Here is a 140,739-nt window from a genome sequence, read left to right as displayed (position 1 = left end):
ACTCACGTCAGTGTGTAAGAGCTACCTGTGCATTATCACTTTGGTTCCTGTGACTTACTATGCTTTCTCTCCACGCAGGTCTTAAATATGCTGTTCCTTCAGCCTACCGCAACTCTTGCCCTCACCAAACTTCCTCCCCTACTTTGCTCCGTGAATATCTACTGGCTTTATTTTCCAACTTGGATTCGGTGGCTCTGCATGACCTACAGACATGGATAGGCACACCTTCTAGAGACTCCTAATGGCCCCTGTACTCCTCCCAGCAGAGAGCTCATCTTTCATTGGTAATTGCGGGCCCACTAAACTAAGGCAGTGCAGGAACCAGGCTTATTCTTCCCATCGCTGAGTTCACAACATCTAGCCTGGAGCTTGACACATAGTAGGTGCTCAGCGTGACTTGAAATTTTGCTCGTGTGCACACACCCACATACACTCCAGTTATCATAGACACACGAGATACTTTCAATGTCATGATCCTTCATCCTTCAGCTTTTGTATGATAGAACACCACTACCCAGAAACCTTAAATAATTTGCCTTAGTTCAAGTATTTTATTAGCCCTCAGTATGTGTAAGTCTCAGTCCACAGATCCAGTTGTACAAAAAAAAAAAAAAAAATCATTATTTTATTTGCTAAAAGTTAATGTATTATCAACGTCAGTCTAAATTCCCCTGAGATGGCAGGGCACGCCGCCTTATGGGTCCCCAGGGCTCTCCCCACAGGGATATCACAAAGTCTTTGGAGTCTCAATGCATTCGTTATTTTCCAGTTGTGCTTACAGCTCTCATCATCAACTTCTCCATGAGTCCTTCAAGCCAGCCAGCTCAGCAGCTTCTGTGTCACATTTGGCTGTGGTTTCTTTCCCTCAGAGGATTGGCCCACAGCATCAGATAACAACCGATCTTTCCTCCACCCACTTTCCATTTCAACCTGACCAAAAAATCTCTTTTTCATATTGGGAAAATCCTTCATTCTCTCTTCATATTTCTCACAGAGGAATTATTTCTCCTCACTGCCTTCTTTCGAGGCATTGAAATGTTGAGCCACAAAAGCCAAGAAGGAATGGAATCATAGACAGTTTTAGCTTTCTACTTTTATTGGTTGGAACTCTTCTGGTCAAGTGAACAGACACCCAACTCATACGGCCTTACGCGTAAAGAGAAATTAATTGTGTTACAATACTGAGTAAACCAAGGTAGAGTGCGGGCTTCCAGCAAGCTCGATTTCAGGATTCAAATGATGTCACCAGCATCTGGTTTTCCTCTGTCCAGGTTTTGGTCCTACTTTCTCAGCTTGAACGTCTTCCTTGACTGATTTTTCTGTTCATTATCTCTGGTTAACCACACTATTTTAGCTTGAAGTCCACTAAGGAAGAGAATGAGATCTCTTTCCCAGAAAAAATCTTTGTTGCATCCGCTTGACTTGATTGGATCACATTTTTCTCTCCCGAACTCATGACGCTCTGAACAACTCAAACCAAGGTCCCAAACTTTGTATGGAGCTAGGGATGGGACTTCACTGAGAGTATATGGACTGAGGGTAGGAGGAATAATTTCCTGAGGGAATAGGGCTATGATTACTGAGAAATGGGGGAAATTAATCTGGGAAGCATAAAAAAAAAAAAGAACCCTTCCTATAGAGAGCCTCAGAACTTAGGAGCCAACAGTTTCTCCCCTCTCTGTGTGTCTATGACATTCATTCTACCAGGAGGTAGCATCCATTCAACCCACATCCCCCCCCCCAACACACACACATATACGCACACATCTTGAGTCAGGCTGGCCTTGCCCGATAGAATGTGGCTTGTCTTGCCTAGTAAATGCAGCAGAAATACCACTCTGCCATTTTGGGGACTAGCCCTTTTTAGGTCTGGAAGTTTGTTCTCTTAGATCCTTGAGCCTCCAGGTTAAAAGTCCAGGATGCCCTGATAGAGAGAGGGGCCACGTGGAATTCAACCACACGCAGAGAGAGAATGAGGTGTCTCAGCCTAGGGCCATCACTAAGGCCCCGGACACGTGAAGGAGACCTTCTAGGACTTCCCAACTCAATATAATTATCAAGTGAATGCAATCATACCAGTGACTCCAGCCAACACCACCTGCAGAGAAGAACCACCCAGCCAACCAGCATGAGAAATAGTCAGTCATTGTGGTTTTAGGCCACAAACATTTTGATTGCTTACACATCAAAGGGAACTGGTGGACTGATACATCCTCTTAACACAATGCAGGAAAATTTCACTGAGACAAGGAAGCACAGAGCATGCACCTGCCTGAAGGAGAAGAAAGCCCGAGGGGCTGGGGCGTTCCCCCACCTCCCTAAGGGAAGCGCTCTGACCTCTTGCTTCTAATTCAGGACTCTTTTCCAGATGATTCATGCCACCCCTGGGAGGACTCCCTCCTGTTCAAACAGGCATGTTCACACAGTTGGTAAGTGTGAATTGGATTGGACAAAAGTACCTGAGCAATTTAGATTCTGACAAAAGAATCAACTGGAGAGCTAATAGGAAAGAGAAGTCATTCAAGAAAAAACTTGACCATAGTGTGGCAGACACTGTAATACTGATTTGATTGTTTGTACTGACCACAGAAGAGTGTTAAAAGCATAAGCTGGTTCGTCTTGCTTTCGGCAAAAAAAATAAATAAGATCAAAGGCAGTCATGAAGCTATGGAGTCCTCTCATCATCATTCATTTTCTGCCGTTTCATTGATCGTTAAATTATACGAAAATGACTTCAAGCTATAGGAATGAATCATTTAATCAGAATTAGACATGTTTACTTATCTGTTGGCTGTAGACGTGTTATAAATTGCATTGACTGAAGGCTAGCAGTTAATTTATTACATAATTTATGTGTCTGTGTCATATACATACAAGACATATGATACACATGTACATATATACGTATATACAAATACCTGTGGTACGTATGTATATACATACAAAGCCATGCTTCTTTCACCACCAGTAGAATACCTTAAGATTAAGATCATTTAAAGTTTATAAAACATGATTGTAAAACTAGAACATTTTAGGGGTGCTTGGGTGGCTCAGTCGTTAAGCGTCTGCCTCCAGCTCAGGTCATGATCCCAAGGTCCTGGGATCGAGCCCCACATCGGGCTCCCTGCTCCGCGGGAAGCCTGCTTCTCCCTCTCCCACTCCCCCTGCTTGTGTTCCCTCTCTCACCGTGTCTCTCTCTGTCAAATAAATAAATAAAATTTAAATAAATAAATAAATAAATAAAACTAGAACATTTTAAATATTTGTACTGATATATATTTAAGGGGTCTTGGGGGTCAATTTTGAAAGTTCTTGATGGTTAGAAGAAAGCGTCCATCTTCTGCTCCGCAGATAAAATTAATCTGTGAAAACTACATATTGTGAATATTCATCTCCGAACATAAAACTAGTTCTAGTTAAGCTATAAGCAAAGCAGGTTGAGGATGGTTAGAGATTGACAAAAGGGTTGGGAAGGAAGTAGGTGTGGAGGTAGATGTGGGAGGAGACAGGGTAATGATATAGGTTATTATAAAGTTATAAAGGGAGAGAGAGATACAGCATATGTGATTTCTACCCTCACAAAGCTATGACACCCTTGTCCTTGTTACAAGTTTTATCATTAAATTGTGGTGTCTTCAGGCTCATCTGACTAAAAATGAATGGTAACATCCTCTCAATAAACTTATTTCCTCAATTTTTGCCAAAGCAAAGTAAGAAGAAACAATAACAAAAAAATAAGTAAGTTAAATTTGAATATCAAAAACCATGGAATGACTGTATTAAGGTACTATTCATTTAAACCATGAGCTCAATGAGCAGATATTTATGGTAACAAGTTATACATCCAGAACTATAGGTCCAAAAGTACTAATCAAGCACTTACATGGGCATTATTTGATGATGGGATTGGAAATAAAATGGAAGTGATTACCTGATCGTCAACAAACCACCAATAAATGTCAGTCCACTGTTCCATGCTAGGATTTTCCCCAATTTTATTTCCCATTCTATGACAAAATAATTTTCAAATTTTCCCTGTACTATCACCAATTTAAATCATTTTTAAAAAATAAAGACCTTCTCCCTTCCTCTTAACTGGGTCACTAAAATTTTCAAATATGACATTTTAATACCCAGAGATGAAGTGCGTAAAAATTTAGAGGTAAAGTTTATGGATTGATAAGCACTAGAGCCACCCTTCAGATCTCCATACTGTAAGTATACAGAAAGAGAATCCACAGAATAGGAGCAGAGTTTAGTCTATTTGGTTTGAAGAAATTAAAAAACATCGTGGCAAAGACTACCAAATAATATACAATTTTCAAAACCTTTTTGCCCACTAGTGTTGTTACTAAGGTGGTATTTTTTTTGAGTCAAAATATACAAATTATGGAGGGGAGGAGTAAGATGGCAGAAGAATAGGAGACCTGGATTTCGTCTGCTCTCAGGAATTCAGCTGACTAGGGATCAAACCATTCTGAACACCTACAAACTCAACAGGAGATCCAAGAGGAGAGTAGCAACAACTCTCTGAACAGAGAAGCGACCACGTACTGGAAGGTAGGACGTGGGGAGAAGTGAATCCGAGGGGATATTCGGGAGGACAGACGGCGGGGGAGGGGCCTCCGTCGGCCGCTTCTGGCAAGTGCTAGAGCCGCGGAGCACAAAATCGGAACTTCTAGAAGTCGGCTCCGCTGAGGGATGTCGCTCCAGTGGCTAAGCGGGGGGTGGAACCCTCGCGGGACAGTGTGGTCTCAGGACCCTCGGGGTCACAGAAAGACCAGGGGTGACTGAGTGCGGCAGAGCTCCCAGGGATCGGAGCGGGGAAGGCGGCTGCAGAGACGGAGCCGAGGCGCGGGCTCTCAGCTCGGGGTTGCCATAAACTGTGATCCGCGGCCCAGTCGGGCCACTGTTCCTCCAGCAGGGACCCAACAAGCGGCAGATCCGGGGGGACTCCCCTTCCTCCCCCGGGAGGAGCGGCGCAGGAGCGCACCGCAGGGATCTGCTGGGTTTGGAGACTCCACACGGGGTCGGGTGCCAGAGATAGAAACGCTCGGTCACAGGCCGGGTGAGCACGGAGTGCGGCCGGAGACCGGGGACATGGGAGTGACTGACTGCTTTTCTGGGCGGGGGGTGGCGCACTGAGGAGCGGGGCCCCGAGTTCTTGTCTCCTTCGGGCGGAGATTGGGAGGCCACCATTTTCACTCTTGTCCTCCAAAGGTGCACGGAAAGCTTGCAGGGAACAAAAGCTCCTGAGAGCAAACCCGAGCAGATTACTTAGCCCGGACCGACAAGGGCGGGGCAATTCCACCTCCGACAAAGACATTTGGGAACCACGGCAACAGGCCCCTCCCCCAGAAGATCAGCAGGAACAGCCAGCAAGCCAAGACCAAGTTTACCGATCAAGGAGAACGGGAGAACTCCAGCCCTAGGGGAATACTGCACACAGAATTCATGGTTTTTTTTTTACCATGATTCATTAGTCTTTCAAAGTTAATTTTTTTAACTGTTTTTTTTCTTTTTCCCTTTTTCAACCAACATCTTATCAATCCCTTTTTTAAAAAAACATTTTTTTATTTTTCATTTTTAGAGTCATATTATATCCCTTCATAGTAGTTAACCTTATTTTTGGTATATACATATATATAAGTTGTTCTCTCTTTAAAATTTTGGGATACAGTTTCTTCTAAGACCAAAATATACCCTAAATCACTAGTGTATGGCTTTGTTCTAGTCTTCTGCCTGATCACATTCTCTCCCTTTTTTTTTATCCTTTTCTTTCTTTTTTCAACCAACTTCTTATCAATTCCTTTTATAAAATCTTTTATAATTTTCATCTTTACAGTCATATTCCTTCCCTTCATTGTATTAAGCCTTATTTTTGTACATATATAAGTTTTTCTTTCTTTAAAATTTTGGGAGGCATTTTATTCTGACAGACCAAAATACGCCCAAAATCTAGTGTGTCGCACTGATCTATGCACCTGCCTGATCATATTTGATCATATTCTGGTTTTTTTGTTTGTTTGTTTTTATCTTTTTCTTTTTCGTTCTTTCCCTTTCTTTTCCCCCGGTTTCAACTCTCTTCTGATTTGTTTAGTGTATAGTTTTCTGGGGACATTGTTACCCCGTTAGCATTTTGTTCTCTCATTTATCTATTCTCCTCTGGACAAAATGACAAGATGGAAAAAATCACCTCAACAAAAAGAATAAGAGGCGGTACCAACCGCCAGGACCTAATCAATACGGACATTAGTAAGATGTTGGAAATAGAGATCAGAATGATGATTTTAAAGATACTAGCTGGGCTTGAAAAACAGCATGGAAGATATTAGAGAAACCCTTTCTGGAGAAATAAAAGAACTAAAATCTAACCAAGTCGAAATCAAAAAGGCTATTAATGAGGTGCAATCAAAAATGGAGGCTCTAATGGCTAGATAAATGAGGCAGAGGAGAGAATTAGTGATATAGAAGACCAAATGATGGAAAATAAAGAAGCTGAGAAAAAGAGAGATAAACAACTGCTGGATTGCGAGGGGAGAATTCAAGAGATAAATGATACCATAAAACGAAACAATATTAGAATAATTGGGATCCCAGAAGAAGAAGAAAGAGAGAGAGGGGCAGAAGGTATATTGGAGCAAATTATAGCAGAGAACTTCCCTAATGTGGGAAGGAAACAGGCATCAAAATCCAGGAGGCACAGAGAAACCCTCTCAAAATCAATAAAAATAGGTCAACACCCCGACATCTAATAGTAAAACTTATGAGTCTCAGAGACAAAGAGAAAATCCTGAAAGCAGCTCGGGAGAAGAGATCTGTAACCTACAATGGTAGGAACATTAGATTGACAACAGACCTATCCACAGAGACCTGGCAGGCCAGAAAGGACTGGCATGATATCTTCAGAGCACTAAATGAGAAAAATATGCAGCCAAGAATACTATATCCAGCTAGGCTGTCATTGAAAATTGAAGGAGAGATAAAAAGCTTCCAGGACAAACAAAAACTAAAGGAATTTGTAAACATGAAACCAGCCCTACAAGAAATATTGAAAGGGGTCCTCTAAGCAAAGAGAGAGCCTAAAAGTAACAGAGACTAGAAAGGAACACAGACAATATACAGTAACAGTCACCTTACAGGCAATACAATGGCACTAAATTCATATCTTTCAATAGTTACCTGAATGTAAATGGGCTAAATGCCCCAATCAAAAGATACAGGCTATCAGATTGGATAAAAAAAAAACAAGACCCATCAATACGCTGTCTGCAAGAGACTCATTTTAGACCTGAAGACACCCCCACATTGAACGTGAGGGGGTGGAAAACCATTTACCATGCTAATGGACACCAAAAGAAAGCTGGGGTGGCAATCCTTATATCAGACAAATTCGATTTTAAACCAAAGACTATAGTAAGAGATGAGGAAGGACACTATATCCTACTTAAAGGGTCTATCCAACAAGAAGAGCTAACAAGTGTAAATATCTATGCCCCTAACATGGGAGCAGCCAATTATATAAGCCAATTAGTAACAAAAGCAAAGAAACACACTGACAACAATACAATAATAGTGGGGGACTTTAACACCCCTCTCACTGAAATGGACAGATCATCTAAGCAAAAGATCAACGAGGAAATAAAGACTTTAAATGACACACTGGACCAAATGGACTTCACAGATATATTCAGAACATTCCATCCCAAAGCAACGGAATACACATTCTTCTCTAGTGCCCATGGAACATTCTCCAGAATAGATCACATCCTAGGTCACAAATCAGGTCTCAACCGGTACCAAAAGATTGGGATCATTCCCTGCATATTTTCAGACCACAATGCTTTGAAACTAGACTTCAATCACAAGAGGAAAGTTGGAAAGAAGTCAAACACATGGAAGGTAATGAGCATCCTACTAAAGAATGAATGGGTCAGCCAGGAAATTAAAGAATAATTTAAAAAATTCATGGAAACCAGTGAAAATGAAAACACAACTGTTCAAAATCTTTGGGATACAGCAAAGGCAGTCCTAAGAGGAAAGTAAAGAGCAATACAAGCCTTTCTCAAGAAACAAGAAAGGTCTCGGGGCGCCTGCCTTCGGCTCAGGTGATGATCCCAGGGTCCTGGGATTGAGACCCACATCGGGCTCCCTGCTCAGCGGGAAGCCTGCTTCTCCCTCTCCCACTCCCCGTGCTTGTGTCCCCTCTCTCGCTGTGTCTCTCTCTGTCAAATAAATAAAATCTTAAAAAAAAAAAAAGAAACAAGAAAGGTCTCAAATATACAACCTAACCCTACACCTAAAGGAGCTGGAGAAAGAACAGCAAATAAAGCCTAAATCCAGCAGAAGAGAAATAATAAAAATCAGAGCAGAAATCAATGGAATAGAAACCAAAAGAAAGGTAGATCAGATCAACGAAACTAGGAGCTAGTTCTTTGAAAGAATTAACAAGATTGATAAACCCCTGGCCAGACTTATCAAAAAGAAAAGAGAAATGACCCAAATAAATAAAATCATGAATGAAAGAGGAGAGATCAGAACCAGCACCAAAGAAATACAAACAATTATAAGAACATATTATGAGCAACTATACACCAGCAAATTAGATAATCTGGAAGAAATGAATGCATTCCTAGAGATGTATCAACTACCAAAACTGAACCAGGAAGAAATAGAAAACCTGAACAGACCTATAACCACTAAGGAAATTGAAGCAGTCATCAAAAATCTCCCAACAAACAAAAGCCCAGGCCAGATGGCTTCCCAGGGGAATTGTACCAAACATTTCAAGAAGAATTAATACCTATTCTTCTGAAACTGTTCCAAAAAATAGAAATGGAAGGAAAACTTCCAAACTTGTTTTATGAGGCCACCATTACCTTGATCCCAAAACCAGACAAAGACCCCATCAAAAAGGAGAATGACAGACCAATATCCTTGATGAACATGGATGCAAAAGTCTCACCAAAATACTAGCCAATAGGATCCAACAGTACATTAAAAGGATTATTCACCACAACCAAGTGGGATTTATCCCTGGGCTGCAAGGTTGGTTCAACATCCGCAAATCAATCCATGTGATACAATACATTAATAAAAGAAATAACAAGAGCCATCTGATCCTCTCAATAGATGCAGAAAAAGATTTTGACAAAGTACAGCATCGCTTCTTGATCAAAACTCTTCAGAGTATAGGGATAGAGGGTACATACCTCAATATCATAAAAGCCATCTATGAAAAACCTACAGTGAATATCATTCTCAATGAGGAAACACTGAAAGCTTTCCCCCTAAGGTCGGGAACTTGGCAGGGATGTCCACTGTCACCACTGCTATTCAACATAGTAGTAGAAGTCCTAGCCACAGCAATGAGACAACAAAAAGAAATAAAAGGCATCCAAATCGGCAAAGAAGAAGTCAAACTCTCACTCTTTGCAGATGATATGATACTTTATGTGGAAAACCCAAAAGACTCCATCCCAAAACTGCTAGAACTCATATCGGTATTCAGTAAAGTAGCAGGATATAAAATCAATGCACAGAAATCAGTGGCATTCCTATACACCAACAACAAGACAGAAGAAAGCAAAATTAAGGAGTCAATCCTATTTACAATTGCACCCAAAACCATAAGATACCTAGGAATAAATCTAACCGAAGAGGCAAAGAATCTGTACTCAGAAAACTATAAAGTACTCATGAAAGAAATTGAGGAAGACACAAAGAAATGGAAAAACATTCCATGCTCATGGAATCTACACATTCAATGCAATCCCTATCAAAATACCATCAACTTTATTCAAAGAAATGGAGCAAATAATCCTAAAATTTGGATGGAACCAGAAAAGACCCCGAATAGCCAGAGGAATGTTGAAAAAGCAAAGCAAAGCTGGTGGCATCACAATTCCGGACTTCAAGCTCTATTACAAAGCTGTCATCATCAAGACAGTATGGTACTGGCACAAAAACAGACACACAGATCAATGGAACAGAATAGAGAGCCCAGAAATGGACCCTCAACTCTATGGTCAACTAATCTGTGACAAAGCAGGAAAGAATGTCCAATGGAAAAAAGATAGTCTCTTCAACAATTGGTGTTGGGAAAATTGGACAGCCACATGCAGAAGAATGAAACTGGACCATTTCCTTACACCACACACAAAAATAGACTCAGAATGGTTGAAAGACCTAAATGTGAGACAGAAGTCCATCAAAATCCTAAAGGAGAACACAGGCAGCAACGTCTTCGACCTCAGCCGCAACAACTTCTTCCTAGAAACATCGCCAAAGGCAATGGAAGCCAGGGCAAAAATGAACTATTGGGATTTCATCAAGATAAAAAGTTTTTGCACAGCAAAAGAAACAGTCGACAAAACCAAAAGACACCCGACAGAATGGGAGAAAATATTTGCAAATGACATATCAGATAAAGGGTTAGTATCCAAAATCTATAAAGAACTCCTTAAACTCAACACCCAAAGAACAAATGATCCAATCAAGAAATGGGCAGAAGACATGAACAGATATTTTTCCAAAGAAGACTTCCAAATGGCCAACAGACATATGAAAAAGTGCTCAACATCACTCGGGATCAGGGAAATCCAAATCAAAACCTCAATGAGATACCACCTCACACCAGTCAGAATGGCTAAAATTAACAAGTCAGGAAACGACAGATGCTGGCGGGGATGTGGAGAAACGGGAACCCTCCTACACTGTTGGTGGGAATGCAAGCTGGTGCAACCCCTCTGGAAAACAGTATGGAGGTTCCTCAAACGGTTGAAAATAGAGCTACCATACGATCCAGCAATTGTACTACTGGGTATTTACCCCAAAGATACAAATGTAGGGATCCGAAGGGGTAAGTGCACCCTGATGTTTATAGCAGCAATGTCCACAAGAGCCAAACTGTGGAAAGAGCCAAGATGTCCACCAACAGATGAATGGATAAAGAAGTGGTATATATACCATGGAATATTATGCAGCCATCAAAAGGAATGAAATCTTGCCATTAGCAATGACGTGGATGGAACTGGAGGGTATTATTCTGAGCGAAATAAGTCAATCAGAGAAAGACATGTATCATATGATCTCACTCATATGACGAATTCTTAATCTCAGGAAACAAACTGAAGGTTGCTGGAGTGGTGGGGGGGTGGGAGGGATGGGGTGGCTGGGTGATAGACATTGGGGAGGGTATGTGCTATGGTGAGTGCTGTGAATTGTGTAAGACTGTTGAATCACAGACCTGTACCTCTGAAACAAATATTACATTATATTTTCAAAAAAAAAAAAAAAGAAGATAGCAGGAAGGGAAGAATGAAGGGGGGGAAATCGGAGGGGGAGACGAACCATGAGGGATTATGGACTCTGAGAAACAAACTGAGGGTTCTAGAGGGGAGGGGGTTTGGGGGATGGGTTAGCCTGGTGATGGGTATTAAAGAGGGCACGTACTGCATGGAGCACTGGGTGTTATACACAAACAATGAATCATGGAACACTACATCAAAAACTAATGATGTGATGTATGGTGATTAACATAACATAATAAAAAAATGTTAAAAAAGAATATACAATTTATGGAGAATTCTTTGATGTGTCATATAAATCTTTGCCATACTGTGTCATAGAGTTAAGAAAAAGAAATAAAATGAATGGTACTTGTGTTAAAAATCTTTCCACAGGGTGCCTGGGTGGCTCAGTTGGTTAAGCGACTGCCTTCAGCTCGGGTCATGATCCTGGAGTCCCGGGATCGAGTCCCGCATCGGGCTCCCTGCTCAGCGGGGAGTCTGCTTCTCCCTCTGACCTTCTTCCCTCTCATGCTCTCTCTCTCTCTCTACCATTCTCTCTCTCTCAATAAATAAATTTAAAAAAATCTTTCTACAGCTCCTGCTATCAGCTGCAAATAACCAAAATATGGTCAAAAAATTGACATGTGCTTGGTAAATTTACGCCCTAGTGAAGGTACCTAACCCCAAGTCAGTGAATGGAGAACACCATCTTTCTTAAGTACATCCCTCTATAAGTAACATGTTGCATTCCTCAAATAGTCAGCATTACTGCTTTTAAAATTATTAAAATCATATGGCTAATACAAACAGTTTCTTATTATAAGAGGAAATGAACTATACAATGTGTAGCTTTTTACCAAATGATGTAGGCAATGTCTATAGCTCTCTTAAATAGAACTAGCAGTGTAAAAAAATAAAAATGAGAACATAAAAATCCATTAAGAATTCAACTATGAAAAGACAAAACACAATTGTAGAATATATCTTACATCTGATTAAACTAGCCCTATTGTGAGATTAGAGAAACACTACTTGGCAACCGTCATATTAATAATTGATACCAAAAGAATCATCAGCAGAGGCTAAAACTAGTAGATGCAAGTCTGATGAGTAACAGGAAATTTACATTCCTTACTCTCAAATGATCTCTAATAACATGCTTATTATTACATTGCAAAAATATAGCTTTACATGGGGAATATGGGCAGACACCACCTTAACGAAATAATCAAAGTAAGTATCAACAGGAATAGGATAAAGTGACACCGTGTACCTTCCAATACGATGCACAGGGGCCACAACATAGTTCTGTGATATTTCTGACAAAAATGCGTAAACTGAATCTAATTATGTGACAGTGTCCCATAAAAGCAAGTCTAAGGACATTCTGCAAAATAACTGGCCTATATTCTTCAAAGTTATCAAGGTTATGAAAACAAAGAAAAACTGAGGATTGTTCCAGACTAAAGCAAACCAGAAGGACATAATAACCGAGGTCAGTGTGTGACCCAGAATTTTCTTTTGCTACAAAGGATATTATTGGGACAATTGGCAAAATTTGGATAATGTCCATAGATTAGATCATAATATCAATGTTAATGTTCTCATTTTGATAATCGTTATTTTAATTAGGAGAATGTCTTTGTACGTGGGAAATATTCACTGAAATATTTGAGAATAAAGGGGCATCATGTTTGCCACTTACTTTCAAACAATGAAGAACAAGTGTATACAGAGAGAAAATTATACTTTGTGAATGTATACTATATTAGAAAGCAAAAGAAAGAGCAATAAAGCAAAGGTGACAAATGTTAACATTTGGGGAATCTGGATAAAAAGTATATGGAAATTCTTTTTAATATTCTTGCAACTTTTCTACAAGTCTGAAATTATATCAAGGCAAAAAGTTGAAAAAAATTTTAGAGCACTACTTTTTATCATTGTTTTCAAGCACTATCAGTTGTCATGATCTTCTCAGATGTATTTTCAGCTAAAAGTCCAAAATTTTATAGCAAAGTCCTGTTTAATCAAAGACTGTTAACAAGAAAAATAGCTCTTATTTTCTATGGAATATCAAAAATTTGTAGCATTGATTACTCTAAGTTTTGTTTGCATGTCCTCACGTACAAGCACCAGGTAGTTATTTACGTGCATAGTGTCAATTTAGCTAGAATATAGTAAGGACAACTTTAGTAGTCTACAAGAGGTAAAGAGATTTTGTAGGGCTATACATATATATATGTATATACATATATATATATCTCAGGCATTATTTTATATATATATCTGTATGTCTTAGGCACTATATAGTATTTTGGGCTATTAGAAAGTTTTCATATTGACTTAATGTCTGTGGATAAATGAAAGAAGATCTTTAACTGCCCTGAAATTATGATACAATTTGTTGTATCATATTGTATAAAGAAAAATACTGGGGCGCCTGGGTGGTTCAGTCATTGAGCGTCTGCCTTCGGCTCAGGTCATTGTCCCGGGGTCCTGGGATCGAGCCCCGCGTCGGGCTCCCTGCTCGGCGGGAAGCCTGCTTCTCCCTCTGCCGCTCCCCCTGCTTGTGTTCCCTCTCTCGCTGTGTCTCTCTCTGTCAAATAAATAAATAAAATCTTAAAAAAAAAAAAGAAAAATACCAACACCAACACCAAAATCCTTGTTTTATGAGCAAAGTTGTGTTTAGAGACCTGAAAACAGCACAAAAAAAAAGGGAATGCCCTGTGTTATCACTCCTAAGGAACTTTCCATTTGATTGAGGTAAAATGTACGCATGAAACATAGTAAGTACAATTCTGTATATAAATAACTAAAGAATAGTGTGAAACAGATAAATACTGCTTCATTTGCACGTCTTTATGTGGAAAATGAGATTTTTGTATTTACGTGAATAGTCAAGATAATTGACACCTGGTCCATCAAAATAAGTTTTGACTTATAAAATATCTCCAAAAGGCATTGTTTGATTTAATAATAGATTTAGGGCCAACCATGATTATTATTTCTTGTTCTCTGTAGTAATAGAGAAGGTTTTGTTGCTGGGATTTTTTTCTTACCTGGTGATGTCCAGTTTTCTAGGTCGTTGAGTCTTCCCCATTTCTGAGTGCTTCAAATGAGCTAGAGTTTTGTAATTCAAACCATTGTTAGAATTGCTAATAATGCAGGATCAGTATGCTCTGGATGTTGGTCCATAGTCTTCTGATTCAAAATGTAATTGTGCTAGCTTTAGTGCTTATAATTTTAGATAACACAGAGGCTTTTATAGAGTTATTTTCCGATTCTTGGCTTAAGTCCTAGCTATAGATCACTTTTATGTTACTATGATTAGCACAGCATAAAGAAATCATAAAATGTTGGTGGAATGAAAAGCAGTTTTCTTTGTGAGTCTGGTGCTAAGTAATCAACATAATTGGTGATGAGGACTATAGGATATTTCGATAAAGGGAACTTTCCCTTGGCAAGTTGCCTTTCTGAATGGCAATACAGATTCTTTTGAATTGTGAGGTAACAAAAAACATCTAGTTAATTTTATTATGGTCTTTTGATCTTGAATAAAGAGAAAAGGATAAAAAGAGAAAATACGTAGGTTTCCTACTACCTTTGAACAAGTTCAGTAAGAAATAGTAAAATTATAAAGTCCCTGTATTTCAAATCCTATCTGTCGTATATTCAATTAATAAATGAACAAAGAACCTATGAATCTTGCTGTACTCCAAAGTTGTGGAGCAATCCTTCTTTGCCATGCTGGTGTTTGGTTTTCTGGCCCATTGTGAGCTACTGAATAAAAGTTAGTGGGATCTACAAACATCAGAGGAGAACGGGAATGACCAAGTTAACCTTTGCAACATTTAAAGTACAGATGTCACAGAGAGAGGGCAGTGAGAAACAACCAGAGGTGCACCACATTTGGATGCCATGACTTCTCCCGCAAGGCTTGGTCCATTTTGTGTGCACCAACCAGGCAGCTCACACTTGCCAAGTACTTACCATGTGACGTTCCATAGATTATCTCCTTCCTTTATCCTGATTTCAAGATGAGAAAAATGAAGCAAGATTCGACTTGCCCACATTTCAAAGCTAGGAAGTCCCTGGACAACTGCTACCACACAGACATGCTTCTCCTACTGTGCAAACCAACATGGAGCTTGGAGCTTGGCCTTCTAAGTGAGCACTTTCTAATCTTCCTGCCTCTCACTTTCCATCCTGTTTGCCTATTATTTCGTTGATTCATCCAGTAACCCTGAAGCTTCATGTAGCTTTTCTAGCCCTGACCTCCTGGTTTTTTTTTGCCCAACGTCATTTGTATCCATCTTGAGGTGACTCCGGAGGATTTCACCCAGCCGGGCGCTCGGGGCCCCACACCCTCGCACAGCCAGCATGTGCCAGGCCTGCCCAGGCCTGCGAGGCATCCTTGCTGTCATTACCACTCTATTTCCAGTTTGTGAAATTAGGTAACTGGGGTGTTTCCTTGTGAAAGGACAACTGCAGGTCGATTTTCTTTAACTAAAACTTTTCTTTGCAAGGATTCATGCGTCGTGTTTGTCTGCGGGCTGTCTTTCAGAGAGTTGCTATTATGCTGATTAAAAATTGACCATTCATTCACGCATTCACTATATCTTGTGCACCTACCAGTACCTACTAGGCATCCTGAACTACAAGCTGTCGACGTAACAGCAAACAGTATAGGCAAAGTCCCTGCCTTTCTCTAGTGCAAAGAGTGGTGGAGAGAGAGAGAGATGAATAGATGTCGGGTGTGGCTCACTGGTCTAGAGAGGACTAGGGCAGGCTAAGGGTAACAGATGGTGTCAGGAAAAGAGTTGGTATTTATGCCGTGTAGTCAGGAAGGGCTCTGATAGCATTTAATCAGAGTTCTGAAGGAAGCAAAGGAGAGACATACGGAAATCTGGGACAATGGTATGTTAAAGCTGAGGGCACATCAGATGCAGAGACGAGTATTTAGAGAGTCAACCTTACGTTAACCCTCTAGTTATAGATTTCACGCAAAGCAGATTCTTCCTACCAATAACTAAGAGAACATGCTTACCACTGGCACCAGGGAGTCATCTTTCCCCCACTAGGTGGTTACGTGGCAGGGACACAGCTTGATAAAGTACATCTACAGCATAATCACAGAGAGATTCCTCCATGGGTTTAATACCAAAGGGGAAACTTTATGTAGAGCATATTTCATTCCTGATAGAAACGGAAATGAAAAACCTTAAAAGAAAAATCCAATTCCCTTGAAGGATCTGCTCTCAATTTGTTGTAGGTGAAAGCATCCTCCACCAGAGGTCAGTCTAACACCAGGAATGAATTGGTGATTTTTCAAAGGTAAGCGGTCTTGATTCTTGACAAAGTGTCATCTTTGTGAACTTGTTACTTAAATCTCTTCCTTTTTTTCTTGTTTCCCAAAAGCTTAATTTAAATGCCAAGGCTTTGCAAACGTTGTGTTGTGTTTGTTATAGAGCTAGATCTTGGTAATAAATTCTGCTTTTAGGGTGACTCACCCCCCAGGTTGGGCCTGTGGCAGGTGTCAGAACACCGGACACAGGACTTTCCGTGCCAGAACCAGAAAAGTCCTAAGCAAAGTGGGATTAGGTAGTCACCTACTGCAGTGACTCCTAATGTTTGTGTTTAGCAAGCCCTTTCTTTCTTTTTTATTTTTTTAATTTAGAAGTCCGGGCAACACAGAGTTCTGATTCAGAATCCCAGCAATGATTTATTGATTACCTACTATATGCGAGGTGCGTTAGTCGCTTTGATATTCCTCTCTCATTTCATTCGTAAAATAACTCTGTAAGGTAGATTACTATGTTTTACAGTTTTTAAAAAAGACTATTTATTTATTTGACAGAGAGAGCACGCAAGCAGAGGAAGTGGCAAGCAGAGGGAGAAGCAGGCTCCCCACTGAACAGGGAGCCCGATGCAGGCCTCGATCCCAGGACCCTGGGATCATGACCTGAGCTGAAGGCAGATGCTTAACTGATTGAGCCACCCAGGTGCCCCTGTGTTTTACGCTTCTAAATTAGGATACTGTAGCTCAAAGATGTTGAGTAAGTTTCTTGCACGAAACAACTAGAAACTTGCCACCTGGAGTTCAACTATAAGTCTAATGCTAAAAAACTCATTTTCTTTTTGCTAAAACAACATGCCATCTCCAAATTTTAACCTTTTAGCATTTTTCAGTGTGACTCTCCAGGCATTGATGGAGCAATTAAAGAGACCATATTTAGGGGCATCTGTGTGGCTCAGTCAGTTCAGTGTTTGACTCTTGATTTCAGCTCAGGTCATCATCTCAGGATCGTGGGATCGAGCCCTTGCTCCCAGAGGGGTCAGCTTGAGATTTTCTCCCTGTGCCCCTCCCTCACCATCCCCCTCTAAAATAAATAAATAAATCTTCTTAAAAATTAAAATAAAAAAAACAATGAGACCATATTTATTACTCACAAAGTGAATCTCTGAAATACTTTCCCCTCAGAAATAATTAATGGATATCTTAGGTATACATTCAAGGCCCCAGAAAAAAAGAAAAAAAAAAACAACAGGAGTCATATTCCTGACACATCGATTTTAGTTGGTAGTAAATATTTTATTTAAAATGTATTTTGTGTTAAAACTAATGATGTAATGTATGATGATTAACATAATAAAATTTAAAAAATAAAGAATAAAATGTATTTTGTATTGAAAATATGCATACATTATAGCATCAAATGTGAAATTCTCATAAATTCCTAATATCGTTGGAAACTTCCAAAAAATGTTATAGTCACAGAATGCTCTCATTCATGCTCCCTCTCCTCTTTAGGGAAAAACTTGGAAAGCACTGATATAATTGGTATCCACTTGGATACCATTAAAAATGGTTGAGTTAAAGCATGTACCACTTCCCCACACATACAGAAAGACTTCCAAGCAAGTAATCTGTATACGATGTAAACGGATACAGTAGGTTTTATGTCAGTTTATAAATAGAACAGAAAACCAGACAGGTGATACAAATATTGCTATTTGTGTTTTTAAACAGAACTACAGGGAAATAATTAGATAATTGAAATCATTTAGAAGTCACTAAAATATATCACTTAAATTGGAAAAAATGCATCAAGTGGATGGAAAAGTCTGTATGACAGTTTGTTCCAAGGTAGATACCAGTTTAAAAAAACTGGAGTGTCGGGGCACCTGGGTGGCTCAGTCGTTAAGCGTCTGCCTTCGGCTCAGGTCATGATCCCAGGGTCCAGGGATCGAGCCCCACATCAGGCTCCCTGCTCCGCAGGAAGCCTGCTTCTCCCTCTCCCACTCCCCCTGCTTGTGTTCCTTCTCTTGCTATGTCTCTCTGTGTCAAATAAATAAAATCTTAAAAAAAATAAAAAACTGGAGTGTCCGCTTGCGACTCTCGAAGCCCTTGCCGTTGTCATGTGCTTCTAGCGTCAAAACTTTGCCACATTCACATTTTATTCCCTGAACGCACAACCCCTCCCACATGCCTGGGTCTGTGATGTCCTTGTACCTTTGTCTATTTTGGAAATTCCTAATCACTGTGGAGTAGCCTTTTCTCTGAGGACATCCCTGATTCTACAAATCCCCTTCCTTTTCTGAAATTCCACAGATTGATCCTATGATAACACTCACCACGTTGTACGAGAGTTATTTTCATATTTCCATTAGACTATGACATTCTGAAACCCAGAAAACGAAGTCTTTCTAAGTTCATTGTCCCAGAACCCAGCACAGGTGCACGTCACACAGAGTTACAGGCAAAGGGGCTCATGAAATGAAGAAGGAATTACAGTATAAATTCAGTATAAAATCAGCCTGGATGAGAAACTGCTCATGTTGCTCAACATCTCCGAAATAAGCAAGGGGTCACTCTACGGCATTTCCTACTACATGTGATATTATCATTTTGTTATTTTACAAAAACAGTTCCTAGTTATTTCACTTTAAATTTTCTAACAGTTATTTCTGGGGAACCTGGATGTGTTCGTAAACCACCAGTTCCTTGGGATGGTGTTAAGAACAAACTACACAGGAAATTCTGTTTTATATATTTGCTTGATGCAAAAAGACAGCTGATGGTTAAGGGGATGGTTAATTCTGACAGTGGCTGGAATTTTAAAATGGCAACAAGGCCATTTAAAGCACACCACAGCGAACCAAAATATTTTCTATCAGCCACTTCCTAAAGGACCTACACAATATCCTTCAGATTTTGACCTGACTTTGCTATTCAGCGAAGAAGAGCAAAGGAAGTTTCTGTTGCGCGTTCTTCAGACGTATCTCCTTCCTACGTTCTATGACTCATACCAACCCCCAAAACCCAATAACTTCTGACTATTGCCATTCAATTCTAATTTCTTGAGCCAAAACAATCTCATAAATCACTCTGTTCTTCCAAATGTGAGATAAGACTAAACTTAGCAACACACAATTTCAGTTTTACTTGTATCTCTCTCTTCCTGGAAATCTTTTTTGCATGAAAGCAACACTCAAATTACTTAGAATCCGTAATTACAGCTATTCCTCCTTGATGGCATAGGGCATTTCTATTAGACCAAGGCTCTGTGAGCTGGACTCTTTGCTCGAATGTTTCTCAAAAAGTCCTTCCTGCAGTGGGCCAGTTTCTTTCCGAATCCAAAAATAAGGAAAACGTGCGTCACTTTGTAGGTGAGAAGACTGATCATCCAAGAGGCTGGTTAATGTATTCGAGGTTGTATGAGCTTATAGCTATACAATCTGCAGAGGAAACTTCCCCTTTTCACATCTGCTTGGACATCCACAGGATGTTCGTGTAGCTAAGAGAAGAGCCTTCTGAGATACATTCCTAAGAAGTTGGTTTATATATGTATTTTGTTTGTTTCAATGCAAAAGACATTGGTACCAGTCAGATGATACACGGAAGGAGAAGAAGTTCAAAGCTGGGGACTAAAGGGATTGCCAGTCCCAACAAAGGCTGAAATGTTTGCACAGCCACAATCCTGAGGCATCAACCAATTGTATCAATGCATCTTGTGAAAACTGAAAGGGTCCATTTTGAAGGAATGGGGGAGGGAAGATGCAGGGGAAGAACCAAGGTACAAAACGCACACTGTCAAGTACTGATTCTACTGATGTGAGAGAAGGGGACTTCTAACCAAGGGGACGGCTGGGGACAGACTCCTTAACAGTTTAGGTCAGAGTTTGCAAAACCACGTCCCTGCCATGGTCAGGCCGGGATGGTAACGAAGTTAAGGCGGCGCGGTGTGAAAGGAAAGGGAGGGGCAGCAACTGGCCAAGAGGGAAGGCTGTCTCCTCTCAGGGGCCAGTAACTCAGCTCCAGCAGATGGCTGTCATCTGGGATAAGGTCCCCCCACTGCCAGGAATCTGATTTGTGTAGAAGATGTGGTCCATATACACAGTGGAATATGACTCAGCCATCAGAAAGGATGAATACCTACCATTGCATAGACATGGATGAAACTGGAGGGGATTAGGCTCAGTGAAATAAGTCAAGCAGAGAAAGACAATCATCATAGGGTCTCACTCATATGTGGAACATAAGCAATAGCACGGAGGACCACAGGGGAAGGGAGGGAAATCTGAAGGGGGAGAAATCAGAGAGGGAGACGAACCATGAGAGACTGTGGACTCTGGGAACCAAACTGAGGGTTTCAGAGGGGAGGAGAGGTAGGGGGAGGGGGCAACAGGTGATGGGTATTAAGGAGGGCAGGCGTTGTGATGAGCACTGGATGTTACACATAACTAATGAATCACTGAACACTACATCAAAAACTAATGATGTACTATACAGTGGCTAACTGAACATAATAAAAAAAAAGAAAGAAAAGCTGGAGCGATGGAGTTTTACAGTAAAATCTCCTGATTTTTAAATGTTGCTCATTTTAAAACAAATTGTGGAAGCCTTTAAGTCAAACACAACACAAATGCTGGTCCCAACTAGCTTGCAACCGCTGTTTCCATTCTGCTGGCTCTGTTAATTGGTATTCGTCTTTAGAGGGCTGTATGCACTGCCAAACAGGTTCCTTGCCAGTCTGTGTTTAATTTCTCAATGGCCCATTTGACAATCTGAAGAAAAGAGTGCACCTACCAACTACAATATGGGACGACCTTGAGGGGAACAGAGTTGGAGTGTTCATTTGGGCTGATATCATAATGAGATACTTAGGATGCCAGAGGTCTACACCAGCACAATGATTCTGCCACTGGAGCTCCTTCCTCCCTCCTCCCCTTTCTCCTCCACCTGGGGACCCCAAAGAGCTATTATTATCCTAGAATGATTATTTCTAACTTAGAGAAATGTTCTGGTAGAAGAGGGATGGATCCTGGGATGAAAATAACCTCTATGAGTAAGAAGTGGATTCCTTGAATTGTGAGTGGAGAGCTTCACGGCAGAACTTAGAAGAAGGAGGTAATTTGATAAAGTAGCCATTACTAAGGAAAAAGCATCAAGGATAAGAACTTCAGTGTACCCATCAATCAAAACCCGAAGCCTGTAGAAGTTGTAACTTGAGCTCTTGGGTGGCTTTCATCTGGGTGGTAGGAAAAGGCATATTGAGCATGCAGTTTGAAGTTGCTTCCTCCTACACTATAGCTCCTTTGTTACACCAACCCTTCAGCAAGCTTGTTACACCAATTCCCTCAGCATGGGGCGGTGTTGCTGGGGCACAGGAAGGGATAGAAGGGGTCAAAGGAACTCCATATTCACCCTCCTGCTTCTGGCTTCCGAAAAGGAGCGCATCGGTCAGGGGAACCATGCCCAGGTGTCCCACAATAGAATGACAAGTGATGGGAGAACTAGCGGACAGGCAACTTGGCAGGGTCCGAGGTACAACATAATGCTCTATAAATATGCACAACACCAGGCAAGTTGACCCCTGGAAGAGGGGAAGACCAATGCTTGGGTGTTGTTGGTTTGGCTCCAAATAACTAGGAAGAATCACAGCTATCAGGATTCCTGTATCATTTCAGGGTTGGACAGGCAACAAGTTGTAACTGATTGTTGGTTTGAGTAGACCTTTATGAGTGAGCAAACACTCAGAGGAAGGGGCCAGGGATCAAGTCTGGCCTGATGGGACTTCCATTTCCTTCAGGACAGCCAATAAAAGAGAAAGCACCTGCTACATTTACCAAGGATGCCATAGTGCCACCTAGTGGCAACTCAGAATTATCACTTAAAAATCACTAGAAAAGACCTGAACACACACTTCTCCAAAGAAGACATACAAATGGCTAACAGACACATGAAAAAATGTTCAACATCACTAGCCACCAGGGAAATTCAAACCAAAACCACACTGAGATACCACCTTACACCAGTTAGAATGGCAAAAATTAACAAGACAGGAAACAAGTGTTGGTGAGAATGTGGGGAAAGGGCAACCCTCCTACACTGTTGGTGGGAATGCAAGCTGGAGCAGCCACTCTGGAAAACAGTGTGGAGGTTCCTCAAGAAGTTAAAAATAGAGCTACCCTACGACCCAGCAATTGCACTCCTGGGTATTTACCCCAAAGACACAGATGTAGTGAAAAGAAGGGGCACATGCACCCCAGTGTTCACAGCAGCAATGTCCGCAATAGCCAAACTGTGGAAGGAGCAGAGATGCCCTTCAACAGATGATGGATAAAGAAGATGTGGTCCGTATATACAATGGAACATGACTCAGCCATCAGAAAGGATGAATACCCAACTTTTGCGTCGACATGGATGGGACTGGAGGGGATAATGCTCAGTGAAGTAAGTCAAGCAGAGAAGGACAATTACCATGTGGTTTCCCTCACATGTGGAACATAAGGAACAGCCTGGAGGACATTAGGAGAAGGAAGGGAAAAATGAAGGGGGGGAAATCGGAGGGGGAGACGAACCACGAGAGGCTTTGGACTCTGGGAACCAAACTGAGGGTTACAGAAGGGAGGGGGTGGGTGTTGGGGTAGCAGGGTGATGGGTATTAAGGAGGGCACACGTGGTGATGAGCACGGGCTGTATACGCAACTAATGAATGTTGAACACTACATCAGAAACTAATGCTGTGGCCGCCGCTGCCCCCGGTGCCGGCGGCTGCCGAAGCCTGTGGGAGCCTGGAAAAGGGGCAGTGCGAGCGAGCGAGCGACTCAGTCCCCGGGCGGGGGCGCTGCTGCTGCTGCTGCTGCTGCTGCTGCTGCGGGGGGCAGGCGGTGGCGGTCCGCACCAGCCATGCCGAATAAAAACAAGGAGAAAGAATCACCAAAAGCAGGGAAAAGTGGGGAAAGTTCAAAAGAAGGACAAGACATAATAGAAACAGAGTGCTACTGTCTAAGAGCTGGAGCTACAGAGCTTGAAAGTACCACCGAAAAACACTGGAAGGGTGGGCCCTTCGCTACTTCTTCATAAGGATACCAGAGGCAACATGGCACATTAAGCATGACAGTTGGCAGATCACTGTGTAAATTATTTTGCAGGAGTACAAATTGAGGCACTTCAGTTCATCTGAACTTTGGGTTGAGCCTCCCTTCGTTCATTGTCGGTTCCCTCGTCGGTCTTCAACTTGCTTCTTCACCTCTGGTCCCACCCACTTACCCGCCCAGGTGCATGAAACCCTCATTGTGCACTCTTTTCCTCTCCTGTCAACGTTCCTCTGAACTTGAATGTTTTTTTTTTTTTTTTTTTTTTGAAGATTTATTTGACAGAGAGAGACACAGCGAGAGAGGGAACACAAGCAGGGGGAGTGGGAGTGGGAGAGGGAGAAGCAGGCTTCCCGCTGAGCAAGGAGCCCGATGCGGGGCTCGATCCCAGGACTCTGGGATCATGACCTGAGCCGAAGGCAGACGCTTAACGACTGAGCCACCCAGGCGCCCCTGAACTTGAATGTTTTTAACCTGAACCGTTCAAATAGGACTCCTATGCCCGTGCTGCTTTTCAGACCTGTTTAATGTCATGTCACCTTCACAGCCGGCTCTCGCTGGGGTCAGCCTGTGAACTCCCTGCGTTGGGGCAGTTACCCCCATCCGGGACTTCCCAGCCCGAGGGGCATGCAGAACAGGTGTCCGTCCAGCGCAGAGTGGCCAGGCTTGGGAAATCATCTCAACAGAGAACACCTAAAAAGAACTTGGCCTGTGGTTGGTTGACTTTACACACCACTTCGAGACCGGAAAAGGTCCTTACACTAAAATCCTGGCTGGCTATAAACCAGCCTCACGGAAAACAAAGAAACAGTGGCTTATACTGCAGAACAGTTTTTGGTTAAAACAAAGGAATATTTGATGGCACGGAGTTTTTAGTAAGGAAGATGAAGTCCTGCAGTAAAGGAGAGAGCCATAGAAAGGAAAGTATTTTAACCTGGGGAGTAGATAGTAAAAATGCTGACTCCTGAGTGCCCTAAGTGACGTCACAGGGCCCTGTTTCCTCACCTCTAAAAACACGGGGAGTTTCAGATTTGACCATTTTTAACTCTGTGTGATAGATTAGGCATGACCCCCCTCTTGAAAGAAGTTTTCCCTGTGAGATGTACAGCAGGATATATCTTCCGATGTAACCAAATACCATTAAAGGTCATAACTGCTGCTGTGCACATTTTTCTAGAAATTTCTGCTCCTTGAATGATGTGTATTGGTACATTTTTGTTTGTTTGTTTTATTCTCTTTCAAATAGGATGTTTACATTTGACTTACCCACGTGTCCTGGAAACAAAAGTTTCTGCCCAGTACTTACGGGTTTATTTCGTGGCACACTTTTAAGGAGGGAGGCCGCAGGTGGGCTCCTGGGTACTCGGGAGACTGACAGAGGGAACTCCAGTGTGAGCAGCTGTCCTCAGTGTCACCTTCACAGCTGTGCAAACATAACTAGGCCCACTTGATGAATATTTAGAATCTTCATCAATCGCCCAGAGATTGCTAAAGTCCATTTTGGAAGGTGAGACCATGCCATGGTGTTTTTTTCTAGTAGCTGTTTTAATTGGTATATTGTGTCCAAAGTTATGTTTTTAAAAGTGTTAATGCTCTCTGTAAAGTGATTTGTTTTAAGCACATTAAAGGTTGTTTTGAGCGCTCAAAACAAGAAACAAAAAACAAAAAACTAATGATGTATGCTGGCTAATTGAACATAATAAAAATAAAAATAAATAAATAAAAATTTTAAAAAATCACTAGAAAAATAAGGATTGTCCTGATAACCTATCATTCTTTCAGATAATGTTAGAAACCTTATTTTTAAACTCCATACCTTAACCAAACTAGGAATCTCCAGGATTTTTTTATTATTATTAAGAGATTAATATGTTTCCCACTATATATAACTATAATATACTCTACTTGTTCACCCACCAAAAAATGAGCCACTGTCAATTTGACAATCAAGATTTTGGAATAGTCGTGGTGAATAAATAAACTAAAATTCTCTTTTCGTGCTTTGATGGCTACTAGATGATTTTAGTTTACAATCATGCCTACGTGCTATTTTAAGTTCAGTCTTAAATACTATTTCAGTCCTCTGATGCCCTGAGATTTTCTTTGTTACCCTAGAGAAACTGCATGTGGTGTTTGTTAGGAATCAATCAAGTCAATTAAAGTCTACACATTTGTCACCTCTATGAGTATAAATGCGTGCCCAAATATCACCAACACATGCTGTTGAAAAGACAATAATCTATACATTGACTATAGCCCATCTTCCTGGCTCAAAGACAACAATTTGTTGTCTTTGAGCTGTTTTGCGCTTCTTTTTAAATTGTAGGTAACTGCTAGGTATCTAAAGTATGTCCTCTCTGGTAAGGATATAACTGACTTCCTTCTCCCTCCTCAAAACACATTTTTTGCCTCCATTGGAAATTCATTTCAATGTTTTTTTTACACACTATGTAAATTTTTGATGTTCTGAATTTTCCTTTGAACTGGTTATAACATCTACCTGGCTCCCTCCTGTTTGAATAAAATTCTTAAAACTGGGGAAGTGTCATATAATTCAATAACAAATTTCTCACCATTAACCATGTTTTCAAGAAGTGGAGGGAAAAGTCCCTTTGTATATCAAGAACAACTAGACTAAAATGCTCTGGCAATTAAAGAGTTACAAGCTACTTATAAATTGATCCCTAAGGATCTTGCCTCATGATCACTACGTTTCAACTTAAAAATGAGGCATTTTTCAGTACAAGGGTTTGAAAAGCTAAATACACCCATCTTCTCAAGTTTTAACTTAGCAAATATAAATTTTAAATTTTAAACATTAATTTAACAAAGCAATTTATGTAAGTAGCAAATATTAGACATTCACTGACTTGCTTCTTAGGCATTCAGGATAGATTTGCTTATTTACTAATTTACTTTGCCCACTCTACTTTTGAGGAAAAAAATATCAAGATTAACTTCTTTAGAAGAGGATTTGAATCAGTTGCTTTACTTCTTTTTTGATCTTTAAAAACCCTAGATTATAATACAGTGTGGAATCGGGATGGCATAGGGAGAAGGGAGTGTGGAAAAACAATATGCAAAAAAAAAAAGGACATACTTTTTATTAATTTAAGCTGTTGTGCTCTTAGAAAAATATATCTAGGTAATGAAATCAACAAACGTATCTGTTTGCATCCGGAAAAATTCAATGTAACATATATTGTTTTCATACTTAATGGAGTATACATTCAGAGCCTTTTCTGGTTTTGTGTGTGTGTGGTTTAGTTTGGTTTTGGTTTTTTGTTTTTTTGTTTCTGTTTTTGTTTTTTGGCAAGATGGCTATGATTGGGAATACAGTAACACAGAAGAAATCCTCTGAGGTATAATTTTAGAATTGCTCTCCAAAAGCATAGCTAAAGGAAACTTGGCCATGTGCTGAACAAATTTTCTGGATGCTAGATTTTTACTTATTGTTTATGATCTTAAGCATTTTTAAAACAGGTAAAAAATTATCAAGAGCCCTTCAACCTGGTGTCACCAAAGATTAAAATTTTGGGTTAAAAATGTTGACAGTCATCTCTAGAACCAGAAAGCTTTGTCTTAGGGGCCTAAGTCTTCTGAGATATTTTCAGCAAATTGCTTCATTCGGGACTCCCATTCATAGCAACATCTTCTCTTGTTTTCATAGAGAAATGGTCTAACATATTTTCCAGAACCAGAAGTCTGAGCTTTGTTTTATTTTGCTTGGGCTTAGTCTATCACACTGCATCAGGATATTATATATACTTCTTCAATGTTACTTATAAAGTTTGATAAATTTTATCAAATACATAGAGAGCAAAATACATATTACACACACACACATGAATTGAGTGCCTATATTGGGAGTTTTAGATTTAGGGAGTCATAATGTTTATCTCAGATAAAAGTTTCCTGTACCGGAGTGTCTGGCTGACTCAGAGGGTTAAACGTCTGCTTTCGGCTCAGGTCAAGATCTCAGGGTCCTGGGATTGAGCCCTGTGTAGGTCTCCCTGCTCAGTGGGGAGTCTGCTTCTCCCTCTGCCCCCCCTTCCCTCGTGCTCTCGCTCTCAAATAAATAAATAAAATCTTTAAAAAAAAGTTTCCTTTACCTTCTAACAAAAAATATGTCCATATAAGCTGAAAATATATTATTATTTAAAAGAAACATGGCAAAATGAAGGGTATAAACTCAGGTGATTGTCCAAGAATAGTTTTACTCCTGTTTCCATCAACTTCCAATATTCAATGCAAATATATGTTTAAACAGTATCTCCCATTTTTCTAAAGAAATTTATTCACATAATTTTCCTTCAATCTGATGGGCCAACTGTATACTACTGGCACATTTCAATATTAACTGCGGACAAATAGTTATTTGCCAAGGTCAATAATAATTATCAAGATAAAATTTACACACAGTAAAGTGTGGCTTTCACATAGTGGTGGTGGATTTGGAGCATAGTAGTGAGGTCATCTCCCCTTTATGTTCCCCAGAGCTGGAGATGAGCGGCACATTTTCAAGACCATGCTAGATAAAATGATAGATAGAAAGACAGATGGATACGTAGACAGATGGCTTTAGAAACACCAAGAATCATCATGCACTGTTGAGTCACATTTTTAGACATATTTAAGGACTTGCCAGTGGCGTACTAATAAACATTTAACAACTAGCTTTCTGGAAAAAAAAAAAGCAATGTGTACATAGACACATGTATATAAGTTTACTGTAAGTTTTGCTGATATAAAGGGTGTGTTGCATGCAATTTACACACAGCACAATATGCAATATTCTTTATTTTATATTTCATGTAGCTAATTGATTTTCACAGAATTCTTTAATTTTTACTAAACTCTTCTCTTCATAGCCAACTTATGGCTGCAATTGACAAATGAACACAGTGACTTATAGCTGACTCTAAAGCTGATTAATATTTTTCTTTATGTTAATGAGTAAGTCAAAAGCAAAACAATGAAGGCTTATTCATCATTCACCTTAGCAACTTCTTAGCTGCACTGGATAATAGTTTTTGAATATTGGAAGCAGAGTTCCTCAATTTTTTGTGCTATTTACAGTGTAACAACTATAAACACATCCCACTTTATTTTTTTTTAAGATTTTATTTATTTATTTGACACACAGAGAGAGAGAGAGAGAGAGCGAGCGAGCATAAGCAGGGGGAGTGGCAGGCAGAGGGAGAGGGAGAAGCAGGCTCCCTACTGGGAGCCCCATGCGGGGCTCGATCCCAGTACCTCAAGATCATGACCTGAGCTGAAGGCAGAAGCTTAACCCACTGAGCCACCCAGGCGCCCCAACACATTCCACTTTACGGTTGAATTGCATTGTTGATATTTTCCCCATCACTTTCTTAAGTTTATACCAGGGATTGGCAGATAGCCTGTATGTCAAATCCAGCTGCCTCCTGTTTTTGTAAATAAAGTTTTCTCGAGACACAGCCACATCCACTCATTTATGTATTATCTGACCGCTTCTGAGCTACAGTAGCAGGACTGAGTAGTTGAGGTAGAGATTGCACGACTTCCAAAGCCTAGAAAATTTACTATCTGGCTCTTTACAAAAGCAGTTTTCTGACTCCCAAGATAACCCGCCACTTACCAAGAGAGCTTTCTGTGATAATTAAACTGTTCTTTATCTGTGCTATTTAATATGGTGGCCACTTAACCACATGTGACTATTGAGCCCTTGAAATGGGGCCATTGTGATTGAAGAGCTAAGGTTTTCATTCTATTGAAATTAACTTAAATTTAAATAACCATATTTTGCTAGTAGATACTATGTTACACAGTGTAGGTCTAGACAGTCAACAAAACCGTGAACCACACCCCGACTGTAGCATTTGCTCATTTCTGGAGTGTGAATACATCCATTGGGGCCAATTTCAAGCCGTCAGTGTGATATCATTGAACGGCAGGATGGGAAGAAATACACATTATGTTGTATTTCTACCGCACAGTCATGACATAAATAGACATAAATAACGTCAAGAGCACAGATAAAAGTAAAATATTAAGAAATAACTAGGAAGTGATGAGTTTTGGGTATTACTTTGTTTCTAATAAAATTTTTAAATTATAAATTTGTATCATTTACTTTTAAGAGTAGTTGTGTTTAACAACAGGTGGCAAAAATCCTGAAAAACATTAGTAGTTGTCTCTCCAGAGCCAGTACAACCTGGCTTTAGCAGCCTACGGAGGGAGTATACCATGTGCTTTACTACTATACGTAAATTAAATTGAACCAAAAAGATATTAAGGACCCGAGGTGAGTGAAAGAGAATGCTGAAAAAGTGCATTCCTCTGAAACTCATTTGTGAAAGTGGATATACTGCCCAAAAAGGCATTTCCCGCTGTGGGAAGAACAATGTGTTACAGAAGAATGGAACCAACAGAATACGGCTTTATAACCTAGGGTTGTGGATCCTTGGAAGGATTTCAGAAGCTGATCCCTCTGAAATCACAGGCAAATTTTACGTGAATATACAAAAAAACATTTTCCTGGGAATAAGTCAACCTTTCTGGGGTGTTGGGGAATCATGATTTTGAGAATTTTAAATACTGAAGGGGCTAGCCTCACTGCAAAATTTGATCAACACATTTGAAAATTAAATATAATGAGTTGGGGCTGAAACCATAAACCTCCTGGATCTCAACACTGAAGCAGGTAAAAGCAGATGAGAGTTGGCTCTAGCTGAGAAACAGAGCATAGGGTGCTCATATGAGTCTAGGGCAGGAGTCAGACTCACCACTTTGAAACTACTAAAGAATTCATCAGTCGAAACATTGTACCGAGTGATTTGCATAAAATTCAGTACAGAGGGACACCAGGAAAAGATAGGAAAAGAAAAAGTGATAAAGACATATGCTAGGTACACTGGACAACTCTATTATAGGTCCCCTTGAAATTTAGAAGAGGGAAACAGGATAAATATTGAAATGAATAATAATTGGGAATTCTTCACAATTGAAGATTTGGAGAGATATTTGCAATGGATATATCGAACAAAGATTAACACCCCACCTATTTAAAAAATGACAAATCAATAAGGAAAAGTTAAACAAATAAGGAAAAGTAATCAAAGGAAATGAACAATTTATAAACAGGAAAAGATGTTCCATTTCAACAAATTTAGGAAATACATATTTAAATCATAAGAAGATGTCACTTTATTAGATTAAAAACACTGAAAATATGATCTTGGTGAGGATATGGAGCAGGAAAAACATTTATATACTGCTGGTTATAGCATAAATGGAGAAGGTACACATGTATTATGACTCAGCAAACCCACTGGGTGGTCTGAGAAACTCATAGACAAGCACACATACAAGGAGATACACTGCATTTTTGCAATGCGGAAAAGTTCACACAACTTAAACACTCAATAGGTAGATAAATACATTGTGACGATATATTTGTACACTGAGATCCATATCAATCAAAATGAACAAACTGTAACCATACATACCTATATATAAAATTTAAAAAATGACAGGAAATAAATTTAGAATATGTGTAAATCTGTTAGATTAGTTACATCTAATTAGATGCGGTGTAATCCAATGACAAGAGAAAACAAAATATGATTTTACTTTATCCACATTGTGTTATTTTTTTAAAGAAAGACTTGATACAAATATGACAGAAGCCTACAATTTATTAAATGCAAATGTTTATTGTAGTGTTCTCTGTATTTTCTTCTTTAAAAACTTTATAATTTAAAACTTTTTAAAGAATTCAATCAATATTATTCGGGAGATAAAATCTCAAATTTTATGCAATTATTGGTTAATTAATTTTAAGCCATTTTGGTACCTCATAAAGTCCAAAGAGTGATGTTAGATAGGTAATACATTTAATAATAACAGAAATGCTCACTTTAAATATACATAATATATATACACATTAAAAGCAAAATTATGGAAATATATTTTTAAAAAACTATTTCAATTTTTCAAAGTGTTTGCATACAGTAAGCTTTTAAGTATTCAGTTCTCTAGGTAACTGATATATACTTGGAGCACCTTTTTTTGGTCACACTTGTTTCTGTTCTCTTACATTTCTACATAAAAAATAGTATGAGGGGCACCTGGGTGGCTCAGTCAGTTAAGCGTCTGACTCCTGATTTAGGCTCAGGTCATGATCTCAGGGTCGTGAGATCACGCCCCACATCAGGCTCCATGCTCAAAGTAGAGTCTGTTTGAGATTCTCTCTCCCTTTCCCTCTGCCCCTCCTCAGCATGCGCTCTCCCTCAAATAAATAAATCTTTTTTGAAAAATAAAAACAAATAAAACTAGTGTGGAAGGGCTTTTTTATTAAGAAGTGACTCTGAAGACTTTTGGCTTAATTTTCCAAAAATTTAAGTGGAAAAAGTCCTTCCCGGTTGGTTTTTTATTGAGAATATCCACTAAAAAGACACTAGCCACTGTTCTCATAGAACATGCCTAGCCTTGAAGATGAAGTGAACAGACTCACTCGATTCCCCTAATCACTCTGCTTTAAATTTCATCCTGAAGAACTGTGTACTCTAAGTGTTAAGAACTAATGATTGCCCCGAAACTGCCAATCAGCCTGAGTGACTGACGAGTTTTTTGGAACTTGTGTGATGAGAGAGCATCACATTAAATATTTGTTGAATAAAGAATGAAAATCAGAGGAAAGAGATCTTTTCCTTAGGAATTAGGTTATATCGTTTCTCCGGGTTCTTGATCTAACTATATCTGCAATTGTTTAAATTTCCCTTTTTTTTTTTTAAAGACTTATTTATTTATTGAAGAGAGAGAAAGTGAGAGACAGAGCAGGAGAGGGGGATGGACAGAGGGAGAAGCAGACTCCCCACTGAGCAGGGAGCCCAACAGGGGGCTCGATCCCAGGACCCTGGGATCATGACCTGAGCCGAAGGCAGGCACTTAACTAGCTGAGCCACCCAGGTGCCCCTAAATTTCCCTTTTAAAACATATGAGCCAAATCACAGAAAAGGGAGAAGCATACTTGACTGAGAATCAGGGCTCATGACATCAATTCTGCTACTAACAGAGTTGTATGACCTTGACAAATTCTATAACTTTCCAGGCCTCAACACCTTCATCTTTAAATTGTGAATGCATAACCAGATAATTTCTCATGTTTCATTTGCTTTCATGGTTCTTAACGGGAGGGTTGGAGCAATTTTGGTTTTTTTTTAAAGAGATTTTCTTGAATCTGCTGGGTTTTGAGTGCTTTTTTTTTTTAAAGATTTTATTTATTTATTTGAGAGAGCAAGAATGAGAGAGAGAGAGAGAACATGAGAGGGGGAGGGTCAGAGGGAGAAGCAGACTCCCCACTGAGCAGGGAGCCAGATGCGGGACTCGATCCCAGGACTCCAGGATCATGACCTGAGCCGAAGGCAGTCACCCAACCAACTGAGCCACCCAGGCACCCAGGGTTGGAGCAATTTTGAATAAATGAGACATAAAAGACTTTTGTATCCAACTAATGGGCCAAGCTAGACATTTTGTCTTTGACAAATCTTTCTCTTCATGTGTATTATCGACTATTTAGCACTGTCCCCAGCAAATATCAGTCATAAATGAAAATGATAGTCTATTTTCCCAGAAGTGTTTATCATTTTCCCTCTTCATCATTCTTATTTTTATTGTCTTAATTCGGGCCATTGGCATCTTTTCCATGAACTACTGCATTTTCTCCTAACCCATCATGCTTTTCATTTCTCTATACCCTTTTTTACCTCCTACATTTCCAGGGTATCCTTCCTCAAGCCCTGATCTCAAGGGTTAGGGTCTAACATAAAGAGGAAGTCCAATATCCTCCTCAATCTGGTTTTCTTATTTTTCAAGTTTAATCTTTTGCCAATTTCTCTCTTCCCTCATATCCTTAGATACCCACCCTCACTTCCTCCAGGCAAGGCAAACAACTCAATGTCATTTAAATCCATCAGGTGTTCCCCCCCATCTTGTGCTTTTGGCCATGCTGTCTCCTGCTCCGTATGTCTGCTCCCCTTCTCCTTCAGGTGAAATCTATCTATTCCGTTCCTGTTCAAACATCACTTTTTTTTTTTTTAAAGATTTTATTTACTTATTTGAGAGAAGGAGAGAGAGCATGCATGCGAGCAAGCAGGAGCAAGGAGCAGAGCCAGAGGGAGAAGCCGGCTCCCCGCTGAGCAGGGAGCCCATGCGGGGCTCCATCCCAGGACCCGGGGTCATGACCTGAGCCGAAGGCAGACGCTTAACTGACTGAATCACCCAGGCGCCCCTCAAACATCACTCCTATTGCAAGTTTCTCTGCATACACTGGGAGAAAATTTCTCCCTCCTGGAGCCCTCACATAGGACTTCTATACAACCGTATTTCAGAACCTGCATTGAATTATACTTCGTTGTTGCCCTCTCTACTTTCTCTGGTAGATCATGTGCTAATTTATTTATCCATTCATCAGTTATTGAAGATCTGCTATTCATCAAGCACTTTGTTACAATGTAGGCAAGAGTTTGTAAGAATGGATTCCAGTTTTTAAGCAAGTGTATTGTCTATGTGGAGAGGCAATTTTTAGGTAAATTTTAATTTGCAAAATAGAATGTTAAGTGCTGTGGTAGGGTATGGTCTGCAGAGAATACTTTGGAAGAAAAGGGGAGAAAAATCTATGGCACAGGTGGGTAGGGATTATGTCCAGAGAATTTCCCTGGTTGGAGAATTAATTTATTAATTTATTAACTATCCAGAGTCTCACATATAATTAAAGCTCAATAAATGTTCTTAAATACACTTTGTTCCGAATGTATGAAGGCTTGTTTTCTCCAGTGTGTTTCATAAAGGCTGTAAGTAGTGAAGATATTTCAGAGATAGGAAGAAATTATGAATGACAGTACCCGGCATTTCCACTAAACCAGGTTTCCACAAGGAAAATGTTAGTTTTGCACACACTGAAGGCAGGTCTATTAACTACATATAACTCCACTAATAAAGACAAATAGTTGCCTCCAAAGGGGTCTCCCACCGAGCTACATGCGCCCAATCAGACAATAATGAAGCGCGGGAGAAACAGCCTCCTGCGCTCATTCCCATTCCAGGTGATGACAACTTAAGACTGGTGCAGCCTAGCCTCTTACGGAGGCTCGACGCCCTCCTCCACGCCGCTCAAGAAGGAGACGGCGTGAGTTCTTGTATATTTGGCTCCTTTTCCTGGAAAGCGCAGACGCAGTCTGTGGAACACTTTAGCTCATGAGAACGTTGGTGGTTCACTGCTTTCCTCCACTTTGGGCCTCACCTTCAACTCTGCAGCAGCCCCACCCCAGGCCTGGGCACCGCGTTCTCCGCGCAGATTCCCCGTTGCCGGGTAACCAACCGCCAACACACACAGTCCCCGGGTCGGGAGCCGCCGCCGCCTCCCCGCCGGGCGCTCCAATGAGGGGCCCGGGTGTCTGTCACGTGGCCCTCCCGGAGGGCCCCGCAGAGCCCGGGCGCTCGCTCCGGCGCTCGGAGCCGCCTGCCGGCCCCACGGAGTCCGCGGTCCGGCCGCCCCGCCCTGGGAGCCCCGAGCTCCGCAGCGGGGGAGGTCGGGGAGCGCGCGGGCCGTGCTCGCGCCGCCGCCGCCGCGCCCGCTGCCGCACCTTCCGCTGTGCGCCGGTGCGGTCGCCGCCTCCTCCAGGTAAGGAGCCCGCCGGGCGCAGGGGGAGAGCGGGCGGGCGCGCGCAGGCGTCATGAGTGGCCTTGGAAGCGGCGTGGCGGCGCGGGAGCGGGCGGGTCACCGCGCTCGTGGGCTCGCAGAGCCGCGCGATGCGCGCCCTCCCGGGCTTTGCGCGCGACATGCCTGACGCGTGAATCCCCGGAGTTTTAGGGTCACGCACCTGCTTATCGCGAGGCTCAACCGGCAGCCAACGTGTATGTATCTGAGCTGTCCCTGGAGTGTGGACTCTTATTCTAATTTTTATGAGAGACATGGTTCTAATTTTTAAGGTTATTAAGTATATGAATGTCCGGAGCCTGGATTGTATGCCCGCCAGGCACTTCTGTATAGATTTCCCACCCCTTTGAAGATGGTCTTAATAGGCAGGTTGTACCAAGAAGGCTTTGAGTGAAATGGAAGTGTGTTCCAGAAAAAAAAAAAAGACAGTATTGAACGTGAGAAGCATAGTATGTGGTAAATCATAAAAATACAATCTTTCCTGTTTTTCTATACATCCCCCCCCCAAGATTTTTGCATGCACATATGAAAAGGAGCAAAATTTAAGCTGACTTTTTAAAATTTACTATATTAAAAGCAATTGATTTGAGTGAAATTTAGTGATCACTTTGTGTACCAAAACTTCCCTTGTTTTTGTAACTTCTATTGATTGATTAATTGGGGTCTTTAATAAGGGTTAGAGAGAGTACGTTTCTGAATCTTGCACTATTTCAGAAATACCCCTCAGAGGAACTCATTTTCCCCTACCAATTTTTATAACCAAAGTTACAAGCCCTTCTTGAATATTTTAAGTAACGTAACCTCAGGTAAGAAAAGGGTTTTCCTTTAGATTTTCTCTACAGAGTAAATTCTTTGGGGGGACTTCTAAAATTCTTTTTAGGTATCCGTATCGCTCACAAATGTGTCTCCAGGAATGGTCTCATCAACAGTGAGAGAATATTCTCCATGTAATTATCACAGAACACAGCAGGTTTGGGATGTTCTCACTACCCTGCTTGAGGGCAGCTGATGCTGGACTTATGGTAATTACAACCACTATGGAAAAAGGGGCTTTTTTACATCCCTTTGAGATTCTGTCTCACTGGCTTAAGAGTGCAAGAAAATGGGCATAGTTATGTCTTATCTGTGCGAAGGAAGAAATCTGAGACAAGTGGTCTGACAGTCTTGACTGTTCTACGATCTAAAATTAAAATAGGAATGAAGTGACTATGAAAAATTGTTAACTCAAAATTTTGGGAAACATACTTTAGTGGATTGTCTAGAGATTAATGTCACAAACACTAGTTTTAGGTCATTGCATTAAGAGTTCTTGAGAAGTCTTCTCTACTGGAATAAACCAGTGGTCTATTTCAAAGGTCATACATGGAGAGAAAAATCCTCTTTCTTTCATTCATTCATTCATTCATTCTTTCATTCTTTCTTTCTGAACAGCCCAAAATATAATAGGCGCTATATTTATTTTTTATATGCAACATAAAAAATCATATATTTAAGTGAGCTCCATAAACTTTATATTACAATTGTTCATTGAATGTTATTACATTGATTTGATTTTTTTCTCCTGTGCTAATGTTTATAGAAACAGTAAAGAACTGTGGGTATCTCTGGGGAAAAAAAGTCAAATATATTTACTCGAAAGTTTAAAAGTTCTTTATTTGTTATTACTACATATTGGTGTACTAAAATTTTTGTCATTCATTACATAATAATTCCATATATTAGAAAGCCACAAATTAATTTAGCTTAGGAAAAAAATGTTTTTAAATCCTCTGCTCCCAGTAGAGGGACTATGAGAGTTGGAATGTTTTTGTTGTTCTCTCTAGCCTCTCTCTGTAGCCCTGAGCTTGGGCATAGAGTAGCCAGTGAGAGTGTTTAAATCACTCAGAGAGGATTAGGAACAGTTGTATTTTTCTTTGTTTTACTCTGATACTAGAAGTCCAACGTAAATGATTGGGTTATCACGATCAATAAAATTTGTTCAAATTCTCTAGATTACCTCATTTTTTTTTTTTGCCTACCCTCTGAAATGAAGACTAAAATGAAATTCAAACAATTCTGAAGGATTCACATTTCCTTCCTATATTCCAGAATTTACTTGAAATCTGGTATATTCCAGAAAGGTAACAGTTTATCAGATTACTGAATAACCAGTTTACTCAGCCATTCGTGGTTAATGATGTATATACAAGCTTTACTACTACTTCGTAGAATGGACGAATTATCTCCTTTTATATTTCGTATATATATTCTACTTAGCAGATTGGAAGATTAGAGTGAAGTCATACAGTTTTTAGTGTGTTTTCAGGAACAGAGTATTTTATTCAGAGTATTTTAAACCATAAGAATCATATTAGGAATTTGGGAGGGGTTTCTTTATTAACTCCGATGGCTTCTTTTCTTTTGTATCAGAAACATATTAAACTAAGAATTGGTTGGCTCTTTTCTACTTTCAAGACTTGCTGTGTTCTGTGATAATCACATGGAGATTATTCTCTCACTGTTGATGAGACCATTCCTGGAGATTTGTGAGCAAGAAATGAGATGTGGATGCCTGAAGAGAATTTGAGAAACTCCCCAAAGAATTTATAAAGAAACAAAACCTAAAGCAAAATCTTTTTTTCTTACCTGAGGTTACTTAAAATGTTCAAGAAGGAGTTGTAACTTTGGTTACAAATATTGGTAGGGACGGACGTATTTTAAAATGACCAGCTTTGAACTATGCCTTTGTATATCGAAAGAAAATATCTCATCATGATTGATTAGAAAGATTTCCAAAAGTTGTAATGGTAAAACATGAGCTGTCACATTAGGAGAGAGGGTCCAGGTTGTTTTTACCTGATTTCAATGACTAGAAAAAAAATAGATCTATAACTGAAGAGAAATTCAAACATTTGAAATAGGCTAGACTTTGTAGAAAAGGCAGCCTGCATTTGAAACCATAGGTGGCCCTTGTCATGCAGATGTCACATCATCAGATACTTGAGTGAGAGAATTTAAAAAACAAGAATGATAGAAGTCTTGCTTTTTATTACTTTACATGTATGTCCCCAGTGTGATTTTCTAGCCTAATTAACTCTTAAAACTCTGGAATTCTGGATTTTAATTACATATATACATACACACAATAGACAGTAATATAAATCTACGTAAGATCATATGGCAGATAATTTATCACTGTTATTTGATAATAGGGATAATTGATAATTGTCATGTTCAGGAAAACTCTGTGAAGAGATGTAAGAAATAATTTTTCATGCTTTGGTGAGGATGTTACAACATTCAATATTTGGTTTATAGATTCGAATGCTCAGCCACTGAGAGCTCACAATAGAGGAGTTCAGTAGTTTTCCTTATTCTTAGATTCATCATTTTCTTCCAGATTGTTGACACATTAGGTTGTGAGCATATACCGGTATCCCGGGCAGCCTCATTTGCAATTATTTATAATAAGTTCAGTTTCTTATCTCACACACAAAAACTTCAAATCAGAAAGTAGAAAATAATTCTCATTACACAGAACCCTTATGTTTGATGTGCTGTAGGAAAACCTTCCTTTTTCAATGTAAAACAGCTCCACGTGGAGTCTTAAAAATTAAACGGTTAATATGGAACAGGTAATGTTTAATTAAATTTGGCCCTTTGAGATAAAACATTATGAATGAGTTTTCCAGAAGAGTTAACATTTTATTTTTAAAGTAAGCATGGCTTGAAAGAGTCATTTCGGAACGTTAGCTGGAAGGATCCTTAAAGACCAGTTAATCTAACACCCTTATTTCGTAGATGAGGTCACTAAACACATAATATGTTGCTCAAAATGAGTCAGTGGGAAAGCTGATACAGCACTGCGCTACTCCCTGAAGAAGCGCAAACTATGTCATCAGCATAGTTTTCTGTCTTTTTTGTGTGTGTGTGTGGGTTATTTATTTATTTATTTCAGAGGGAGACAGAAAGAGCCCATGAGTAGGCAGGGGAGGTGGAAGGGGCAGGGGAGAGGGAGAGAGAATCTCAAGCAGACTCCGTGCTGAGCGGGGAGCCTGCCATGGGGCTCGATCCCACAGCCCTGAGACCAAGGCCTGAGTCGAAATCAAGAGTCAGTCCCTCAAGGGGTGTGCCACCCAGGCACCCTGTCCTTTTCTCTTTCATTACATTTTTTCAAATGGCTAACTCAAAACTTCGAGTAGTTAGGAATTAGATCCCTTTTATATTTATTCTATATTGTTAAAATAATTACAAAGTGAACTCTGTACATGTGTTTGGTCTCATCATATAGAAAGTTTACTTAAAATACTGGTTAAAAAGTGTTTTCCCACAATTGCCCTCTTTTTGATTTGCTCATTAATACAAGTTAAGTTTTGCTGCAGAGTCTTACGTGATTTTCTTGGGGATCCAGGAATCTTAGAAATTCTTTATCCCAATGCATCTCAGTGGTCCGTAGGTGCTCGAAGGCATCACACCTGCAGCTGAATGTTAAAAATACTGGAAATAAGGGGGGGAAATCGGAGGGGGAGACGAACCATGAGAGACGATGGACTCTGAGAAACAAACTGAGGGTTCTAGAGGGGAGGGGGGTGGGGGGATGGGTTAGCCTGGTGATGGGTATCGAAGAGGGCATGTACTGCACGGAGCACTGGGTGTTATACGCAAACAATGAATCATGGAACACTACATCAAAAACCAATGATGTAAGGTATGGTGATTAACATAACATAATAACATAAAATTAAACGTGAGTGAGGAAAACAAACAAAAATACTAGAAATAAGAAACTTTTGGAAGTTACATCTGAAGCCTAGGTAATGGTTACTGCTAGGTATCATTTTGAAGGTGGATGTTTATTTTCTAGACTTCGTGCCACGTTGGTACCAGGTGCCATCTAGAACAGTGTTACTGAAAGTGGACCTTCGACCAGCAGCTCTCCTAGAGCTTGTTAGAAATGCTGATTCTCAGGCCATGTCCCTCGCCAATCAGAATCTCTAAGGGAGGGGTCAGAATCTGTTTTACTAAGCCTTAAGTGTTTCTTAAAAAAGGTAGTGTTTGGGAAGTACTGATATAAGGTGCATTATGCCCTTGGACCTGTCACCTCATGAGCTGGTAATAGCCATTGTATGATTCCACTTTTGAAACTTTACTTGGGAGCACCATGAACTGCTGAATAAATGAATTAATTCCTGAAAATATAATAGTGGGTACATTTCATACACGTCTCATAGTAGCTTTTTGGGCATAATGTTTCACCTTCATTATTAACTACATTAGTTCATCTTTAAGGGATGTTTTATGTTGGCTAAGGGCATAATTTTTGACAGATGGGCTATCAAGTAGATGAACAACCTATCTGATCTGCGGTGGCCCTGACTTAGCCCATGCAGCCCTTCACTTATCAAACTTTAGGATTTATCCCAGGCCTTCTCTCAGTGTATGAATGTGTACATTGAAGACATTTTTGGATTTAGTGACTTATATGGGCTATTTTTGTTCATTTTAAAGCTTTCAAGCTTTAAAACCATTGGATTTCCTTTGCTGGTTTTTCTAAATTGACTTACCAAAATAATTTTTAATACCCCTTGCCAAGAAGAAGAAAATGCCAGTGCGAGTAATAGCTTCTGCCAGACGGGAATCCTGATTTTCATAGACAGAAGCATAAAGGCCCACCCTACTTCAAAACCTCATATAAAAAATCCAGCCCACAGAAACAGACTGATTAGAAGGGGGTGGGGATCCTCAGGTTCGCAAAATGACTCATAGCATAGCTTCTCAAGTCTTTATTCAGGAGGAATGATCCTATTTATATAAACAAGGCTACATATTTTTGTCATGCTCTAATACAGAAATAATCCTATATCTTTTTATGACAAATACATACTTAAAATGTCTCTGTCAATGGAATATTTACCTCTAACTTACTAGTTTGTGGGTGAAAATTTGTATGATTTCACCCCTCCTCTACTTTTCTTTAGCTGACTCAGAATAGTCACCCTGAAGGTACATAAATGATCCTATTGTTCAAGAAAAATGGATTACTTCAATCAAATTAAACGATATCCCCACATTGCAGCTTAAGAGATTCTGTAATCCTCCAACCACCTAGAGAAATCTAATTCCATAACTCAAATCCATATAATTTTCATTTTGGTGGTTAGAGTGTAGGAAAGTGTAAAAATAAATGTGCAGATGGATGATAGAATAAGCGTGTAGGTGGATGATGAAATAACTCTGTTCACTTCACTGCGTCTTTAAATCAGGGTCTTGGTCTGAATTATAACTCGTGTTGTTTCCCTGATTGAACTGGAATTCGTACTGGTGTAAGTGGTCATTTTGTGAGTCCAAACTAGAACTACCATAATGACCTTAGTCTTCTCTATTTGCTACCTAATCCAGGATTTTAACGTAGGTTAATACCGTGTGCTTGTTGTGACCTATTTTACCATGTAAGCTTTTAAGAATATCATGATTTGACATATGGTGGACATGCTTAGGTAAACTGCCCGGCCAAGCTCATGAAAGGTAAATTTAGGAATGATAGAAATTTAAAAATTGAATCTTGGTCAGTACGAGATTCCAGAGGCGGTATTTTGGGTAAATTATCTTTACTGTCGTTAAACTATGTAAGTAGTTCTCCACCTTTACTGTGCATGTAAATCATCTGGGAGTAATGTTAAAAAGCAGGTTTCCGCGAAATAGCAGAACATAAGGGAAGGGAAAAAAAGAGGGAGGCAAACTGTAAGAGATGCCTAACTATAGAGAACAAACAGGGTTCACGGAGAGAGGTGGGCAGGGGGATGAGCTAAATGAGTGATGGGTATTAAGGAGGGTACTTGTTTGATGAGCACTGGATGTTATATGTAAGTGATAAATCACTGACTTCTACTCCTGAAACCAATATTACACTATATGTAAACTAACTAGAATTTAAATAAAAACTTAAAAAAAAAAAAAAGCAGTTTTCCTGGCTCTACCATAAGATTCTGACCCACTACCTTTGGGATATGATCCAAGAAGAGCAATTTTAGCGTTTCTCAGTTAATTCTGATGCAAGAGACTTGAGACCCACACTTTGAGATGCATTGATTTAGAGATGTTTTAGAATTTCATTCGTCCTTGATAATCCATGGCTCCACATATCAGTGAGAATAGTGGTCATTTAGAATTATGGATACTAGACAGAGGAGGAGGATCTCAAGTTAATGAGCTAATGGCCGATTTAAAAAAAAAAACATTTTTTTTGGCAGTTTCCGAGTGTTTTCTAATGATCACATATTGATTATATAATTATAATTTTTTTTTGCATAGCTCTGAGCATAGATGTATTCAAATTTTAAACACTGATTTTCAGTGAGAAGTTTTTAGGGTCTTGTTAAGTTTTTTTATTAGTATAATCAATATAGTTCTATTAAGAAACTTTGCAAAATTCCGGAGGCTATAAAGGTGAGTTAAACAAAACTACCTTGAATCTCTGCATCCTGATACGTCTCTGATATTTGAATACATTTTTATATCCTTTTATTGATTTTTCTCACTTTCTCAACCCGGCCAGGAGCTTCAGTTTCCGCCTTTGCTTTGGCCATGCCTTCTGCTCCAGGTGCTTTCGCACCAGACACCAGATGCCTGGATATTTTGCCTTTCTCATCCCTGTCAAGTCTTTGCTCAATATCACCTCAGTATCACCCACACCAGCTCTGTCTCCAGAGAGGAACTTGTTCCTCTTTTCCTCCAGTATCTTCTCCAAGCCACAAATTCTCCTCACATACATCATTTACTTGCTTGCTTAGCTCATTCTCTCATTCCTTCCCACAAGAATAAGAACTGTGGAAGGGCAGGATTTTACTCTGTTTGGCAGAGTTTTTTCATGAGTGCCTGACCAGCACATAGTTGGTGCTTAAGAACTGTTGAATGAATCAAGGAAATTTTAGAAAATATAAGTAAGTCAAAGGAATAAAAATTTCCAGCTATTAAATAGCCAACTCTTTACCTTCTGGTGTGTATTCTCTTAGTTTTTAAAGTATGTGTATGTGTCTGTGTGTATATGTTTATACATATATATAAATTATATGTGGATTTTTAAACGTAGGGCCATAACTATAACATGCCTTTTAAGTTAACTACAGAGAACTTTTTCAAGTCACTGATTCTTTATCACTTTCTGCATGTTGATGTTATATATATGTTTATATATTTTTGTCTTTTGACCTTGTTTATGGTCTGTTTTCACATAATTTAAAATTTAATGTTTCGTGTTTTTTTCATGATGATTATTTTTAAATTGTAAAAATAGTCTGAGTCAATTTCTCCCTAAATATCAAGAAACAAATTGTGTCTATTGATTACCTTTGTAAAATGAGAAATTTAGCACACCTTTGTTTTCTTCTTTTCCTAAATCTTGGGAAAACCGGGATTAGATTTTAATACCTAACTTTTATAGTATTGGTCTTCTCTTTCAGTAATTACCTTCGGTGTATGCATTTTTGTAACCATATAGCTTAGATATTCCGGCTTCTTTGCTTAATGTATTTTTAGATTACATGAACTTCTATATCTGAGTTCTGATTCATTTTTCCAAAAGCCTGTGATTTTTATTCAAGTAATTTTAAAAGGAATATTACATGGGTAAATAGCCTTCTAAATCCTTGTGTCTATGACAGTGTCTTTCTGGTTGGTTGTTTTCCCTTCACACATGAATTATGTTTTGGTCATTTATAGAATAGCGAGGTCATCGTAGTTGAATTTAACATAGTTACTGTACCACTGATATGTGGAGTTCAGTGCAGTGGTGAGAGATGACATCAATCTGAATTCTCTGTATTTGCACATAACATTTTTAAGAATCCTACTTAGATACTCATAGAGTTGTAAAAAACTAAGTTAACCCCTGAATTTGCCTTAATGTACCTAAGCATGGATCTTTTTTTAAAAATATATTTTGCTTGAAATAAGAAGACTACTTTCAGAGCCCTAATCAGGGTGTTTTTCAATTCAAGTAATGTTGCTTTGGCTACTTCTTGGGTTGTTGCTTTTATTTCTGTTATTTTACTTGCGCTTTAGTCTTCTCTAAACAAGTTTATAATATGTAGTTTGGGTTTTCATCCCCTGTACACTGGTATGTTTCATTTTCTCTCTAATTAAAAAAAAATCTTTGTTTTCCCATAATTTTTTTTTTTTTAGGATTTTATTTATTTATCAGAGAGAGGGAAAGCACAAGCAGGGAGAGCAGCAAAGGGAGGGAGAAGCAGGCTCCCCGCTGAGCAGAGAGTCTGGCGCGGGACTCGATCCAGGACCCTGGGATCAGGACCTGAGCCTGAGGCAGATGCTTCACCGACTCAGCCACCCAGGCGTCCCTTCCCATAATGTTTTTGAGTTTTTTACTTGTTTTCTGAAATCACTAATAGGAAATTTTGTTTTATTATTTATTTTTTTTGCAGTTTGAATTCTGCCTTTTATTGCTCTTTGATGTGGATCTTTCTTCTGCTCTTGCCTTTTATTTGCTTCATGATCATTTTGACTGTCTTGTCCCAGAGCCTTTTTATCTTAGCTGGGAGTCGGCTCATTCTTATTCATGGATGAGAGGATGCCTATAAAGGATAACCAAAGACACATGGAGATTGCTGTGGGCCGAAACTCTGTTTCCTTGGACAGTGGATCAATTATATCATTATTTGATCAATATAGAGATCTCAACATAGATAGAAACTTACGTCAATATCCTGACCGAATTGCCGTCATCTAGCATGCTTTTCATTACCCAGTGGGGTTCTTTTGCCCTGAGATGGAATTTTCTCCTTTCTACCTTGACTAAAGGGATGGGGAAAATAGATACAAAAATACAAATACGTTTTTGCTTTTTCCTTCCATCTGTAACATAGAACTAAGGAGTTACACTTCCCAGAGTACAGTGTTACTCTCTCATCTCCCATTTGTCTGCCATTTCTTTTCTGGTCACTGGGTTTGTTGTTGTTGTTGTTTGTAGTTGCTGACGAGGAATAGTAGAGGTCACGGACTGAGTGGGGGCGGCGGCAGAGGGGCGTGAGGGGAATGACAGAGGCAGCTCTGTGGTCCCATGACATAGTGGAATTTTCTGATTGACGTAGGTTTTGTTTCTCTAAACGCGGGACAGAGAGTGATGCAGTGATAGTGTAAATTTATGCATACTTCTTGGGAGAAAGGCTTTTTAAGTTTCTGACAGTATCGAGGATGATCCACTAGGACGCTAGTACCTTTGACAGAATTAGAGAACTTTTGTATTTAGTGGGAATTCCTCACAGGAATGATAACGAGACCTTGTTTTGAGTGCTGCTTTGAAGGTTTTTTGGTGTGTGTCTCGGTGTGTGTGTGTGTTTTCTGTGGTCTTAGAAGAGCCGGTTAGGATTCTTTGATTTCCAGCGACAGAAAATACCACATGTATTTCTATTCATATAACTAAAAAGTCTAAAGTTAGTTAGAGGGCAGGTATCATAGTTAACTTCAGTGCTCATTTACTAGTCTTGTGACTCAGCCCCTCTCTACTGCGCTGGCTTTTCTCAAACTCTCGGTAGTAGCCCCCAGCAGTTCTAGATGTTTTCTCGCGAGAGCAAGATGGTTGCATTAGCTCTGATTTCAGGCTGACCGTGGCTCACGTCGACAGAGGAGAGAGTAGTTCTTATAAAAGTCCCAAGTTTCATGCTTAGACACATTTAAGCTATGTTCCTGTCGTTGAACCATCACCGCAGCCGGGGAAGTGATTAGTGTAAATCTGAACCACCTGCTCTAGTTCAGACGGGTCTTCCACTTAAATCTGGACCAAAGCAGGGGTGGGGGGGGGATCACCAAACAAAAATGTAGAACTATTTCTGGAAGAAAGGAAGGAAGATGATGGGGAGGCAGACGGCAGATGTTCACTGCTGTGTTCAGATGGGACGTTGTGCGAGACTCTGATAGAAGCTGCTAGAAATGCTGGAACACCGCTTACCCTCTAAAACACAGGTGGCTGGGGCAGATTGAGCCGGTGAACAAAATAGGGCTTTGAGCCTTGAAGCTCGGGGGGAGCAAAACTCCTTATTTGGAATCTGAAAGTATAACAGGTTTTAATTAAACTTATATTCAGCTATTTGTCTTTCTAGTTGTGCTCACATTTTAATCATTGTGGACTTTATAATATGTAAGTAATGAAATGCAAACTAATTAAGAAATGTATTAGAATCAGAAAAATAGAACCCAGGAATGAATTATGAGTAATGTAAATATTCTCTATGCCTACCTGTAGCTAGTTTTCATTTTTTTGGCTCCTGGTCTTTACTTCTCAGTGACTTTGAGGCGTAGCTACCCCCATGTCGTGCACACACTCCACAGTCAGTCTATCTCAGTAGAGCTTTACCGGGCCTGTCCTCCCCCTAATCTCCCCTTTCCGTGGATGCTGCCACGTCGTTTGGCCAGGCAGCTGGGAAACAGTCTTCCGGAGTCCTCCTTGGTGCTCACTTCCCACAGGCTAGTAGTTCCACCTCATCATTTGTCCCCTACCTCTTTATGTTTTGCTGCCCTGTAACCCTCCCCAGAGTGCCAGGATAATATTTGTAAACCAGAAAATCTGATATCATTATCACCATGCTTAAACTGCTTCAAGGACTCGCTGTCACATAGAAGATAAAATCCACAATCGTTATGATCTACATGATTTTCCATCATTATATCTTTTGCCTCCTTGTCCAGTGGACAAGTCACTGTTTTCCTCATGTACCATGATACTTTAGGCATAGGAAAATAATTTTTGCCTAAAAGTTCACATCTCTCTTTCCTCTTTTTTTTTTTGGACAGCCCTCTTGAGCCCTTAAAGTAGATTTTGGCACATTGGTCTTTCTGCTCCTCTAAGCCCTAGCTCATTCTCTATTAAAGCAGCTACTGAAAATTGTCTCATACATTTATTTGTGTCTGTCAGAAATGAAGTGAAATGTAAATAACAGAAAACCCATAACTTAAAGAGACATTTAAAAAAAATAAATAAGTGACTGAAGATAGTGCGTCATAAATGTTAGCATTGCAACATTTCTGGAGTTTTCTTGGCCTTTATTTCATGGATTCAAGATAGCTCCTGCAGCAACAGTAGCATGTCATTGTCCAGGTCAAAAGCAGGGGGAGAAGGACGTCAGAGAATTCTACTTCCCTTCCATGAGCTGAAACTGAGTCACACGCCCACACTTAGTGCAGTAATTGTCCCAGGAGGATGATATTCGTGTGACAGGTCTAGACCAGCATCGTTCACCTCCTGGTAATAGGAATGGTCCCATCGTCCCTGAGATTACTGTAATTCCACCTGCGTGTGGGTGTTCTAGGTTTCTGTTGTCAGGGAAGGAGGTAGATGGGAATGTTGTTGGTTAGACGACAGGCAGTGACTGGGCAGTGTCTCGTTCTCCCAATGCCATAGCTTCTTGAAGAAGGACTTTTTTCCCCGTTTCTTGTTCATCTTGTATCTTTCGTAACCAGCATCAGTGTCCAGCTATGATAAACACTCACCAAATATTTGCTGGTAGACATAGATGAAGATGCTTTTCGCTGAAGTGAGGTGGTTACACAGGTACACATTCGGTAAAGCAAAATAGGGTAATACCGGCCTGCTTATTGTATTAGGGTAGACAGTAATGACTGAAGTTTAATTATAGTGTGTGCCTGTGCTGATGAAAGCATGATAGTTACTTGTATTTAAAGACAGAATTAAGAAGTTTATAACCAATTGACATTACTGACGAATTCTTTCTAAAATACGACTTTGGAAATGATGCAATCTAAGCACCTACCTGAGGTTTAGTTAAATGTAATAAAGAAATGCAAAATAATAGGGGCTTAAGCAAGATAGAAGTCCATTTCTCTCTCACATGAAAAAGAAAAAAAGCCTGGAGGTATGAAGTCCAGGAGGTTTCCAGAGGTCTAGCTCTAGTTTTCAGAGGTTCGCTGTTGTGCCATTCCTTGAGTGGAACCCTCATCTGATGATGCAGTGCATCTACAGGGGCTTCCACCTTCATCTGTCAGGTGCAGGTGAGAGGTAAAGCGTGGGCTGCAAACGGTATGCCCCTGCTCTTCAAGTAGACAATACGTCCTAGTGCTTTTTACTGTCCAGAATTTTGGCAAATAAAGAATTTGGTAATACACTTTCTTCTGTTTCTAAAATTATTTTCTTTAATACTGATTCATCTACATTTTACAAAATGTTTTTCAGAGGACATTTTGAATTCGTTTATTCAAGGCAAAGATGATGTGTATACAGAGAAATATACTCTTATCTGAAAATACAGATATTTTGAACAGTTGATTATACTCCTTCTGCTGTGTCCACTTTCATAAAAAGAAAATGTTTTTCTTTGAATTTTGACAGAGACTACATTTATGTATCTTAGAAATACAGTATATTTAAGAAACTGCTCAAAATAGGTTTTCTTAGAAAATCAAATTATTAAATAGCAGTTAACTTGGAATTCCATTAGATAGTCTAAAAAAACTAAAATATTTGATTTATGATACACCATAATATGTGCTGGACATTTTAGACTTCTTAGATTACCTTAGTGCAAGTCATTTTTAATTTTTTTGACTAGATCAATTTAGAGATTCCAGTTAGGAACTTTGGTCAGACTTCCAGTATGTGAAGATTCATTTAAAAGAACTTACTGGCTGTGTTAACTAGGATCCAAAGAAACCTATGACCCAGAGGCAATTCTTCTCTGAATTTTTTTTTTTTTTGATTTTAGATTTTTTTTTAAGGATAAACAGAATGTTACCAGCATTCACAACCTCCACCAAGGATAACCACTGTCCTGACCTCTTGCAGTATAGATAAATATCGTCTGTTTTTGTGCTTTATGTAAATGGAATAATATAATAATATTATCTTTGTGTCTAGCTTATTTCAATCAGCATTTTATTTGTGAGATTCATCTATATAGGTTGCTTGGGGTTGTCACCATTGATTCTCATTATTGCAAACCATTCCATTGTATGAACATATCACAGTGATTTACCCATTCTGCTGTTACTATAGACCTGAGCAGTTTCCACTTTGGTCCTGCGATAGAGGTGCTCTGAACATTATAATACATGTCTTTGGTGAACATAGATACCTATGATACCCACTGCTGTTGGCTGACACTTAGGAGTGAAATGCTGGGTCATATGGTATATATTTGTTAGTCTTAGAGCATCCTGCCAGTGAGTTATCCAAATTGTTTCAATTTACATTCCCATGAGCAGTATATGAATTTCAGTTACACTGCAATCTTGCCAACCTGTGCTGTCGTGCATTTTAGCCCTCCTGTTGGAAATGGTAGCAGTATCTCTGTGGTTTTAATTTGCAATAATGGACAGCTTTCATATGTTCATTGCTGTCTTTCTGTGATGATGGAGTTCTTTTGTCTTTTGTCCAAAGTCTTGTGTTCATTTTCCTATGGGCTTGCCATTCCTTTTTTGTTTTTGTTTTTGTAGTAGTAAACCAGTTTTTTGTTGAGTATATGTATTGTTAATATTTTCTCCCACTCTGTAGCTTATTTTTCACTCTTTTAATGATGTCTTGATGAACATAAGTTTGTAAGTTTAATGTAATAAAAAAATATGTCAATTTTTTCCCTTTGTGGTTGGTGTTTCTTTGGTGTGTCCTGTTTAGTAAACCACTTTCTACTCCAGAGAAAATATATTCTCATTAGTTTTCTTTGAAAGCTTTCTTTTACCTTACATAGATTTCCAATCTCTCTGGTATTGGTGCTTTTTTTCTTTCTTTTTTTTGTATTATGTAAGATTGGGATGAAGATTTTTATGTGTTTTCCATAAGGGTATTCAGTCAACCAACAGCAGTTATTGAAAGGTCCATTCTTTCTTCAGTGTACAGCATTGTCACCTTCATCATAAACAGCATATGAAGGGGTTTATTCTAGACGAACTGTGCTCCATTAGTGAATTTTCATAGCCTTACATCAATACCACACTCTCTTAATTATGAGAGCTTTATAAGAAGTATTGATAACTAATAGTGTAAACTTTCAGCCTTATTCGTCTATTTCAAGGCTGCCTTGACTTTTCTTGGCCATTTACATAACCATATAAATTTTAGAATTAGCTTGTTAATTTACACACACACACGCAAACAAACATGCTGGGATTTTGACTGTGACTGTATTGAATCTGTAGATTAATTTTGAGGGAATTTACATCTTTACAGTATTAAATCTTATTATCCATTAACACATTATATCTTTACGCTTTTTTTGGCATCCACTTGGACGATCATGGCAATCATCACATTCCCTGTTGGTATTCCTTTGGACCTCCAAACATGTATCCTAATGTAGTCCATCTCAGTCCCCTTCAGCTTCTTAAGGTAGATCAGTTTTTCCTCATTTCTTGTTGTGAGATCATTCCTTATGTCCATCTTCCTCATCTGCTTGTCCCTGTCATTGCTTCTAAAAAATACTTTGTGGATTAAAGAAGTATTAGTGCTGTATCTCAGAGAGAGACACTTAAGCTAATGTGTCCTGAAATACGATGGCTGGGAGTAGCAAGTGAGGCTGAAAACTCTAAGAAATAAAGTAAAGCGTCCAAGTGAAATTAGGAAATATAATCCAATTATACCGTATCTAAACGTGGACAAGTTCATTTCGGGTTTTTCCCCCTTTTAATTTTGTTAGTATCGGAGAACACTGCTGTGGATTCTTAGTGTGTAATTTTTTAAACTTAGATTATATACGTGACAGCAGAAATGTGCAGTTTAGTGTTTTGTACCAGCAAAATGTGCTCATTAGCATAATTAGCATAAAAGAAACATTGTAAGCTTTCTAGAAATCCCCCTCATGTCTCCTTTCTGTCACTACTTCCTTCTGCCTGAAGAAAATTCTCTCATAACTTTTAATAGTATAGATTAGCTTTGCTTGTGTTTAAGCTTTTTAGAAATGAAATCATGCAATATATATCCTTTCATGTTTGACTTTCAGTCATTATTACATTGTAGGGTTTATCCATTTTGTTGTGCATAGTTCATTTTAATTATCTCATAGTATCCCAGTATAGGACTGTATTACAATTTTTATCTCCCAGGTTGGGGGAATCTGGTTCTTGGGGGAGATTTGTATCTTTCCCTCCCCAGCCCTTCTCTGTGGCCTCCAAACTGCACTTTGTATTTATGGTGGGTGTTGAATAGGAGACCATTTTTTTGCATCTCCCCAAACGGTGGCAGATCTGTGATTTGTTTTGGCACAGGATGGGAGCCTGAGGTGGCTTCCTGCCCACCACCCCCCAGGGACAGACAGCTTTTGCTTCTTCCCTTCTCCCAAAAGTACCTGGGGTCAGAAAGGATTTTCTGTCTCTTCCTGGAAGCAGATAAGGTTTGCTTTTTCTCTTCCCCCATTGTCCCTGGCAGGGTGTTTTTCTCTTTCCTAGTAGTTGAAGGATTCATGGATGTATACAGTGTTTCATGCCTGTCAACTGTCTAAAGCCATTTGCTTCCTGCATATCTGAGCCACTGAGGGGGGCGATGCCTGATTTGCCCCCAGTCTTTCTCCTAAGCACCCAATGGAGATCTGTGGAGAAGATCTTACAACTGAGTGCAAACTCAGCGTGCATCTAGTTATTCTAAACTGATGCTGTAGTTCACATTGGCCTTTGGGAATTAATTACCATTTTATCTGATTTCTTTTCTTACCTGCTTTTGTGGCAGTTACCTCTTTCTCCCAGGCCTTGTCAAAGGTGAAACTATTAGTGTGTTCTCTCTCTTCAGAGAGGAGCCTGTTACGCTTTGGAATTTTCTTGACTGCTTTCCAACCTGACAATTTAATGTTATCTTCCTCCAGAGAGAATATGTACTTTTGCTTTTAGAAAGTAGTAGAGTAAGGAAGATCAACTGAATCCAGTCACTGAATTTATTTGAAGCTGAGCCTCAGTCTTTGTAAGGGATGGTCTAATTCTATTTCATTCTTAGTCTTAAGATGTAGACCCAGGTAGTTCTCACTGAAAAGACGCCAATATTAGATCACTTTTTCCTTAGGCAGCATCTGAACTCCACAATTTTTTTCCCCTCAGGCCCTATGAGATTATTGAAACTCTCCATAACTTTTCAGTATTTTAGCTACTACTTTTTTTTTTAAAGATTTTATTTATTTATTTATTTGAGAGAGAGAGAATGAGAGAGAGAGAGACCACATGAGAGGGGGAAGGGTCAGAGGGAGAAGCATACTCCCTGCTGAGCAGAGAGCCTGATGTGGGACTCGATCCTGACACTCCAGGACCATGACCTGAGCCGAAAGCAGTCGCTTAACCAACTGAGCCACCCAGGTGCCCACTACTTTTTTTTTTTTTTTTTTTAAGATTTTATTTATTTGACAGAGAGAGACACAGCGAGAGAGGGAACACAAGCAGGGGGAGTGGGAGAGGGAGAAGCAGGCTTCCCACAGAGCAGGGAGCCTGACGCGGGGCTCGATCCCAGGACCCTGGGATCATGACCTGAGCTGAAGGCAGACGCGTAACGTCTGAGCCACCCAGGCGCCCCTTAGCTACTACTTTTATAGGCAGGTCTTATTGGGAAAAGAGTAGCATTCTCTGCCTCCCACCCCTCACCCCGCCACTACCACCAAAGGAAAAATACCTGGCTAGACCTTTTGGATTTCTCTTGGGGCTTTTTTTTTAGTTTGAGATTTTATATATTTTTATGCAGCCTTTCTAGTTGTCCTTAGAGAACTGGAGTTTTGTGTGTACACACATGGTATGTATGCAAGTGTATGTGTGTGTGTGTGTGTGTGTGTGTACGTGCACATTTGTCTGCCATTGCTGGAAGCCAAGGGCTTGTAAGTAGCAGTCTTTTAAATATATAGAATTATTCTGAGGATTCAGAGCACACTTGGGTAAACTTTTTATCTGCTCTCTAACTCAGACTTCCTCTTGACATTTTTATGTAGAATTTTAATCTGCATAATTGTAGATTATGGGATGGACAACTCCCCCAGATTGTATGATGTGATACTTTTGTCATCTGCCCTCTACTAACTGATGCCTCATGAAGCGTATCTGTTCATAGTGCGGGTAAGCAGACAGATGGTCCCAGATCTCTGTCATCTTGTACAGCATCTTTAGCATGAGGCCCGTGTGCACATCCTGAGTCTCTTTCCCAACCCCTGGCCTCTCCGCTAACTTACCGTGACTTTAGACAGGACAGACATAGGCAGATGAAAGAGAATAATTGTGAGCAATGCCATTTATTTTATACTTCATTCTGCCCTGTTTGAATAAGCAATGGTCTGTGCTTATTTCACATGTTTACTTAGTTTGTTAGGAAGCTTAAAATACAGTTGCTGTCTCATAAGACAGCAGAGATGGGGGCTGACTAAGAGGATGTAGGAACTGGAGATAGTATAGTAGATGACAGGACGTAACTTGGAGGGGATGAATTTAGTACAGAAAAGATGGCCTGCAAACAGCATTTCAGAGGATTAAGCCATTATCTTGGTCTGAGATAATCAGGTAAAACTGGATGGAAAAATCTAAATGTAGAATCAAAACAGACATCATGGAGCCCAAACATTAGGATAGGCAAAACATGTCATTTTACTCTCTTTAGGATTTTAAACAGGCATGAGTAAATGAAAACATTATCAAGTTAGGCAGAAGAAAGCAGAAATAAACATTTCAGGATGTGGTACAATTAGGTTCACGAAAAATCACAACCAGAGAACTTTTAGTACTTTCATTTGTAGACCAGGGACTGCTGACATGTGTCTTGATTTTAATGCCCATATTTATAGTAGGGTGTAGATGACTGGCAGATAGGACCAGCTTTTCAGAGTGAGAGCAGAGCCATACTTTATTTACTTAAAATTGCTCTATTAGCCCCCTACTAAGTGATGTGCAGTCTCTAAATTTTTGAAGCACTTAGGTAATTAGCAATCAGCTAACTGTAAAATGATTTCTCTCTCAAGTATGGAGATGGAAGCAAATAGAAATATAGACTTGGCCTTGTCATTGTATACCTTTTAACCTAGAAGTTTTCTTCTGGCTTTATCTCCAACTCCTAAGGTTGAAAATAGAGCTACTTTTCTGCTTCCTGTTGCTTTGTGGTTTCTCTGGATTCCTTATTTGTAACTTGGTAACTTTTAGATATAATTTGCCTATTTCTTGCAACAGTTGAATCAAATATGTTTTTTTAGAATGAAAACTGAAAGCCTAATATTTGATAAAGTATTTGCTGGTACTGTACAACAACATAATGATTATTTGATATTTCTTTCCTATTTGAGTATAGGCTTACATTTTCTGGTTTAGCATTATTTTTACAGATACTATTATTTGTAAATTATTAAAACTATTTCAGCTGAAATGTTTGTGTGCTTCTAGCTTTGTGTACTGAACAACATTTCACAAGGCAGATTTGGTAAAGCTGTTTGGTTGAAACACATTGTTGTTAACTTTAGGTGCCGACTGTTCTGATGCCGAGTTTCCAATTGCCTTGATTAAAGTAGAAACATTCTATGGCTTGGATGACTTACATTTCAAATTGGTTTGAGCAAGATGATTGGTATGAAGGACTACAAAGAGTAAGCTATATTTATGTTGTGATTATGATTTTCTATGGGTTTCTTTTTCTGCTTTACTACTGCAGCTGTATTTCTTTGTCATTTATGTTGCAGACATTTTTGCATTGCAGTATTTTGAGGGTAGATAAGATACTTGATAGATTCCAAAGCAGAGGTATAAGAAGATAATATATAAATATAGTCATAATCATACATTGAAGAAAGGGTATTTTTTTTCCTGTCTTTGTTTCATGAATTCTTAATGTTTTCAGATTGTCTTCAGGCTTTAAATATAAAATAGAATTCTTGTTAATGAGATTAAGGTATAAAAACAACAATATCGTAATAGTCATTTTACATAAAGAAAAACATTTAATGAAGTAGATGTGCATGATACTATATATTATATTAATATTGTAAAAGAAAATGCAAAAATTTTCTGAAGGAGAGTGCCATGTTCTATCTGATGAATTTTTAGGCAATTAGTTATGTTTCAAAAGATTTGCATCGTTACCATGGCAACTTTTGTATAGTATTTTGAAAATAGCTATTCTGATCTATTATTGCAATAGTAGAAAACTGCTATTTAGAAATGCATCTAATCAAAATGGATTTAGTGTAAAATAATACTATGTCTTTTTATTATTTTCACATTTTTAATGGACGATTTCTGAATCACTTAAATGAAGGCACTTTGTGGGTTTTTCTTTTCTTACATGGCCTGGATTTTTCTTTTTATTAATGCGTGGAACAAAAGAGCCAGGGTATCTTCCTGCAGTTTCACCGGCTTTCTTCCCTGTCATCGTTGGAAGGCAAAGGATACCAAAGATGGAGCATTGCATTTCTCTCCGGCCTTACTTCCTCAGGGTCCCTCCTCCACCCGTCCATGAAAGACATTTTCTCAGTATTTTACTTCCTTTTAGTTATCTTTTGAACTGTAATTCCTCAGCAGTTTAAAGCCTCCTGCCTTTTGGGCTTTTCCTAAGATTTTTTTTTTTCAGCTCTAAAACAAGCTGGTAAACATCTCTGCAGCCAGTTAATAGCAAACTCTGGAGAGTAATCCTCATGTTGTGGATCCTAAAGCGTTCTTCAGAAAACAGGTTGAGAATCAGTGGGTAGCCTGTCATTCTGAATTTCAGTCTTAACCCTAAATGATGGAAATATTTCAGCTTATCAGTTTAATAAGTCCCACTGGACACACACAGGCTATGTTGCCAGCACCCTATGTATTGTGTGCATGCATTTTCAGTGTAATGATTAGTGCTTTTTTGATGTTGGAACCAAAGGGTGTTTTTTTCCAAGTGTAGACCATATATTTCTCAATGGGAGAGCATAGGGATGGTAGTCTAACTTGTTAAAATGCTTTTTACTAAAATTGGGTGTTCCTTTAGTGACTTCAGGGTAGTTCACAGAGATGGTGAGGATTCAGAATCTTTTTCTGCATTGTAACCCCAGCCTGCCCTTTAGTACTACCATTGGCCTTTATAAATGAATTCCTGGCTCTGAGACCTATTACAAAAGTAGCTGCTGTTATATATAGATACAATTCAACCCTGAAATTACCACATTGTCCTCTTCCTGAGTTTGAGCTGCTTCTGGCTCAACTTTTGGTCAGTTCTTATGTAGATTTAGATGAGAATGAAAGATACTATTCTAAGTAATGAAAATTGGCACATGAATATGGACTTTAATTTCTTCTAAAAGTTCGGCTTATTATTTTTCAGATGATGTGTATGTGCATATATATGCTATGTCATCAGCATCCAGCATAACCAATTTTTCAATAGAATTTTTTTCTCCTAATTTATTTAAAAGCAAAATTATAACATTGAAGTGTGGGGTTTAGACTGTACATAGATACAACATATTTGATAATAGTACAAAGGACTGTTATGGTTGTGAGGTTATTACATTTTACATGAAGTGGAACAGTAACACGGAGTACAACAGATGTCGGCAAGGATGCGGAAAAAGGGGAACCCTCTTACGCTGTTGCTGGGAATAGAGCAATTTTTTTTAAATGTTCACAGGAAAAGATAAGTTGGATTTTTTAAGTTAAAATTATAATTTAGAAATGTACTGTTTGAAAAATTACATACAAGTGTGAGTTTGATCTTTAGTACAAAATTATAGAATTAATTTTGATATAATTAATATTTATGGCATATGTATATATTTCTACAGATACACAGACATATATATGAACTCGATTTTAGCTTAGTTTTACAATTTTATTTTTGGCGGTGTTGTAACGCTAGCTATATTTTAAAGTTCATTGTGATTATTTTATATCAACATACTCTTGCATATTCAAAAGTGAACTTTAATATTATAAAACTCTAATGTAAATATACTCATCACTTTTTTTTGTTTCATATACTTAATGTATAGAGCATCTTTAATGTAATTGTAAAATAGGTGTTATATTTCATATGATTGAAACAAAAAATTGAATTTAGGTTAAGGAAACACTATCTTTGTACATAGGCTGTTGCCAGCCTACTGACACTGTCACTTACATGTGGGGTGACACAGTGCTCAGACTTTCTTCCCAAAGCCTTTATAACTCTCCATTATTCAGTGTACTGCAGGGGTTAGTACTTCATCTTTAAAGTGTGCATATTGTTTCTGGGCCAGAAAGATTATATTTTCTGAAGCAACAAATCTTTTAGAATGAACATGGAAATTCTTAAGTCATTCACCTAAAAATGAAACCTATTCTAAAGTAAGGCTACAAAAAAGTACATAATATTTATCTGAAACCAATAATTAAGTTACGTTCAGTTGGCATATATTTATTTACCTAAATATGTGACATCTTTTTAGGATTTATGTTGAAAAAAGAGGCATATATTTTGGAATGGACCTGCAGTGGAACATTTTCCATGTTCAGTAATGCAGAATCATTAATGTGTAACCATTCATGCTGAGTACAAAGATAACAAAAGTTTCTGGATGTTTCTTTTTATCTCCTTAATAAAAGCTACATCATATTACATATATTTTTAATAATACTTTTGAAAAATAATGTGGAAGTTTCAAATGCTGCCTGTTTATTTTTTTATTTATTTTTATTGTTTTAAGATTTTATTTATTTTTGCGAGAGAGAGAGAGAGAGAGAGCATGAGCAGGGGGGAGGGGCAGAGGGAGAAGCCGACTCCCTGCTGAGCAGGGAGCCTGATTCGGACTCGATCCCAGGACCCTGGGATCATGACCTGAGCCAAAGGCAGACACTTAACCGACTGAGCCCAGGCTCCCTAATACTGCCTGCTTAAATTCCTAAATAAGATTTATAAATGCAATAGTATTCATGTATTTAATGATGTATAATTTTTTCAAATTTCATTTAAAGTCATGGATTTTTACAATAAGTTGCCATTTTGTTTTATCCTGCTTATTATTTTAATGGCCAGTTTGGACAAGTTATTCAATTCTGAATTTAAAAAGGAATTAAGTTGTTAGATTTTAAGAGTTGTGAAAGCTGCTTAGAAACAAGATCATACCAAATTGTGTGACAGTATTGAAATTTTTATATTCCCTAAATTTGAAAATTAAAAAGTAATAAATTAAAAAAGTAGTAAATCAAAATATACTGATAATTAAAGTAAAAATTCATTGACAAAATGAATTTTGAAGTAACTTACTTATTTTTAATAAATAGCCGACGGACTTTGAGTTTCTAGTCTGGCAGGTAAGGAGCTTAGAAGTCTTCACTTGGGGTGCGCCTGGTTGGCTCAGTCTTAAGTGTCTGCCTTTGGCTCAGGTCATGATCCCAGGGTCCTGGGATCGAGCCCCACGATGGTCTCCCTGCTCAACGGGGAGCCTGCTTCTCCCTCTCCTTCTCTCTCCTGCTTATGTTCCCTCTCTCACTGTCTCTCTCTGTCAAATAAAGAAATAAAATCTTAAAAAAAAAGTCTTCAGCCTAAAATGATAAAAAGCTGAACAAACTGAAAAATCAACCACTCTTCTTAGATCTCTAAGAGAAGTGAGGTCACAAGGCAGATTGCTCCTTCCACAGTTGGAGAGACAGACAAGCAGTTACAGAAATTCACAACCTGCTGGAGCAGAGACGTACCAGCTAAAACCTCTGTGGGAACCAGAGCCAGAATAGGAAAACCTGAACTATAATTGATGAATTGCTGGAGGCTCATGTCCCAGGTCTGAGAGTTAAAAACTCCAGGAAGACCCCCAAGCTTGTGTGCTTAACCTCCAGGATCTCTACCAGGTCTTCCCAGGGACCTTCCCTGAAGATCGGGGAAAATCCCTTCATGCTTCTGGCAGGGGGAGAAGAAAAGGAACCATTTTGAAATATATCATGACATTTTTTTCTTAGCGAGGCTGTTCTCAGGAGAAATTGTTTTTCCAGAGCCTAACATGCTGGTTATTTCAGAGCCTAACCTATGTGGGGGAGGAAAATAACCAACTCCAGCTCACTGTACACTGTACCCACCATGTCCCTCCTAAGGGATAAACCCCCACCCTCCCCAAGAATCAACTGGTAAAATTTGCATTCCACAGGCATAGTAGGCTCACCAAAAGACAGAGACCTAATCAGTGGACTTACAGAACACTTCCTCTCTTCCCACAACTTACCATTATAATACTGAAGGTCAGTTTACTACAGTTCCTCTTACCCAGTACTCATGTTTTCCTGTCAAGGAAAGATTACAGGGCATACTAAAAGGCAAAAAACCCCGCAGTTTAAAGAGAATAAAAAACCATCAGAACAAGAGTCAGATATAGCAGGAATGTTAGCATTATCAAACCACGAATTTAAAGAAACTATGATTAATACACTAAGGGCTTTAATAAAAAAATAGACAACATATGAGAACAGATGGATAATTTAAACAGAGAGATGGAAATTCTAAGAAGAATCAAAAAGAAATGCTAGAGACCAGAAACACTAGCAAATAAAAAATGCCTATAGTGAACTCATTAGTAGACTCGATATGGCTGAGGAAAGAACTTCTTAGCTTGAGGATATGACAGTAGGGACTTCCAAATCTGAAAAGAAAAGAGAAAAAATAATGGGGAAATACAAAACAGAACAGAATATCCAAGAGCTGTGGGACAAGTAAAAAGGTATGCCATACACATATGTAAGTACCAGAACACGAAGAAAGAGAAAGGAACAGAAGCAATAGTTGAAGCAATAATGACTTAGAATTTCCCTAAATTAATGTCAGACAGCAAACCACAGATCCAGGAAGCCCAGGAAATAGGAAACGTGATAAATGCAAAGCAACAACAACAACGAAAACAGAAAGAACAAAACTATACTTAGATCATATGCAAACTAAAAAACAAAAAAATCAAAGAGAAAATCTTGAAAAAAAACCAGAGGAGCAATTCTATTCAACTTCTCAGAAACCATGAAAGCAAGAAGAGAACAAATGAAATATTTAGAGTGTTCAGAGAAATAAAATACCAGCCCAGAAATCCATAATCTGTGAACTTATCTTTCATGAGTGAAGGAGAAATAAAGATTTTCTCAGACAAACAAAAATTGGGGAATTTGTTGCCATAGACCTGCCTTGCAACAAATGTTGAAAGCAGTTCTTCAGAGGAGGTAAGTGATAGAGGTCAGAAGCTCAGATCTTCATAAACAAAGGAAGAGTATTGGGGAATGTATAAATAAAGGTAAAAGAAAACCTTTCATTTTTCTTAATTGATCTTTTTTTAAAAGATTTTATTTATTTGAGAGAGAGAATGAGATAGAGCATAAGAGGGGTAGGGTCAGAGGGAGAAGTAGACTCCCTGCTGAGCAGGGAGCCCGATGCGGGACTCGATCCCAGGACTCCAGGATCATGACCTGAGCCGAAGGCAGTCGCTTAACCAACTGAGCCACTCAGGCACCCTTAATTGATCTTGTTAACAAATAAGAGTTTATTCAAAATAAAAATGCAACAATGTATTTGATTATGTATGCTCTTATACACATACATACACACACACACACATATATATATATATCTATAGATATATATGTTGTGTTGCTTATGTATAAGTGAAATGGATGACAGCAATGAAACAAGGAATAGGGAGAGGAATCAGGGATACTTTGTTATTATAAGGTGCCCACACTACTTGAGAATGGTGTTATTTGAAAGTAGACTTGAATTAGTTGTAAATGTATATTGCAATGTCTAGGATAATCATACACACAAAAATTTTAAATGAGACATAATTGATATGCTAAGAAAGAAGAAAAAAAATTGAATCATAAAAAGTGCCCGGTTGAAACCACAAAAGAAAGAAAAAGTGTGGAAGACAAAAACAGGAACAAATTGAAACAGTAAAAATAGGGTAGATACTAATCCAAGCGTATCAATAATTACCTTGAACATCAGTGGTCTAATGCACTAATAAGAAGACAGAGACCCAACTATGTGTTGTCTACAAGTAGCTCAAATTAAATATAAAGACATATATAGGCTAAGAGCAAAGTGATGAAGAAAGATATACCATGCTAACACTAATTAAAAGAAGTGGGTATAGCTATGTTAATTTCAGAGCAGAATTCAGAGCAAGGGTAAAGAGGGACATTGCATAGTGATAAAAGGGTCAATACTCTAAAAAGACATAATAGTCCTTAATGTGTATGTGCCTAATAGCAGAGTATTCTAATACATGAGGCAAAAATTGATAAAAGGGCAAGGAGAAATAGATGAGCACAATATTATAGTTGGAACGTTTACTACTCTGTCAAATTGGACAGATCTACCACAGAGAATCAGTAAGAACAATGTTGAACTGTATAGCATCTTCAATCAACTGTATCTAATTTACACGTATAGAATACTTCCTCCAGCAATAGCAGATTGCACATTCTTCTCAAGCTCACATGGAACATTCATATTTTGGGCCGTAAAACACATCTCAACGACTTAAAAGTATAGAAATAATACAAGGTCTGCTCTCAGACATCAGCAGAATCAAACTACAAATCAATAACAGAAATATAACTTGAAAATCCCCAAATACTTGGCGGCTAAACCGCAGTCTTCTAAATAACACATGGATCAAAGTAAAGAGAAATTGAAAAGCATTTTGAACTAAATGAAATTGAAAATACAACAACATAATTTATGAGATGCAGCAAAAACAGTGTTTAGAGGAAATTTATATTAGAAAAGGAAGATCTAAAATTAATCATCTAAGCTTCTACCTTGGGAAACTAGAAAAAGAAGAGCAAATTAAATCCAAGGTAAGGAGAAGATAAGCTTCTACCTTGGGAAACTAGAAAAAGAAGAGCAAATTAAATCCAAAGTAAGGAGAAGAGAAGAAAAATAAAAATTTAGATCAGAAATCAATGAAATCAAAAATAGAAAATCAGTAGAGAAAATCAACAATGAAAACCTGCTTCTTTGAAAAGATCAGTAAAATCTATAAGCCTTTAGCTAGACTAATTAAGAAGAAAAGAGAGAAGGAACATATTACCAATACCAATAATGAAAGAGGGGATATCACTATATATGGACATTAAAAGGATGATATGGGAATGCTACATATAATTCCATGCCCCCAAATTTGGTAACCTAGATGAAATGGACCAATTCTTTAAAGACACAATTTGCCAAAATTCACAGAAGAAATATACAATCTGAATAGGCCTACATTTTAAAGAAATTGAACCAATAATAACATTTTATAATATTGTGATTTGTGAGAAATATATATCTGGTCATTCAGATGACCCAATTTCCCAAGTGTTGAGAGCCATAAATGTGTCTTTTGTTGTGATAATAAGATGACTTTTAGAAAGCACCTAAGATGGGGGCTGATTGCTGGCTGGAGCCAACCTGTGTTTGGAGGGTTGGAACTTTTAGTCCTACCCCTTGACCTTCAGGAGGGGAGAGGGGCTGGAGGTTGAAAGATTTTGTCAATGGCCCGTGATTTAATCAACGATGCCTCTATAATGAAGACTCCAGGAAAACACGAAAGGGTTCAGAGGGCTCCCCAGTTGATGAACATGCGGCCCCCTCTGAGAGGACAGAACCTCCTTGCCCTTTCCCACATCCCTTGCCTTATGCATCTCTTCTATCTGGCTGTTCCTGAGTTAATATCCTCTTTTAATAAACCAGGAATCCAGTAAAATATTTCTCTGAGTTCTTGAGCCTTTCTAGCATATTAAAAGACTTGAACAGACCCTTCACTGAAGAAGATAGATGGCCTGTAAGTATATGGAAAGATGTCCGACATAGGGAATTGCAATTTAAAACAACAGTGAGTTACTATTGCATCCCTATTAGAATGGCCTATCCAGAACACTGACAACACCAGAGGCTGGTGAGCATGGGAAACAGCAGGAACTCTCATTTATTTCTGGTGGGAATGCAAATGGTACAGTCACTTTGGAAGACAGTTTGATCATTTCTTATAAACATACTCCTACCAGGATCCAGCAATCACCTCCTTTTGCACTCCTTATTATTTACCTAAATGAATTGAAAACTTGGTTTACACAAAACCCTGTGCATGGATGTTTATAGCAGCTTTTTCATAACTCTTAAAACTTGAAAACAACCAAGATGTCCTTCAGTAGGTGAATGGATACATGAACAGTGGTACATCCAGCAAAAGGGATGTTTTTCATTGCTAAAAAGAGATGAGCTATCAGGCCATGAAAATACATAGAGGAAACTTAAATGTGTGTTACTGACTTAAGCCATTTGAAAAGGTTACATACTGTATAATTACAATGATATGACATTCTGGAAAAGGCAAAACTATGGAGAGTGTAACAATATCAGTGGTTGCCAGGGGTTTTTGAGAGAGGGAGAGATCAATAGGTGGAACATAGAGAATTTTTAGAGCATTGTGCCTATTCTATACAATCCAAAATGGTGGATACATGTCCTACGTTTGTCAAAACCCATGGAATGAATAACACTAAGAGTGAACCCTAATGCAAACTATGGACTCTGGGTGATGATGATGGGTCCGTGTAGGTTCATCATTGTAACAAATGGGCTAGTCTGATGGGAGGTTTCGATAAGTGGGGGAGGTTGTGTGTGACTGGGGAATGGGGAGTGAATGGGAACTCTCTGTAATTTCCACTCAGTTTTGCTGTGGAACTAACACTGCTCTAAAAACAGTTTATTAAGTTTAAAAAAGATAAAAAAGCAGAAAGTGAAAATTTTAAAAAGATTCCATTTTACCTGTTTGTTTAAATCTTTCATGTTTCTTTTCCAGATAATAAATTCAAAATTTGCTTAAACATAAATCAGAAACCATTTTTACTTACACGCAAACATTATTCATAGTAATCATAGACCCCAGAGAGAAACTACAAAAGCCTATTCGACTCGTCCTATAGTTGAAATAATATATATTTTCAGTGAAAAGTAGTGTAACATTACTAGTTTAAAAAAATAGGTATTTTTTTTTTTTTTAATTCGTCAGGAATGGTAGTGCTTGAGGAAATGCAGGTGCCAGGGGAGGAGGAAAGAAGATTTTTGTAGTTAAGCACTCAAACACCGAAGCACGCTTCGGTTATCATGGAATTTTTCACTTCAAATAACTTTTTACTCAAAAAAAAAAAAAACAAAAACACTAGTTCCAGTCAGATAAGGGGATTTAATGGGATGATGATAGATTTGAGGAGGAAAGGAAAGAAGAGATCTTTTCTAGAAGGTGGAAAAATGAAATATAAAAGATAGAAAGAAGAAAGTAACTTTATAAATTGGAGATAATGAAACTCACTAGAATTTACTAATTGCTGAGCATTAAAATAAAGGATAAATGTAGTGTTATGGTCAATACATGATTCCACTGGTACTGAAAAGGAAGCAGATGATACAGAGACAGTGCTTTCTTTTTCTTTTCTTTCTTTCTTTTTTTTGAGAGAGAGGAGATAGAGCACGAGAGGGGGGCGGGTCAGAGGGAGAAGCAGACTCCCCGCCGAGCAGGGAGCCCGATGCGGGACTCGATCCCAGGGACGCCAGGATCATGACCTGAGCCGGAGGCAGTCGCCCAACCAACTGAGCCACCCAGGCGAGACGGTGCTTTATTTTTCAACGACAGTACTAAGTCTCCTTGGTTCAGAGCAGCTGGTTTTACACTGCTAGGTGGCGGAGTAGAGAGAGAAGAGGCAGGTTGAGGTGGACGGTTCCTGGGGATACATTGAACAGTTACCTCTTAGACTTGTGTCATGGGTCAGATGTATATATATATTTATGTGTTAATGTTTCATTTGTGTGATATTTCCCATGTTGTGTTAAAGCAATAACATTTTGCTACTAAAATAATATAAAACTTTTGAACAGCATAAACAAAATGCTGATTAAAAATTGACTTGGTGTGTTAGTGTGACCCAAATTTATTATATCTGCTAGGTATTTACTTAATTTTTCAAAAATAATTTAAGGTTATAATTGCTGTTTATGCCTTTTCCTTATTTTAATCAGATATGAAGTTGACAGTGAAAAATTGGTATTTGCATGGTATAACTTTGTGGTATAAATGAAGAGTGTCTCATGTTAAGAGTCCTCATTTTTAGACCAATTTTTTTGACCATATTAGAAAAGATATCGAATAATGGTCTAGATTCTGCCTTGAAAAAGTTTTTTTTTTGGTCAATTAATCTATTCTTGAATGCCACTGAAGAGGTAACTATATAGGGTAATACTCAGAATAGATTTTTTGTTTTTGTTTTTGCCTTAGTGTTTTCCCTGTATCTGGGTTTTCAATATGATCATAGATTTATAAACAGCCTCACTCTTGGCTTCCTTTTTTCCATCATCCTAGAAAAACTGAGCTTACACATAGATTCACAGAATCCCTTGAACTGAGAGAAATGGTAGGGAAAACCTCTTTCAGAGGGTTTCTTTTAGATGGAAGGAACAGGGACCCGAGGTGGGACCCCCCCACTCCAGCTCACACTCTATGCTGGCTTGGAGCTGGGTCTCCATCCCTGCTGGCTGAGTCCCAGCCGGACTGATTCTGCATTTCCAGTGCTGTTTGCTCCACCATCCTCCGCTGCCACATCAACATTTTGTAACCAGTAGTATCTAGCTTCCTTCTGGCCCATCTTGAAAATGAACAATATTGTTAATGCAGCTTGTATACCTGCCCTGTGTGTCACAAATAGTTGGAGGGAAGATACTGAGTCACTATAAAAACAATGACGTTCCCTGGCAGAGGCCACAGACTTCCCAGTATTGGCTCACGGTGTTTTACACTTGAATTTGCTGCCTTGAATTGAAGTGCCTGTATTGAAAAATTGGTAGATTTTATGCAAAAATCTAGATGCTTCCATTTCTTTGGAAAGTTTCATTAATCTGGCAAAGGGAAGGGACTTCTCCAGTGGCACTGAAGCCCTTTAGATAGAATATGCACCTTCTATTTCACTGTGGCCCCCATCACTCCTCTGGGATTCCCAGTCCTCGGCCAAGTGTTATTTGTTATTGATCATCTTCTAATCTCTTGCTTTTCAAATTTGAGTTACCTGCCTTGACGTCTCTAGACATTTGGGGATTTCAACTCTTATTCTCTGAAAGTATACATTGAGATTAATAGTCCTAGTAAAAATTTTTTTCAGGGCATAAAAATAAGGATTGATGAAGATAGCTTCAAAATAATTAAGTTTATTGAATAATGAAAATGACTGATATTTCTCCAAATTTGGTTTTCAAGGCAAACATGTCCCAGGTCAGGCAAGTGGGCCTGCTGGCTGCCGGATGTCAGCCATGGAACAAAGATGTATGTGCTGCCAGTGGAGACAGGTTTGCATACTGTGCCACCCTGGCCATCTATATTTACCAGGTAAAATATTATGAATGCTTTTTGATTTCTAATTTTATTAGGTAAAATTAATATTTAATACATATTTTAAAATCCCTGTTATAGGAAAGGCTTAAGTACTGTAATTTAATTGATACTTATATTTTGTTGCTGTTTATACTATATTGGTTTTAACAATTCAAGCTTTTCAAAAATGCTTATATCATAGTTTCAGATTATTAGAAAAATCTTAATTGATTTCATAAACCTTTATGTGCTGTTCATCAAAAAGAATTTCTTCAAGAATTAAAAGCTTCCAGTCTATGAGGGGTGAGCAATTAGAATCTAATGCTTTTAAAATATATTTCCGTATAAATAATTGGAATTCGTTTATTCATTTGTTTCAGACCTTGCTCAGTAGCATTTCATATGAGAAAATCAAAAGTTGAAGAATGTGGGTCATCCATTAGAGATCATTATATTAAAAACAGTACAGATAGAAAATACTTTGAGATATTCTTGAGATACAAACCTTTGCAACTCCTTTTTTTTCATGTCTGAATTCCGTCCAGACATCTCCCGTCAGTTCCCCGTCTATAGAGCCAATGGCCTTCTGAATTGCCCCCGTTACAAGTGCCATAAACATCTTAAGTGCAGGTCCATCTTTCTCCTCAAACCTGGAGTCAGCATTTCAGTGTGAGCAGCTCACCACTTACCTGAACCCCAGACGTGAGGCTTGGCTCTCTTTGGCTCCTCCTTCTCACCTCCTATCCTGGAGGTGACCAGGAGCAGTCCTAGCATTTTGTACATTTACAGCCTTCCCACCTAAACTATTATAATAGTCTCTTACTATCTTCTTCACCTCGACTTTGACTCCCTCTAATTTACACGTCGGTGTAGTCAGTCACCTGTAATGTAAAGCTGCGGTTTTCAGTCTTCAGCTGCTCCTCATTGCTCCATATTCACACCCAGACTTCATGGGGTGACATTGTTTCGCAGCGTCTTTCTCCATCTCCTCTCACCTTGTGCCCCGTGCAGACCATGCTAATTGTATTTTCCAGAACATCTCAGACTCTTTTATATCTTGTCTTTGCTTACCCTGATTTTTCCATTTGCCTGTGTTGCCTGTTTAGAGAGTGTTTTCTCATCTTTCAAATCTCAGCCCAAGTGTATAAATTCTTTTCCATATCCTGCTTTTTCCTCTTTCCTGTTAGCAAAAGACCTTAGAAAACGGACTGCCTCTCTGCCTGCTTCCGTTTACCAGAATCGGTCTTCCTCACCTTTGATTTCTCAAGTTACTCTGTACTCTCTGGAATTTGAAGGATACTCGTTAAATATTTTTTGAATGATATATTTTTTGTTGTTTTGAAACACCAATTCATTTCAGTTAATAGTGAAAAAAGTGATTGCATTATTCTGGAATAAAAATCCTTTTAATTACCAATAGTGTAGTTTATTGAAAATTTAAGAAATAATAGCATCAATCTATAAACCCATTAATTTTACACAGTTTCAGGTTAGATTTTATGTAGTCCATTACTCAAGATTATAGAAACACCCAGCAGTCAACCTGAGTTTCAGTATAAGTCACGTTTTTTCACTTCCCATTGCCGCACGGAGAAGACAGCAGCAAGCCTGCTAATTGCTCCCTTTTTCCTCCCATCTGCCTCCTTTACACTTTGCCTGTCCCCATAAGCTTCTCACTCCCAAAGGTCTCCTACAAAATTTCTCCCTTAGTCTTAAGTCCCTAACTTCTTGCCTTCCTTTCAGAGAAGAAGAATGTATCAGTCTAGGTAAACTATGCCTCCAAGGAGTAAGGACAGTCAGAGAATGGATGAAGGCAGCACTTAATTTTTTTTTTATGTTCACATGTGTCTTAAGTTTTATGATGACATTTTATGACTTGAATATTTAGGAAGATTGAGCTAAAATTATTAATATAAAAAACCTATGAAGAAAATTTATGTGTCATTAAAGACGGAAACCAATTAAAAATCACCCTGATTTAGAAATTAAAACAGATAAACTCAGGTGACAGTTCATTACAGAGTTCACTGTAAAACCTTGTTTCAAAGTATGCAAATGGAAAATTACATTTATATTAAATGGGGACATTAACATTCAACTTGCATTAATCAGTATTTTTTAAATGTCATTGTCTAAATTGAACAGTGCTTTGAAAATTATGCTACATAAATATAAAATGTTATAGTTATTTCCAAAGGGAATAGTTATTAAATCATACCTAGCGTTAATGTACAGTCAGAGTCTTAATAGTCTGTCACAATCTGCATAATGATGCCGAGGTATTATCACATCTGTCTGAACTATTAAATGATATTTGTAAATGGGGTAAGAATTTTTCCTTTGACCATTGAATTGTAATGCAATAATATATTGTATTAACTACTCTAAAAATGATTTATGGTCCAACTTAATGTAATAGTACAGACTCATAATACTGAATTGTAAATATAATAGGAATGTGTTAATAAATTAATCCCTGTAAGTATTCTATATTATGCTTAAGATACTACTTGGATGATTTGTATAGTAAAGCCAGTGAAGATCATTGATATGCAACATAGCTTCTTCATGTATTTATTGTATGTATAGACTCTTCCACTGAATTTCTAACTTATATAGCAGTTTTTTCTGTTAGATACATTAGACACACTCACAGTATTTACCATAGATAAACTTAAATCACTGAATAACTTAAAACTTACAAATCTATTCCTAAATGTACAGAAAATGTACTTATATATTTAAACAGGCCAACTTAAGATTATTATAACTGCAATACTAATCAGATGAAAACTCCACTGGTACTTGGTTATCTCTAGTAATATTTTCATCTGAAGTTGTTCAGGAATAGCTAAAGTTCAAGTAGTAAGAGATATAGAAATTATAGAAGGGAAAACCTTAGGAAATAATTAGGTCATTTGTCAAAATTTTATATAAAGATGTTCGCTACAGCATTTTTTGTGGTAGCAGAAGTTAAAAGTTGCTTAAATGGTAAACAATAGCGTAATGGCTCATTTTTTTTCAATAATATTAACTGAATCTCTTCTGTTGGCCAAGTATCACTAGGCACTAGGAATGAAACTATGAACAAAGCAGGCAAATTCTCACTGAATTCATATTCTTAGTAAGGACAGGAGGAAGGGAGAGGTCATTAAACAAACAAACAAACAAATAAATAAATGTTTCAGGAAGAAATGTGTTCTACAAAGGATATAAAAAGAGGTAATATGTTAGAGTCATTTACACCAAAAACAAAAGCAACAAAAACAGGTAGGACTACATCAAACTAAAAACCTTCTGCACAGCAAAGGAAACCATCAATAAAATGCAAAGGCAGCCCACTGAATGGGAGAAAATATTTGCATATCATATATCTGATAAGGGGGTAATATCCAAAACATACAAAGATCTCATATGATACAATACCAAATTTAAACAAATGATCTGATTAAAAAATAGGCAGAGGATCGGAATAGACATTTTTCTAAAGAATATTTACAGATGGCCAACAGACACATGAAAAGAAATCTCAGCATCACTCATCACCGGGGAAACGCAAATCAAAACCACACCGAAATATCACCTCATACGTATTAGGATGGCTATTTTCAAAAAGACAAGGAATAACAAATGTCAGGGAGGATGTGGAGAAAAGGGAACCCTTGTGCACTGTTGATGGGAATGTATATTGGTGCAACCACTGTGGAAAACTGTGGAGGTTTCTCAAAAAATTAAAAACAGAACTACCATATGATCTTGCGATTCTACTTTTGAGTGCTTATGTGAAGGAAATGAAAGCACTAATTTGAAAGGATACATCCCATTTTCGCTGCAGCATAACTGAGACATGGAAGCAACCCCAGTGTCCATTGATGGAGGAACGGATAAAGAAAATGTGGTCTATATATGCATACAATGGAATCCTATTTAGCGATAAAAAGAAGGAAACCTTGCTATTTGCTACAACATGGATGGATCTTGAGGGCATTATGCTAAGTGAAATATATCAGAGAAAAACAAATACTGTATGATCTCACTTATATGTGGAATCTAAAACAAAACAAAACTGAATTCATAGATTCAGAGAATAGATTGGTGGTTGCCAGAGGTGGGGGTACGGGGGGTGAAATGGGTAAAGGGAGTCAAAAGCTACAAACCTCCAGTTACAAACTAAATGAGTCATGAGGATGCAATGTACAGCATGTTGAATGTAGTTAATAACACTGTATTGTATATTTGAAAGTTGCTCAGTGAGTAGATCTTAAAATCTACCACAAGAAAAAAAATTATAACTGTGTGGTGATTGTTAAGTAGGCTTATGTGATCATTTAGCAATATATGCAAATATCAAATCATTATGTTGTATACCTGAAACTAATATTATATGTCAATCCTATCTCAATTTAAAAAAAAGGATAGAATATGGGACAGGTTTTGGGGTGGGGGTGGGTGCATAAATTTATTTAGGTATTGTGGTCAGAAAATACCTTTGTCAAGAGGCATTTTTGAACTGAGACCTGGACAGGAAAGAATAAATAACCATGAGCAAATCGATGGGGAGAGCATTCAAGGCCAAGGGAACAGCAAACATAGGCTTTAAAGCAGAAATAATTGAAATAATTTTGCTGTAATAGAAAAACAGGAAGGTCAGAGTGGACAAGCAAGAATGCTATACCAAATGAGCCTTGCAAATAGCAGAGTTTCATAATGTAGGGCATCGAAGGCCGTGTTGCAATTAGGATTTTACTGCAAGTATATGGTTGAAGAATGAATGGTGTAATAAATAGTTAATATAATAACAGTTTGAAACACTCTTCCATAATACTGTGAAAGGTTCATTATTAAAAGGAAAAGCCAGGTACAACAAAATGGCATGTACTGTATAACCTCAAACATGTTGAAAATGCTAGAAAGAAAAATTCACTGATTAATGGCACATTTACAAAGGAAATAGGAAAATTAGGCTGTTTCTTTTTTTCGCTTACATACAAGACCACAACATAATGCCCCATCCAAGAAGCAATAACAGAAAATGGGCCCAGTGATATTGCTCTGCAGACTTTAGACATCTTAATAATATAATAATGAGCAGTTGGTTTATTTAACCCAATTTTTTTATTGAAGTATAGTTAACAGTCAACATTATATTAGTTTCAGCTGTACAGCATATTGATTCGGCCATTCTCTGCTTTACTCATGGTCGTGACGTTAAGTGTCATCAACATCTGTTACGTTACACTGTTTTTACAGTATTACTGTCTATATTCCCTATGCTGGACTTTTCATCTCCATGAATTATTTATTTTATTTATTATTTACTTATTTTATAATAAATTATTTATTTCGTAAGTAAAGCTTGTACCTCTTAATCCCCTTTACCTATTTCACCCATCCCCCACCCACCTCCTCTCTGGCAGCCACCGGTTTGTTCTCCGTAGTTGAGTCTGGTTTTCTGTCTGTTGTTTGTTTTGATTTTTAGACTCTACATGTAAATGAAATGATATTTGTCTTTCTCTGACTTACTTCACTTAACACGATACCTTCTACCTCCAATCGTGTTGTCACAAATGGCAAAATTTCATTCTTTTTTGTGACTGGGTAATATTCCATCACACACACACTACATCTTCTTTATGCATTTATCGATGGGTACTTGAGTTGCTTACATATCTGGGCTATTGTAAATAATGCTACAATAGAAAGGGGTGCACATATCTTTCATAGGAGTGTTTTCATTTTCTCTGGGTAAATACCCAGTAGTGGAATTACTAGATTATGTGGTATTTCTATTTTTAATTTTTTGAGGCACTTCCATACTGTTCCCACGGTGGCTGTCCCAATTCACATTCCCACCACCAACAGTCTTTTTCTCCATATTCTCACCAACACTTGTTATTGCTTGTGTTTTTTATTTTAGCCATTCTGACAGGTATAAGATGATACCTCGTTGTGGTTTCGATTTGCATTTCCCTGCTGATGAGTGATGTTGAGTAATGTTAGCCATGTGTATATTTTCTTTGGAAAATGTCTATTTAGGTCCTCTGCCCATTTTTAATCAGATTATTTGTGAGGTTTTTTGGTATTCATTTTTAGAAGTTCTTTATATGTTTTGGATAGTAACTCCTTCCTGGGTATGTCATTTGCAAATATCTTCTTCCATTCCATAGGTTGCCTTTTCATTTTGTGAAGGTTTCCTTCACTGTACAAAAGCTTTTTAATTTGGTGTGGTCCCAGTAGTTTATTTTCTTAGCCTAAATTTTTTCATTTAAATCTATTTGAAAAATTACAGAAAAAATATCCCCAAACCAAGGGTTTTTCTTCATAAATAGATATAGTTCTAAAAATATAATAAAGCTCTGAATTATTATGTACATTTAAATGTACATTTTTACTTGTTTAAAATTGTTTAATTTCAATTCTCTTATTTTTAAAAACTGATCTTTTTTCTGCTCATCATCACCTATCAGAGAAATGCAAATCAAAACTACAATGACATCTCACCTCACACCTGTCAGAATGGCTAAAATAAAAAAAGCACAAGAAAGCGAGCATGTGGAGGAAAAGGCACCCTCATGCACTGTTGATGGAAGTGCAAACTGGAGCAGCCACTGTGGAAAACAGTATGGAGGTTCCTCAAAAAGTTCAAAATAGAACTACCCTAGGATCTCTGGATCACGCCAATGGGTATTTACCCAAAGAATACAAGGACACTAATTCAAAGGGATGCATGCACCCCTATGATGATAGCAGCATTATTTATAATACCCAAACTATGGAAGCAGCCCTAGTGTCCATTGATTGATGAATGGGTAGAGAAGAAATATATATACAGTGGAATGTTATTCAGCCATAAGAACGAATGAAATCTTTCCATTTGCAACAACATGGGTGGAGCTACAGAGTATAATGCTAAGCAAAATAAGTTAGGAAAAGACATATACCATATGATTTCACACATATTTGGAATTTAAGAAACAAAACAAGCGAAGGGGAAAAATAAGAGAGGAAGAGACAAATCAAGAAATGGACTCAATTATAGAGAATAAGCTGATGGAGGAGAGAAGGGTGGGAGGGTGGGTGAAATAGATGATGGGGGTTACAAAGTGCGCTTGGGGTGAGCACTCGGTGATGTTGGGAGGTGTTGGATCACTGTATTGTACACCTGAACCTAACAGAACACTATTAGCTAACTGGAACTAAAATAAAAGCCTAAAAAAATGATTTCTTTATATTGATTGACTACACTTAACACTTGAAAGTAGACCAAGGCTTGAAATGTGTTCATATCGTGTCATTAGGTTCACTAATTTTCATGTATGTAGCTTTTTAAAAATAATGTGATTATTAATGAAAAGTGTGTTACCTAAAAAGAAGCACTGAAATGTCTTATTTATATATTTTTTTTAGTTGGATCACCGTTATAATGAATTCAAACTTCGTGCAATTATGTCTGAACATAAAAAAACAATCACAGCTATCTCTTGGTGTCCACATAACCCTGATGTGTTTGCAAGTGGCAGTACCGATAATTTAGTGATCATTTGGAATGTTGCAGAACAAAAAGTCGTTGCTAAGCTCGACAATACAAAAGGTATATTTGTAACTGGGGTTTATTTTACTAAATGAAATTTTTTTATTTTTATTTTTATTTTTTTAGATTTTTAAAATTTATTTGACAGAGAGAGAGACAGCGAGAGAGGGAACACGAGCAGGGGGAGTGGGAGAGGGAGAAGCAGGCTTCCCGTGGAGCAGGGAGCCCGATGCGGGGCTCGGTACCAGGACCCTGGGACCATGACCCGAGCCGAAGGCAGACGTTTAAAAACTGAGCCACCCAGGTGCCCCAACATATTTTATTTTAATAAGCAAATATTTTATTTAAATTAGCTCAGGTTTTAAAGTACTGCTTTTCAAACTTTCCAGTGCAAATCTATGTAAGAAATTTCATATCTTGACTCATTGTACATATATATAAAACTGAAACAAAATTTCATGAAATATTTATACTTAGTACACCAATCAGTTAAAAACGGTCAATACCAAATGATTTCATTAATATGTAAATATAACAAAAATTCTCAAAATAAATATATAAATAATTGGTACAATTTTCTTAATGAGACAATTGGTCTAGCCTGTTCATTACTCTATTCCAATCTGAAACATACACTGACAGTGTTACGCATGTAATCAGGGCCCTGCTGAGTTGGTTTCTCTCCTTTATTTTTAACTGGGTCAAGATAGAAGTCCTAGTTCACACAAGTAGGTCTTAGTGAATTGAATATTATTACACTCTTTCTAGCTAGCCTCTTACCCCATGATAATGATGAAGGTACCATTTTTCTGTTTTAGATGTCACAATAATTCAGTCCCTTTTTTTTAAAGATTTATTTATTTATTTATTCATGAGAGACAGAGAGAGAGAGAGAAGCAGAGGGAGAAGCAGGCTCCCCGCGGAGCAGGGAGCCTGATGCGGGACTCGATCCCAGGACCCCTGGATCATGACCTGAGCCGAAGGCAGACGTTCAACCATCTGAGCCACCCAGGTGCCCAGTTCAGTCCCTTTTTCAGTGCCAGGGGTGTCTCAGTTATTAATTACGATTTTACGAGCTCCTGCTGGATGTGTTTTTCATGGGCAGTTGTTCCTGTAACAATTACTGGTTATAACTTTGAGACAGAACGCTAAGATGTGACAGTCTCGCTAACTTTATTTTGTTCAGTTTCTTTATAATGTTCTTTTCAGTATGTAGCAACAATATTGAGAATTCATAGGCAATTATATGTCAGTCTTGCTTCCCAGATAATAATAATGCCTTTTGGAACCTTTGGATATGCTCAGTATACTTAGTACATTTCTTTTTCCTTGTCTTTTCAAGTTTAGGTCATTAGGAATGTTGAAAATACCAGTAAAATAAACCAATTTTGTTATATAACTTTCATCTTAAAAAAAATATTTGCCAAACAAGGTTAATTTTTCAACTAGAAAAATGTGAATCTCATTCCCAAGCTCATATAACCTGCTGCTTATTTTCACTTGCAACAACCACTGAGCTTCAGTATTAGTGTGTAGTTTACTCCAATCTCTGAGCAAAAATATTTTTAAAGTCAACTTTATTCAGTGAGCTTCCATTAATGTAATGGTTTTCCTTAAGGTTTTCAATACATCAATGAAAAAAAGCCAAAATACTTTTGGTACAAGGCTTTGTGATGTGTAAACAGCAATTGATAGCCTCAACCAAGATTTTTCATGTTTTTCTAGTCATACCTGTTTCTCTACCAATCACAAATCCTACAGGTTTTTCCACTATTGCTTTTAACAGTCAATAGTACATTTTCTCAATGCTTTATATTCAGCTTTATGTGAAATTAATTTTAGGTAACACAGTAAATACTCCTTAAATGCTACATGATATCCTTGTTCTTATGAAGTTGTCACACAAAATCTATACTAGACTATAACTGCATAGTAACATTTTCTAAAAGTTATGGTAGGTACAGATTAGACAGTATATTATTGTGTTATCACCTAGTTTATCAACTGATTTGTCATCAAACACCATATGCATCACATCTTTTCATAATGGAAGAGTTTTTTATTCATTAGCTGTGTGCACCATAGCTTTTTTTGCCACAGAGGATACAATTAGATAAGACTTTTTCATTCGCTGAATCATTGAACATTATATCAAAAACTAATGATGTACTATACCTTGACTAATTGAATTTAAATTAAAAAATAGCTAAATCCTAAAAAAGGCTTTTTCATTAGCATTTGTAGAATTATTAAATAATTATGCTAACAGTTTTGATCACTTTTACATATTTTTCCTCTCCTTATGTATTTTCCTTTCCTTTGAAAATTTTCAGAGGCTTCACAATAAGTTCTTCATGCCATTTCTAAATATCTTCTTAATTTGAAAATTGAAAGCTATATTTGCAAAAAAATTACAAATATTTTGGTTATTTTCATTGTAAGTAATTCCCTTTGAAATGTCTTAGATTCTGTTTCTTCTTTTCAGAATCCAGCTTAAGCAAAGTAGAAATTTGCATTTAGTCAACCTTTTTTAAAAATCAATATTAGAACTTGAACTTGCCTCTGTATTTTATATTTCATTCTGTTTTCCACAGTAATAAAAATTTTATTTAAAATAAGTATTTGTTTAAATGTAAAATGTTAAAATTATCATAAGGTTGAAAAATATCACACTTGATAATATCCTTTCAGAAAAAACACCCCAAAACATTGTTCCCAATGGATAATAGTACTACCTACCCATCTTACAATATTTTGGGGAGAATTAAATGAGTTGATATTTTATAGAGTTCTTAGAAGTACTTAGAAATAATAAACCATTCTAGAAGCCTTTTCTGTTTCAACTATATGACATTGTTTCTGGTCCCTTCTCTTCCTTGCTGCCTCTCTGGAAACATGCATCAGAGAGCCCGCGTTCTAGTGGCTTTCTTCAGGTGTGCGATGGTAGTTTGACCCATTCAGGGTATCTCATCCCTTATTGGGAAATTCTACTTCTGTTAATGTATTCTAAAACCACACATTTTTTTAAAGTTTTTTTTTTTTTTTTTTATTTGACAGAGAGATAGAGAGAGAGCATAAGTAGGCAGAACGGCAGGCGGAGGCAGAGGGAGAAGCAGGCTCCCCGCTGAGCAGGGAGCTCTATGCAGGGCTTGATCCCAGGACCCTGGGATCATGACCCGAGCCGAAGGCAGCAGCTTAACCGACTGAGCCACCCAGGTGCCCACCACATCAGCTTTTTATTGGTCTTATTCATGGACTCATTCATTCCTTCTGTAAATATTTATGGAGTTACCATTTTATGTCAGGCCCTGAACTAGGCGTTAGGCTTCTGGTTTCTGCCTCTTGGAGCATTAAGGACACAAATTGAATGTACTGTCAATGAACAACTTTCAACTCTGTATCTTTGTTTATAGCACTTCCTCTTCCTGGGAAATACTACTTATCCCATACGTTAAACTCTGCTGCTTCCTCAAAGTATAATTCAAATCCAGCTTCTTTCCAGGACAGTTGCCCAACAGTTCACAAATCTTTCTGTATGTCACAATCATTTGGAAAACCTTGTTTTTGTTTTTAAGATTTTATTTATTTGACAGAGAGAGAGCACGAGCACAAGAAGGGGAAGCAGGAAGAGGGAGAGGCAGGCTCCCTGCTGAGTAAAGAGCCTGATGAGGGGCTCGATCCCAGGACCCCGGGATCATGACCTGAGCCGAAGGCAGAGGCTTAACCAACTGAGCCACCCAGGCGCTCCTGGAAAACCTTGTTACAAATAGATTCCTGGGCCCTAATTCCATATGATCTGATATGCATATTCAGTTTGCTGATTCTGATGCATTTGTTTAAAGTATCTGTGTTGGGAGATTCATAATCTCTGTCTTGAGTTATAAATTTACCGTGACACTTATTTTATATATGATTTATTTGATCACAGTAATAGGGGAATACAATTAACTTTTGTATGTCTTCTATAGTTTAAAAAGGTCTTTTACATGCATTATTATATTTCCTTTCTTAATATTCATGTGGAATATGTGTCCAGCCACTTTTGGTTATATCCATTTTATAGATGAGAAGACAGGTTTAAGAGATAAAATTACTTGTTTAGTTCATCTGAAGCAGCACTAAGATTTGAATCTAAACCCTGATAAAACATAGATTGTAGCATTAATTTTACTGTTATTAAACCCCTTTAGTTGCATTTCACTTTTCATTTATATAATCCTTAGCTTCCCAAGATATTATATTTATATCTTATAGTTAAGATCCTTTGAAGCAGGAATTGTATACCATATTAACTTGTATACTGAGAATGCCTACGAGTCTACACAAAAACTCAGTAAGAATTTATTGCTTTCCTATGTAGTTTCTGAAAGAAAAAACTGTGTAAATGTCTGCATCTATGAAGCATATAATAATTAGTAGTTTTAAACCTAATGAGGTACTTTTCCTTTCATTATGGAAGCACCCTACATATGTTGCCTGTCGTCTTTAGGGTCACTTTATAAGTCCGACTCCCAGCTAGGAAGGTAGTAATATTTTTTTAAATGACAAGCCTGTTCTTTAAGTTGCTTTAGAAATGTGCAGTGGAAATACTATTTAATGGTATATCTTCTTTCTCACGGCTCTATTACGTATCTGTATTTTATTTCTTCTAGGGATGCCTGCCTCTCTTAGCTGGTGCTGGAATGCAGGTGACGCCGTGGCATTTGTTTCCCACAGAGGACCACTATTCATTTGGACCGTCTCAGGCCCAGAGAGTGGGGTGACTGTGCACAAGGAAGCACATGGCTTCTTGTCTGATATCTCTGTATTCAGATGGCACACCCAGAAAAAGGGAAAAGTTGTATTTGGTCATATTGATGGAAGTCTGTCAATTTTTCAGCCAGGTAAGAATTTAATTTAGTCAAGTTTCTTTTTCTTACCTTATGTAATTTCTTGTTTACACAGCATACAGCCAAAGTTCACAGTATTTTAATTTTAATATAATAGTTGTGCAAATAATATCCAGCACCATGAAGTAAGTTTTATTGTAATATATTTAACTCAGCTGTGCAGATTGTACTTTGAGTTAACCCAAATCCAGTCATTTGCCCCATATTTTTACTTTAAGTCAATTGTTTATTTCTGTACATTTACTCAGAAAATGACCTGAATGAATAAGGACATACAGCAGAGGAATATGATGACTTACTAATACTACTCAAAAATATTTTCCCACCTGCTTGTAAAATACCATTGTGATGCCATAGGTCCTTAGCAAAGACTTTGAACTTGAGATAGAAAGGAACAATAAATCTTTGGATTCTTCCATCAGTTAATTAATCTAGCTGAATGAACGGGTCTGAGGAACTAATTTATGTTTATTTTTTCAATTTAAACAATGATAAAATGTGTAATGGGGAAATCTGAAAATTACCAGAATAGCTCTCCACTCAAAAGTAGTATGGCTACCGTTTGAAAAACATGCTTTTAGCCATCTGGCATCTCTGTTGATGTATGTGACTCCTGACTTGCTAGATAGATGGATAAAAGTGCTTTTTAGGACTAAGATCACTACTTTCACAAAATGTATCACATCCAATTTATCTGAAACTAATAGAAGAAAAAAGAAATTGAAGTTGAACAAAAGAAATTATAAAAATTTGAATAAATATTTCTTTCTAACGTTAAAAAAATGATATATATGATAATTATATTATGTGGAATTTCAGAAACAAGGCAGAGGATCTTAGGGGAAGAGAGGAAAAAATGAAACAAGATGAAACCAGAGACTGAGACAAACCTTAAGAGACTCTTAATCTCAGGAAACAAACAAACTGAGGGTTGCTGGCGAGGTGGGGGGTGGGAGGGATGGGGTGGCTGGGTGATGGACACTGGGGAGGGTATGTGCTATGGTGAGCGCTGTGAATTGTGTAAGACTGATGAATCACAGACCTGTACCCCAGAAACAAATAATACATTATATGTTAATTTAAAAAATATGTCAAAGGTGATGGGATATCACTCCCTGATTATATTATGTAGTAAAGATGAAGAGATTTTTTTCAGATGTAAAAATAAAATGATATATAAAACACTGATATTTTGGTGCCATTTTATCTCAAATACCTTTCAAACAGGATCTACTGTTTTACTTCTTAAAGAAAGATAATAATTAGACTTCTTTGCCACCTCCCCTCTGCTCTTTGCACGTATACCTGTTGCTCCTTCTGGTTATACTAATGCAACCTGGGGAGAGTTTTATCTGTTTGTTTTAAGTTGGAGTGGGGAGGGATCTGTGCTTGTTTTCCACTTCATTTGGATTTGTTGTCTCAGACACCCCCACCCAATCGGTTCTGTCCTCTGCATTGGAAGAAAATTCTGTAAAGTTGGTCATTAGGCTCATGGTTAAGTGACCTCATTCACAGACTTTCTCTGTTTGATCTGGTGCATACCACTTCTTTTCCCTCCTGAGCTCTTGATCGACAGCAGTCTTCCCCAGTCCCGGGGCGGGGGGGGGGGGGGGGGGGGGGGGGGAATTTAGGGACAGTCAGGATGGCTGTGTGCTGTGTGGTCCCTCCTCTGGAGGAGGGGGAGGAACCAACCTCCTCTCTGCAGTCTGGGGGTGTAACCAGATCTTGTTAGGGACTCGCCACTACTCCCCAGCCAGCCTGCACCCTGAGGTTTCATAAGGATTGTGATACTTTATTTTTGAGGAGTCTGTGTGCTGCTGAGCTCTCAAGAGGATAATGAGGAGTGTGCACTTACTTTGGTCCAAATTTCATTCTAGATATTATTCATATTTCATAATTTGTCACTGTGACCATCTCTTTTTCATTGACTATGGCTTTCTTTTTTTGCTTTATTATCATTAGGCATTTTTTAAGTAGGTATTTTTGAATGTGTTAAGTCCTAAGACATTGAGACATTGTATCATATATCTAAAATATAAAACATTGAGACATTTTATGCTTATTCTGGCATTGAAAGGATAGGGAGGCATAAAGACCTCCTTTGCCCTCCCTTTTGTGGGTTTAAGTCAGAGTGGAATGTATAATATTTCAACATCTGGCCTGTGACTTCCAGAAGAGGCCATCATTTTCCCATAACTCATCTTCCAGTTATTAAATGAAGTAGTTTGTGCATCTCTACCTGTATCATCAAGTGTTATTTTTCTGGACCCACACATGGATTCATTTACTAGGGCTTACCCTAACAAAGTTCCACATACTGGGTGGCTTAGATCAACAGATGTGCTGTCTTGCAGTTCTAGAGACCAGAAATACGAAATCAAGGTGTCAGCAAGGCCCTCTGAAGGCAACAGACCTGTCTCTTAGCTTCTGGTCATTCCTTAGCTCGTGGCAGCCTAGCATCAGTTTTCACATGGCATTCTCCCTGTGTACATGCAGGTCTCTGTGTCCAAATTTCTCTTTTTTATAAGGACAGTCATGCTGGATTATGGTTCACCCTCATGACGTCATCTTAATTTATCATCTGCAAATACCCTATTTCCAAATAAAGTCACATTCACAGATCCTTGGAGGTTGGGACTTCAACATCTTTTGGGGGGATACAATTCAACCCATAACAACCCCGTACAGACTTGTTGGCCTCATTTATTCCATAGGATGTTTAGCAATGAATATATACAAAACATTAGGAAAGGTATAATCCTGCCATGTTTTTCCTTTTGCATATACATGAGCTAACGGGTCATAAAGGAAATACTACTTTTTATTCTGATGTTACATTCTGCATTGTGAGTTTGAAGCTTTGAGACTGTTAGCATTAATACTGATGTTATACTTTTTACTTTTCCTAAGGAGTGGTCACCTTTAAATTCTTAATGACTTACTGGCACAACAGATTATTCTATCTCTATGTAACAAGATAGAATTTATATCCTCCAGGTTCTTGCAGGAGACTAAGACCTCAAGCTCTCTGCTGTCTGGTCTTTATCTCTCTAGAGAAAAAAAGGAAATATTCACGGAGGTGATGTTGCTGGCTTTTATGCCTTCTCCCTTTCAGTCTGAAAAGCACCACTTTATTCTATATTTATGTATTGGATTTTCATGTAAAAATTCACAAATAGAGGATTCTAGAGCCAAATTCATTAGAAAACTGCTCTAGCTATTTAAAATTATAGTTTTGGACAAAGCTAGGTCATCAGAAATTTTTTTTATCTTCATAATAGAAATGTTTTCATTGAATTGACTTTGGTGTTATTCCAAGGATGTGCATTAGTCAAATTTGCATGGTTTTATTTTAGAAATGTTGATGATATTCCCTGTGTAATACTGCGTTCCCTTTTTGAAAACAACACGGGAGACCTGTATTTTTGGTCTCAGTTCTGGGAAAAGTGTTTCTCCTGAGCACATTTTTTTTTTTTTTGTCTTTTTGTTTTATTTTTTTCCTATGGACACGGTGAGTTATGTAACCTTTCATGATTTTTTTCTTCTTTGCTTTGGCCACTGGTTTCAAAATCAAAATTTGAATAGCTATGTGGATTATATGCTACCTCATTATTTCATTTTAATTTATTTTTTATTTTTTTTTCATTATTTCATTTTTAAACCCCAATTTTCCCTTGCCCTGGTTTTTGGTTATGTTTTTTTGGTTTGGTTTTTTGTTTTAAATTTTATTTATTTATTTAAAAGAGAGAGCAGATAGAGAATGCATAGAAGGTGGGGAGGGGCAAAGGGTGAGGGAGAAGCAGACACCCCGCTGAGCAGGGAGCCTGATGTGGGACTCGTTCCATGACCCCAGGATCACGACCTGAGCCAAAGGCAGACCTTAACCAACTGAGCCACCCAGGCGCCCCTAGTTTTTGTTTTTTATGCAGAAATTATCAACCTTACCTTCTTATTGACTTACTCTTCTCAAATGCTTCTGTTGTATCTGACAACACAAGTTGCCTGATATTTGTATAATAAAATAGAGGTGCCTCTCTCTCTCACTATGTCTGTCTCTCTCTCTCAAATAAATAAAATCTAAAGAATTTTTTTTCAAAAGAAAAAATAAAATAGAACATAAATAAAAAGAAATAATATAAAATAATGAAAGTATTATCAGCTGTTCTAATGGTTGGCTGTAAAATTTTATAGATTTAGTTTTCTATTTTTTATAATAAAAATGTTGGTACTAGACAGAACAGAAAACAGTGACTGTAATTCATAATCATTTTGACAAAGCATGGGCTTTCAAGCAACATGATTTAGATACCATAGCATTTGCATTGCAGATTTTCCCACGTTTGTGTTGGTGTTGTTTTTATTTTTTTTCACATTCTGGGATATTTTTCATAAACCACTGATGTTAACTGGCACATGCAAATATCTGAAAATTACTTAAGAAATAGCTTTAGTGTAACTTAGGTTGATCATTTTTCTGTCTCTCTCTGACTTGTAATGATTTGCTATATTAATATTACTGTTTGTTAGATCAAATAGCAATTTAGCAGATGCTTATTTTGGGAAAGAAGAAGCAAACTTTTCTCGATGACGATTTCAAAAATTTGATAAAGCCAAATAAAAGAAACATCACATGTACCTTCTATGATTTTACATGCAAAAATTCTAAATAAAATGTAAGATCAACATCATAAAGAATAATGTATTCTGACAAATTTAATTCCAACCCAGAAACTGTAAGGTTTTCAGTTCATTTTATAAGTAGCTTATATATCCAAGGAAATTTATTTTTTTGCTTCTATAATCTGATATGTTGAAAAACAGTAAGTAATGGTGATATTACAGAAGGAGCTATGGTATCTGTCAGTTGGGTTATTGTTTCATAAACACTTCGGGTGGCATTTATAATCCTCAGGAGGAGCTGGGTCTGTGAAGACTGTGGTGTCTGAACACCGTTGTCTTGCTGCCTTTCCTTGGAATGGGAGGCCAGCTAATTGGAGCCCCGTGTAATGTATCAGCAGAAGCATTTTTTTCCCCATTGCCAGTTGTGTCTAAATTTGGAAGGAACAAGAGGGTTGTTTGATAATCCTTCGCTTCATTTAATTCCACATGTTTTATGTCCCTATTTTTCTGGCCGCCTTATTTGTACTGGTTGTCGGGAGTGAGTTATACTTATGAGCACTGCTGTGATGCATGCGGAAGGGGGGACCGTAAATATTGACATGCTGCTTATAACAGGCCTCACTGTTCTTAGCACTTGAAGTGACTAACTCACTCTTTTACAAAACTCTACGAGCTAAGTATTGTTATGTTCTTCATTATACAAATAAAACACTGAGCCCACAAAGATTCAGCGTCTTGTCCAAGAGCACAGAGCTAGTTGGTGGTGGAACGAGGCTGTGCACCCAGGCAGTCGGCTGCAAAGTCTGTGCTTTTGACCACAACAGGATGTTCCTCTTGGTAAGCACTTCCCTATCCCCACACTGCTGCAGCTCGGTGGAAATTGTAGTTGATGACATGATCATGGGTATTGTTTATGTGCGTCTTTTTCTTTTGGCATTTCAGTAACAAATAAGAGAAACATTTAGGGCACCAGAGATGGCCAGAGCAGAGCAGTTCAGTCTGACTTTCATCTCGTCCCCCTGCACTCCTGTGTCACTTAGGACCTCTGCACACAAAGGCCAAATCTCTGTTCCCAGTACTCTCAGAGACCAGGGCTGTGCAAAGAGGAAATTACTACAACCTCAGTTGTTGATTTTCTTTTGAGCATTTTGTTTAAAATCTTTTTCTTTATATTTTAATAGGTAATAAAAGTCAGAAACATGTTCTGAGACCTGAATCTCTTGAAGGGACAGATGAGGAAGATCCAGTGACAGCCCTGGAATGGGACCCACTGTCTACTGATTATCTCCTTGTGGCTAATATGCATTTCGGAATTCGCCTGCTAGATTCGGAATCACTTTATTGCATAACAACATTTAATTTTCCCAGTGCAGCAGCTTCTGTTCAGTGCTTGGCCTGGGTTCCCAGTGCTCCTGGGATGTTTGTAACTGGGGGTAAGTTTACCCTATTCCCCAAAGTTTTAAATACGTGTTTATTCTCTGAGTCAGGGAAGTTACAGTCTTTTATTGGTTAATTTTGTATAAAATGTATTAATACCCAATATTATCATTTATTGTAGTAAATGCCTAGTTTACTTTTATTTATACTGTATGTCATTAACATAATGACAAATAAATATGACATTAAGTCCCAGTTTTCCAGGTTTCTGGTTATAAATTGGACTGTATTCTGTATGTGCACACATGTGCTCAGGTTTTTGTGTTTGTGTGTAGAAGACAGAGATAACTCAGTTTCAGTCATGGAAGGATGACGGTAAAAGTACTAACTAGAACAACAGTTGATCTAGATGGGAGCTCTTTTAGCCTCACTGATAGTTTGGACAGTCAGTGACCATGAGTACCTAGATAGACCAGGGCCTTTTCAATCTAAATTGGAAATGAAAGTGGGGTGTATCATCATGGCTTGAAAGGAAGCTCCTTCTTGGTTTCCCAGTCATGAGACGATTAGTAAAACTAAGAACTGGCAGGGGATGGGAAGATAAGGGCACTTAAGCGAGTAATTAGAAATTAAATAACTCCTTCTACTGGTTTCTTAGGATGCAGGAGAGAGGTCTCTGAAAAACTGAGTACTTTCAGCTACTGTATAAATACTTCCCGTGTTTGCTTCATTTGAAATAACAGAGTCTTTATCCTCACAACTGTCTTGAAGAAATTCTTTACTTCTTTAAGCGCTTACATTAGGCATGGATGTAGATGGAGTCTTACATATCTTAATTGCCTGTCATTTTGTACGATATAGTTAATGACAGGCATGAACATTTAAAATATATTATCATTATTCCTGAGTTAAAATTCACATGCCATAAAACTCAGCATTTTGTTTTTGCTTTTTAAAGATTTTATTTATTAGAGAGAGCACAAGCAGGGGTAGTGGCAGGCAGAGGCAGAGGGAGAAGCAGGCTCCCCGCAGAGCAGGGGGAGCCTGATGTGGGGCTCGATCCCAGGACCCTGGGATCATGACCTGAGCCGAAGGCAGACGCTTAACGACTGAGCCACCCAGGCGCCCAAAACTTTGAAGCATATGGTTCAGTGGTGTCTGTAGTCACAAAGGTGTACAACCATCACCATGACCTCACTGTGGGACATTTTGTCATGCCCCCAGTAGACTCGGTAGCTGGTAGCAGTCACTCTTCATGAACCCCTCTCCACAGCCCCAAGCGCACACGTGTGTGTATTTAACTGCTAACCTACATTCTATTTCTGTGGATGTACCTAGGCTGGACGTTCCATAGAAATGAAATCATTCAGTACAGGTGTCTGACCATAAAGTTTTCAAGGTTCATCCATGTTGTAGTGTGTATGACTATTTCATTCCTTTTCATGGATGAATAATATTGCATTGTATGGATATGCCAGATTTTGTTTATCCAAAACAGTTGACAGACATTTACCTTGTTTCCACTTTTTTGGCTTTTTTGCTATTGGAATAATGCTGTGCTGAATGTCGGTGTAGAGGTTTTTGTGTGGACATAATGTTTATCATTCTGTTGGGTATATGTGTAGGCGTATAGATGCTGAGTCATATGGTAACTGTTTAATCACTGGAGGAACTGCCAGAATGTTTCCCAAAGCAGCTTCTATATAATAGGTGGGATTTTCAGGAAGTGGGGGAGCTTTCTAGTTGGTCTTTTGGTATGTCAGGCAGTCCTGGTTGCAGGTGAGCAAAGGGGCAGTTTACGTACATTTCAAAAGACAAAATATTATTTAATGTTAGAGGTGGAAAGTTTTTTGTAGCTGGCTTCCCTAGAGCAAGGGTGTCAGTGGGGTGCTTTTTTTGTGATCAAACTCTAATAATGACCTTTGTAGGGGAAAGCTGCCAAAGCAGGCAGTTGTTCATCCTAGGAAAGGATTTGGAACAGAAAAAAAGCAAAATAAGCCAAACATTTAAAGGATGAGTAGTATTTCACCTGTTTCTTTGGGTTATTGTACGATATTGTTTGAAGAATGTCAGTAAGTGGTGCTAAAAATCTTGCAAGTTAGGGGCATCCGGGTGGCTCAGTCATTAAGCGTCTGCCTTCAGCTCAGGTCATGATCCCAGGGTCCTGGGATCGAGCCCCGCGTCTGGCTCCCTGCTTGGCGGGAAGCCTGCTTCTCCCTCTCCCCTCCCCCTGCTTGTGTTCCCTCTCTTGCTGTGTCTCTCTCTGTCAAATAAATAAATAAATAAATCTTTAAAAAATAAAAAAATAAAAATCTTGCAAGTTAAAGTTTTTGTTACTACTTTTATGTCTGGGCATTTTATGTTTCAAATAAAACTAGTTAATATAATGCTTTTTTCTTGATCTGACTAGATTCTCAAGTGGGGGTTTTGCGCATTTGGAATGTTTCAAGAACAACACCTATTGATAATTTTAAATTAAAGAAAACAGGGTTTCACTGCTTACATGTACTTAATTCTCCTCCAAGAAAAAAGTGTAAGTAAAAAATCATCAAAATTTAATATTTTAAAATGTCAGATTTACTGGTATCAAATAAAATGACTGATATAATGATATAAACATACCAACTGAACATAGTGAAAAAAATTTACAATGTATGTTAACCTACTGGAAATTAAATAAAATCTTTAAAAGAAAAGGAAAAAAAAATAAACACATCAAATACTATATGCTACTGAAAAGCAGGTTTTAAAAAATGGCCTTTGACAATATGTGAACTAAAGAGCTCTCAAGGCCACATAATATCTAATATTACTAGGTTGAAAATATTTAGAGCCAAGTTACATTTTTAAAATGCTAATAAAGGAGGATATTAAGATAATTTCAAATTATCTACATGGGGAAAATGAAGCAATGATTTTGGTGAAAATAAGAAATATCAAGAGTAATAGATCAAATAAAATTGATCTGAACTAGGAGACTTTATGTTTTAAGTGTGGCTCCTTTACAGTCTGGAGGGTTTATAACAAAGTTGAAATAACCTAAATATTTGAAATATAGGATCTGGAACATATATTCCATGGTTGAATACCAGATGTCACTGATTAGTAGTTGCTATTTTGGATATTCTTTATTTTTGTCTACTTTCTTTTCTGATTACCTTTTATTGCTTCTCTAATCAAGAAAAAAATAATAAAATACACCTAAGCAATAAAGGAAAGACTCTGGAATTTGGGGGGAGGTTTAGAATTTGAATTTTTCTTAAACATGAGAGAAAGAGATTGGCTTCCTAGTAAGCCAGTCATGATTACTCAGTGTGGCTGGTAGTGCTTTCATTTTTGTGTGGATCATAGAAAAACACGGGGTGGGGGACTTAGTGATTGAGCAATCAAGAGTTACTCCTCCTTACTCACTACTGTTTATCTTTATAATATACTAAATAATTAGCAAGAGCTATTCATTTTTTTATCGTCTAGTGTCTATTTTTTTATTTTATTTTTTTCTTTTCAATTTTTTAATTTAATTTCTGGTTAGCTAACACACAGTACAATATTGGTTTTAGGGGTAGAATTCAGTGACTCATCACTTACAGATAACACCCAGTACTCATCACATCAAGTGCCCTCCTTAATACCCATCACCCATCTAGCCCATCCCCCACTGACCTCCCCTCCATCAACCCTCAGTTTGTTAAGAGTCTCTATGGTTTGTTTCCCTCTCTTTCCCCCCCTTCCCATATGTTCATCTGTTTTGTTTCTTAAATTCCACATATGAGTGAAATCATATGATACTTGTCTTTCTCTGGCTGACTTATTTCACTTAGTATTATACTGTCTAGTTCTATCCATGTCATTGCAAATGGCAAGATTTTGTTCTTTATGATGGCTGAGTAATATTCCATACATACACACACTCACACACCCCGCAAGGGGCTATTCAAAGTAATTCAAAGTAATGTTATTTCGGTTGCAAATTTAGTATCGAATTTAGTGGGCAATGGCAAATAGGGGACAATCTCTGTGTTTGAACCTCCAGGCTTTCCACAAATTTAAGCTTTTCTGTGGCATCCTAATAGTTCCAAATCCTGGAAACTGGAGGGTATAGAAACATTAGGGCCAGAGAAGTAATATGCTGGAGGTTAGTGTATTGTTTATGTATCCTGTATTTTTTTAAGTTCTTAGTTTCTTTGTTTAGTTGCTATCATGGGATGACTGAAATTTTATAGATTCTCTTCTTTCTTGTATTTTTTTTTCTTATTACAAGAGTAGCCTCTGCCCATTAGAGGAAAAACCAAAAATACAAAGAAGCACATACCAATCTTGTCATTATTAAGCAAATCCTTTCAGGATACCTATTATTAGACATCTTGCTTTTTTCCTCCCAATTTTTTAAAGTAACAAAGTGTGAAATAAGAAAAATTATGTGAAAATGAAAAATTTTAGATGTAGACATACACACCAAATCCTTTAAAAAGATAAATGACAGATACATAGGTGCATATAAGGTATCAACACCACCCATAATGTCAACAAATTAAAATATTAGAGGAACCAGCCATGGAAGATGCTAATTTTAATGAAACTGTCAGCAGTAATTTATTGAACCAAATGCCTCTTTTGTTATTAGTAGTTTATGCTAGTTTGGACTTCTGTCGTTCTCAGATTCTGAGAAATGAGTGTTATCCAAATGAATGCAATAAGGAAGACTTTATTATATTTGGATCAAAAAGAATTTATTGGGAAATATTCATCTGTATTCTACTATGTAATTAATATAGATTGGCCTGATCGTTTCCAGCAGTATCGTTATTTTGAATTATGTTTGCAAGAGAATATTCACATTCTAAGGAAAAACTTCTTGAAAGAAGACAAAAGACAAGACAAAGAATATACAGAGAGACATATTAATATAATTTTAAATTGGGAAATGGAAGTGAATGAACAGTGAAAATAAACCTGAGGAAGAAGAGAGAAACATTGAGATGCAAATGTATGTCAGGCAGTTGTGATTCTTAATTTGGGTGCTAAATTACAGTGAATTACAAAGAACCTCAAAAAGAATTATTTTCATTGGATTGGAAATTAGTGGAAGAGAGTTTAGCTTTAAAATAAAAACATTCTTATGCATGTTTGTGTGTGTAGAGGGGAAGTAAGTCATTAGTCAGCGTTTTGAAAAAACAATTCTAATTAAAAAAATAATCATGCGGTGGTTTAATTTATGGGGCGATAAGAGTCCAAATATTCACAACATACTGTGGTTCCTCACTAATTTTCATCCATTTTGCTGCACCTGCACTTTTATACATCTCTTCAAAATAACATCCACTTTTATGTATACGTATTTGTAATTTTTGGCCATGCTGCAGAAGGACTTCTGTGGCAGAAAATGTGGTTCTTGCCTCATGGTTTACTGATATAAATTCTGGATAAAAGAGAACAGAAGGGCATCTTTACAAATTAGGCCCTGTGGTTTCATTCCAGCTTATGGGAAGCTGTTGGTGTAAATATTTACTTGTTTATTTTTTTCTTTTTTAGTTTCAAGCCAGTCTCCAACTAAAAATCATTATATGTCCTCGACAAGCGAAGCAGGTTCACCCCCAACTTTGACACAGAATCAGGCATTTTCTCTTCCTCCCGGGCATGCAGTGTGCTGCTTCTTGGATGGTGGAGTTGGACTTTATGACTTGGAAGCCAAGAAGTGGGATTTTCTTAGGGACTTGGTATGTCTGCGGTCATTCCTTCTTTTACACACAACACTTATTTTGTGTTAGCTCATGATGTTTACTTTTACTTACCAAGATTGTTAAAGTTATTTTCATAAAGAATCGTATGTTAGGACTTTATCTTGGTTGGCTGAAGCATTCTAGAATTATGTACAGAATGATGGATGATGAAACTAGGACAATTCTTAAAATTTTAAATTTTAAACTTCTTTCAATATTAATGTTTATTTAGCTTATGATTACTCTGCATGGTTGGTATTGTGTATAACACGTTGATCCTTCATATAGTACTGGAAAATTACATTGCTGTACTATATTTTGGAAGCAAAGAGAAATAAATATTTTTTCAGGAGGAAGGATGAGTCCATCTCTGCCAGTTACTCCAAGCTTTATTGTTCATATCCGTGAAATGAACAAGGTTGGGTTCAGTGTTTTCTAAGATTTTCTAAGATTTCTAAGATTTATTGCTGTTATCAAATCAATACAGTGATTCTGTAAACTTTTGTTCTCATGATCGTTAAGCTTCCATATAAATTAGAATACAACCTCACTGAGGACTCACATTTTTGACTGATTTTGTTCCGTTCTTTAACCACCTTAAAATAGTGCCTGGAACATAGCAAGACTTAATAGTTTTGTTGAATGAATGAATCTGTGAATGAATGAAGGCATGCAATAATGTATATTGTGTTGTAATTGATATTTGTCAAGAATCAGCTTCTTTAAATCTCTCTATTTCAGACTGCATAAAAATGCCTTTTTACTTTTTACAGGTTTGCATTAGACTCATCTAGACATTTAAAAAACTTTTAAATGTTGGTTGTTTTTCTGTAGAAAAACTTAGAAAAGGAATATAGAGCTATACTTACCCTTGTAAAATAATTGAGGGAAAGAAAGTAATACTGTATCATTTTAGGACAAATTTAATTTTGTCCTTGAGTGAAAAATTTGAAATATGGCCAAAAAATTTTTGTAACAATGTGTAGCTTATTTTTAAATATTCCTTTTGTAGATATTCTCTAGATTATTTCATTTTCCTTCCACGTAAACTTTTTATGTAAACTCTTTTCCAGTGTGGTCAACTCTCCTGTACTTCAAATTATCATTTACTTTCCAAAAAGTTTATGAAAAGGAAGGGAGAAAAATATAAAAATACATTTAAATCTACAAAAACTTATATTAGCAAAGAAGAAATCATGCAATCTAAGTTCAGTAGTTTCTATTGAGTGTGTATCTTCATATTAAAATATTTTATTTAGAAAACTATGTAATCTGAGAGTTCTCATAAAAACTAAGATATTCCTTGATTGTAAATTATTTTAGTGGCTTGTTTTCACTTATGCCTGCCAGTCGGGGGTGCCTAGGTGGCTCAGTCATTAAGCATCTGCCTTCCTTGGGCTCAGGTTATGATCCCAGGGTCCTGTGACCTAGCCCTGGAGCCCTGCATCGGGCTCCCTGCTCAGCAGGAGGCCTGCTTCTCCCTCCCCCACTCCCCTTGTTTGTGTTCCCTCTCTCGCTGTGTCTTTCTCTGTCAAATAAATAAATAAAATCCTTAAAAAAAATAATGCCTGCCAGTCAGAAGAGATAGTGATTTTTTTTCCTTATAATTTTCAAAGAATAAAATTGTTCAAAAATTTTGAACAAGACTAAAAATCAAGGCTGTGCTGGATTCTTCTTATTTCTGCCAAAATCATGAAGTTCTTTTGGAGTATGTCATTGGTATAAAAAAGAGAATATTTGCATTCAAGGATGTATAGTTTCAATTTCATCTTGGTCTTTTATTATATTTCCAGAATGACATAATAACTATTAATAGTTAATTGCTTTATAAATTTCTAGCATGGTATCCTGTATATGAATATCAGAAAAGATATGTTTTGCATTCTTTTTCTTTTTTTAACATCTTTGTATTTAGTTGCGGATTGGAGGCACTGTGGTTGAATAAAATCTATGTCTGTACAAAAGAGTTTAGTAATAACAGCATAGAGAACATTCAACCACAACAATGATTCTGATTTTGTATATACATATATATATATACACACATATATAATATATATATTTTTATATAAATATTTGGAAACAGCAGTACATATGTTAACTTGATTATACATTGTAGTTTGTTTATTAATAACTTGAATCTTCCTCAGTAGTTGTGACTTCTCTATGCTGCATTCCTAGGGACATGTGGAAACGATCTTTGACTGCAAATTCAAACCTGATGATCCCAATCTTTTAGCAACAGCTTCTTTTGATGGCACTATAAAAGTCTGGGACATAAACACACTAACAGCTGTGTACACCTCACCGGGTAATGAAGGGGTTATTTACTCCCTATCATGGGCCCCAGGTAAGAAGTGTTTTATTAAAATCAAGAATGCAGTTAGATGACTCTCCTAACTTTTGCTTTCATTTGAATTATAATCTTCTCTCAGTGCCATCTTGCTCCAAATAATTATAGGGGCAAATTAGTGCCAACATATATGTCGGTTCAGTTTTTGGGGGGGGGTTTGAATAAACTGCCCCTGCGCAGGCACTTTGATTTCTGGACTTTTCTATATGACATAATCATATAAAAAAAAACCACAGTCAATAAGGATGATCTTTTTGTTTGTTTGTTTTTAAATTTTTTAAATTTATTTTTTTCGTTATGTTCAGTTAGCCAACATATAGTACATCGTAAGTTTTTGTTGTAGCATTCAACGGTTCATTAGTTGCGTGTAACACCTAGTGCTCATCCCAACATGTGCTCTCCTTAATACCTATCACCCGGTCACCCCATCTTTAAGGATGATCTTGACCCAAATTTTAGCTGCATTTGTATAGCTATGCTTTCCAAGGTATAACGCATTTTATGTGACAAAAGTTTTCCTTAAAATTTTTATGTGAATCAAATGCATGAAAATAAAAAATATATATCTCTCCCTGACACATCTGTTTGTAAATATGAGTGATTATGTATAATCACAGTTCAATTTTGATCATGTAACTCGATATAAATTCTACCTTTGTAATATTGAAGAACTTTTATGCCAGAATAGGACCTTTTGTTTGATCTCAGAAAAATGCTACCTTTATACCTTCCCGTACTTAGAGGAGAAAAAAGATGTCCTTGAAACCTCTGACTTTTTTTTTTTTTTAAACATTATTTCCCTATATCATTTTGCACACCCAAATGAATTTTTCACTTTATAAAGTATATAGAATGCTTTTCTTATTTGTCGTAGTGGCGACATATTAATTTAAAACCCACATATAGCCAGAATATAGCTTATTTTTTAGATCGTCTTCTCATGCACAGGGATTTTTAGCCTTGAATTTATGGGCTGTCACGGGGTTTTGATGTCTTCAGGGACACTGGGAATCTCTTGGATTTTATGCATAGAAGTTTTAGCGTATGTGTGTACATGCCTGTGTCTGTCAAAGATTATCACAGGAATCGGACTTTCAGAGAGGTCCGTGATACAAAAAAGGCAAAGAACCTAGTGCTGTTTTATTTATCCCTCTTCTTCCACAATGAGGAGAAGATCCAGTAGAAGGAGATCCAGCTCTTACTCCGACAGTAGTTGTTTCTGTAAGCAGAGCATACTTAGGGCCATCACGGATACAAGGCCAATTGAAAAAAAAAAGTTACTTCACTAATTAAGAAGTGAGGCACAAAAAGAGCTAATTAGATCTCTTACCTGCCGCCGTCTTCCTTTTCATCCCTATGTGACACTTTGTGATTACCAACATTTATTAAAGAGGGTCTGAGAGGTTGAATAACTTGCCCAGGTTACATGCCTCAGGAAAGTAGAAATGTTGGAAAGGAAATTCTTTAATTTTTTGAAATGTGGTTACTGAGGAATCACTACTTTTAGCTAACTATGGATAAAATTTAAAAGATTAACGAAGGTTGATGCAGATGGAAGTGAAGGATAGAGGATTGCATAACTTGCTGTAATTTTAGAATAGCAACCACAGGAAAAGAAAAAAAAGTACAAATTAATATGGAAACTCCTCCTCAATAATTTGAGAACCCAACAAAGGGAGCAGAATGAAAATACTAGAAATATGGCAAAGGCTTATTTTTTTTTAGGTTTATAATCATTTATCACAAAGTATTTCCTTCATGTTTTACTCGTAGGTAGCACAGGAAAACTGTTCCTTTCTTTTAATGGAGAAAGCCTCTTCTTTGACTGCCTTGCAAGAAATTCTTAAGTACTAGATCACCTACTAACTTAGCAGCACTTTGATTTTCACAGATATTTTTATTTCTTAAAAACACAGAGCATTATTTATGTTTTTGATTTTAAAAACCTGCATTTTTTCATGTGTTCTGCTTTTAGAAATGTTTTCCTAATTAGAAAGAAAAAAAAAACCTTACTAGATGCAGTGTAAAGAAAAATGTAAATACTGACTGGATATGTGATAGTATTGAAGAATTATTGATAATTTTTGTATTTGTGATTGTGATAGTTTGGTCATGTTAATGAAAGTCTTTTAGACATTTGTACTGAAGTATTTATTGATGAAGTGATAGAATGTCAGAGATTTGCTGCAAAGAAACCCAAGAGGGACTATATACAAAACAAGAGTGACCATATTTTGATAATTGTTGAAGTTGTATGATGATACATTCCTTATACTATTCTCTATTTCCATACATTTGGTAATTTTCATTATAAAAAACTTAAAAAAAACTACTTTGTAAATTCCAAGTCTTTTTCAAAAATGACATTTTGAAAAGAATTACATGTGTGGCAAACATTTCATATAAGGACTAACAAATTGTTTCCTAAGGTGATTTAAATTGTATTGCTGGAGCAACTTCCCGAAATGGTGCTTTTATTTGGGATGTTAAAAAGGGCAAAATGGTGCAACGATTTAATGAGGTAAGATGTATTTATTGCTGGCTGAATAGTATAATGTCTTATACTGCCTCATGTTTTGTAAATGCTTTTCTCTCTTAATTTAATAATCACCAGGTGACGTTATGTTCTGTCACTTGGAAAAAAAATCCAAGAGAACATACACATGTTGAAATGAATTCTGAAAAATGTAGATGGGTCTAAGATAAAAGAATTCACCTAAAGTTGCATTAGAGATTCAAAGGAATTCTGAATCATCCTCCACAAAATTATCTGGGCAAATATTTAATAGTTGTAAAAAGATTAAACTCGGAACAAGTTCCAAATTACAGTCTAGATTCTATTACAGTTAGTCTTCCCATAGGGAGAATTCTTTAATGTCTTTTTTTTTTTTTTTTGAATTCTTTAATGTCTTGAACCTGATTCTTCACCTGTTGATGGTGAAGTTGGATTATACGGTTTCTTGGACTTCCTTCCACCTCTCAAACTCTTTACTCCACGACAAGCACTAAAACCTCCCCTCTTCCTGCTTGTAATCATACAGGTTGTACTTGACTTCTGCCTGGAGTTAAATTGTCATCCCACATTTTACTGAGTTCCACTAATATTTGGAAACTGCATGTGATCTCATTATAATATGTTAGATATGAATCAAGGGAAATAGGAAAGGATTTCTCTTTTGAAATTTCATTCATTTCAAATGACTACTGTTGGAGTTTATTGAATATATAGTTTATTTGAGAATAACTTATATTTGAGACTTTATACTTTATTATTATTTTTTTAATAATTTTTTGTTGTTATGTTAATCACCATACATTACATCATTAGTTTTTGATGTAGTGTTCCATGATTCATTGTTTCTGCATAACACCCAGTGCTCCATGCAGAACGTGCCCTCTTTAATACCCATCACCAGGCTAACCCATCCCCCACCCCCCTCCCCTCTAGAACCCTCAGTTTGTTTTTCAGAGTCCATCGTCTCTCATGGTTTGTCTCCCCCTCCAATTTCCACCCCTTCATTCTGCCACTCCTGCTATCTTCTTCTTCTTTTTTTTCTTAACATATATTGCATTTTTTGTTTCAGAAGTTATATTTGAGACTTTAAAGCCATTTATACAAAAAACAGATTTTCCTCTGAGGATCAAGCAGCTTTGATCTAGGGGACACTAAAGTAATGTGGGAAATGCAGAGTATTAGGAAAACTTTACCAAACACCAGTAAGCAATTTTGCCCTCAAAAGAGGAAGCTTTGACAAAGACCCGTATAGTTACTTCCCTCCCTTTCTCTACATAACAATACTTTCAGTTCAGCAGTGCCCCCAACCTGCCCTCTGCCCTCCCATCAAGAACAGCACTGATTCTGTACTAGTCATGTAAAAAGAAAAGAAATGAATCTGAGAAAGAAACTTTTGACCTAAATTCAAAGATGTTATCCTCAGGTGTCACTTCTGTTGATCTCTTCTTACGGCATCTTGGCCTCCTGAGACCTCAAATATCTGCCTGTCAGCACTGCCAGGGCCCCACCCTGACTCCTGGCGACTGACATCCTAGCATCAGGGCTGTGTCTCTCACATCCATTCGTGTCTTCCCAGCATTCAGGAGCATGGTCGAGACTGATCGAAAAAGTGCTTAAATCTAGGATAATACATATGGGGCAAGGTCAGTTGTAATTAACTGAGTTACATGTGTCTCACAGAAGGAGAAGCAGGGTCTTAGAAGCCCTAAGTTGCATTTTTCTTGGGATAAACGAAGCTGATGGGAGGCCTCCACCCCTTCAGTTACATGAGTGTAGAGACTACCTGCATTTTGTGCCCATCTTTATACAGCTACCCCCCTTGACCCCCAAAGAGGAAAAAACAGCAAACTAGAGACCACTTTAGTAAAGTCGCCTTCAAACTCAAGATAAAAAGTGACTTTAGTCTCTCCTTAGCTGCAGCCAAAACTGAACTGCTCTATAAAGTTAAATAAAAGTTGGAAATGGATTGATTGCAACATTTATTCACCCATGTCCCAGTGGATGAATGATATTCCCGTGTATAATATATTCCTTGTGGTTTTACAAATGCTCATCATACTGGTGGTGACTACAACCCTTCCCCTTCCCCAGTCCAAGAATGCAGAGGAATGGGTCAATATAGACTGATTTGTCACAGGAAGAACCTTAAATCCTTCTCCTTTGTTTTTATAAGATAGAAAACTTTGAGATTTAGGAGAACAACCAGTAATAACAATTGCTTGCAGTATTTCTTACGCTGTACTTTTGGTAGCACTGGGTCAGGAAGCAGACAGATCCCTGTCTTCCTCTGCACACTGGGACTTCTGGAAAAGGCATTAAGCACGGCTTTATTCCACAGATCCTGGCTCTCTACCAGTGTCTGCAAAACAGCAATAGAGCCACTTAATTGATATCTTACACAGGGGGTTTGTTTTTTAAGTGTGATAGCTTTTATATTGCGCTTTCTGCTGTTGACAGTAATACTACTCTGTTAGCATCGTCTAGAGTAAGTTCCTAACAGAAAAGCAATACTAGAAGAAGTAAATAAATAAGAGAAAAAAGGGGTGAATTATTTTTTATTGATAGGTATTTTGCATTTTTTGAAGCATGGAAAAAATGGAATATTCCGCGTTGCCTGGAGTCATAAAGATTCCAAAAGAATAGCTACCTGCAGTGGTGATGGTTTCTGGTAAGTACTATGTATGAAGTTACACTGCTTACGGAAGATATATTGATAATACCCATTGTGTCATGTTAGCACACACATCAGAGTAGTCAGTGAGATTCCGTCTGTACAGCTCTGCCAACTCTCATCAGTATATAAGCCCATATGGGCACACGCCGTAATGCTGTATCAGTACTAAATAAGAGTGCGGTGATGTTTAAAATAAATAAACCAGTAATTTCTTTCTAAACGAAGATACTGCTGGAGTTGTAACTAACATACTGTGAATTGCCTCAAAGAAACTTTAAGAACTTTTCATCAAGGGTCTAATTAATCCTCATCACATTTTTGAGGAAGTGGTATTTCAGTTTTACAAGTGATTCAAGAGATATCAAGTGCTCTAGAAACCTGTTCACCTTTTGTAGATGCTGTTATTTATAAAAGGATGAAAATCCTTTGCAATGAGGAATAAGGTAATGCATGTGGGAAATGCCTAACGTCTCTGACCTTGTGTTTCAGAAATAAGTGCTCTCTTAATTCTGTTAAGTCCCAGGAAAAAGTAGGTTTCTAAGGAATATATGTAAGGGAAGAATTGCTTTTGAGCTAAACAAATGTTTTTATCCAGATGATGCTATTGTGCTGCTATAGGGTATTATCATCTTTGACGGGTGGTATAGACACTCACGTTGCTGGAAATATAGTAGAGATGGTCTCCTGTTGGGTTTTGCAGTACCCAGCCCGATTTTCTCATCCTCTCTTTTTAATTTCAATGAAAAAGACAGTTGTTATGGAAACCAAAGATCTTCACCGGGAAGTTGAAATTTTCCAGAAATAAGCATATTAGTGATTTTTTTTCCCTGAAAAGAACTCTTTGCTAATCGATAAATACCAAAATATGAAAGATGTGCCTCAGAGTTTTTTGATAAGGTGATACACAGTTAGCTTTACCATGTACTTTCAGGACACCACTGGTTTGATAAATACCACAGGTAATGACTAAACATTTGTAAGCATAGGTCACCACCAGTAGCCTCAGAAGTCTTCACTGGCCTAATGTTGTTTTAGAGGATCTTTTCTAAAGACTTTTAAAACCCCATAATACATTAATTTATACACAACTTCTTCTTTTTTCCTTTTTGGAATCAATTGCCCTGTGTTATGGCAATGATATAGTTGGGTATTAGAGCTTCTTTAATTTTTGCAGCTAAAATATATATTTTGGGGAGACAGGATCCTCTAAATTTCTAGTTAACCACTTAGAACATGCCACAACAATGTTACAACTTATGTGTCCTTGACTTGGTGGAATAGTACATGCAACTTGCATTATAAATGAGTTGTTTGAAATATTAATTTTGAACTGCTAAATTTTGAAGCTGAAAATCGAATGCATATGTTAGCTATAGCACTGTTTGAAAATATATGTATTAAACTATGTTTTTCCTGGGGCACCTGGGTGGCCCAGTCGGTTAAGCATCTGCCTTCGGCTCAGGTCATTATCCCAGGGTCCTGGGATCGAGCCCCACGTCCAGCTCCTTGCTCAGCTGAGAGCCTATTTCTCCCTCTCCCTCTGCTTGCCACTCCCCCTGCTTGTGCTCTCTGTCAAATAAATAAATAAAATCTTAAAAAAAAATCTATGTTTTTCCTAAAAATATTCTATAAGGAATAGTTTCTAAATCAAAATTTATCACCTTCAAATTAATTTAAGTGGATTGCCATAGTTAATACTGTCTTACGTAAATATACTCACTCATAATTGATAATATCATTTACTCAGTACTTTTAAATGTTCTCCATGCTTTGAAGACAAGGTCTCTAACCTAAAAAACTTATTTTTGAATTATACAATTCTGGCTTTGTTTTTGTGAACAACGTATTTAGAATGTTTTTTCTGTTAACATATTATACTTAATTTCAGTATTATTCGAACAATTGATGGTAAAGTGCTACACAAATACAAACATCCAGCTGCAGTGTTTGGTTGTGATTGGAGCCAAAACAACAAGTAAGAATTTTTTTTCCAAAGATAAATAATAACTTCTGAGATTTTAAATAAGCATGATATTTAATGTTATTCTCACAGGTAATACTCATCACTCTTTAGGTATTGCTCTTGTCTAGCCTTGTAATTGATTTTTTATGTTAGCTGATGCTTTAGGAAGAAGCATAGGCGTAACTAATAAAAAATGGAAATTTAGTCTCATCTGTATGTGGCTTCTACCATGGAAGTGTATGTAGCCCTTTCCTTAAACCCTTTTAGGAATCTCGCCAATGGTATTATTCCACCACAACTTTCCATTGTACCTGCCCCCCCAGTGCTAATGCCTTGACACTGGATGATTTCCTAAAATGTAGAACTTATGTACATAGTTTTGAAAGGTCATGCTTGCTTATGAGCCTAGTATTTACCATGTAAAAATCAGCTCAGATTTAAAAATCAATCCAAGTCAAACCCCCACTAAAATTGATCCTTCAAGTCACTGCACTTCCAAGAATCTTGCATTAAACCTCTCTTTATGCTATATAAATTATACTTAAAGATTCAGTCTTTCTCTAGATATTGTGAAAATAATGTGAAATTATGCTCTTCCATATTGCAAGTGGAAAATATACATATTAAAATATTAAAACCTTGTTATACTTGTGGTCTGAGTCAAATCACATACAAAATGATGGATCTATGTATTTCTTTCAGTAATACAGAAGAATTTATAACACACTGTTGGAGGTTTTATGCAAAGTGAGCTCATGCCCAGCTCCTCCTCCAGGATTCCCCATCTAAGTGGCCTGATAACGTTCACAACATAGCTGCCAAAGCCAAAATCCTTAGCCTCTTCTCTTATACCTTGTCATCTCTCTATTTCCATTTCCATTTCCAGTCGGCCATCCATTCCTGTGATATCATCCATCTAAATATTCTTTTTCCAACCACTCCCTTCCCCTGCCATAAACCAATAATACTTGTTTGCTTTTGGACTTCCCCAAAAACCTTCTAAATCAATTCCAGAATTCATACCCTTTGTCACCACTTCCTTGTCTCCCTGCCCTACCTTCTTTATGAAGAAGTCAAGAGTATTTCACAACCAGATCTCAGTGCACAATTTCATTGCTTACATTGATTGTAGGGTAAAATGCAAAATCTCAGGAGCCCAGCAGGGAGGTCCTCGTGTAATCGGGTTCCCGTGTGTCTTGGTCATGCCATTTCAAGCCTGGCTCTGCCTTGTTCTTTATAGTCCAGCCTCATTGGCTTTCAGTTTCTTGAACGAGTTAGCTCATTTTCATACCAAAGCTTTCCCTCATGCTGTCTCCCTATATCTAGGATTCTGTCCCACACCCCACACCACACAACCCTTCTATATTGTATATAGGTAACACCCACCTATACTCCAGCTCTCTGCACCAAACCACTTCTACAGAAAAGTGTTTCTTGACCCCCATGTTAGGTAAATTTCTTCTATGATATCCTGGGAGCACTTAACATGACAAAAGTAATTGTAACAAATAAAATTAATAAAGATTAGAGCAGAAATAAATAATAGAGGGGTGTCTACCTGGCTCAGTTAGTGGAACATGTGACTCTTGATCTCAGGCAGGGTTGTGAGTTCTAGCCCCATGTTGGGTATAGAGATTACTTAAAAATAAAATCTTAAAAGGGAGGAAGGAAGGAAGAAAGAAAGAAAATAGAAACCAAAACAAAACAAAAAAACAGAACAGATCAATGAAACCAGGAATTAGGTTTTTTGAAAAGATCAACAAAATTGCTAAACCTCTAGCAAGACTCATTAAAAAAAAGGACCCAAATAAACAAAATAATGAATGGAAGAGGAGAAATAACAGCCAGTATCACAGAAATACAATTATAACAGAATATTATGAAAACCTGTATGCCAACAAATTGGGCAGCTTATAAGAAATGGATAAATTCCAAGAAACATATAACCTACCCAAACTAAAGCAGGAAAAAATAGAAAATTTGAACAGACCAATCACCAGCAATGAAATTGAATCAGTAATCAAAGAACACCCAAGAAACAAAAGTCCAGGACCAGACAGCTTCACAGGTGAATTCTACCATTTAAAAAAAGAGTTAATATCTATTGTTCTCAAACTATTCCAAAAAATACAAGAGGAAGGAAAACTTCCAAAATCATTCTGTGAAGCCAGTATCACCCTGATACCAAAACCAGATAAAGACACCACAAAAAAAGAACTACATGCCAATATTTCTCATGAATATGGGTGCAAAAGTCCCTAACAAAATATTAGCAAAGTGAATCCAACAATATATTTAAAAAAATTACACACCACCTTCAAGTGGGATTTATTCCTAGGATGCAAGTTTGGTTCAATATTTGCAGGACAACCTGATACATCACATCAATAAGAGGAAGGATAAAAACCATATGATCATTTCAATCGATGGAATGTACAAATTACAATATCCATTCATGATAACCCTCTGCAAAGTAGGCCTACAGGGAACATAATATCTCAACGTGATAAAGTCCTCATATGAAAATCCCACAGCCAACATGGTACTCAATGGTGAAAAGCTTAGAGCTTTTCCCCTAAGGTCAAGAACAAAACAAGGATGTCCACTCTCACCACTCTTAGTTAACATAGTACTGGAAGTCCTAGCTACAGCAATCAGACAACATAATGAAATAAAAGTCATCCAAATTAGCAAGGAAGAAGTAAAACTCTCACTATATGCAGATGACCTGATACTCTATACAGGAAACCCTAAAGACTCCACCAAAAAACTATAAAGTTGCAGGATACAAAATCAATGTACAGAAATCTGTTGCATTTCTATACACTAATAATGAAGCATCAGAAAGTGAAATTAAGAAAACCCCATTTATAATTGCACCAAAAACAATTAAAATAGGAATAAACTTAACCAAAGAGGTAAAAGGCCTGTACTCTGAAAACTATAAAACACTAATGAAAGAAATTGAACACAAATGGAAAGGCATTCCATGCTCAATGGGTTGGAAGAGCAAATGTTGTTAAAATGAATAGATAATCAAGATGTGGTATATATATGTATAAATACACAATGGAGTATTATTCAACCATAGGAAAGAATAAAATCTTGCCATTTGCAACAACATAGATGGAGCTAGACAGTATAACGCTAAGCAAAATAAGTCAGAGAAAGACAATTACCGTACGATTTCACTCATGTGGAATATGAGAAATAAAACAAAATGAGCAAAGAAAAACAAAAAGACAAACCAAGAAACAGACTCTTAACTGTAGAGAACAGATTGATGGTTACCAGAAGGGAGGTGGGTGAAGAGATGGGGGAAATATGGGATGGATATTGAAGAGTACACTTATCATGATGAAAAAAAATCAACTATGAATTACTTGACACATAACGATTAACCATATGAATAATATAAATACATATAATTTTAAAAACCATAATTTTAGTTGGAAATTTGCTGTCTCGCCCTCTAAAATGTAAGGTCCATGAGATCAGCAACTGTGTTATCTATTTTTAGCAATATATTCTTAGCAAAACACTGTGCTGCTAACCCTCTCTGTGCCTAGAAGAAAGTAGAAGTTTAAAAAATATTTCTTCAGTATACAAATGGATAGAATTACCTTGCATCTGATTAAGAGAACAGTTCCACATTCTTATTTCTCTGTTCTGTAAGGTTAGTAAGCATTTGACCAGTTGAAATAAAAAGTAGATATTAATACAATATGTTTTGTTGGTTAAAAAAGTCTTTTATACTTAACTTTTATGCTTACTACCAAGTGTACCTAATAAATTTCATTTTTATTTTTAAAAACCTTTTAAAACCTTTTAAAAATGTCTGAATAGCAGTATCTATATTTTACGTAGCCCCTTAAGAGATAAGTGAAAAATACCTTGAACTTACAAAAGTTTATTCATAAGATATCTCTGAATTTATAATTTGGATATCTATATGTACATTCCTTGAATGTCTATTATTTAATTTTTAAGATTTCATATTCATGTGTCCATATACACATATACAAAAACATACTCATGTATACATGTAAATATTTGTATTATGCAAAGTGTATTTTCCCACATGTAGAGACTGGCCCATTTATCAGTGGGACTTAGGCAGACATAATAATATGCAGATTGGCATGCCAGTTTGCAAACTGGTGTTTTTATGCATGTGGGCTTAAATAAATGCAAGTATTATAACCCACATGACAAAAATCAGCAATTTGAAGTTTGAGGAAACAGTTGGGCCAAAATGTGTAACTTCCATTTAGAGCATGAGGGCTGTTTGTATGATTGTTAAACAGAGGGAGTTATATTCTGGAAGGGAGACTTCGGGCATGATTTCCACAGTTCTTTCCTAGTCCTCCTCACTCCATTCGGAACAGTGTTCCAAGTATGACCACGAGGATGTAAATAGATATTAATGGTTGCTTAGTTTACTCTCACTCACTTGAGAATAACAAACAAAGATTATTAAAAGATCATATCCACATATTTTAGTTACAGAGGATCCTTAGTTGGAACAAACAGTTAAAGCATCTATCTCAAGTTGGTGCAGCCACCAGAGACAGTTGGGAAACCAGGACTCTGACTTTCTGTCAGATGGGACCACCCTGGTCTGGGGGGAGATTTTCCAGCATCCTTCAGGGGAAGCGCAGCAATTTGTACTCATGCCACAGAAAAATTTACCAGTGGTCAGGGCATGTAGTGATTAATAATTCGCTTGCTAGCAAGGAAGCAAATCTCAATCACTCACCATTGGGGACCCTTGTTAAGACCCAACAGTTGTGAAATATAAAGATCTGAGAAATATTCAAGAAGTTATGAATCTGGACATTTTTAAAAAGAACTTATAGACATATGAATTCCATTATCTCTGATCTAAGATTAAAAACTAAAAATTCAACTGATTAAAGGAGAATATAAAGAAACTCTTTGCACTAAGGCAGTTTCTGGGAATAATGGTTTTACTTCTGTGAGATTTAGGTCTAACTTCATTAAGGAAGCAAAAAATTGTAGTTTTAAAAATTAGAACTGTGTACATTTTAAAATTATTGTAACAAATAATATCAATTTTTTTTCATGTTTTAATGTACCATTGATGATGTTTCAGAGACATGATAGCCACTGGCTGTGAAGATAAAAATGTTCGTGTCTATTACATGGCCACCAGCTCTGATCAACCACTGAAAGTATTTAGTGGACATACTGCAAAAGTGTTCCATGTTAAATGGTCTCCTCTGAGCGAAGGAATTCTTTGTAGTGGTTCTGATGATGGGTATGTATTTTTGGATTCTAATTTTTTAGTCCTTAAAATCATAAGCTTTATAATCTTCTAGAAATGTATGTATTTATATGATCCAACTTATGGGTGGAAATATTTTAAATATGTACATATAACAAGGATGTATAAGCAGTTAACAATTACCTAATTGCATTTAACCATAGTAAATTAAATTTTGCCATGCTTATGTTGTTATCATATTCATGATTTCCATTTCCTTACTTGTTTTGCTTATTATGGATGCTTATTTCTATCTTATTAGCAACAGAGTTAACAGAAACAAAAATTTCAAAAGGATCAGATTGGAAAGGGAAAAAAGACCTGAAACGAACAAATCTCTGTAAAATATAGAGAAGAGTTTATTTTTAGTAATGTCCTGATATTTAATATGGAAAACAGCTGTACTCTGTTTTCATTAAGAATAGAAAACAAGATGATGATCATGTATTTTTAGCATGAAGAGAATTTATTTAGAAATGAGTGTGATTTAACATTTTTTTTCTGGGTTTGTGAAAAAGTTACTGAAATCTTGTCTCTATTTTATATTCAAACAGACAAACAAATAGTTTGGTCCCTATTTGAATATGAGATAAATTTAGGTAAGAAAAATCTTAACTTTATGCAGATAGAAATCATACTATATGGTAGCCATAAGTTTAATATTGAATAATTGATTATTTTCATCTTGAAATTTTGACATCCATCCAGATTTCCTAAGAAAAGCAATTGTGAGATTTCTGTGGGTTATCACTGGAAATGTTACTTACAGTAAGGTTATCGTATCCAAGTGAATGAGTTGACTTAGAGATTTTTTTGTCTCTTAACATAGACCTCAGTGTCTAGATTCTATTGCTACATCAAAAAAGGTATAATTTTCAACCATTGTCTAAGAAATATTTGTCAGAAAGATAGCAGTAAGCATTTTACTTAATTATGGTGATGAAACTTGAAAGTCTTTTGTAATTCTGGTTGTTGGTCCCTTTATATGACTATATAGGTGATAACATGCTGTCTAGCACCTTTAAATAATGCTTTTGTACAGTGGGATAGATAAAGCTTTTCTTGTGCTTGACTACAAAATGTAATTATGATGTCAGCCTGATGTTTGCCTAATCTAAATTATGTCATAAAGCAAGAACACCTGTTCTAGTATCTCTTATGATAACATCAAAGTATTTTGATACATCTCACTTTAACATTAGCTTATTTATGAAAGCATGATATTAACCAAAATAACTTCAATGCTAACGTAAGGATTTAGCACAAAATTAGGTTGTGATATGTCTGGACACAGGTACCAGGATAAGGGGAAAAAGAAGTAAGTCTTCATAGCAGAAATAAATATGCCTTAAAGAAATAAAAAAGTATATAATGTATCTCCTTTTGAGTGTAATATAACCTTTGAAGTATTAATATTTTGGCATTGTCAGGTTGATATAAATCTGCAACTAAAAATTATTATGAATTATCCAAGCAAAGTTGGCATTTGGAGGTCTTAAATTGATCCTGAGTTCAAATTTTATTTCAATAACATTTCTACTTTATACAATTGGTAGATTCAAGTAATATCATGAATCCAGTTATATTTAAATTTTGTACTTGATTTTAGAATAACTATAAAATAACTGACCAACTTATTTTATTGACCGAAACATGCAGGAATGATTTGCTCTTTAATAAGAGCATAAAGATGAATTGATTTTTCAAATAATATCCATCATCATACATGCTATATTTTCATGATTTACAAATAATGTGAGTGTTGTTAAATTATTATCTCCATATTGTTAGCAATATTTTTGGCTTTATCTGTTCTGGATATTTCACTTTAAGAAAGAAATTTTTTAAGTCTATAGACTGTGAAATAGTAGATTGAGGATCAGTAGTAAAGGACCAGTTAAAGTAGGGAAACAAAATATTGAAATAGGCTAGCTCTAGCCTAGTTAGTTGTTCATTTTCATCTGCTATAAAGAAAAGAATTGTAACATACCTTGAAACTTAAAATCCTTTTTCAATTTCCTGAGAAATAATTGTGCTCCACTAAGAATGTGTCAGTACTTTAGACAAATTATAACTTGAAAGCTATTATATACATAATATTCTGTTTTCAGTTCTGTTCGAATCTGGGATTATACTCAAGATGCTTGCATAAACATTCTTAGTGGCCACACTGCACCTGTGAGGGGATTAATGTGGAATACTGAGATTCCGTATCTACTCATATCTGGCAGCTGGGACTACACTATAAAAGTATGGGACACTCGAGAAGGAACGTGTTTGGATACTGTTTATGACCATGGTGCAGATGTATACGGTAAAGTGTTTTTCATGCACTTTTAAATTTTGCTGTATTAGTGAAGTTTATAATCTCTGAGAAATACAGTGTTTTTTTAAGAAACCTTACAGTGTTTCATTTTAAAATAACACTTTCTTATTAAAACTGTACTTGTTTATTATTGAAATATCAGAATACACAGAAGATAATCCAAAATGTCATGAGAGATTATTTGTGTTTCTGTGTGCACACACAGGCACACACATGTGGCTTGGATTTTTCTCCCTTCCTTTACCATCACTCCAGAAGGATGTTGTAAAACAGGAGATCAGTGATAAAGTAGATACAACTTCTCTAGCCATTCCTGTATCTACCCTTGGATATTTAGGAAAATGTTTTGCTTTTTAATATAACAGTAAGTCTTTAAATACAATTAAGCTGAGTGTAGGAATCAGGGTTCTTGTCTTTTGCATGTCACTTTCATTTATAGACCCAAACCTCAATGGGCCTAAGTGGTGAATTAAGTCAAGGCGAAAATGGTTCCTTAGAGAAAGTCACCCCACTCTAGGCACTTGTGTCCGTATACTTTACCTCAGTGGCCTTTCAGCTGAGGCAGAGGAGCTGAGTGTGGGAGAGAATCCTTTTTCTGGATGTTCTAAACTGGAAGGTCCCAACTCTCTTTCTTCTTGTAATTAGAACTTCCGTCCATCTGCCATTACCTCACAGATTGCCATGACTCCATTGGTGTGACAGTATGCTTGCTGCTGAACCAACTGAAATGTAGTTTCAACGTTTTCATCCAGGACCGTTTGCTAATCATTATTCAATTTTGTATTCGTATTTATAGAATATTGCTAAATAATATATTATATTCTTGTATCATTTCAGCCGAAATAGAAATGCTATTTCAAAACACTTCTACATAACTTAAATTTTGTAGTTTTATGAGGTACGCATAGATAAATAATATTTTTCAAGGTTTACTTTAGTTGAAATAGGTTTCTTTTTTCCATCAGGTTTGACATGTCATCCGAGCCGCCCCTTCACTATGGCGTCTTGCTCCCGAGATTCTACAGTGAGACTCTGGTCGTTAACACCTTTAATCACTCCTCTACAAATAAATATTCTGGCAGACAGATCTTGGGAAGAAATTATTGGGAACACTGGTATTGAAAATAAGCATCTATTAGATTTTACTTTTAAATAATATCTTACAAGCAATCCTTTCTCACTGGATTATGTCTGTTCTTTAGATCATGCTATAGCACAAGGCACTCCTCCTCTATTGTGTGGTAAAGTATCAAGAGATATTAAACACGAAATAGAGAAACTAACTGGTAATCCTCGAGCAAAAAAACTAAGATGGTTTTCAGAATGTTTATCCGTGAGTATTACAGGAGTTAAGTGTGAACATTTCCCTGTAGTCACAATGAATCATTGCAACTGTTGTCATTATCAGATATTTACGTGTATCATCCCAACTCAGTTGGCCCCTCTGGACATAGCTGGTGCAGAGTAAGGAAGCAAATGGAAACCAGAAACAATAAATGAGATCAAGTATTGTTATTATTTGGTTAATTTTTCAACTCAGATATGCCTGCATCATATTTTTCAAGATGCGAAGTTCTGTGGGGTTTTGAATGCATTATTATATCTTTGGTTATTCTGTATCAACCTTTTAGCCTCCAGGTGGCAGTGACAATTTGTGGAACTTAGTTGCTGTGATCAGAGGGCAGGACGACAGCTTGCTTCCTCAGAACTACTGTAAAGGAATAATGCATTTGAAGCATCTGATTAAATTTAGAACAGTAAGTAAAGTATGCAAGGATCATGTCCTCAAGCAGAAATTATTTTTGCCTTTTCACTGTTGAAATACAAGAATTATTTTGAAAAATTTATAGAATTAGAGTGAGTAGCCTGAAGTAAGTGAACACTGAGGAGATGAATCTTCAGTGAAAACCGATCATGAGAGTCTGAATTATCTGAGACCGGATTAAGGCAGCCTTGGTTCCCATAGGTCGAATCTCATGAATTTCTTCAAAGGTCACTTGGAACTACTTGAAATCCTTTACCCTATTACCAGATGACCATGACATGTGGACCACTCTGACTTTAGTCTCAAGGGCCTGATAGACTGTAGTTTGGGATATGTTTTATTAAAACTGGCCATGTTAGAGCTCTTAATGGATTTCATTTTAAAATTATCAGTGACCTTATGCCTGGAGTGATACCCAGTACCAACACACCAGTGCTGGGACCAGAAAGAGGAAGTAGTTCTTATATTTGCCATAAAATATCATGGTTAATTTAGCTGTTAGGCCATGAGAACTGGGCCAGAGATGTGGATTTGAGGGTCACATGAAACAGTTATTTTCATAAAGGAGGACTTTCTGTAGTCACGCCACCACCTAAGGACAACAGCTCTTACCTCTTGCCAGTACAGGAGCCAATTAGAGTGAGCCTGTCATTTTTTATTTTTATTCCAGACTTTTGTACATTTTTTTCACTAGTTACATATCACTTTATCTCTCATGACCTTTTGGCCCCTGAACTTCTATAGAACCACAGCACCTGGTGAGTTTTAAGGACAATGGGGTTTAGCCTCTCCCTGCCCACACCAGGCACATCCACTCTTTACCCCGCACCCACACCAAAATATTATAGTGGAAGAGGTATCATATTTTATAGAGAAAAAGTATTGATTTTTTAGAATATTTAATTTCCAGTGCTACGTGCTTTTAAAATACGTGCCCCTGTAATGCTTTTATGATCATCTGTTATCATCAGCTCTTGTATAACAAAATTTAGAAAATTTTTTTTCTTTTTTTAACCAGTCTGAAGCCCAAGAATTGACGACAGTCAAGATGTCTAAATTTGGTGGTGGTATTGGTGTCCCCACTAAGGAGGAAAGGCTGAAGGAAGCTGCTGATATACATTTGAGATTAGGACAAATTCAGAGATACTGTGAACTGATGGTTGAACTTGGAGAGGTAAAGTGCTAAAATCAGTGAGTTTAACAAAGTATTCTAAGTCTTGGTGAAATGCTAAAGGTTAAGCTTCTCTTTTTCCAGATCTATTTGCTTCTCTGCTGGTCTGGTATCAGGTGTATATCTGAGCAGTACTTCTCAAAGTGAGATCCCCTGGGCTAGAAGCATCAGTGTTGCTTGGGAACGTGTTAGACATGCATGTCCCGCCCCACACCTACAGAATCAGAAACCCCGGGGATGTAGCCCAATGATCTGTGTTTTTACAAGCCCTCCACGTTATTCACATGCATGCTAAGGTTTGGGAATCACTGCCCTAGCGTAGGCTCTTTGATACCCCGTAAATATCCATGTTGGCTGAGTTGCACACAGTGGGCTCCCCTTTGCTAATACTGTTTGTCATGACTAAACCCCACACTGACCAGAAGGGTTCCATTGAGGACCATCTGGTGGAAGATGCTTCTAAGGCACATCTTCTTGTTTAGAGGACTGATTCAACAAAACAGAGTTTTCAAAAGAGGTTAAGATGAATCTATCTTATTAAAATTCAGGATAGTGGTTCTTTTGAAGAGTGGGTGGTAAATGAAATAGAACAGAAGGAAGAAGGAGCTTCGTTTCTTGATCCAGGTGCTGGTTACTTGAGTGTATTCAGTTTGTGCAAATTTATGAAGCTTTTCATTTTTATGCACAGCCGTTTTCGCTCAAGAAAAATTCTCTCATCCCTCCAAAAAAAAAAAATTAGAATGGCATGGACTCATTTCATAGTTGATCATTTTGAAAAGCTCTAAGTTAGTTAATTTTATAATTATAAAGCATGCTATTAAGTGTATTAATAAATAATATAAAGTAAAACTAAGCAATAAAGTTACATTAAAATATATCAAAATTAAATTTAACTCACCTTTTTATTCCCCCATACGCTAGAGGCCAATAATGAATTACTGCTTGACCTAAGACAAAATGTCATTTTAAAATGTTACTGAAAAGGAAGGGGTGTGTGGGTGGCTCAGTTGGTTAAGCGTCTGACTCTTGATTTTGGCTCAGGTCATGATCTCGGGGTCATAAGATTGAGCCCCAAGTCTGGCTCTGTGCTGGGTGTGGAGCCTACTTAAGATCCTCTCTCCCTCTGCCTCTGCCCCACCCACCTCCATGGCTCTTGTGCATGCACTCTCTCTCTCTCTCACTCTAAAGAAATTAAAAAAAAATTTTTTAAAGGTATTGTAAACTATAAAGTGTTTAGGAGCAGTATAAAAATTTTACTTCTGAAGAAGTTGAGGTTTGTCTTAAAAGTTACCCTTTTAACAAGGCTCTATTAGAATATCAAAAGTCAAGGAGAAAAAGAATAAATAAATTTTGACAGAATACTAGATCTTCATTTTCCTCAGTTTTATATCTGGGTATATATATTTTAAGCTATATTTAATGCAAATTTAATTAAAGATGCTTTAATAAAGTATCTACTTCTGGAGCTTAAGAATTTTGTTGTTGTGCAGTTTCATTAATGTTCTTAATGATCTGAAAAACTGTGCTCACAATCCTTGAGAAATAGGAATCTCCTTGTAATTGTTCATGGTCACCTCATTCCGTAGTTTCTGTTTCTCTGAGATTAATACTATGAGGTTAGGAAAACATTTAATCTTTTCACCTACAAGACATGTTTTTTTTATTGTTATGTTAATCACCATATATTACATAATTTGTTTTGGTGTACTGTTCCATGATTCATTGTTTGTTCATAACACCCAGTGCTCCGTGCAGAATGTGCCCTCCTCAATACCCATCACCAGGCTAGCCCATCCCCCACCCTCCTCCCCTCCAGAAACCTCAGTTTGTTTTTCAGAGTCCATCATCTCTCCTGGTTCGTCTCCCCCTCTGACTTACTCCCCTTCATTCTTCCTCTCCTGCTATCTTCTTCTTTTTCTTTTTTCTTAAAATATGTTGCGTTATTTGTTTCAGAAGTACAGATCTGTGATTTAACAGTCTTACACAATTCACAGTGCTCACTGTAGCACATATCTTCCCCAATGCAAGACATGTTTTTATAGAAAAATCTTGATGATTTCTAAGTTAATTTAACCAACATTTTAACTTCTTTCTTCCATTTGCCTCTACTATAATAAAAGCAAATTTTCCCTAAAAGTATATTTTAGATTACTTTTTTAAAAAAAGGTAACATGACTACAAATAATGTAGTATTAAAAATCACCCATTTTAAATCGGAGGGGGAGAACAAACCAGGAGAGACGATGGACTCTGAGAAACAAACTGAGGGTTCTGGAGGGGAGGGGGTGGGGGGATGGGTTAGCCTGGTGATGGGTATTAAAGAGGGCACGTTCTGCGTGGAGCACTGGGTGTTATGCACAAACAATGAATCGTGGAACACTACACCAAAAACTAATGATGTAATGTATGGTGATTAACATAACATAATATTTTAAAAAAATTACCCATTTTGTACACCCGACACTAATATTACACTGTATGTTAACTGGAATTTAAATAAAAACTAAAAAAAAAAGTTACCTATTTAAAATTTAACCTATTATTTTCAAGCTAATTACCAATTTTCTAGCCTTAATTGCAGTAGAATTCTGTTTGGGAGAGCCTTAATTAAAATGAAGCTTAGATTCATGTTGTGATATTTCAGAATACTTGACCTTCATCTCCCTTCTAGACGTGAGTTCAGTGAAATCTATGTTTCCATATAATTGTCCACTTACCTTACTGAACAATGATCTTCTTTAATAACAGTCCAATTTTTAAAATGTGAAGGTCGGTATTATCAACTATAAAGGAAGAAGTGACAAGAAATAAAGTTTATAAAAAACAAGGAAAGAATAAAAATAGAAATGTCTTATTTGTTAAACAGAAGTGACAGTATAGTAAAAATTTCAGTATGTATTATTTTGAACATAGAACGTAGATTACCATAGAACAGATTACTCTGAGGTTGTGTCAGAAGATGAGTTAATATATTTTTCAAACTACATACTTTAGTTACTACTCTTCTCCTTCCTTCACTCTGCCCCCTGCTCTCTAGGTTTGGGATTTTCCCTGCTAAATAATACAATTTATATATCTTACTTTATCTTAAAATGTGGTATATTTATACTCTGTGGAATGCATCAGGTAGAATACAAAAATATTCCTGGAAATCCAAACACACTAGAAACTCGTATTATACACGTGAGTTCATTAAAAAAAAAAGAAAGTCCATTAAGAGTTAGTGCAATCGGGGCACCTGGGTGGCTGAGTCGGTTAAGCATCTGCCTTCAGCTCAGGTCATGATCAGGTCAGCAGTCCCAGGATCGAGTCCCGCGTTGGGCTCCCTGCTTAGCTGGGAGTCTGTTTCTCCCTCTGCCCCTCCCCTGGCTTGTGCTCTCTCTCACACTCTCTTCTCTTTCAAATAAATAAATAATATCTTAAAAAAAAAAGAGCGCAATCAAAATAGACCTGTTTTTGCCTTTCTTTTTTTCTGTTCTAGTGGGACAAAGCCTTGTCAGTTGCACCAGGGGTGTCTGTGAAATACTGGAAGAAGTTGATGCAGAGGTAAAGAGAGTGTGTCCAAATATATGTTTTAAAATATGTTAAAAAGGAAGCAGTATATAAATACAATAGCAGCTTTTGAGATTTTTTTTAATGTTATGTTGTCTTTAAAAATAGCTGAATTTTATGTCTACTAATACAGTGAATTAAATGAATCGGTTACAAGTCATTTTGGTGTTCTTATATTTGACCTGACATCTGAAAGAGACAGTGGAAGGCAGTTTTTCCCATGTCAGTGGAGGGACTGACAGATCAGTAAACATACTTATTGGTTAATATGTTGCTATTGAAATATAAGTGATAAGATTTTCTGACGGTTACCAAAAGTTCACAGAATACTTATTCTATAAGTAATCTCAGAAATTCTCTCTGGACACTAGTCCCTGCCATCTCCTCTCCATGAATATAAAGGAGGAACTGATGACTGAGAAGACTTTCTGAGATGTATTCATCTCTTATGGCTGCTACGACAAAGTACCATCAACTGGTTGGCTTAGAACAACGGATATTCATTCTCTCACAGCCCTGGAGGCTAGAGGTCCAATATCAGGTTGCAGGAAAGATTGGTTCCTACTGAAGGCTCTGAGAAACACTCAGTTCCATGCTTCTCCCCCAGCTTCTGGTGGTTACTGGCAATCCTTGGCATTTACTGACTCATGGATGCATCACTCCAACACCTGCTTTGTTTTCACAGGGTGTTATTCCCTCTGTGTCTCTGTGTTCACATTTCCATTTTTCTTTGAGAATACCAGTCATACTAGATTTAGGGTCTACCCTAAACCGGTATTACTCCATCTTAACTGATTACATTGGCTAAGACCGTAATTCCAAATAGGGTTACACCTGTAGATATCATGGCTTCCTACTTCAACATATCTTTTGGGCAGACACATTTCAACTCACAACATAAGACTGTTTTCTATTCTATTCATTCAGTGAATATTTATTTAGTTAGTGTTCACTTTGTGCCAGTCGCTGTGCTAAAGCCTGTAGAGTACTATTTAACGAGTAATGCATCAGAAGTTTTGACTTTCTCTCATGGGACATGATTTAGAAACAAATTCAACTGCAGCTCACATGTACAAATAAAAATCTGTCAGAGGCTAAGCATGAAATGCAGAAGGTTAACAAACATATCTGCCATGGGAAAGTAGACTCTTCCCCAGTGCCTGCTTTCCCAGTGGTAAGTTTATCAACGGGCTGGCTCGAGCCCCCACACTGTAGGCTCCCCATCTTAAGTCCTAAGAATCCCAAATAACTCCAGGTTCCTGTACCCCCACTGCACAGTTGTGAATGTCATCCCTCCCACTGAAACCTTAAAGTCAAGTTAACAGATGATGTTTATTTCACAAAACAATTTTGTTTCAACCTCAGCAAAAACTATTTCATTTATTTTGGGAAACCAGCACCTGATTTTCTCTGCTCCTTAATTCACATGGTGGCCGGAAAATGGTCTTCCCACAGTGACACAACTGACAGTATCTCAGCCCTAGTTCCTAGGAAGGAGATGTTATTCCTACAACAAGGAGATCAGGGTCACATGGTTAAAAGCGTAGTTGTTGGGGAGAACGCCAGTGACCCTGTGAATGGGAGACCATTAACAGTGAGCTGGGGAAACAAAAACTGTCTGCTACACCTGTCCAAAGATTGGTAGTTAATGTAGTTTAATGCAAATGCCAGCATAAGTTAAATAGACCGGATTAGTTTTCAACGAAACTGTAAGAGGTGAATTAATTTGGTTGATCATTGGGAAACTACCTGGGACTTAGTTAGGAAAAGAGAAAGAGAGACAGAGCAGACATACTTATACCCTTCATCATCTCCAAGATCAGGATCCTGTTTTCCCCTCACATATGAGGAGCATTATTTTTTTAAACTACCTTGCTTGGGGCACTCATAATATTCTGTATTTTATTATCAATTCTTATACTCTTATATTGTCTTTTTTAATGATTTTAAACTACTTATATTTAGAAGCTCTCCATTCATTGTTATGATCACTAAAACATAAAATTCTATTGTCTGTAATGAAGCAGACACCTGTGTGTTTATTAATGCAGTTGAAAGTGGATAACCCATCACACATATCTAGTTTACAACTTATTTTCAGAAAATATATTGCTCATTTTAATAGATAAGCTACATTCATTTTAAGACCTAAAATGTTCTGTGGGCATTTAAAAATATGAAAATATGTAGTGTTCTAAGAGAAAGCAAGTATCTATTGTATTTATTATTCTGAAAACTTTTGTCTTCCATATCTGATTTGATTATAAAATCTGAGGCTTTTAGAAAAGGATGTGCAAAAGGGCTTATGAACTCTACCACATATTTTGAATATTTGAATGTTTCAGATATTTCAGAAAATCTCAGTCCAACCTAGAACCTTGAAATTAGTGTATTATAAAAGAAATTGTTCTTATTTTATTAGGAGAGCAGATCAATTAATCCAGGAAGATAAGGATGATGTCGTTCCATACTGCATTGCCATTGGTGATGTGAAAAAATTAGCCAACTTTTTTATGTCGAGAGGTCAGCTTAAAGAAGCTCTGCTTATTGCACAGGTACAACAATGTAACTACACAAACTCCGCGCCTGGGTGTGTGGGTGTGTGGAAGGAAGGCTCCACATGATCCAGAGTTGTAGACGGCTTGGCTTTTGCCCACCTCCCAGCCGTCTCTGTCCACATTGCAGTCACACAGTCTGGTCACACCGAATGTACTTTAGACCTACAAGCATCCCTGAAGTCTGATCTTTTGTGTGCTGATGAATGTCAGGTGTGGTTGAGCAGCTTTTTCTAGTAGCCATGTACTTATAGATACAAAGGGAGTTCACCTTTTTTTCCCAAATTCTAAGGGTATCTCCAAATTGTATAGATTTCAAACACGATTTGAGTGAGCAGTTGATCCTTGAACAACACAGAGGTTAGCGGTACTGAACACCCACCCAGTCAGAAATCCACATACAAGTTTTGACTCTCCCAAAACTTACCTACTGAAAGCCTACTGTTGACCAGAAGCTTTACTGAAAACATAGTCGATTAACATATGTTTTCTTTATGTATTGCATACTGTATCATTACAATAAAGTAAGCTAGGGGTAGAAATGTTATTAGGAAAATCATAAGGAAGAGAAAATACATTTACAGGATTGTACTGTATTTATTGAAAAACAAAAAGTCTGCATGTAAGTGGACCCATGCAGTTCAAACTCATGTTGTTCAAGGGTCAACTGTACTTTGATCAAAATAATATTCTGAAATTGGTCAGCTATCAGCAATTAGCTAAAAATTAATTAAAGATTTCATTAAATTCCAGGCTGCTTGTGAGGGAAACATACAGACCTTACATGTTTCTACACCGAAAGGATCTTCATATTCTGATGATATCTACAAGGAAGACTTTAATGAGTGAGCATTTTATTCTTTGCATGGGGTCATATTTTAATGGTTGACTTCCCTGTAGGAGGTTTTGAGAGCCATGCAGTTCATCTTTCTCTGCATACAGAGGGCTTGGCTGGGTCACCTCATTTCACCACAGTCCCGCTCTATCTCGGCCCCTCCCTACATGAACAGGGCAACCTCAGGCAGGGAGAGACGGACATGCAGCCTATGCACCTTTTGTGGCGCTTCCAGAGGGGCAGAATGCATTTCAGTAGAGAGATTGCAAATAAAGCCCCTAAGTACTTAAATACTTAAAAACTGATCAAACCTGTTTAAGGAAGGAGGGGCAGTGAAAATACAGGTGTGCTGTTTATTAATGTTTCACTGTAAAGTCAGTGTAGATAATTGTTCATTGTTCATAATCCCAAGACCACAGAATTAGTGTTGGGAATAAAATTTAGGCTCCTTTTAAAGAAGAAATCCAGATACATATGTTCTTAAAAGAAATGGAAGTTAGAATTCTTCAGCCTTTTGACTTTTGTAAAATTTAATAATCTACTTTCCCGTGCCACATCTATTGGCTCCAATTATTGCTCTAGAAAATTGGATATTTAAACTTTTAAAGTAAAAAGTCGTAAAATGTTAAGCAAATAATGTGTGGCGACCAACATACTCCTTCCTGGTTCTTTGCTGTTATTCTCTGCCATTTCTTTCTTTCTTTCTTCCTTTCTTTCCTTCTTTTTTAAGATTTTATTTATTTGTCAGAGAGCAAGAGAGCACAAGCAGGGGGAGCGGCAGAGGGAGAAGCAGGCTTCCCGCTGAGCGGAGAGCCCGATGTGGGGCTCGATCCCAGGACCCTGGGATCATGACCTGAGCCAAAGGCAGACGCTTAACTGACTGAGCCACCCAGGCGCCCCTGTTCTCTCTCATTTCTAGACTTGAATGTACACTACCTGTATTTTGTGTCACCACCTAAATTCTGAAAAGTTACCGTTCAACCTATAACCCTTCTAAGGTTCACTGTCCCTATAGCTGAGTTATAAATGATTCAGTGTAGGATGGTAAATTTTGAAAGTTAGGCTTTTCTTCTGACATTTGTGGGGGAGGGGAGCCCACTTATCAGTTTGTCTGCCAAGCCTGCTTTCCTGCCTTTTTTTTTTTTTTTACCAAAAATTGGTCTTTATACTTGAATCAAAGAGATCAAATTAAATCCGATTTTATCCTTTAATCAGCTTGTTATAAAAGGGCATTAGCCCATTTAATGGTGGAATCTTTGCGTTTATAGAGAATGTATACTTTTTTCTTTTCTAGACTCCTGCACAAAGTCAGTGAAGAACTGGCTGAGTGGTATTTTCAGGACGGTCGTGCCGTGCTTGCGGCGTGTTGCCAGCTAGCTGTGGATAACACTGAGGTACGCTCCACGGCGGTGAATGTGGATGAGAAGCTCTTAAGATGTGTCATGGTGTGTGGAAAAAATACGGCAACTTCTGTGTGAGATCTGATTGTACATGCTTTCCAAGCCTGAGCTTCCATGCCTCCTAAAAGCACACATAAACTCTAGAGACTATGAGATCTTTTTTTTTTTTCCAATTTATTTTTATCACAAGATACACTTTTGTAACAACCTTACTTTAGGTATTTCATCCTATGTGAGAAGCAGTCATGTGGTCAAGGGAAAAATCTCTGGACTGGGACTCAGAATACCTGACTTTTGGAAAGCACTTATTTTTAAGTATACTTTAGTATATTCTTCACAAGTTATGTTTTTAAGGTATTTTCCATTTGACCCACTAATCTAATAAGAATGTGAAGTAAAGATGGATTCTATTTTGCATGTATCCTTAGATATAGTATATTTAAGAGATAATTGGTAACCATTGCACACTATTGAAAAAGCTTTTAAGAATTTACATTGTTTTGTGATAGATTGAAGGACATGTTGAGGATATGGCAGAAAGACTGTTATTAATTAATTATAAAAATATTACTAAGGGTTTTAAACTTAAATTCTGACCTTATAAAAATTTCCTGTATGTCCTTTTATCACGAGCTTTTCCACCTGGAAATTGCATTTATACTTATATAAGTACTTTATAGGAATATGGCATTCAATATTTCATAAGAATGATTGATTATAGGTTAGTACTACTTTATCTACTTTATGAGCTTGGCGGGGAATGATGATCCAATCCAGCATCTGTGAAACTGAAGGAATTATTTTCTTATTGAGCAAGCTTGCTATGGCATACCTGATTCGCGGGAATGAGCTAGAGTTGGCCGTGTGTGTGGGCACAGTGCTGGGGGACGCTGCAGCACCCGCGACCCATTATGCCCTGGAATTGTTGGCAAGAAAATGCATGATGACTCCAACATGGTAAGATTTTCTAAATTCAAAGAATGATTCTATAGTGATGGAATACGTTTTTTTAATATCATAAGTTGCAATAGATGTGTGTTGGGAGAATACAGCATCTCCTTTTTTTAAAATAAAAGCAGATTGTGGGAGGAAACTATGCTATGACAAGGAAGTAACAGTGGGAACTACCCTGGTTATATAAGGAAATCTTCCACGACCCATTCTGACGCAGGGCAGACGGAACTCCATGATCGTTTAAGCACACAAAACATCACGAGAATAAATGCGTGCTTCTTAAGAGAATCAGGACCACACATTTCCACATTTTAAATTCTACCTCTCTGCCCTCATTCTTGTTGGATCTTGTGTCTTAGTTTAAGGTTTGGAAAATAAAGTCACTTTTCTAATGGAGAGTCGTAACGTGGTTTAGCCGGAAACTTGGAACTGGCCATTTCCCCAAACCTGAGCAGCACGCTTAGAAATTGACCCTGGGAAGGCCCTGTCACAGCAGTTCTCATTCCCGTCTGCAGTGCCCTGATTTCAGGGCAGGCAGTCCTTCCTTACGGAGCCACTCAGGAGAGAGACGATGCTGACAGTCAATAGGTGGTTGTTGAATAAAGGTGATTTTAGATTTTTATCTTCTCCTTCCCCAAGTACTTAGAACCTCAAGGAGTTTCTAAGTGAACTTATTTCTCAGGTCCTGCACCTCTTCCCACCTTACACCCCATGCACATACATACCACTCTTACAGTGGAGCTAGACAGACTCCACTGTTGAATTCTACAGATAATAATAATATTAATAATAAGGACAGTTAACTAACCCTTCTATGCTGCTTACTCTATGCCATGCACTGTTTTAAGCACTTTACATGTAATAACTCACTAGATAACTATGCTGTTGATATTGATTTATCTCAGGTCTCAGTCAGTGCTGGAGCCAAGATTCAAGGTTACATAAACTGGCTGCAAAGTTTGCACTTAGCTACTGTCTTAGTAGACTTACTAAGTAGACTTAGCAGACTACGACAACAAAATGTCCCAGACTGGGTGGCTTATAAACAACAGAAATTTGTTTCTCACAGTTCTGGAGGCTGAGAAGGCTAAGGTCAAGATGCTGGAAGATTTGGTGTCTGATGAGAGCTGGCTTCCTGGGTCATCACTGGCCATCTTCTTGCTCTGCTCACTTGTGGAAGGAGCTAGCTAGTTTCTGAGGGCACTAATCCCATTCATGAGGGCTCAGCCCTCAGGACCTAATCACCTCCCAAAGGTCCCACTTCTAAATGCCATTATATTGGGGATTAGGTTTCGATATAGGACTTTGGGGGGCAACATAAGCATCCAGTCTCTGGGTCAGCTATCATGCTATCCCACCTCCTTAATCTGTGGCTAAGTCAGCAAAAGAGCAACACTTCCCATTTTCCTTTTCTTTCTGGATCTGGGGGCTTCACAGTGAATCAGGAGTCTCAGGGGTTTTATAATTTTTTACCATATCTTATGATAAGAGCTCCCTCCCCCCAAGCAAGGGCAAAATGAACTATTGGGATTTCATCAAGGTAAAAGGCTTTTGCACAGCAAAAGAAACAGTCCACAAAACCAAAAGACACCCGACAGAATGGGAGAACATATTTGCGAATGACATATCAGATAAAGGGCTAGTATCCAAAATCTATAAAGAACTTCTTAAACTCAACACCCAAAGAACAAATGATCCAATCAAGAAATGGGCAGAAGACATGAACAGACATTTTTCCAAAGAAGACGTCCAAATGGCCAACAGACACATGAACAAGTGCTCAACATCACTCGGCATCAGGGAGATCCAAATCAAAACCTCAGTGAGATACCACCTCACACCAGTCAGAATGGCTAAAATTAACAAGTCAGGAAACCACAGATTTTGGCGGAGATGTGGAGAAAGGGGAACCCTCCTACGCTGTTGGTGGGAATGCAAGCTGGTGCAGCCATTCTGGAAAACAGTATGGAGATTCCTCAAAAAGTTGAAAATAGAGCTACCCTATGATCCAGCAATTGCACTACTGGGTATTTACCATAAAGATACAAATGTAGGGATCCGAAGGGGTATGTGCACCCCGATGTTTATAGCAGCAATGTCCACAATAGCCAAACTGTGGAAAGAGCCAAGATGTCCATCGACAGATGAATGGATAAAGAAGATGTGGTATACACACACACAGACACACACACACACACACACACACACACACACACACACACACACGCAATGGAATATTATGCAGCCATCAAAAGGAATGAAATCTTGCCATTTGCAACGATGTAGATGGAACTGGAGGGTGTTATGCTGAGCGGAATAAGTCAATCAGAGAAAGACATGTATCATATGACCTCACTGATATGAGGAATTCTTAATCTCAGGAAACAAACTGAGGGTTGCTGGAATGGTGGTGGGGTGGGAGGGATGGAGTGGCTGGGTGATAGACACTGGGGAGGGTATGGGCTGTGGTGAGCGCTGTGAATTGTGCAAGACTGTTGAATCACAGATCTGTACTTCTGAAACAAATAATGCAATATATGTTAAGAAAAAAAAAAGAAGATAGCAGGAGGGGAAGAATGAAGGGGGGCATATCGGAGGGGGAGATGAACCATGAGAGACGATGGACTCTGAAAAACAAACAAGGCTCTAGAGGGGAGGGGGGTGGGAAGATGGGTTAGCCTGGTGATGGGTATTAAAGAGGGCACATTCTGCGTGGAGCACTGGGTGTTATGCACAAACAATGAATCATGGAACACTACATCCAAAACTATGTAATGTATGGTGATTAACATAACAATAAAAAATTTTAAAAAAAGAGCTCCCTCCCCCAACCCAAATGTAGTGGCCCCCCCCAATATCAGCCTTAGACTGAAATGTCTTAAATGCCCACCATCCTTAGCACCCAGTTTTCCTTCTGTTGGGAAGGATGGCAGTCAGTTACCTACTTGCCTTGGACCCATCCCAAAGCATGAGGTTTAACTCAGATTTATATTCACAAAGGTGACCAACTCCATGCTAAAAGTCATCATCTAATCTAAATAAAATTTGATTAGTTTTTTTTTTAGTTGAGGGTAAAAAGTAGCAAAACAGAAATAGAAATTAAATTTAATTGAAGTCTAAAAATCTTTCAACCGACTATATGTCTTAGTTGTTTTTCATATAAAACAGACTTCCATTTCCTTGTAACTGCCCCAAGAAGTTTCCTTTATATATCCATAGATACATGTACCACAAACTAGGATAAAGTTCAAATTCTGAAATATGTGGCGCCGATCAGGTTTATTTCCAGGCGGAATCTGTAATTCTCTGGGTTATTCATAGAGCTCCAGAAATTTAGGTAAAAATAGATAGCTGCATAATTTCGAGAGAATGTTCATAACATTTACTGGTAAAAGCTTCCTTCTTCTTGGTTCTCTCTCTCTTTTTTTTTTTTTTTTTAAAGATTTTATTTATTTATTTGACAGAGAGAGAGCACAAGTAGGCAGAGTGGCTTCTTGGTTCTCGTTGCATATTATCCACGGTATTCATATTTAAAATCCTTTTCTTTTTAGCTTTCCATCTGTTGGATACAGGTATTATCTAGTTTTGTAAAAACATTTAATTAAAAAACTCTTGTTTTATTTTAGTTTTAGAATGTTAACTCTATTTTAAGATCATTACCTGTTCTTGCTTCATTGTTTTACAGAATGCTAGTTCATTTATAGAATTTGTAACATATAAAACCTAACTACAAAGTCGTAAGAACTGTTCCTGTAGCCTAGATACAAAATCACTCCTGATTTTATACTTAAAACTTGTGTAATGAACAAACTGTGACTTTCTACACTACAAAATGATAGTTAATAGCTAAGCAAGTGAAAAATGCCTGTTCTGGTAGCAAAATTTAAGATTTTAGTTTAGGTTTGTATCATTACAAATATATACATTTCCCCCAATTGGTGAACTGAATTTTCAATAAATAGTAAATTACACTAAAGAGTGAATAAAATTAGCTAGCATTGTTGTAAATTTCAGTATATCAGGATATAATTCTACAGTGAGAAAGTCAGGTTTTTGTCTGTAGTTTATAGAAGTTTGAATAGAATTTTAGCACAGCTATTTTATGCACTATAAAAGCAAATGGTAATTTCTATATTCTCACGGACATAATTGAATACTGCTATTAAATGTTGGTATCAGAATATAGTTATTTAAACCTTTTAGCAAGAACAGATGAATTACCCTAATTTGAGACTTGTAAAAACACTCACACATTTACCTGCTCTGTGATGATAGACTATTTGACACACACAAGTTGTCTCTATTCCTGTTCTATGCCCATGATATTCTTGATTAAATATCTCTTAATGTTTTTAAAATAATTATTCACGTAAATGACCAACGTACATTTTACTGAAGGCTTCACAATGAAGATGAGGGAGGATTTTACTCTCAGAAGTCTGCCCTTCAGAAATTCACATTTGAAATATTGTCTATTCTCAAGTTATGCTGAATGTGTCATATATCAGTTTCTTGAAAATAGAATAACTTCCCGAACCATTCAAAATTAGTGTTTTCTCAGTTATGATGTATGCAACCAAAAACTCTACCTAGTGATTTTTTAAAAAGCAGTATCCAAAATATTTTTAACATAAAGCTGTTAAGTCCATACAACACTTTAAAATACCTTATTTTTTAAGTGATTTATTCCATTTATTGAATCTTTAAAAAGTAAATCAGAAAATTGCATTTCTATCTTTGATTTCCACCTAAAGTTTAGGAGAGATGCAGAAAATCCAAAATTCTAAACTTAAAACATCTAAGTATTCTGTTGGTTTTAAGGAGCTGGCTAATCCAGCCGCGGCTGGCTAGCATAACTAAAGCTGATGAGAATTAGTTTTCACAAAGTTTGCTTTATAATTCACTCCAAGGAATATATCTAATACTACTTAGTTTGGTTAGAGAATTATTCTGTAATAACAAAATTAATTGCAAATATATAAAGACTGATTTAGATTTTTAAAAGATTATAGAAATTTCATAATCCATTTATCCTTCATGCTCTTCGGTTTCTGTGATCTACATTTAGAAGACTTTCATAATTAGGTAGGAAATTAGTACTGTTTATATAAGTAGAAAATCGAGGGAGGTGGTAGAGTTTTCTTCCTTTGAAATAGTTCTAAATGTTATTTTTAGATTTTTTTCCTAAATTGAAGTTTCCCCTTTTGTTATGTGCATAGGAACCTGGCAGCTGATCTTCTCCTGATGATTCCTGATAATGAACTGCAGTTAGTTAAACTCTGTGCTTTCTACCCAGGGTGTACTGAAGAGATAAATGATCTTCATGAAAAGGTACGCGAAGGATATTACATACTCCAGTTTGGAATGCAGTGCTGTGATTTAACTAATTTTAGGTTCGGGCACCTAGAGATTCAGGCAGAGAAACAAACATATCCCTTTCCCACCCTTTTATAAATATAACAGAAATGATAACAATACGCGACATTTGTTGAGCTTCTACTATATGCTTGGAATAGTTCTAGATTTTCACATAGATTTGCGTTTTACTCAACTCTCATGAAACCCTGAAAAGCAGGGAATATTGTTCGTATTTTACAGAGAAAGTGAGCTCAGAGAAGGTAAGGAACTGCCCTCAGTTAAAGGTGGAGGGTGAATTTCAGCTTCAACATGTCTGCCTCCACATCCCAAGCCCTGCCCACTCTGCCACTCTGCATTGTAAAGAACATGTATGCTAACTTTCTAAAAATAGGCAACTTAGGATCCTTAAAAGAGTTAATGAGGTATAATGAAATTCACATGCATTACTCTAAAGCACCTTAAAGAATTATTCCTTTGAGGAATATAGGAATTTACGTACCAAGATCATATATAAAAACAACCAAAACATTCAATAATCAGAAGATTGTTTATGTAAATTGCAGTACATTTCTGTATTTCAGTGCTTTTAATCCATTAAAAAGATCATGAAGCTCTGTTTTTATTGACATTGGTAGATGGCTGTAAAACAGTTATATAAAAAAGCAGAATATGAAATATGCACATGCCATGTGATTTTCATTTTGAAAATAACTGTGTACATATTTGTTATTTATAGCATATTTATTAACATAACAATAAAAATTAAGAAAAAAAGAAAAATGTAAGATATAATAAAACATTTTCTTATCTTTAACTCCAAAAAACAATGTTTTGTTTCACTTACATGACCCTTGATTTCTCCCCAGGGGCTGAGTGGGAATGGGGATATCCATCAATGGATACTTACTAAGTATTATGATAGTACAAATAGACCAGGAGTATGCGTGAGTGTGTGTGTGTGTGAGTGTGAGCGTATGTGTGTGTGAGCGTGAGTGAGTGAGCACGTGTGTGAGCGTATGTGTGACTGGGTGTGAGCATGTGTGTGAGCATATGTGTGTGTGAGCGTATGTGTGACTGTGTGTGTGTGAGCATATGTGAGTGTGTTGTGAGCATATGTGTGTGTGAGAGTGGGTGGGTAGGTGGGTGTGTGAGCGTGTGTGAGCAGGTGCGTGTGAGTGTGTGTGTGAGCGACTGAGTGTGTGATACCAGGGGAAATACTTGTGAAAGGATAAATGTGCACAGTGACCAGGGGGTTCTGAGATTTTGGGTGATTTAACTTCTTTTTACACTTTGTATTCTGTGAATTGTTTTTTAAATGAGCCGCACTTGCTTTTACAAACATGACAAATAAAAGCAATTTCCATGTTGAAATTAAAATAGGAAAGGAAGTAGGAACTGTACATTTGCCACATAGTGCCCTTTTTTAAGTTCTATTCATTGATATGAGAGAGAGAGCAGGAGCAGGGGAAGAAGAGGGAGAGGGGGAGGGCCAGAGAGAGGGCGAAGTCGGCTCCCCGCTGAGTGCAGAGCCCTGTGCCAGGCTCAGTCCCAGGACCCTGAGACCAAGGACCCGAGCCGAAGTCCGCCACGTAACCCACGGAGCCACCCAGGCACCCTGCCTAATGCTTTAAGTGTAACCCACATACCTTCTGAGGTGAGAACAGCAGGCGCTAATATTAGGGCTTAGAGAGGCAAAATATCTGTCTGTGTTTACACCCTGGTAATGACGTGGTAGGATGGCATTTACATAGTCTTTTCATCACATGTTCTAAAAGGATGTCATCAGACTTTCTGGTCAGACTTCATTAATAACTCTTTAGACAGACTAGTCAGTGTGTGTAAAGGCGTTACTACCTCTGGACAACTTCACAAGTAATGCTAAAATTATATTTTCAAATATTATATTAATTTATATAACTTGGAATTTTAAGGTAGGACAGAAATGACAGGAATGATCATCTTACTCTTCTTATATTTTATTTGAGAATAAAATTTCAACAGAAACCATTTTTGTATTTCCTTTACTTTTTGAGCATATATCAAAGTGAAGAAACTTTATTTTATCTAGCCAGGCAGAGTACCTACCACATAGTAGTTGCTCAGTAAGTAACTGGCATTTAGTAAATGAAGATGGGAAGCAATGTGAAATGTTATATGTATGAAAGCTCTTTTAATTTAGTTTGTTGTAATTTTTTAAGAGAGAGAGAGAGATTGAGGAATCTAAAATGTTCAGTTTACCAAATTTTTATTTATTTTTTATGTTTTTATTTAACTTCCGGGTAGTTAACATCCAGTGTTTTATTAGTCTCAGGTGTACAACACAGGGATTCATCACTTCCATACATCACCCCACAAGAGCACTCCTTAGTCCCTATCACCTACTTCTCCCTTTCCCCCACCCACTTTAAACCACAGAAGTTATGAAACTCTTGAATAAATGCATTAATAAATAGGTCGAATAAACCATCTTAGTGACCTGAGGGGACGTAAAGGGAAAGTACGAAGGGAAGAGAGTGACGAATCTCAAAGGCGAGCAGACAGACGGCCTTGGGAGATTGAACTGCGGCATGTGGAGTCACAACACAGAATCCTCTCTGCAGTGGGAGCACCTTCTCCACGGTTGCCGAAGACCAGCGAACCGAAGCATTCAACTATTTATAGGTGTTGCTTAGAAACAAACCAGCAAACTTAACACTTCCACTTCAAACATCGTGAACACATCAGATTTGGATATAAACGATACCTTAATTCATGCCTACATTATGGAAGCAGAAGAACTTACAGAGGAGCAGACGCTGAACAGGAAAAAAAAATATTTGGAAAAAATAGGGAGTATTGCTTTGTATTTTACAGTGACGAAATCTCATAGGCTCAAAATCTCCATTTTGTGGCATTTCAGAATGTCAGAGCTAAAAACTTTGAGGGCTTGTACATGTTTTGCCTTCCTGCTTGAAATGACGTGGCTTTGTCTCAAAGGCCAAGTGAAATTAAATTCCAGAGTGTAGAGGCCGTGGAAGGGTGTATCGTTGATGTTTTCCACATTTAATGTCCTTTCTGGCATCAATCCGTATATCTTGAAATAACAAATCTCAGCAGTTCTTTTCTGAATTACATGCATGGATACTAATTCCGATATCACAGTCAGGACAATTTCGTTCTACCTCTTTTATTAGGTATTTATGTGATGAAAAACTTTTAACTCATTAGGTAATACCCTATTTATTATTAGATCCTAAGGATATTTTCATAAATGTTTGCTTTTAATACAAATTATTTCATTTATATCTATTTTGAGCGATTTAGTATAAAGAAAAACATACTAGACATATTGGAAATGTTTAGTACTTATACTGCTGCTTTTATCCCTGTAAATTTTAGTAACGTCATCAAAACCAATTACTTTTCAGTGCAAGCTACCCACGGTAGAGGAATGTATGCAGTTAGCGGAGACAGCCCAGGCAGATGGTAATATATTTGAAACTGTGAAGTATTATTTGTTAAGTCAGGAACCTGAAAAAGCCCTTCCTATTGGTATTGATTACATTAAAGGTAAGTTTTTATTTGGTAGTATAATCTAAAATCTCATTTATTTGATCTTTTCATTAATATTGATAAGCAACCTTAAAATCAAGCACTGGCCATCCTAATTTTTTTTTATTATGTTAGTCAGCGTACAGTACATCATTAGTTTTTGATGTGTAGTGATCCACGATTCATTGTTTGCGTATAACACCCAGTGCTCCATGCAATACATGCCCTCCTTAATACCCATCACTGGACTAAATATAAAAAATAAAGAGATTGGTGATTGTACTGTATGGTATGGGAACTTGAGAGAGGGTAAATATGAAAATACTTGTGACCTAGAAAATAAGGAGATAGTTGGGATTGACCAGAAGAGAATTACATAAGTTAAAAATTGGATGAACATGTTTTAATACTTAGAGAGAATCTCTTATTTTGTTTTATTTTGCCAGAATACATCACTAGTTCAAATTGGACATTGGATACCATTTATCCTGTTCTTGACCTGTTGAGTTATATTCGTACTGAAATATTAGTCTTGCATACATGTACTAAGTGAGTACTTTTTCTTCAAAATATATAACTGAACCTATGTGATGTTTTAAAATGGTTATATTGTTTTTAGTGTTCAGATCATGAAATAAGATCATCTTGGACAGGTAGATGCCCTTGTAGAAAAATTACGTTTTTATTTGCTATTCTTTGTTTTAAAGATTGATTTATTTATTTTAGAGGGAGAGAGTGGAGAGGGGGAGAGGAAGAGGGAGAGAGAGAATCTCAAGCAGACTGCGGGCTGAGCTCAGAGCCCAACTTGGGGCTCAATCTCATGACCCTGAGATCATGACTTGAGCCGAAACCAAGAGTTGGACGCTTAACCTACTGAGCTACCTAGGTGCCCCTTTATTTACTATTCTTAAGAAAAAATACAGAGGTCAATTTGAAACAGAAATAGTCTTAGTGGTCCTGTTTACTAATACCCAGAGTGTGTATGTTTATATATGTGTTTGTACACACATGCATGTACGCACGCACACACACCCGCCCTCTCTCTCTCTCTCTCTCACGCTCTCTCTCTCTCTCCCCCCCCCCCCTCCCCTACCTGGCTCAAACAGGGCTAATTCAAAGCTTTGGGGTAGTCTTAGTCCTCAAGAAGCTAGTGGTTGTATCTATTAAATAGCCACTGTGTGCAAAAAAGCAAACAAGGCTGGGGAAAAAAGTGACGGTGCTAGAAAGTGAAAAATAGACACCATCCCTGCATTCAAGTATAATTTAAGGACAATGTTGTCCATAGAATGAAAAGTCCCCAGATACTGTGTGTAGTTTGTAATGGAGGCTTTGGGCTGTTTTTGCTTTAATGGTGTGTATGGAAAAGATGATGCCACAGCCTGGAAAAGTTTCCCTAGCAGGAAGTGGAGTGGGTATGCTCTGTCCTTTCCTAGAGTCTATACAATATGCCAAGAATTCCTAGATTGGGCTTAATGAGTTACTTAGAGAAAAATTTACATGAAGAAACAGTCAAGGAATAGAGAAAAACAAGAAGGCAAGAGTTAAACATTATTTGTGGTATAGCATAAATATGTGAATAGGAGTTAACTTACGAGTAAAACATCTTCAATTTGGAAAATTTTCTAAACATATTTTGCTATGTCACTCATCAAAATACAGAGATACAAGTACAGTAACTACATGTGTGAGTAACGTTCTAGACCTCAAGTTATGGAATTAAAAAAATAAATATGTTCTCTTTTAGAGCTCGAAATGAATTGCTCATATTATGTGGTTATATTGGTGCATTATTGGCTATCAGAAGACAGTACCAAAGCATTGTTCCAGCACTTTATGAGTACACAAGGTAAAACCGATTTCTCTTCTGTTATGAAATTTGAGAGATTCCTTTCACTAAGATAGTCTCTAAGTGTATCCTAGAAGGCACCAAATACATATTGTATGCATCCATTGATTCATTCAGCCTATACTTCATAATAAAGCAGTGATAAACTATATGAATTAGAAGTGAATTAGGATATAAATAATAGAAATCCTAATTCTAGCTTAAACACATGGGGTTTCTTGGTCTTATGTCAAGACACCTGGTCGGCGTTCCAGGGCTGTTAGAGCTGTGCACGGAGTCCATCCGGGACCTGAATTCTTCCCTTCTTTTGACACTGACCTCCTTGGCTTCCTTCCACTTGCTTGAGGAACCCAGGGTGACAGGGTCTGCATTCTAAGCAGGAAGCAGAGAAGGGTGACAGGGACCCCAAAGCATGAGGCATCTGACTCGGGAAGGAGAGGCCCCCTTGGGTTATATGCCTGCATCCCTGCAGCCAGAACTGTGGAACCCTGTTTTTAGAAGAAGCAGAGAAACTGCGTATTTTAGCTTTCCGATCTCTAGGGTAGGAAAAGGCAAAGAGGATTTGTGGACAGCGGGTAACTCACCACTTCAGAGTCATGCCTGACCGTTCTCCCAAACCCCTCTATTTTCTATCAGCTTGCTAGCTTCAGCCATTGTGCTTAAAACTAGTTACAGTCAAAAAGAAAATCCACAGCACCTTTGCAAAACATCATTTCCAAGTTGACTAGTTTGCTACACGGCAGAGTGGCTGACTCCTAAAAATACTGAGAGTCTGTGGGTAAAAGCAGTTTTTCTGAGTGCCCTTCACGCGGGGCAGACTTTCTGAGAGAAAGCTTCCTCCCCCCTCCTTTCCCTTCCCTGTCTCGGTGACAGTCCCTGTCGGTGTGGGCTGCCACCTGGAGCAGGCTGAGGGACAGTGCGGAGTGACACTGCCCGGAAACTAAAGGAAAAGTCAGTTTCTGTGCAGGCAGCAGACCCAGATTTGAAGGCAACGTTTAACAATATTACAATATCTTATGGGAGCAATAGCATGTACCACATGGAATGAAAATATTACTTAATCAAATATGTTCCATTTATATATGACTTGGGTAATGAAAGGAGAGAGAAAATGGTCCCTTGAAATCATATCAGAACTAAAAGGAGGCTTTTCCATGTAAGGCGGGAGAGACTTGGGAGAATGTATCTAAACATGCTAGTTTAGAAGGAGAAACCGAGAAGGTTGGAAGGAACTTCTTACTTGCCTGGTTTATGGTGTCTGCTGTCTTGTGCTCATGCTGATGCCCTCGCCCCTCATGCTGAGCCCCCAGGGCTTTTCTCTTGGGCCCTCTTCTTCCTCCCTTCCTCGGCTTCCCAGCTCGCTCTCCGGCTCTCCCTCCACCCCTTTTCCCCCTCAGTTCTCTGCCCTTAGAAACCTCCCCATTTCTGGGGCTCCACCCGTCACCTCCGTGGTGGTTTTTATAGTCACGCATTGTTTCTGTGGCTCACAGGCTGGCCTCAACTCTGCGTGCTCAACGTGAAAATCCTCTTCCTCCTCAAATCTGCTGCTTCTCCTGTGTTCTCTCTTTCTTTTGATCGTGTCATTGTGTTTCTCTTGCCCAGAAGTGCATGATCAGGTCCTGATTGTTTTCTCTGACCGCCATAGTTAGGGTCTGCATTAACTCCCTCCTGCTGTAGCGCTGCATCTGGTCACCGGACCTCTGCATCTCTGTTCTTCTCCCGCTGCGTCCCCTTCCTGCTGTGGCATCCGCCTCCCCAGAAGCACCCCCCTTCCTCGGTGCCCTCCGGACTCCCCACTGTCCATCACAGAGCTTCCAGATCCTTAGTCTTACGTCAAAGGTCTGCAAAAATAGGGTTCTGGCCATGTGTCCTATTGTGGCCTTCTCTGTTCCCCACTCCGGCCAAACTGAATTACTCGTGGTCCCGTCCATATGGAGGCTGTCCCTGATAGTCTCAGTGTCCCCTCCACCTATTTACCTTGGATCTCCTCCTCACTTTTTGTCACTGCTTTATATATAGTAGATCATCTTTAACTACTGGACAGATAAAGTCCTATCAAGTGCACATTTGTAGACAGGGAAGCCAGGGTGTTTAAGGAATTCATTTTGGAGCTAGCCACGTTGTCAATCAAAATTTTAAGTTCAGTGATTTGGGGTAAAAGAAAATGATAAGCCACTAGCCGATTTCAGTTAATATTACTACGGTGTTAGACCTGTGTGTGTGTGTGTGTGTGTGTGTGTGTGTGTGTGTGTGTGTGTGTGTGTGTGTGTGTGTAGGGGGAGATTTATACCTTTTTCCTCACCAAGTGTTATTGTGGCCCAACAGATGACAGTTAGCAGGAGTCATCATAAAATGTACGTTACAGAACGGTTTACTTAACCCTTACTTCATCTCTAAGGTCTTACGTTCTATTTCTATCTCCTAAACAGCTTTTACTTTTAAATTTCAGCTAACTAGTTCCTGGGAAAACACTGAGTTTGTAACTTATTATAGAAACTAGGACTGGTTATTCTTTATCTAAAGCTTCCTAATTAATACTAATTATCTCTTCCAGTTTTCTCTACACAGATGTGATGGATCACTGGTGTCACTGTTTTACTGCTTTTTCTCACACATCTCTTGTCTTTAAAGAACTGAAGTCAGCATTTCCGTTCCTTTGCACTAGTTGACATCCTTCTCTTGCTGTGTTCCCACCTAATCTCTTATTCCTCCAATACTCATGTCTAATTCAGCCCTGCGTCGTACCATACAGTAGTCATGTGGGGCTATTATACACTGTTGCTTGGCTCGTCTGTCCATTTACCACCATTCGCTTGTTCCTCCATTTGTTTGTTTATTTACTTATTTGCTAGTTTTCCAATTTATTTTTTTAAGTTTCTATTTAAATTCCAGTTAACATTCAGTGTAATATTAGTGTCGTGTACAATGTAATGATTCAGCATCTCCATACATCACCCCGTGCTCATCATGACAAGTGCACTCCTTCATCCCCATCTCCTATTTAACCCATTCCCACCAACACCCCCCTTGCAGTTCATTCATTGGTCTGCTCGCTCAGACCGTCATCCAGCTGATATTTACTGAACATCTTTGACTTCAGGGAACTTGAAGGCCAGATTTACAAGTAAGCGTGCATGCGTGCACGCGCGCACGCGCACACACACACACATTCATGTATACACGTGTTTTTGAACAGTAGTTGTTAAATCTGAAATTGCAGTTATTTAAAGCTCATTTGCTTTTTTGATATTGTAGTCTTGGATGTCAGATGTTAATTTCTTTTTCACATGTTTCAGCCAGCTATTAAAACATCGGGTGGTGTCAGTGCCTTTAAAAATTGAGCACCTTTCTGAGGAGTTGGATGCGTGGAGAGCTTGCACGCAATCCGTCAGCCGGTGAGTGAAGATGATGTGAAAATTGGAATGTGGAAGTAGTAGTTAATATTATAGGAAAACTTGTTGAAAATGTGGATTGGCTCACTATTAATCTTAGCCAAATAATGCATCTTTGGTTTGCTTAGCATAGATTCAGTAATAATTTACAATCCTGTTCTTTTCTGCCTTTTTAAAGTCCTTCATTTTACTATAAATTAAGTCTAAGTTGCCATCATTTCTAAATAGGGACTAAATAATCCTCAGGGACTGAGGATTTCTGATTTAAACCTTAATAATTCTTTAGTTCTGCAAAAATGAAAATGTAATATCTGTTGAAAATATAGATCATCAGAAGAGTCTGCATATACGCCCCCTTCTGAGTCACAAAAGATGGTTTATGCAACTTTACTAGAGAGACTACAGCAAGAACCGCTGGGAGGGATTGTTGGACCAGATTACGTGACTGGATCAAGCCTGCCCAGTCATTCTGACATCCACGTCTCTTGTCTTACGGGATTAAAAATCCAGGTATAGCCTAATGTAAGGCATAAATTGTTCATTTCCATTGTTTTCACTTGTTTCATTATTTTTAAAAATATGGTCTTAAAATAAGCATAATCTGAATAAAAGTAGGTACCTATAGAGAGGACTCTTGCCTAGTGAGAAAATATCGCCCTTAATGCTCTATAGTTAGTATAAATGGTCTCTCTGTCCTTAAAATAAATTCAGAGAGATGGTCTTGGTATTATTATCATGAAAGCAATTCATGTAACAGGTATACTTAGTAACAAATGTTAAAAATACATGTAGATCATATCCTTAGGGAAATTAAATAGGGGAGGACAAAGCAACAGTCAACACAGTTATAAATTATTATATTGCAATAGATTAAAATTAACTTTGTAGTCTCCATTTGTATTTTATAAACACAAAAAAATTAAGAACTGGCATATGTATATTATTGATATACATGTTGTTACATTGACTTACTGAATTTTTCAGCAATTACAAATTATTGGGATCGATCACGAGGGAGGGCTAATCCCTAAGGAAGGTCCCTAGTGTACAGTCAAAGGTAATGATGGGGAATGATACCTCCCAGTGCCCCACTCCTGGGGAAAGTGGAGACGTCTTCGTGGTCTCAGAGCTAGGCCAGGTGGAGGTGTCCACACGGAGCAAACAAGCTGAGTCCACATAGACTGCAGATTGAAGCTCCAGTCTGGACTGAAAGAACACCACTTCCCAGAAAAATGTTCACATTTTACACAGTGGATTCTTCTGTTTCTAGTGGAATGTGACTAATTACATCTCTAATACTGATATGCCAGGCCAATGGGGACAGCTATTTTTGGGGATAACCACTTGAAGTAAATTAAATAGCTTGCTGCTTACGTAAACCCTCACCATAGCTTGACTTGAGACTATCAACTAATTACGTCTTCAGAATATGCGAATATAGTCCAAAAAACAGGACACTTAGTTGTGTGCATGCTTTTTTATCCACTTATGTTCAGAGATAAAGAATCAAAGCAGTAAATTCAATAACTTATAATTAAGAGCAAAAAACATCATTCAATTTTTAGAATGTATCTTCAGCTACTCGCTGCCCTCCCTGTGCCCTACCTAGTCCTTCCTTCGTATTCCTCTGCACCTTCCTGTTTCTCTTCCCCTCTTCAGGTTCTTTTTCCCCATTCCATCTACAGTAGCCAAATGACTTTGCAGATATGCTGCCTCACCTCTCTGCACCCAAACCTACAATAGGAAAGGACCTACTAATTATCAGCTAGGACTAATGTAAATGGGGTGCTTCCCTCTCAGGATCTTTCTCTCTCAACAGAAAATTAATGTTCTGGTTTTAACTGTGAAATATCAAGTATCTTTGAGTAGGAAGCAGTCCACTTCATATGATGGGTTTTCCAATGTCTAGACATGATTTAGTAACAACAAGCTGTATCATTTGAAATTGTGATTAAAAATCTGGTAACTTTAGAAAATAATTAAGAAGATTAGTTTTTAGTTCATTTTGTGTTTTTGAAATCATGCTTTTCTTTCCTTTTTCTTTCTGAGAGCTTGGGAGAAATAGATTAAAAGGTTTTTGCATTTGGTTCTTCAGAACCACCCTTGACATGCAAAGTACCTGATATAACTGAATCGTAAATATGCTAGTACATCATATGATTGACATGATTTTAAATTATGTATACACATACACAGCAATATACTTTTCAATTCTTGAGAGCAGTTTCAGAGCTTCTGGCTTAAATGATTTCCCCAGCTGTATTGATGTAGGCTATATGAGTAAAATAGTAAAGTGTATTTAAATCTGGGCTGGGCATATATATGCCTTTATAAAATGTTAATTTAGTATTAATTAATGGAGTAGCAATACCTTTGTCATTGGTAGCACTACTATATTCAAAGAATTCAGATTATAAAACCAAATTTTATTTTGAAAGACATGGGGGCATAGTGTTAAGATATTTAAAATTTTTTCTATATTTGGAGCGGTTAAAAAATCTGATTTTTCTCATATTTTAAAATTTTCTATTAGCATGGTCTGAATACTGCCAGTGTTTTTTTTTGTTTGTTTTGTTTTGTTTTTTTAATTAAAGGGAGTCTGTTTCTGGAAGTTTAAAGCATGTTGCACATTTATAATCCCATCTTCTCTCTCAACTCTGTGTACAGGGCCCTGTATTTTTCCTTGAAGATGGGAAATCCACTATCTCATTGAATGACGCTTTGATGTGGGCAAAGGTGAATCCATTCTCACCTTTAGGGACTGGAATACGACTCAACCCATTTTGACAGAAAGTTTTTCTCGTTGTTTAATTGTTTTTTTTAAAGACCTTTTGTGGGTTAGTATTACCTTAGCCTCTGTTGTCCAAGAGCCAAAGGTTGAAGGAAGCTGGGGAGGTGGGGAATAAGGGTTGACTCTATAAATTATCTTCAAAAAATAAAATATTTATATAATTTCAAGGAAAAATAGATGTGTCCTTTATAAAATAGAATAGCCATATTTGGGAGAAAGATAATATTTAAATTATAAAAGACCGAAAAATCTAAAAGAGCATATATAAGTTTCACAAAGGTACCAGAATTTCATAAAAGGTACCAAAATATTATATTGTTGAAACATTGAAACATATAAAATAATGCAATACCTACAATAGTGCTTGACATAGAGTAAGTACTTAATAAATATTGGAATGACCAAGTGTCTTGAGATATCAAAATATAGGGTATGTGTGACTGATCTTCAAGTTAACAAACACCCATACTGTCCTCTATAAAATATATCGTAAACCAGTAGTTTCAGTTCATATTTAATAAAAGTTTCTAGTTATGAGTTTGATATGTATCAATAAATGGATACACAGTCAAAATACTTCTGAGTTTTATTTTTTTTAAAAGAAAGCATTACCAAGTTTTTTAACTGAAATTAAATGTCCAATTATAAAGGAACAGGTTTTATAAGCATAATAAAAATTGAGTAAAAAACACAAATGCAGTTAAATCTGTATGAGAATTTACATTTGATGATAATTGACTATTTTAAAAGATATTTGGTATGTATGGATATTAGTTTTGATTAATGCATTTAATATTTACAGTAATTTCTAATTGACTTATATTAACTCTATAACAATTTATTTGATAAAATTAGATTCAAATAAATTTCTATAAGTACATATTAGTTGAAATTTGGGGCATATTATAAATTCAAGTTTTTTAAATATTAATTAAAGAGTAAAACTATTTAAAAAAAAAAAAAAAAGCCTGAGGCATGACTGCAAGTATTTCAGTTGTACTAGAATTCTGACTTTGAGGTCTATGAAATTAATGCATTAGTGGGAAGAACAGCACTTTGATACTCAAGCTCTTCTACAGAATTTATAATATAGATGTTTTTGTCTAACTAAAGAGTGAGTTCGTGTAATTAGAATAATGGTGGTTTTTATTATCTTTAAATTTGTTACATTTAAAATAATTTTAAATTTTTCTTAAACAAGCTTCTTAAAACAGAAAACAATATATATTATGTATATATCTATTGCATTGACCAGTTCTAACTCTCAAAAAGACATTATAGGCCTCGATTCTATTTTATAAAAAAAAAATTTAATGAACATTACAGAAGAGAATATATGTGACACATCACTAGTGTGAAGTATTTTTTTAAGCCTTAGTGATATGCATAACTCAAATTTTTTTAGATGAGGCATATTTTTAATTAGCATATATGTAGTAAAATCTTTTCACTTAAAAATAGCAGTTGAAATCCTACTTTAATTCTCTATTTTGTTTTAAAATAGATTAAGAAGCCTATCTTTTGTGCTTTAGCTACTTTAAAAGATCCATAGAGTGTAAGTTATACATATATAAATGATTATTTCCTTCTTCTTCATTTTAAATGAAGGAAAATGATATTTTCTATATAAACTATGAAAAAATCACTCTTTAACACATGAAGCACATAACTCTTTAGCACATGAAGATAATAGACAAGTAACCCAATTTGTGTCTAAAATCTAAATTGGACAGATTCAAATACAATTCTGTTACTCTGACTTCTACAGTGTTCTATACCTTATTATTAATTATAACTATTAATTCTTCATAGAACTATAAGTGTCATTTCACCATGTCAGTCTGCATCTGTTGTGCCTTAATATGAAAAACAAAGCAATTTTTTGAATTTATAAAAGGTTTTCCATTGTTAGATTTCATATGCATGAAAACCCAAATAAATAATATGAACTTATTTTACTACTAGAAGATGTCTATATTACTGATAATGTGGACAAATTATTTTCCAAGTTTAAATACGCTTTTATGAAAGAAGTCTCATTAGACAATGGTTTTAATAGCATTGGAAAAATATTTTTGCCTATAAAAATTACCAGGTCATTAACAAAATTTCAACATCAAAATGAGTTCTATCTTGTGAAAATATTATTTTTATGTCAATCAAAATTTATATATATTTCCATGACATCATCCAGAGGTGTTCAGGAACATGGTCGCATTAAAACAATGACTTGTATTTTGTTATCCTTATAATAGGAAAATTGACACTTTTTCAGTCTTAAGTCAAAAGGCATTCTGAATATAGTAAAGGCCTCACCAATTGTTTGTAAAGTTTAGGGTTTCTTATTTAGTGTAGCAGTAATACAGAAGATATCCTCATAGTCAACTCTTAATAAGATTTTATTGTACCATATCTTTGAAACATTTATTCTGAAATAATTGATAAAAGTACTTTTATGCTAAATTTAAAAATCATAGGACGCTTAATATGGCATGTAGTTATCTAGATTTTTATGTATGTATGTATGAATGTATTTCAGGTCCCCTAAATTTCAATAAATACTGCATTAAAACCAGATATGACAGAGTTAACTGCTAAAATGAGCATCAGTATTGTCCCCCAAACCACCACTGAGAGAACACTGTTTCTCCATAAATGCTGGTTCCGAGTCATCAGAGAGGTGAAGGGCTGAGCTGCCCATATGGGTTATTACCTTACTTGGAAACCTAGAAAAACCACTTTGGACTGTTCAGGAAGTTAATTCTCCACCCATAAGAAACACTGACTACAACAAACCCTAAAATTACTATAAAAGGGGGAAAATCTTCACTAATGAATGCAAACCGCGTATCACAGAGGCTTCCATTCCTTGATAAGCATTCTGCCAACTGATAGAAGACTCTCCTAGAGGAACTGCTGTAGCTCCTAGAAAAGCTTCTTGCCTCCTCCTGCCGAAGCTCCTTTGTGAAGCAAATGGCCTTCCGAAGATACCTGCAGTGTTGGCCTCTCTCAATACAGCTCATCTTCAAGAAGCTCTTGAAGTTGCTACTTGGACTATGCCTGCTACCTTCATTTACTTACTCACTATGAAATGAAACCTATAAAACTAGTTCATATTTTCCACTGCTCTCCATAGGCCCCACGGGAGTCTTGGGAACTTACCATAGTCAGGCCATGAGTGATTAGCTTTTTCAGGAGATTGAACATACAGTCAAGAGAAGTATAAAGAAACTTTTTATATGACTGTTTACCCAAATCTAATCCTCTCCGGATCTTTTCCCCAGCCAAGGTTCAGAAGACTTGTTTCTATAACCCTTTCCTAAGGAACTATATTTTATGGGTTGAAAATTATTCTCATAATTTTCTACTTTAAATTTGTCCCATTAGAATGCAAGGTTCACAGATAAATAACCTATAGCTGGTTAAGATATGCATGTAAAGTATACCGTACTCAGATAAAACTAGATTTTAAACACACTCACTCCCAAGAAGTAATCCTATTTCATCAGGGCTCTCTTTACTTTCTTTTACTAAATATTACCTGCCAAAAATGTGAAATTAAACTGGGAAATCTCTGGAGATAGAAATTCTAATAAAGCCAAGCCTTCAAAAACGCAGAACAATTGACAAGAGTTTAGCTGGAAATTGACAGGCATGTCGTGGGATTCAGCGTTCCTAATACTCATTCTCGGAAGTTGCAAATGA

At 37.4% G+C, this 140,739-nt stretch overlaps 1 protein-coding gene across 7 annotated transcripts; it reads left to right on the top strand.

The window, feature by feature from the left end:
• The first annotated feature begins 35,194 nt into the window (after nucleotides 1-35,194).
• On the top strand, nucleotides 35,195-137,585 carry WDR17 (WD repeat domain 17). Of its 7 annotated transcripts, none has more exons than XM_027598873.2 (31): nucleotides 35,202-35,337; nucleotides 54,774-54,896; nucleotides 66,516-66,644; nucleotides 74,037-74,220; nucleotides 78,813-79,043; nucleotides 84,851-85,102; nucleotides 87,457-87,579; nucleotides 90,579-90,763; nucleotides 92,948-93,116; nucleotides 95,549-95,640; nucleotides 98,220-98,302; nucleotides 100,197-100,283; nucleotides 105,388-105,552; nucleotides 107,670-107,872; nucleotides 108,850-108,999; nucleotides 109,087-109,217; nucleotides 109,516-109,641; nucleotides 110,668-110,823; nucleotides 114,302-114,366; nucleotides 116,795-116,927; nucleotides 117,681-117,772; nucleotides 119,057-119,156; nucleotides 119,980-120,119; nucleotides 123,668-123,688; nucleotides 125,336-125,447; nucleotides 128,882-129,023; nucleotides 129,452-129,554; nucleotides 130,750-130,851; nucleotides 134,148-134,246; nucleotides 134,570-134,765; nucleotides 136,911-137,047. In XM_027598873.2, exons 2-30 carry the CDS (start codon nucleotides 54,831-54,833, stop codon nucleotides 134,757-134,759), a joined length of 3,831 nt encoding a protein of 1,276 aa, XP_027454674.1. In that variant the 5' UTR covers nucleotides 35,202-35,337; nucleotides 54,774-54,830; the 3' UTR covers nucleotides 134,760-134,765; nucleotides 136,911-137,047. The 7 variants fall into 7 exon arrangements, with proteins under 7 accessions (XP_027454672.1, XP_027454674.1, XP_027454670.1 ...); XM_027598869.2 differs by having other exon boundaries at nucleotides 35,204-35,337; nucleotides 134,570-134,753; nucleotides 136,911-137,585; XM_027598871.2 differs by lacking the exon at nucleotides 54,774-54,896 and having other exon boundaries at nucleotides 35,195-35,337; nucleotides 134,570-134,753; nucleotides 136,911-137,581.
• The last annotated feature ends 3,154 nt before the right edge of the window (nucleotides 137,586-140,739 follow it).

The sequence above is a fragment of the Zalophus californianus genome, chromosome 2, assembly GCF_009762305.2.
Source record: "Zalophus californianus isolate mZalCal1 chromosome 2, mZalCal1.pri.v2, whole genome shotgun sequence".
Taxonomy (NCBI): domain Eukaryota; kingdom Metazoa; phylum Chordata; class Mammalia; order Carnivora; family Otariidae; genus Zalophus; species Zalophus californianus.
This window is presented reverse-complemented; position numbering and strand designations above follow the sequence as displayed.

Coding starts and splice junctions, on each gene's coding strand:
- WDR17 (XM_027598869.2), top strand. CDS start 54,831: ATGGCTTGGATGACTTACATTTCAAATTGGTTTGAGCAAGATGATTGG. Junction 93,117..95,548: donor CTCCCTATCATGGGCCCCAG/GTAAGAAGTGTT, acceptor TTGTTTCCTAAG/GTGATTTAAATTGTATTGCT. Junction 117,773..119,056: donor TACAAGGAAGACTTTAATGA/GTGAGCATTTTA, acceptor TTTCTTTTCTAG/ACTCCTGCACAAAGTCAGTG.